This window comes from Phyllobates terribilis, unplaced genomic scaffold (genome assembly GCF_046119375.1).
Source record: "Phyllobates terribilis strain yellow unplaced genomic scaffold, ASM4611937v1 Scaffold_3__8_contigs__length_932513732, whole genome shotgun sequence".
In the NCBI taxonomy this organism is placed as follows: Eukaryota; Metazoa; Chordata; class Amphibia; order Anura; family Dendrobatidae; genus Phyllobates; species Phyllobates terribilis.
In genome coordinates this window covers 5299708-5421603 of record NW_027362763.1, presented here as the reverse complement: position 1 = coordinate 5421603, position 121896 = coordinate 5299708, and the positions used below count along the sequence as shown (strand labels likewise).

The following is a 121896-nucleotide window of genomic DNA, read 5'->3' as shown; positions in this document are numbered from 1 at the left end:
CCCATATAACGCTCCATACAGAATACTGGCCCCCATATAACGCTCCATGCAGGCTGTTCCCCCCACATAATGCCTCATGTAGGCTGTTCCCCCCACATAATGCCCCTCGCAGACTGTTCTCCCCACATAATGCCCCACGCAGGCTGTTCCCCCCACATAATGCCCCATGCGGGCTGTCCCCCCCCATATAATGCCCCATGTAGGATGTCACCCCCCTTATAATGCCTCATGCAGGATGACACCCCCCCTTCCTTATAATGCCCCATGCAGGATGTCACACCCACCCCCCTCCCTTATAATGCCCCATGCAGGATGTCACCCCCCCATCTAATGCCCCATGCAGGATGTCACACACCCCCACCTCACCCCCCTCCCTTATACTGCCACAGGCCTCTGTACAATAAGAAAAAAATCAAATGCTCACCTCACGTCTCACCTGCTGCCGCTGCTCCAGACTCCTCAGTGTCGCCGGCCTCATCCCGCTGTGACTGCTCAGGAGAGAGCGCGGTGACCTCTGACCTGAGACGTCACTGTGCAGCAGCCGCGGAGGATGCAGGACCTGCTGTGGAGGCACGGGGAGAGGTAAGTATTGTGCCGGGTGCCGCACACCAGGGCCGGCATCAGCTCAGGGCCACAGCATTTGCCCGGGTGCGCCGGGTGCTGACGCCGGCCCTGGTGTGCGGCGTGCGGCCCTGCACCCCCTTGCCCCACGGTGGGTATGCCCATGTACAGTCATACACAATCTTAAAGAAGTATAATATATGAATTTACAGAAACTATGGAATTTCACAATTTTACTGTATAAGATTATAAATAATTAATGATACTTTGTATAACACTTTTTTTTATACAACATCATAATTACAGTTTTTCCTTAGCCACTCCCTAAACCAAACCTTATGTCTCTGTCAAAAATCTCCAGAAAAGTTCTGTCTAGAAAAGACATTTTTCTATCCTTCAAAAGCTCAGAAAATTGCTCTGTTCTTCAGTCTATTCCATGATGTCACTCTCAGCTGGTCGTCTCACCTGCCTCTGTCCGTCAATTTCGGCCACTTTTCTTTTTAGGGAGAGGTCACCGTTTTGAATTTTTAACTCTTCTGTGAAGAAATTGACGTTTGACTCATCTGATATGGCTTATAGCATATGTGAAATCGTCTGCGTATTTCATAGATTTCATTTCGAGGAGGACTCATTGGCTTTTGATAAGATTTCTTTTCCGGTTTTACAAATGTAACTTGATTTATTTTCTTTTCATGATTCTCATGTTTTCTAGCAAAATCAAGCGACTGCGCACATTCAAATAAAGAACATTTTAGTGACGCAATAAGTTGACATGTTGCATTTAAGAATTTGAATTTACTTACAAAATTTTGTATAATTTGTTGTATTTTCACTTTTTCAATGAGAGTTCTGTACAACCGATCACATATAGACATGAATGTAAACGAACATTCTTTCCTACCAATCCTTAATTTTTGAAGATCATCTATATCTGGGAAATTCTTGGTTGTACAATAAATCAAAATTTTGAATCTGTCAGAATCATTTATCCATTGATTCGGAGAGTCATGTTCGGAGGACATTAAATTTAGACGTCTGGAAAATGTCACAGGAATCCACATTTTAAATAATTGATTCCTCTCCTCATTGGTTAGATCAAACTTATCAGCAAAGTTCTCAAATGTCTCTGAACTTCTACAGACATGGATTTTGACATCATATTTTGGCATGGTTTTGTATAATTTTTGTAGAATTTTAGAAAATTTTTCCTTACTTTAATTTGGAGTTGGGCCTCTGTAGCTTCTAAATTCTCTGCTATTTTTAATGGCCCTTGTACATCAGCTTCTCTTACGTCACCTAGGTCCATTATCATGTCTCGTCCCTCATCACCTAATATGTCAGTCTCTCGTACGTCAATCATGTCAGGTTTTCCTATAGCTGTCTTTTTGTCAATACCTATTTCAGACACAAGATCACCTTCAGTAGCTGTTACAGACACAAGTCTCACATCTTGCTCAATTTCCACATTACAGTCAGAATCACTATCACCATTTGACACTATTTCTACACAATTGTCCTGCTTAGACTTCTCTAACACAAGACTATGAAATACATCAACCAACTGTAGAATATTTCTCAATCGTCTTATCCTCAGTTCGTCTGATTCTGGTGCCTGTCAATCCATCTGACGCATCTTAGTCCTCACTCATGTAGGTTCTTTCTGACTCTTGAAGTTAGTGGTTTTCCTGACACTTGAACAACAGCTGCAAAACTCTTCTGCTCTCCCCCCTTTGTTCAAGAAGCAAATTCCACTTGAAAAATCAGGACTGGATGCTCGCCAAATTGTAAAAAAATACTTATTTACGTATATTTTTTATACAGGACTTCTTATCAGATGCGATTGTTCAAACAATATATCACGATACTCTTATAAAAAAATGTATCGATTTATTCTTGGATTGTCCATCAAAAAGAATAATTGCAGTAGTTACATAAAATAGGTGAAATAGTTACAAAGTGATTGTCCATTTGTTCATAGATTCACCCATTGTTTCCTGGGATCCTGAATGGTAGGTTGTGTCTGTCGGTGTCCAGCACGTGTGTCAGGGCCTACATGTCATCTGCTTCCTTCACACGTAGATCCTCTGTCTGGTGTAGTGTGTAGTGGCAAGAGCCCCACCCTGTCTCTAACATGGGGTTATATAGCCCCCTCATAGCATCTGTTCATCATATATGGCACTGAGCTACAAATACCAAAAATAGCACTTTGTGATGTCAGCTAAAATCCCTAGAACGATGGCTGATGCAATCTTATGCAAGGTATGATACAGAATTCAGAATTCAGAATAAACATGAATATCCATAATTAATATTTAACGTATATATACACACACTGTGAGTTGCAAAAGTATTCACCCCCTTTGGCTTTTTACCTATTTTGTTACATTATAATCTGTGTGCAAATATTTTTGTAATCCTATTTGTGTGAGATGCATCAGCACCAAATAGTCTAAGTTGGTGAAGTTAAGTGAGAAAAATATAGGCATAAATTAAATTTATTGGATCAAATAACTAAAAATTGGCACGTGCATATGTATTCAACCCTTTTGCTATGAAACCCCTAAAAAAATTCTGGTGCAAGCAATTACCTTCAAAATCACATGCTTAGTTAAAGGAAGTCCACCTGTGTGCAATCTAAGTGTCACATGTCTGTCAGTATATACACTTTACCTTTTCTGAAAGGTCACACCATTAAGCAAGAGGCATCACTAACCAAGCACCACGAAGACCAAGGAGATCTGCAAACAACACCATGAAGACCAAGGAGGTCTCCAAACAAGTCAGGGACAAAGTTGTTGAGAAGTAAAAGTCAGTGTTGGGTTATAAAAAAAAAAAATATCCAAATCTCTGATGATCCCCGAAGCACCATCAAATCCATTATTATCAAATGGAAAGAACATTGTACCGCAACAAACCTGAGAAGAGATGGCGCCCACAGAAACTCTCAGCCCAGGCAAGAAGGGCATTAATCAGAGAGGCAGCACAGAGACCAAAAGTGACCCTGAAGGAGCTGCATATTTCCCAAGCACAGACTGGAGTATCTGTCCATACGACCACAATAAGCCGTACACTCCACAGAGGTGGCCTTTATGGAAGAGTGGGCAGAAAAAAGGCTGTACTTACACACAAAAATTGTAAGGCTTGTTTTGAGTTTGCAAAAAGACATGTGGGAGGCTCCGCAAATATGTGGAGGAAGGTGATGTGGTCAGATGAGACAAAAATTGAACTTTTTGGCCACCAAATTAAACGCTATGTCTGGCACCAAACCAATAGCTCATCACCCCAAGAATACCATCTCCACAGTGAAACATGGTGGTGGCAGCATCGTGCTATGGGTATGTTTTTCGGCAGCAGGAACAGGGAAAATGGTTTTAATTGAGGGAAAGATGGATTGTGCGAAGTAAAGGGATATTCTTGAGCAAAACCTTCCAACAAGATAATGACCCAAAGCATACTGCTAATGCAACACTCGAGTGGTTTAAGGGGAAACGTGTAAATGTTTTGAAGTGGCTTAGTAAAAGTCCAGACCTTAATCCACTGGAGAATCTGTGTTCAAACTTGGAGATTTCTGATTACCAGAGGAAGCATCTAACCTGAAGGAGCTGGAGCAGTTGAGGAATGGGCAAAAATCCCAGTGGCAATATATGGAAAGCTCATAGAGACTTATCCAAAGTGACTTACAGCTGTAATTGCCGCAAATGGAGGCTCTACAAAGTACTGACTTTAGGGGGGTGAAAAGTTATGCACACAGAAGTCTTCAGTTCTGTTGTCCTCTTTGTTGTTTGCTTCACAATAAAAAGAAACCTAATGTTCGCAGTTGTCGGCATGTTCTTTACATGAACTGATGCAAACCCTCAAAAAAATAACAGTGACATTTCAGGTTGTGAAGTAGCAAAACACTCCCCATAGTCCTCCATATAGTATAATGCACCCCCCATAGTCCTCCATATAGTATAATGCACTCCCCATAGTCCTCCATACAGTATAATGCACTCCCCATAGTCCTCCATATAGTATAATGCACTCCCCATAGTCTTCCATGCCTGATCATAGTGAATGTAACTTATCGGCTTCCAATGTAGAATGATTGCCCCTGCTATTATTATCTGGTGGTTATACACAAACAGATATCAGAGGTCTCATATTGCATACATCGCAGGGAATAAATGCACGGAGCTTCAGTCTGGAGATGACTGGTGGACTGATCCACATGCATTTGGAGGTTCTCACTACAGGGCTTCCCTATAAGTTCAGCAATATAAAGCCGAGCAGGAGAGAGTCTAGGCACCGGCACATTACAACTGATGCCCCATTAACCACACTACATATATGAATAGGTTGGGGAGGGCTGTTCTCGGTACATGGCACCTGTGGTGAGAATCTCCAGAGGATCAGTCAATGTATAACGTAATACCAAGCCCTGATAGATGAAGAATGACCACGCATGTTCAAGTGAGGAAAATATCGGAAGTTTAGAACAATCATATTTAATGGCATCATAGGAAAGTACTGAATCTAGAAGCATAAATTACCCCGTGAGTCACATAATTGGATGATTTGTCTTTTCCTAAGAGATAATCCACAGATCAGTGTGTCCTAATATCATCCAGTCCTAACAAACAGATCATAATTCATGGAATAAGGAATTAAAAGTGAACATTACTGCTTCTCCCCAGTAAATGTGTTCTTGAGTTGAGCTCTGGTCTCCATAGGATAATGTAGCATTTTGGGAAGAATATACAACCTAATAGTCCAGCACTGGAGGTCAGTATGGCGAAGATCTCTACAGCCACCATGTATTTCCCTTTGGTGCTCAGATAAACCGGGATCATGGCGATCCAGACGCTGCAGAACACCAGCATGCTGAAGGTGATGTACTTGGCCTCATTAAAACTGTCCGGTAATGTCCGAGCAAAAAAAGCTGTGATAAAACTAACAGAAGCTAATACCCCCATATAACCCAGGATGGAGTAGAAGCCAATAACAGAACCTTCATTACACTGCACGGTGATCTTTCCCTGATAGGAGTGTGTGTGCAGCTCCGAGAATGGAGGTGCTAGAGTCAACCAACCCATACAGATCATTACTTGGATGGAGGAGCAGAATAACACCAGAGAATTGGACCACTTGCCCCCAATCCAGCGTTTCCAGGAACTGCCAGGCTTTGTGGCTTTGAATGCAATGCAAACCATAAAAGTTTTGGCCAAGATGCAAGAAACAGCCACTGAGAAGAGGATTCCAAATGAGACCTGACGTAGCACGCACGTGAGATCCACTGGACGTCCAAGGAACAAGAAGACACAGAGGAAGCTCAGCATGATGGAGACCAGGAGAAGGAAGCTCAGGCTCCTGTTATTGGCCTTCACGATTGCCGAATTTTGGTGCAAAATAAAAGTGACAAGAATTGTGAATGTAAGGGAAGAAAATATAGTAGAAACCAAGGAAATAACCAGGACGATTGTGTCATCTGTGTAGGAGAGAAATTCCTGCAGCTTCGGAACACAACGATCCTTCTTCTCATTGGGCCAATCAAGGTCTGAACATTTCACGCAGGTTTCACTGTCTGGAAATGAGAAGAATACGAAACAGAAACAATAATGAATATTCGGGATCAGATGTCTCGTCAATGAATTCTTACTCCATAATAATCATTTGCAATCATTCCTAGTGTCTTCATACCTGTCGTGTTGGAGATTTCTCCTGGGGAGCACTGGACACAATTATAGCAGCAGGAAAAGATCTTGGAATTGGAAACTTTCCGGGTTCCTGGTAAACAGTGATCTGAACACAGAGAGTCGGGGACCTAAAGACATTAAACGTGTTTTTATATTCAATTGCTTTTGAATTAACCTAAAGAATGAGGCTCCATTCAATATCTCCATCCAGCTTATCTAATATTGATGACCCAAGCAAGGAATAGGTCAAACCTTTTAAATATTTCCACACATTAAAGTTCAAGTCCCTTTAATTATACAAACAAAATCACATAAGCAGCTGGCACTTCAACAGTACCAAGCCTCAGTAGTGATGTTCCCCACTAATAACATACAGGACAGCTATTATTCGCCTGAATCAATTATGATTCCGATGGGACTAGACTCACATGAGCAGAATCCTCCAGTTTCTTCTAGCAGTGCTTGTAATGCTCTGCAGCTAATCACTGGTATATATTTCTCACTCCTCTACTACGTGTTATCTATTCTGAAAACTGCATTGTACCTCCATGTTACTTGCAATGCTCTGCAGCTAATCACTGGTATATATTTCTCACTCATCTATGTTGTTTAATCCATGATACTTTAAGGTCATCACACTTACTTTAACAGTTTATGATCCATGTTGAGTTGCCAGTCTGTTTTTTTTCTGCAGTCTTATTGTCTCCTGTTGTCTAAAGCTAGTTGATTGATTGCTAACGAGTTAAATCTGCGTAGATCTAAGCAGATACGTCCCTACATATGGAGACATAGTCAAGGGGCAGCATTTATGCGGGGGCATTTATGCATATGTGTCACCCTGGCCTGGATGCCACAAAATGTATTAAAGCTGTGTCTGAGAGCAAGGGGGAGGTTCTCTAGTCAGGGGAATATTAGCATGCAATGCCTCCTGTCTCAGGCCAGTAGGGGGAGCAGGCTGCCCCTATAAAAGCTGGTGCTGGGGGCAGGGTTAGGGAGAACTTGATGGCCTGTCTCAGCACTGAGACTTGTCCCAGAGCAGAGCAGGGACAGACAGTTGCACTGCACCTAAGAGGAAGTGTGGCAGGAGGAGAGCCACAAGCCAGAGACAAGAGGCGAAGAGAGCCTGTCTTGGCAGATAAGAGACTGACTTTACCAGACTTTGGTGTCTGAGGCTGGGAGGATTCTACATCCTCCAGCAGAGAACCAGTCCGCAGGGAGGGGACTGTATATTCCTTGGCCTAAGAAGCCTGGAGGCCCTGCCACAACCGAAGGGACCAGTAAAGCCGTACAAGGCTGGGAGCAGAAAGGAACCCACGTCGCAGGTCATACAGGCGAGAATACACGGAAAGCTTGGAAACGTGGGCTGTTACCCTATAACGAGGAGATAGCCAGAAGGAGCGCAGAAAGCACGGTAGGCCTACACCCTCACCCTGACCAGGGCCAATTTCCCCGTTGCTCTCAGACATCCAGGTCCCCTCCTAGCTGGGACTGTTTATGGGTCAGTTTACCTGTTTCAGTAAAGACCCTGGACTGCAACCTATTGTCTGTGTGCTCCTTCGCGCCTCCAGCACTACCGGTACTGGGACTCTCACCACCATCACTCCCACCATCCACTACACTGCCCAGGGGCCGCACTCTTCCCGTGGGGAGTCACAAGATCCCAGCTGCACACCTCATCAGCCCCAGTGGTCTGCCTTGCAGCGGCGGTACCTAATGACCGCAAATCCATGGGTGGCGTAGTCGGACATTATCAATAGCACATAACGGACTACCACTGGCCTGACCACCCTGAGCCACGGAACCGGGTTGCCACTACTACTCCCACCGTTTCCCTAATTGCCCGGATCCGAGTGCCCCACGGCCCAGGGGGCGAGTCAGCTTTGGCGTAGTCGGAAGGATTTCGAGCCCGCAACCACCGGGTACTGCGTGCCTGAAAAAGTCTTTTGTAACTTACCTGTGGCGAAGTTTCCCGCCATCCGGAGTCGTTTCCCGCCATTCGGAGCCGATTCCCGCCAACAGACGCCATCTTGGACCGTTTCCCGCCATCTTCTGCCGTCTTCCCGCCATCCGCAGCTGTTTCCCGCCATCGGACGCCATCTTCAGGACGCCGCGCGGGAAGAAGAGGGGCGTGGACGTCAAAACCGCGCGAGTTCCGAAGCTCCGCCCCACGCACCGACGCTGCGCAAGGTCCTGGAAGGGAGAGAGAGCGACGCTGACGTCATCAGGACGCGACGCCAGGTCCTCATTCATAGCAGCAGCAGCGGAGCCGCGGCCTACAGAAGAGGATCGTCGGAAGGTAGGCCATGCTTAACTAGGGGGGAGGAAGATGTGGGACACAGAGGCGCCCACTACCACCAACGCAGCTGCAGTAGCGGTGATGCCCTTTTCCCTGCCCTACATCCCTGGAGCGGCATGGCTGCCCAAGTACTCAGGGGAGCCCCATGCCCTAACTGACTTTAAGGAAAGGCTGTACAGTTTGTTCCAAGTCTACCCCCTGACAAAGGAACAGAAGGTCAGCATATTAACAGGGCAGTTAACTGGCGCAGACCAAAGGAAGGTAAAATCATGGCCCACTGAGGAGAAAAGGACTGTGAAGGGTATTCTGGCCCGGCTACGGGGTACCTTTGACACACGTACCTCAGCAGAGATCAAAATGCGGTTCTATGGCTGTAAGCAGCGGGCACAGGACAGCATCAGAGACTATGCCCTAAATCTGCAGGAAGCCTTGAGGGCTATCCAACAAACTGATCCTGGCAGTGTGCAGGAAACGGACAAACTGCTAACAGAACAATTCATAGAAGGTCTGCTGTCCAGCGCCCACAGGGCCCAGCTGCGCCTCATGTTCTTTCAGAACCCCGACCTGACCTTTGCCCAATTTAAGGACAGGGCCATAAGGGTGCTCCGTGAATCTGCAACCAGTGGCGCTATAAACCCCCGGCGCCCTGCTCTCACCTACCACCAGGAGGCGGCGCCCTCCTCTATGGACCCCGTGGAGGCTGATGCACAGGCCCTGAACCAAGCCCCGTCGAAAGACCTGCACCACCAAGTCCAGGAGCTGACCAAGAGCGTCGCGGCGTTGACCAGGACCGTCCAGGCGTTGCAAGTGGACCCGTCAAGACCCATCAAGCTGGCTTCAAGTCCGGAGGATGTCCCGTGGCGTCGTCAGAGGAGGATCCCGTCGTTCCGAGGGAGGCCCACAGACCGCTACGCAGAGGATGGACAGCCCATTTGCCGTCGATGCAACCAGCCCGGGCACATTTCCAGGTACTGTAATTTAAACGGGTCCAACCTGGGGCAGAGGGCCAACCCCCAGGCATAAGATCACCAGGACCTTATAATTGGCGTGATAAGTACGTTGGGGGGCGCCCGGTTTTACCCGTGGTGCTGGACGGTATCCCCATGAGCACCTTGCTGGATACTGGGTCGCAAGTAACCACTATCTCTTATGTACTTTTTAAGCAGTATTGGACTGATGCTGATATCACACGGTATCCAGACAGTAACTTGAGCATCATCGCCAGTAATGGCTTACCCGTGCCGCAGATGGGGTTCAAGGAGATGACCATTAAAATTGGTAAAGTTGAACTGCCGGCACAGGGAGTGATTATTGTGGACATTGACCGTCGTGAAAGTCACCCTAAAATAACTGTGGGTACTAACGTAATTGAAAATTGTCTTTCAGAGGTAATTGTAATCTTACAACAGGTGGCGGTGAATGCTAGTTCCAGCCAACAGAGAGTCCTCAACAAGGAGATAAAAGCCCTGATGAGACGGCAGCAGGTAGAACTGTCTGGTGGTAAGATCGGTAGCGTAAGACTGAGTGACCCATTCCCCATTTCCATGCCTCCCAAAAGTGAAATGATGATCTGGTGTCGGACTGCAATCGGGTTGAGAGGTAGAGACTACCAAGCCATGGTAGAACCCGTGTACTCAGACAGCAGGCCCACCATTTTGACAGCCCGGGGGGTGGTTGATGTCCGTCATAGGAGGGTGCCCGTCCGCATCCTCAACATTGGGGAGAGGGAAGTACACTTACCCAGGTACGCTACACTCGCCAAGCTGTTTGTGGTCGAACACAAAGCTATCAGGGCCGTGGAACCCTTGCCTCCATCTCCTCAGGTGGAGGGTAATGGCTCCCAGAAACAAAAGGAGGACTGGTGGCAGAAACTCCACGTGGGTGCTGACTCCACTCCCCTGCACCAAAAACAAGGAGTCTACCGGGTGGTACAGGAGTACGAGAGAGTCTTTAGTAGTGTTGAGCCACCCCCGTAGTGTTCGAGTTCGGTTCGGTTCGTCGAACACCCGTGTGTTCGCCGAACTGTTCGTCGAACTGTTCGTCGAACACCTTCGAACGCCGTTAAAAACAATGGCAGGCAAACAAAAACACATAGAAACACATAGAAAACACCTTCAAAGGTGTCCAAAAGCTGACAAACTGCTCAGAAGACATAACTAACACATGGAAAAGTGACAAGTACATATAGTCATGCGAAAATAAAAGAGGTGGAGGAGTAAAAGGAGGGGGAGACACAGATATAGGCATGTCATGCCCTTCTAAAATCCAAAAAGTGAGAAGCCGACACGGCCAGTCCGCTCCTGCCCGTGCCACCTCCGTGTCGCCGGGTTTGTGCCAGAGCCGCGGTGAACCCTGACGGCCAGCCCCCCTCTCCCAATACTGGTGCCTGTCCGCTGGTGGGTCGAGTGAGCCCCCCTGTGGTGGAGGCAGCTCTAAGCTTTTTAATTTAAATTGTCTCTCTAATTTGAATGAATACACTTTAAATCCATTTACAAGGATCTATTGGAGGGCAAGTCTCATGCCAGCAGCCACGTAATTCCAGCTCCAGTAGCGTCCACTAAAGCTGCTGCAGTTAAAAAGCTTTTATAAGGATCGAGCTCGGCTGTCCACCGCAAGGCATCCTAATGCCAGTCCCAGCCCCTATGCCTTGGGGTGCCTCCTGATGCTCTTCACTAAGTATCCCATGGTCCCGAATCATTTCCTTTGAAAAAATTAAGTGTCTAAACTACAGGTGGTGTAGCTTGCTTAACAGCCGGGATAGTCCGCTGACTAGCAGACACTGCTACTAGGCACAAAGTATTTCCTGGGCTAGATGCAGTTAAAAATTTGTAATTAGATACTCTCGTTGGATGCTGAGAAAGCATTCCATAGAGTCTCCTGGCACGCCATATATGATTCTCTTAAAAAGCTTGGGGTAGGGGTCTAGGGGACCCTTTTATAGCCAAAATCACGGCCCTGTATCGCAATACGTCACCTAGGCTGAAGATAAATGGAACTGTAGCATCCTGAGGGCTCGGTTGCTACAGACGTATTGCACCTCACCCAGAGGTGTGATATCTCACTCTCAGGTAAGGATGGAGTGTGGATCAGGACCCAACACCTGCATGCATTACACCACATTGCCGTGGGGCAGGGCGACCAATATGCCCCTGAGATGGGCACGACAGTCCCTGTCCCTGGCTGGAGTGGGGGGAGGGAACACTGAGGAAGGGGAACCCTGTAGTGCAGGAGCAGGGAGGAAGCAGTTCCTGGGTGCATTGAGAAGGGAGTATAAAAGGTGGGCACCATCTTAGTTCAGTGCAGAGAAGTCTGAGCAGAAGTGGCAGGGAGCAGGGGCTCTGCATGAGCTCTGCTCCGGAGGCGGGCCTAGTAACAGAGGCCCAGGCCTGGAAGAGGGAGAAGGAAGGAAGAGGAGCGAAAAGGCTCCAGGAACGAGGAATGAAGGGATCCCAGGGGTGCGGACGGGCGAGTCGCCACCGCACGCCCGAATCCACCTGCGTGGAGGGGTCAGGCCAAAGGGGGAGACCGGTCCCCGAACTAGTGGAGGCAGGAAACGACCCTCAGCTAGAAACCGGAGGCTCTGACATTTTATGTGGCGCAGCCCCTCGCTACACCCGCTAGGAAGGCACCACATAGGGTCAGGGAAACTGGCGCCAAGTTTACCAAGAGGAGGCCCGAGGCAGCCGGACAGAAGTGTTGGTAAGAAAGGCCAGACAAAGGACACACAAAGGGGGTCCTGTGAAGCGCTCCAAAGTTATCTGGGAGTTGTCTGAGCCCCTCACCTGGTGAGCACAGTACGACGTGGGCAGCCGTTACCTGCAGACGTGGTCTGGATAATAAGAACTGTGAGTAAAGGCCCTGGACTGCATCACTGACTCCGTGTCGTTACTGCTGCTGCCCTGCACCATCACCCCCATCCTCCGCATACACTGCCCTGAGGCTATACTCCTCCCGTGGGGAGTTATGCTACGCTCTGCTGCACCCACAACACCAGCCTCAGCGGTCTGCCCTGTAGCGGCGGTTCACTCTGACCGCAATCCACGGGTGGCGTAGTCAGACATTTAAACATCAAAACCACATAAATAGTTCCGCCACTGGTTTGACCGCCCTGAGCCACGGAACCGGGTCGCCACCACGGAGACTACAACCACCAGCATCCACCAAAAAGGGTCCGGCTCCGGGTGTCCCAAGGCCCAGGGGGCGCGTCAGAACATTTTCATCACTTTTCATGATCACCAATGGGACAAGGCAGGGATGTCCTCTGTCCCCTCTCTTATACATCCTAGTGACGGAGCACCTGCTCTCATCAATTCGCCATAACCCCAATATTAGGTGGATTGAGGTGGGAGGCACCGAGTACAAGTGCTCTCTATTTGCTGCTGATGTCCTAGTATATATCACTCAATCACATATATCCATCCCTGCTGTTATGGCTGAAATAGATCACTTTGTTACATGGTCAAATTTTAAAATCAATGCAGCGAAGTCTGAGGCCCTCGATGTCTCCCTCCCCAAATCCATATAGGATTCCATCCAGTCCAACTTTCCCTTTGCCTGGCCCTCACAGGGTATCAAATACTTAGGAATTCCTATTCATAGAGACCTCTCCCATCTATGTTATCTTAATTTTGGGCCCTTTATTGAACAATTCCATACAGACCACGGTTGGCAAGTTAGAACTGTAAGATTCACTACGTGAACCACTGGTGTTTTGTGGAAAAGCACATGTAAGATTCTGCAACAGTCTCTGCTGATACTCCTGCATGCGTGCATCCCTTTCTATGGCAGGAATAATTTCTGCAAATTTACTTTTGTACCGGGGATCTAACAGTGTGGCAACCCAGTAGTCAGGATTATTTCTAATTCTCACAATTCGAGGGTCATGTTGCAGATAGTGCAGCAAGAAGGCACTCATGTGTGTTGCGCATCCAGGAGCACCAAGTCCCTGTTGTGTTGGTGGCGAGGTAACAATCATGCTTCCTTCCTCTGTCCTCTCCCCCCAACCTCGCACAACAGAAATGTGATCAAGGTCTCCCTCATCTGATGAGTCTTCCATCAGTTCGTCCTCCACTTCTTCCTGGGCTCCTGCACCTTCCTCACTAGTTTGGCTGCTACCATGCGCCCTGGTAAAATCATCTCCCCCACCCTCACATGCCTGCCGCCCTGGTGCTGCCGACCATCTGGACCTTGCAGATGTTAGCCCTTCCGCATACAACTCCTCCTCCTCTACTTCCTCCACCTCCTCTTGTGCCACCACCTGACTCCGAATTCTGTTTAACATGTGCTCCAGCATGTAAATCACCGGAATAGTCATGCTGATAATGGCATCGTCAGCACTAAACATCTTCGTCGCCATTTCAAAACTGTGCAGAAGGGTGCATAGGTCCCTGATCTGAGACCACTCCTCCAGCGTGATTTGCCCCACCTCTGAATCTCGTTGGCCCAGGCTATACGTCAGAACGTATTGCACCAGGGCTTGTCGGTGCTGCCACAGTCGCTGCAACATGTGCAGAGTTGAATTCCACCGGGTAGGCACATCGCATTTTAGCCGGTGAAGTGGCAGGCCCAACGACTTCTGTAGAGATGTAAGTCGCTGAGCTGCGGGATGCGAACGGCGGAAGTGAGCACACAGCGACCGTGCCCTCTGCAGAAGGCCATCTAGTCTGGGATAGTGGGCTAAAAATTGCTGGACAACCAGGTTCAACACGTGAGCCATACAAGGCACGTGTGTGACATTGCCCCGGCGAAGGGCCGCACCCAGGTTTGCAGCATTGTCGCACACGGCCTTCCCTGGTTTCAGGTCCAGTGGAGACAACCATTCATGAAATTGGTTCTCCAGAGCTGACCACAACTCCTCAGCTGTGTGACTCACATTTCCCAGACATTTCAATGTAAAAACCGCCTGATGACGTTGAGCCCTACTGCCAGCATAGTAAGGAGGTGTGCAGGATCCCTTCTGCGCAGTTAGAAAGCTTGTGGCATGACCAGACAGGCTTTGGGTGCAGGTGGAAGACCGAGAGGAGGTTGAGGAGGCAGAAGCAGTGGAGGAACTTTGACATAAAGAGGATTGACGCACAACTCGTGGGGACGGCAAGACTTGGACAGCAGCCCCTTGTACTGCTGTCACCATAGTTACCCAGTGCCCAGTCAGCGACATGTAACGCCCCTGTCCATGCCTACTCGTCCAAGTGTCTGTGGTGAAATGCACCCTGTCACACACAGAGTTTCTCAAAGAAGCGGTGATGTTGTGTGCGACATGCTGGTGGAGCGCAGGCACACCTTTCTTTGAGAAGTAGTGCCGACTGGGCATCTGGTACTGGGGCACTGCGACGGACATAAGGTCTCGAAAATCCTCTGTGTCCACCAGGCGGAAAGGCAGCATTTCTGTAGCCAAGAGCTTGCAGATGGTGAAATTCAACCTCTTAGCTTTCTCATGGCTAGGAGGAAATGGTCTTTTACTTGTCCACATCTGAGGGACCGAGGGCTGGCTATTGTGCTTAGACGGGGTTGATAAGGGTGTCCCCGGCAAACTGCCGGTCTGTGAGGAAGATGCAGGCGGACATGTTAGGTTGCCTTGATCCAAAGGTGGTGCTATCGATGTCGGACAGCGCTCAACACCAGCTGGTGTTCCCACCTCCAAAGAAAATGATGACCTGCCAATCACGCTGGCTGTTGCGGGTAAAGAGGTGGCAGGTCTGCGCCCCAAAACAGGTGTGACTGCTGTCCCCCCAGTCACAGAGGATGAAGAGGCCGCGGATGCACAAGATATGGCAGACGGTGGTTGGCCCGGCTGGCTAGGCCGCATTGTAGCACACTGAGCTTCCCACTGCAACTTATGCTTCATGTCCATGTGCCGGTTCATGCATGAAGTACTCAAACTATGTATTTTTTGGCCTCTACTTAGCTTTTGCTGACAAATGTTACAGATAACACGAGTTGGGTCATCTTTATCGATCTGAAAAAATGCCCAGGCTATGCAAGGCTTAGCACCCATGCGACCTGAAGAGCCACCACGACTTGTGGTGAGAGGCAGAGTTGTGTTTGAGGATGCAATTGTTGACGTGCTTCCAGTACTACGTCTCTGTCCAGGAAGGCGCAACCTGACCTCGTCGTCACTAGCATCTTCCTCCACCTCCTCTGCTGACCTCATCTCTTGGCTGACTGTGGGTTGACAGTAAGTGGGATCTCCAACCTCATCATCATCACCCTGTGCGTTATCACACCCGTCGTCCTCAGAGCCAACCTGTTCCTGCCCTGACAAAAAACTAAAGTTGTCGCTCCAATCAGGTATTTGAGTCTTATCATCGTCTTCCTCATTGTCTCCACCAACAGGAGTTACAGTTTGGGAATGAGGGTCTACATTATGGTCAGAACCTTCTGCGTCTGGTCCTGGATCCAACTCATAAAGATTCTGGGCATCAGTGCAGATCATTTCCTCGTGTGGATTCACAGAAGCGCTGGAGTCGACCTCTGATTCCCAGGCTATAGTATGAGTAAACAGCTCTGCAGACTCAACCATCTGTTCTACCTCATACTCAGACGGGCAGCTGGAGATTTGGGAGCTGTGAGGAAGCAAGTGCGATTTGGGTGACAGCTTTGAGGACTGGAGTATTTGTGATGTTGAAGTTGATGTGGAGGAGAGCCCACTTAAAGGAGCACTTGATATCCGTTGAAGCACCTGCTGTTTTTGTGCCTCATCTGGAATTTGTAGCGATTGGCGTGGCCGTAAGAAAGGGATCTTATCACATTGTCCGCTAAAAGAAGTAGACATTTTAGTTTGGCTGGAAGATGGTCTTTCTTCTGCAGATGTTACTGTTGCTTTAACACCTACCCCACGGACACAACCTTTTTTCCCCTTCCCAACACGCCTATTCCCCTTTCCACCAGCAGCAGGCCTTTTTCCACTCATTTTGGTGGTTAACTAATTCACAACTCTGGAGTTGTTTGCACAAAAAAACAATGGATGGGAACCGAGCAGAGCTGAGTGGCCAAACTGTGGTATTAGGCCAAAACTATTGGCTGGGTTAGATGCAGAAAAAAATTATATTCAGTTTGCAACCTGATGGAGGTCAGTATAGATGGACTAATAGAGAAAGTCCCACACACTGCTAGAAGCCCAATATTTTTTCAGAGGTAGATGCAGAAAAAAATATATTCAGTTTGCAACCTGATGGAGGTCTGTATAGATGGATTAATAGAACAAGTCCCACACACAGCTAGAAGCCCAATATTTTTTCAGAGCTAGATGCAGAAAAAAATTATATTCAGTTTGCAACCTGATGGAGGTCAGTATAGATGGACTAATAGAATGATGCTATGCCCAAAAGATTTTACTTCACTAGGTGCAGTAAAAAAATTGGTATTCTATACACAGGTGGTATATCTTGCAACACAGATAGGCTACTCCACTGACTAACACACTCTGCAATAGGCCAAAAAGGATTAGCTTTGCTAGATTCAGCCAAATGCTGTGAAAAAAACTTGCACAGCACTGGCACAGACCTGCCTGCCAAAAACTGATAGGAACTGATGTAACCTAGTCCTGAAAAGGACTGCAATTACAATTAGTCTTTACTCCCACAACCTATCTATTTAAGAGCACAGACCTGCCTGATAAAAGTCGTAGGAAATGCTGTAACCTAGTCCTTAAAAGGACTGCAATCACAACTATTCCCTACTCCCAAGCTATCTGTATATTTGTGCGAAAATTGGCTTGAAATTAACAAGGTATAGCGCACACAGCAACAGCGGTGCCGTCTAACACGCAGCTGCAGCAGTGAGAAAATGGTGGCGACGGGGAAAATGGCTGGGTGTTATAGGGCAAGGACATGTGACATACACTGCCAATGACACATGCCCTTGCTTGTGTGAAAAAAAGCACTTCGCTCCATGTGTGCGCTGCTGATAGGCTGACAGATTGCACCTCCCCACTGCAAATGCGGGAAAGAGAAAAAAAAATGGAGATCTTCATTGTTCCTGCAGAGATCCATCCCCTGCCCCTCCCCCCGCCCCGCTGTACACTCAAACTGCGTATTAACATTAATTTTCATCATTACTGAGAAAAAATCCAGTTATGATTTTGGTGCACGAACAGTTATCGAACATAACCTCGAACAGCCGAATTTTTCTCAAATTGTTCGTGTTCGCCGAACGGCTCGAACACCGCCCAAAACAGCTCGAATTTGAGATTGGCGAACAGTTCGAGTAGAACAGCGCTCATCTCTAGTCTTTAGTAAGCACCCGCTAGACTTCGGCAGAGTAAAGGGGATAGAACACCACATCCCCACAGGGAGCCACCCATCAATAAAAGAGAGGCACAGACCTGTACCCCCTGCACATTATCAGAACGCAAAGGGCATTCTAAGAGAGATGAAAGAAGCTGGGGTTATTAGAGACAGCTGTAGCCCCTGGGCAGCCCCCTTGGTTCTGGTGAAAAAGAAAGACGGCACCATGAGAATGTGCGTGGACTATAGACAAATCAACCGTATCACCCACAAAGACGCATATCCGCTGCCTAGAATAGAGGAGTCTTTAGCCGCACTAAAATCTGCTAACTTCTTTTCTACTTTGGACCTTACTAGCGGGTACTGGCAGGTTCCTGTGGCAGAGGCTGACAAGGAGAAGACCGCCTTCACCACCCCGATGGGACTGAGCGAGTTCAACTGTATGCCTTTCGGGCTCTGCAACGCACCAGGGACCTTCCAGCGGCTGATGGAATGCTGTCTAGGGCACCGAAACTTCGAGACGGTCCTCCTTTACCTGGACGACGTGATCGTCTATTCGAAAACCTACGAGGATCATCTAAAGCACCTGGCCGAGGTGTTCGAAGCCCTGGCAGGCTACGGCCTGAAGGTGAAACCATCGAAGTGTCACCTGCTGAAACCAAAGGTCCAGTACCTAGGGCACGTGGTAAGCGCGGAAGGAGTGGCCCCCGACCCTGACAAGGTCACGGCAATCATGAGCTGGCCAAGCCCCTCGAACATCAAAGAGGTGAGACAGTTTCTCGGGTTGGTAGGCTACGATTCATCCCCGGGTTCACCAAGATGGCAGCTCCTATGCAGGACCTCCTGATCGGACAGTCTAAGTCCAGGAGCCAAAAGCCGCCCTTCTAGTGGGATAAACCGGAAGAGGAGTCCTTCCACCAGCTAAAGATGGCCCTCACAGGGGACGAGATCCTGGCCTACCCTGATTATGGCCAGCCTTTCATTCTCCACACAGATGCCAGTAATGTGGGACTGGGAGCCGTACTGTCCCAAAACCAACAGGGCAGAGAAAGGGTGATCGCGTACGCCAGCCGGAAGCTGAGGCCCACCGAGAGGAACCCGGATAATTACAGCTCCTTCAAGCTAGAATTCTTGACTGTGGTGTGGGCCGTGACGGAACGCTTAAAGCATTACCTGGCCTCCGCAAAGTTCACCGTGTACACGGACAACAACCCGTTGACACACCTGGACAATGCAAGACTGGGTGCCCTAGAACAGCGGTGGATGGCTCGTCTCTCCAACTATGACTTCGTGATCAAGTACCGGGCCGGCAAAACCAATGCCAACGCTGACGCCCTATCGAGGATGCCTCACTTACCTGAAGGTGACGAAGACCCAAAAGAGCTGGAGGAGGTAGAACTCCCCGCGTTTCACCGGTATGGAGCCGCTCAATACTCCCACCGCGTGAAGGAGGAGGATCTAACAACCGTGATGATCAATCCCCTACCTCACCACAGCTGGGCCGAGACCCAAGCTAGTGACCCTGCCATCCGCCTGGTGAAAGATCTGCTGACCCAGGAAGACGCCCGCATGGATCTGGATGCCCCAGAGGAAGCCAAGCAGCTCTGGAAAGAGAAGAGCAAGCTGTTCCTCTACGAAGGTAAGTTGTGCAGAAGGATTGTCAATCACCGGACGCACGAGCTGACCTGGCAAGTCGTGGTCCCAAGGCGGGATGCAGCTATGGTCCTGGGGGCTTACCATGACAGAGCGGGGCACTTCGGCTGGAAGAAACTGGAGTTCCTGCTAAGAGGAAGATTCTTTTGGGTCGGCATGAGAGGAGCTGTAGAAAAATGGTGCAGAGACTGTGGCCCTTGTCACCTAAGGAGGAAGGACCGCACCAGCCAGAAGACACCCTTGAGGCCCATCGTCACCACGCAGCCTCTTGAGCTGGTAGCTCTGGACCATGTCAAATTGGCTCCCAGCCGGTCAGGATACATCTATGCCCTGACAATCGTGGACCACTATTCCCGCTTTCTAGTGGTGGTCCCGGTAAAGGACTTGACAGCCCAAACAGCGCCCAGAGTCTTCCAGCAATACTTCTGCCGTCCACACGGGTATCCGGAACAGGTCCTGACAGACCAGGGTCCAGCGTTCGAGGCTGAAATCTTCCAGGAGTTCTGCAAGAGTTCTGTAAGAAGATTCGGACAACGCCTTACCACCCCCAAACTAACGGGATGTGTGAGAAGATGAACAATATAGTCATTGATCTCCTGAAGACTTTGCCCCTGGAAGAACGCAGCCTGTGGCCAGAAAAACTGCCGGACCTGATAGACTTATACAATCATATCCTGGTGAATGCTACAAACTGCACCCCGGCTTACCTGATGCGAGCTAGACCAGGTAAGCTGCCCGTTGACCTGGAGATGGGAGTCCTAATACCTGAGGACACCTCCCCGGATGCGGACTGGGATACGGAAAGGCAACTGCAGTACAAGAAGGTACAGGAGAGTGTGGAGAAGAGCCTGGCCCAGGTGAGAGAGAGGCAAGAAAAACTCTTCAATCAACACGCCCCTGCTGGTCCCCTAGAACCTGGTGAGCAAGTCCTAAAGCGAAAAAGAAGGCTACATAAGTTGGACGACCAGTGGGAAAGGGAGCCCTACACCGTACTGCAGTCTGACCACGACAACCCAAAGGTGTGCGTAATCACCAAGGACGGAGGAGAAACCACTAGTGTCGTCTCCAGAGACCACCTCAAAAGGTGCCCCGAGCAACTCCGTAGTGCAGAAGAGGATCAGAGTGACCTTGAACCCGCAGAGAACAAGGAAGAAATGATCAGCACCGTTCTCGGAGAGTTCCCTCAGTCCTGGACTCGCATAAATGATGCCATAGTGGTAACCGTCCTGCATTTCCTGCAACCGGCACAGCAACAACCAACACCAGAGCCGGACGGTGAAGAGGAGCAAGCAGTTCCAGAGGCAGAAGAGCCTGTACCAGCAGCCCAGGAGAGTCAACCCTCTGCTGACAGTGAGCCTGCCATGCCTGCGGTAAGCCAAAGGACCCACAGACAGCTGCCTGCCCTACCTGTACACCCAGCTGGTAGCTGCACCCCTAACGCTAGTGGGGAAAGCCAAGTCAGTCCACCACCAGACAGTGGGTTAAGGAGGTCAACCAGGAGCACAAAGGGGCAGATACCCGCTCGCTGGAGAATATAGAGTGTACTAAACTTGTAAATAACCCTGTTGCCAAATGTTGAATTGTTTGCCAAGTTACATGCATGTTCGGTAATTCTGTGTTTCAGTTTCTTGCAGCTACCGTAAGGACTCAAAGGTTATGGACTTTTTATAACCGGGACCTTGTATGGACTGCGTTCGGAGCCTAACCAAGGAATGAACTAAGACTGTAAAGGACTTGGGGTAGGACAGACCCCCACCTGGTTAAGGCTCCCCGTTGTATTGGTGATATGGACACCCGGTCACAGGCCACACTGTGACCTTAAGAACTCAATCTGTGCGTCGTCTGTCTGTTAATGTTTTATGGTTATGCATATTGTCTTTGTTTATTGTTTAGTCCCGGAGTACTAAATTTCACTAGGGGGGCATGTGTCACCCTGGCCTGGATGCCACAAAATGTATTAAAGCTGTGTCTGAGAGCAAGGGGGAGGTTCTCTAGTCAGGGGAACATTAGCATGCAATGCCTCCTGTCTCAGGCCAGTAGGGGGAGCAGGCTGCCCCTATAAAAGCTGGTGCTGGGGGCAGGGTTAGGGAGAACTTGATGGCCTGTCTCAGCACTGAGACTTGTCCCAGAGCAGAGCAGGGACAGACAGTTGCACTGCACCTAAGAGGAAGTGTGGCAGGAGGAGAGCCACAAGCCAGAGACAAGAGGCGAAGAGAGCCTGTCTTGGCAGATAAGAGACTGACTTTACCAGACTTTGGTGTCTGAGGCTGGGAGGATTCTACATCCTCCAGCAGAGAACCAGTCCACAGGGGACTGTATATTCCTTGGCCTAAGAAGCCTGGAGGCCCTGCCACAACCGAAGGGACCAGTAAAGCCGTACAAGGCTGGGAGCAGAAAGGAACCCACGTCGCAGGTCATACAGGCGAGAATACACGGAAAGCTTGGAAACGTGGGCTGTTACCCTATAACGAGGAGATAGCCAGAAGGAGCGCAGAAAGCACGGTAGGCCTACACCCTCACCCTGACCAGGGCCAATTTCCCCGTTGCTCTCAGACATCTAGGTCCCCTCCTAGCTGGGACTGTTTATGGGTCAGTTTACCTGTTTCAGTAAAGACCCTGGACTGCAACCTATTGTCTGTGTGCTCCTTCGCGCCTCCAGCACTACCGGTACTGGGACTCTCACCACCATCACTCCCACCATTCACTACACTGTCCTGGGGCCGCACTCTTCCCGTGGGGAGTCACACCATCCCAGCTGCACACCTCATCAGCCCCAGCGGTCTGCCTTGCAGCGGCGGTACCTAATGACCGCAAATCCACGGGTGGCGTAGTCGGACATTATCAATAGCACATAACGGACTACCACTGGCCTGACCACCCTGAGCCACGGAACCGGGTTGCCACTACTACTCCCACCATTTCCCTAATTGCTCGGATCCAAGTGCCCCACGGCACAGGGGGCGAGTCACATACTTTATCGAAGTGCCATAATTTATCAAAGTGCCTCAGCAGTTAGATATGGCAGTTGGACAGGGCAGGAGACAGGTCATCTGTTTTACAAACAGTTATCACCATTTGTATTTGTGCCATTTATATTCTGGCTGCTACAATCATCCACATTCACCGTTCTCCCACAAATTCTGCACACTTCATTCATATTAACCCCTCTCTCCTCTCTTCTCCTATGTACAGCTGTCATGCTCTCTTCACAATGTTATACCACACAGATCCATTCATTCCCACCATACAACACAGGACATGCTCTCACAAATCACTCAACCATCTGCTCACTCTCTGTATCTTCCTTCTCTTAGTCGCAGGTGATATTTCCCCTAATCCAGGACCCTCCAGTAATAACATTAACTCTTTCCCTGATACATTCAGTAACCCTGCTAATCTCATTAATATTCCCTGCATATCTTCTCTCTCATTCAACTGTGCCCTTTGGAATGCGCGCTCAGCATGTAATAAACTCTCTTACATCCATGACTTTTTCCTCTCTAATTCCCTCAACCTTCTGGCTCTCACTGAAACCTGGATCCAGCAGTCGGACTCCACCGCCGCTGCAGCTCTCTCCTATGGTGGCCTACACTTCTCTCATACTCCGAGACCTGACAACAGATCAGGTGGAGGTGTTGGTCTGCTTCTTTCAACAAAATGTACTTTTCAGGTTATCCCCCCAGTACCCTCCCTTATCTTCCCTTCTTTTGAGGCCCACACAGTCAGACTCTACCGGCCCTTCTCCGTGCGAGTGGCCGTTGTCTATCGCCCTCCAGGTTCCTCCCGTCAGTTCCTGGATCACTTTGCTGCCTGGCTTCCAAATTTTCTATCCTGCGACATCCCCACGATAATCATGGGAGATTTTAACATCCCAATTGGCGATCCTCTTTCCCCATCTGCCGCTCACCTTTTATCACTAACCTCCTCCTTCGGCCTTTCACAGCTTGCTAACTCTCCTACACATGAGGACGGGAACACATTGGACCTGATCTTCTCCCGGCTTTGCTCAGTACATGACTTTACTAACTCTCCCCTTCCACTGTCTGACCATAATCTTCTTTCATTCTCGGTCAAGAACTCTGACTCTACTCAAGACCCCCCCACCGTCCACACTTATAGAAATTTACGCGCCATTAACACCCAGAAATTTATGAAAAAGTTACAATCATCATTGGCCCCAATCTCCTCCCTCTCATGTCCCGACTCTGCTTTGAAGCATTATAACGAAATAATGCTATGCGCCCTGGATGAAGCCGCACCTCCTACACAAAGAACAATTCAGCATAGACGGCGACACCCTGGCACACGCCTCAAACATGTCTTCTCCAGCGGTGCTCCAGGTGCGCTGAAAGGCTGTGGAGAAAATCTAATCTGCCCGAAGACTTCCTCCATTATAAATTTATGCTGAAAACCTATAACTCTGCGCTTCACCTCTCCAAACAAACCTACTTTAACAACCTCATCATCTCACTTTCCAATAATCCTAAACGACTCTTTGACATGTTTCATTCTCTCCTCAATCAAACAGCACAGGCCCCGACCACCGACCTCGGCGCTGACGATCTGGCCAATTATTTCAAAGAAAAAATTGACCATATCCGACAGGAAACTTTCTCCCAATCCCCAAACGTTATGTATGCTCTCCCCCGCCATATTGTATCTTGCTCACTTTCTGACTTCGAACCAGTCACGGAAGATGAAGTGATCAGGCTTCTTGCATCTTCTCGCCCTACCACCTGCACCAGTGACCCTATTCCCTCACATCTCCTTCAGTCCCTTGCTCCAGCTGTCACCACTCACCTAACTAAAATTTTCAACCTCTCCCTCTCATCTGGTATCTTTCCCTCTTCTTTTAAACATGCCAGCTTACATCCATTACTTAAAAAACCATCCCTCGACCAGAACTGCACGGCCAACTACAGACCTGTTTCCAATCTTCCCTTTATCTCTAAACTCCTGAAACGCCTGGTCCACTCCCGTCTAATCCTCTATCTCTCAGACAACTCTCTTCTTGACCCTTTACAATCTGGTTTCCGCTGTTTACATTCTACTGAAACTGCCCTCACTAAAGTCTCTAATGATCTACTAACAGCTAAATCTAATGGTCACTGCTCCCTGCTGATCTCCTGGATCTCTCTGCAGCATTCGACACTGTGGATCACCAGCTCCTTCTCTTTATGCTCCGCACTGTCGGCCTCAAGGACACTGTTCTCTCCTGGTTCTCCTCCTATCTCTCTGACCGCTCCTTCTCTGTGTATTTTGCCTGCTCCTCCTCCTCTCCTCGTCCCCTTACTGTCGGGGTTCCTCAAGGATCGGTCCTAGGCCCCCTTCTTTTCTCCTTATACACCGCTCCCATTGGACAGTACCATCTCTATGCTGATGACACCCAATTATACACCTCTGCTCCGGACATCACCCCTGCATTACTACAAAATACCAGTGATTGTCTTTCCGCCACCTCTCACATTATGTCCTCCCTCTATCTAAAACTGAATCTGTCAAAAACTGAACTACTCGTATTTCCTCCAACCACTAACCTACCTGTGCCCGATATTGCCATTTCCATTTGTGGCTCCACCATTACTCCCCCGCAACAAGCCCGCTGTCTTGGGGTCATTTTTGACTCAGCTCTTTCCTTCACTCCTCACATCAGATCACTCGCTCGTTCATGTCATCTACACCTCAAAAACATCTCAAGAATCAGGACTTTTCTCACCTTTGACTCGGCAGAAACTCTTACTGTAGCTCTTATTCATTCCCGTCTGGATTACTGCAACTCTCTACTTATCAGGCTCCCTCTTACTAAACTCTCCCCTCTCCAATCCGTCCTTAACGCAGCAGCCAGGATCATATTCCTCGCCAACCGCTACACCAATGCCTCTTCCCTGTGCCAGTCATTGCATTGGTTACCCATCCAATATAGAGTTCAATTTAAACTTATCACGCTTACCCACAAAGCGCTCCATGCTTTAGTATCCCCCTACATCTCCTCCCTTGTCTCAGTCTACCACCCTACACGTGCCCTCCGTTCTGCTAATAACTTAAAACTAAAATCCTCAATAATCCGAACTTCCCACTCCCGTCTCCAAGATTTCTCGCGTGCTGCGTCAATTCTTTGGAATTCACTACCCAGGACAGTTCAATTAATTCCCAATCCCCACAGTTTCAAGCGAACCCTAAAGACCCATTTCTTTAGACTGGCGTATCGCCTCCACACACTATCTGTCCATCCCAGTTGTCCGTCCCAGTTTTCCCCCATATTAAAATCTTCTTCAATTTCAGGTTCATACCATCCATGTACTTAATAGCCTCGGTCAGGACTGCACACATACTGGCAGGCGACCAGTCCATGTATTATTTATCCTATATAGTATATCAAGGCTGCATTATACAATATATGTACTTTTTACCTTTTGTGTCTCCCCCATTTCCTCATAGACTGTAAGCTTGCGAGTAGGGCCCTCACTACTTTCGATATGAGATATGCTTATTCTGTATTGTCTGTATAAGTCCCCCCTAAAATTGTAAAGTGCTGCGGAATATGTTGGCACTATAAAAATAAAAATTATTATTATTATTATTATTATTATCTGCCATGTTCTGGAGTATGGAGACCACTTTAGGTCAGATTTTAAAACCTTAGCCACTTCTCACAAAACAGGGGGATATGTCTGAAATATAGGCACCAGCGCTTGATATATTATTTTGGGAAGTCAATTATGATTTAACAATCTTCTATCTTGCGTTCTTCCCCTCCACTCCATTCTTCAAGACTTTGGAGTGGGTTGAGGATAGCTGTCTCTGGTTAGACATGCCTTCTGATATTCAAGATGTTCCTAACTTAGTTTTTTTACTGAAGACCTGAACTTCTGGATTATTGGACAGGACCACACAATGTGGACATATATGAGCATTTTGTTACATTTTCTTGACTCATTCTGAAGGATAATGTGATAGTTTTGGCGTATATAGAGATGTAAGGTATTTTTTTCCACAACAATCTAATTATGATAAGTCTGGAAATAACAGAGGGTGTCTACAGGGGTACAGAAATGTTTGGAGGCATGCAGAGATGTTTGGTGGGGGAAAGAGGTGTCTAGAGAACAAAGGAGTCTGAAAAGGACAGAGAGTATGTGGAATGGATATGAGTTCTGAAGAGACAAAGGGGTCTGGATGGGAGAAAGGAGGCTGGAGAAGGGCATAAAAATATGAAGAAGACGGAGTCTGGAAGGTAAAAAGTCTAGAGAAGACATTGCCACCTGGAGTAGAGAGATGTGCTTGAAGGAGACAAAGGAGTGTAGAGAGTAGAGGAGTCTGAAGGGGATTGAGGAGTCTGGAGGAGGACACAGGAATTTGTAAGAGGCCGAAGTGTCTGGAGGCGATATAGGAGTCCGGAAAAGATAGTTTCATGTTTTTTTTTAAGGTTGAGGATAGATTTAAGTAATAGATTCATAGAATGATAGAATGTTAGAGTTGGAAGGGACCTCCAGGGTCATTGTGTCCAACCTACTGCTCAAAGCAGGATTCACTAAACCATCTCAGACCATCTGTTTGAAGATGTCCATTCAAGGAGAACTCACCACCTTTTGAGTCAACCTATTCCACTCGTTGATCACCCTCACTGTCAAAAAGTCCATCTAGTTCAACCTATAGCCTAATATGTTGATCCAGAGGAAGGCAAATACCCCATGGGGCAAACATTAATAGCTCCATATTAGAGGAAAAATTCCTTCCTTACGGCAATCGCACTAATTCTCTGGATCAATGATTCATCACTGAATCTAGTGCCCATAACCTGTAATATTATACTTTTCAAGAAAGACATCCAGGCCCTTCTTACATGTTAGTAGTGAATCCTCATTACACCATCATGCGGCAGAGAGCTCCATAGTCTCACTGCTCTTACAGTAAAGAATCCGCGTCTGTGATTATGATTAAACCTTCTTTCCTCCAGACGTAGAAGATGCCCCTTTGTCCCCGTCACAGGCCTAGGTCTATAAAGATCATTAGAAATATCTCTGTACAGTTCCCTCATATATTTGTACATTGTTATAAGATTTCCCCTAAGCCTTCATTTTTCCAAACTGAATAACCCCAAGTTTAAAAACCTCTCTGGGTATTTTAGTCCACCCATTCCCTTAACCTTGGTCGCTCTTCTCTGCACCCGCTCTAGTTCAGTTCTGTCCTTCTTATATACCAGAGGCCAAAATTGTACACAGTATTCTAAGTGTGGCTGCACTAGTGTCTTGTATAGTGGCAAAACTACTGTATGTTCTCGTCATGAGCATCGATGCCTCTTTTAATGCATCCCATAATTTTATTTGTCTTGACAGCAGCTGCCTAGACAAATAAAATAATGGGATGCATTAAAAGAGGATGCATTAATAACTGGCCACTAAAGTTGAGTTTGCCGTCAACCCATACAACCAAGTTTTTCTTCAGTGATAGTTTTACCCAGTGTTTTACCATTTAGTACATAATTATACATTTCATTTCCTCTGCCCAAGTGCATGACCTTACATTTATCTACATTAAACTTCAACTGCCATGTCTCTGCCCAAGCCTCCAGCTTTTATAAATCTCTCTGTAACATTAAATTATCCTCCTCTGTGGTGATTGCTCTGCAGAGTTTAGTATTATCTGCAAATATTGTAATTTTACTCTGTATGTCCCCTACAAGGTTATTAATAAATATGTTAAAAAGGAGAGGGCCCAATACTGACCCCTGTGGTACCCACAAGTGAGTACCATTAATAACCACCCTTTGTTTCTTATCACTGAGTCAGTTGTTAACCCTGTTACATATATTTTCCCCTAGCCCCATTACTCTCATTTTATGCACCAACCTTTTGTGTGGCCCTGTATCAAAAACCTTTGAAAAGTCCATATAGACAACATTCACTACGTTTCCCTGGTCCAGTTTGGAAATTACCTCCACATAGAAGCCGATCAGATGAGTCTGACAGGACCGATCCCTCATAAATCCATGTTAATGTTGGGTCATGAGTAGTGATGGGTGAGCACTAAAATGCTTGGGTGCTCGTTGCTCGGGTCGAGCACATTGGAATATTCGGGTGCTCGACCCGAGCATTTTTCAGGTGGCTCCCCCCGGCGGTCTGCAGAGTGTTAGAACCTTGCTCTTAGGTTTTTTTTTCCTTTGCTGGTCACATGACCTTGTTGGCCTATTTAAGCCTGCTCCGCCCTTCTGGCTTTGCTGGACTTCATTGTATAACTACTTTCTAGCTAGCCTGTGCTCTGTATCTTACTCTGTTAGTTTGCTTGGTCTACGGACCTCTATGTTCTATATATTTTGTTTGTTCGTCTGCCTGCTACTATTTCTGTTAGAAGGTGTCCCATATTCCTCCCAGTCCTTAGTACTTGTAGGGATTCCTTCCCCACATCTATAGGTCTCCGTACAGACTAGCTTAGGACTTTAGCAGGTCTGATCGCAGGATCAGGTTCCCTGTTACATCGTAGGGATTCAGCTGAGTTCTATCGTAGGGACAGATCTCCTCTCTTTCCTTAGCTCTGGTAGCAGAACATAACAGTAAGTCCAGCCTGCAAATTCTCTAAGGAAAGATTTTTCTGTTCCATCATGGTGTCGGTTCAGGATTTGGCTCATCGCCTGCAGGGACTCTCTCTGGAGGTGACCGAGCTCCGTCAGCACGTGAGTAACTGTCCTGGAGCATATTTCTTGGAGCCTAAGGTATGTTTGCCGGATTTATTTTTTGGTGAACATCGAGAATTTTTTTCATTTAAAAATGCTTGCTTATTGTATTTTCGTTTGAGACCCAAGTCCTCTGGGGATGAATCCCAGCGCATAGGGTTCATAATGTCACTTTTGCGCAAAGAGCCTCAGGAGTGGGCCTTTTCTTTGCAACCTAGTGATACATGCTTCAGATCAGTGGATAGTTTTTTTTCTGCTTTGGGACTATTATATGATGATCCTGACCGTGTTGCATCAGCTGAGACTGAGTTGAGACGTTTGAAACAGGGATCAAGTAATGTGGAAAAATATTGTACTCATTTCCGTCGTTGGTCTACTCAAACAGGGTGGAACGATTCTGCTCTGAAAAGTCTATTTCTTGCTGGGCTCAGTGAAAGGGTTAAAGACCTGCTAATTGCTTATCCTACACCTGAAGATTTGCAACAGGCTATGCAATTAGCTATACGGGTGGATAGGAGACTGCGTGCAAGGGTTAATGAGAGCAAATCCTCTGCTATGTCAGTTTCTGGTTATGAGAATGTGTGTACTAACAGTGGTGAACCGATGGAGATTGGATCGGTGGCACCTCGCTCTCAAGAAAAAGACCGTCGATTTTCTGAAGGCTTGTGTTTCTATTGCGGGAAATCTGGTCATTTGATTAAAGGCTGTGAGCTTCGTATGAAGAAAGAAAAAAAAATGGTCAGTCACGCCCGTATTGCCTGTTTAAATTCCAAGGGTATATTTTTAGCTGCTTCCACGATTGCTCAGGAAAAATTAATGGAATTTCGGGTGTTTGTTGATTGTGGGTCTACTCTGAATGTAATTGATGGGGGATTCTTGGAAAGACTCAATTTAAAACCCGAACCTTTATCATCCCCCATTGCTGTGGTTTCTGTGGATGGTTCCCCTTTGAAGAATATTACTCTCAAGGTCTGTGAATTTCCTCTCACTATTAATGGTGTTCACCATGAGAAATTGGATTTGGTAGTTTTGAATAACTTGCCTTCTCCAGTAATATTGGGATTGCCCTGGTTAAAATTGCACAATCCTGTACTGGATTGGTCTACCAGTGAAATTAAATCCTGGAGCCATAAATGTTATGACAAGTGTTGTAATGGGCGTATTGCAGCTTTGGATAGGGGAGAATTGCCTGTTCCTATTCACGATTTTTGGAGAGTTTTTTCTGAGAAGGAATCGCAGGTTTTGCCTCCCCATAGAGACTATGATTGTTCTATTGAATTTGTCCCTGGAGCGACTCTTCCTAAAAGTCGTTTATTTAACCTTACTATTCCTGAGAGGAAGGCTTTGGAGGAATACATACAGACAAGCTTGGCCGCCGGTCACATTAGGCCCTCTAAGTCTCCTGTGGCTGTTGGATTTTTTTTTGTAAAAAAAAAGGACGGCGGTTTACGTCCTTGTCTGGATTTTCGTGAGATTAACAAAATTACTGTACGCAATCCTTACCCACTGCCATTGATTCCTGATCTGTTTAACCAGTTAATGGGGGCCAAGTGGTTCTCTAAAATTGACCTTAAGGGGGCATACAATCTGTTGCGCATGAAGGAGGGTGACGAATGGAAGACTGCTTTTAACACTCCTGTGGGTCATATTGAGAATCTGGTGATGCCTTTTGGTCTTACTAATGCTCCTGCATTTTTTCAGAATCTTATTAATGACATCCTGAGACCTTTGATCGGCAAAAATGTGGTTGTGTATTTGGATGACATTTTGATTTATTCGCCGGATCTGGAGTCTCATTGGCGGAGCGTACGTGAGGTATTACAGTTGTTAATGGACAATTCGCTTTTTGCTAAGCTGGAGAAATGTGAGTTCGCTGTACAGAGAATTAGTTTTTTGGGTTACATTATCTCCAGCGAAGGTTTTGAGATGGACCCGGTGAAGGTTCAAGCTGTACAGGAATGGCCTAGGCCTATTGGTTTGAAATCGATACAGAGGTTTTTAGGTTTCGCCAATTATTACAGAAAATTCATAAAAAATTTTTCTAGTATTGTCAAACCTCTGACCGATCTCACCAGGAAAGGTGCTGATGCGGTTCAGTGGTCTTCTGAGGCCATTGAAGCTTTTGTGTATCTCAAGGAGAGGTTCACCTCTGCTTCCATCCTTATGCAGCCTGATGTGACTAAGCCGTTTTTGGTTGAGGTTGATGCTTCCTCTGTGGGGGTTGGCGCAGTATTGTCTCAGGATAACGGGGATGGATTACATCCCTGTGCCTTTTTTTCAAAAAAATTTTCGGAGACTGAACTGAATTACGATATTGGTAATCGGGAATTATTGGCTATTAAACTCGCATTTGAACACTGGCGTCACTTCTTGGAAGGTGCGGAATTTCCCGTTCAGGTTCTTACGGATCATAAAAATCTGATATATCTTGATGCTGCCAAGCGCCTGAATGCCCGTCAGGCTAGGTGGGCACTGTTTTTCTCGCGGTTTAATTTCTCCGTTACTTACATCCCTGGTACTAAGAATGTTAAGGCGGATGCCTTGTCTCGCAGTTTTTCTCCCATAGTCGGTGCTGAGAAAGAGGAGAACATTTTACAAGAAGGTGTTGTGATAGCTGCTTTGGACTCCGTTTTGGAAGATGAGATTCTTAAAGCACAGGAGAATGCCCCATCTAACACTCCCCATGGGAGGTTGTTTGTGCCTGGGACCTTTAGGAGAGATTTATTTGTTGAGTGTCACGAATCTCGGTTGGCAGGTCATCCCGGAATCTCTGAGACCAAGAGACTGGTGGGTCGCAGTTTTTGGTGGCCTGGATGGCAGAAGGAAGTCATTAAGTGGGTGCGTCAATGTACTATATGTGCTAGATCTAAGTCCTCTCATACTCCTGCTGCGGGGTTGCTTTGTCCTTTGGAGGTTCCCAGTGCTCCTTGGACACATTTGGCTATGGACTTTATAACTGACCTTCCCCCCTCTGAGGGTTTTACTGTCATCTGGGTGGTCGTGGACCGTTTTAGCAAGATGTGTCACTTGGTTCCCTTTGTCAAACTGCCCTGCGCTAAAACTCTCGCTAAGGCCTTTGTCAAGGAAATTGTCAGACTTCATGGCGTTCCTACTGACATTGTTTCTGATAGGGGTCCTCGGTTCGTGGCTCGTTTTTGGCGTGCCTTTTGTGACAGGTTGGGAGTTCATTTATCGTTCTCGTCCGGATATCATCCTGAATCTAATGGCCAGACAGAAAGGAAAAACCAGGATGTTGAGCAGTTCTTGCGTTGTTTTGTGGCAGACAATCAAGAGGGGTGGTCTGAGTTTCTGCCACTTGCTGAATTTGCTCTGAACAATCATACATCTTCTTCTGCTGGTTGTTCGCCTTTTTTTTGTTGTTCTAGGAGACATCCGTCGTTTGGGTCGTTCTCCAAGTTGGGATCTGCCGTGCCTGAGGAGGAGAATTTTTCCGGTGATTTGGAGAGAGTTTGGACGGATGTGCGTGGTAATCTTCAGGAGGCCAACAGAAAATCTAAGGACTACTTTGATAGGAAACGACAGGAGGTTTTGTTCGCTGTTGGTGACATGGTTTGGTTGTCCTCTAGGAATCTGCGGTTGAGGATTCCTTCTAAGAAATTGGGTCCCAAGTTTGTAGGGCCCTTTAAGGTGCTTCAGGTTGTCAACCAATCTGCTGTTAGGTTGGAGGTTCCTACCTCTTGGAGAATTAATCCGGTATTTCATGTCTCTCTGTTGAAAAAAGCTGTTGTATCGGATTGTGACGCCTCTGCCTCTGTTCCTCCGGTGGTGGAGGACGGGGAATATGAAATTTCTCGCATCCTTAACTCTAGACTGTATAGAGGTAGTTTGCAGTATCTTGTGGCCTGGAAAGGTTTCGGACCCGAGGATAACTCTTGGGTGAGGTCGGATGATGTTTCCGCGTCCAGACTTATCAGAGCGTTTCACAGGAGATTTCCTGATAAGCCTGGTCCTAGGGGATCCGGAGGATCCTCTTAGAAGGGGGGGTACTGTTAGAACCTTGCTCTTAGGTTTTTTTTTTCCTTTGCTGGTCACATGACCTTGTTGGCCTATTTAAGCCTGCTCCGCCCTTCTGGCTTTGCTGGACTTCATTGTATAACTACTTTCTAGCTAGCCTGTGCTCTGTATCTTACTCTGTTAGTTTGCTTGGTCTACGGACCTCTATGTTCTATATATTTTGTTTGTTCGTCTGTCTGCTACTATTTCTGTTAGGAGGTGTCCCATATTCCTCCCAGTCCTTAGTACTTGTAGGGATTCCTTCCCCACATCTATAGGTCTCTGTACAGACTAGCTTAGGACTTTAGCAGGTCTGATCGCAGGATCAGGTTCCCTGTTACATCGTAGGGATGCAGCTGAGTTCTATCATAGGGACAGATCTCCTCTCTTTCCTTAGCTCTGGTAGCAGAACATAACACAGAGGGCCTAAAAATTGCCCAAATCGATGGGGACAGTGCTCAAATGACATGGGAACAGCATGGGGAAAACCCCTGGAAGTTTTTCTGACTCCCAGGTCACTGCTGTCAACAACGTTGTCAGAGGTATTACGCCACTTTTACGGACACACAAGAAAACATACAAGAACGAAACCAAAATGGATTTTCCTGAGATATATGTTAAGGAACAGCCTTTCCAGGGTAATGACTTGTATATAAGGTAAAATAAATATACAAAAACAAAAATGCTCCTGCACACTTGGGCTATGTTCACATATAGTGATTTTGATGCGTTTTTGCACTTTTGCATTGCTTTCAACCAAGACAAATGCATTCACTTGGAAATGTAATTTTAAAATTTTACAACCTTATCTGGCCATGTGGTGTGTGACACATCATCAGACACATGGATACAGTGCTGAAAAGACATGGGAACAGCATGGGTAAGACCCCTGGAAGCATCTCTGACTTCCAGGTCACTGCCTAAAAGTGTGCCCATCATAAGTGATCCTTGGTGCATGCGAAGATGCCTCCTGCCATGCACCTGTCATTGCAGACTTGCAACAATCACCGTCCAAGTCCTTATCCCAGTGCAGTGTTCAGTTGTCCCTACCCCATTCCTTGGAATGCAAGCGCAAGTGTGCAGCCAGCCACCCACAGGCTGCAATACTATACTGCCATATGTTTGAGAGCTGCTTTCACTTGAAATGTGGCCTTTTATGCTCATGGAGGCGGAAGCTGCCCACAATCTTATGGCGGCGGCGACCGGGTATCCATACTCGGTCACCAACCGCCACTATTTGTCCCGGTGTCGTCTCCGCCTTCCACAAGCAAGGGTCCTACAACATTACCCGTGCCCTCCCCAGTGAATTTACTGGGAAGGACCATCTACCCACAAACATGTGGTCAAGTGAATGTGGCCAGGGACAGTACAGAGCTAGTCCACAACTTTTTTTTGCTGAGAGTTGTATTTCACCACAGCCATATTCTTTAGCTTGGTGAAAGGACTTGGGAAACCATATTTACTCCAGCTGTCATTTCTCCCAGGAAGTCCTCTAAAGCTGCTTGCACTTGAAATGTGGCCTTTTAGGCTCGTGGAGGTGGAAGCTTTTCACAACCTCATGCCGGCGGCAGCCGGGTGTCCATACTCGGTCCCCAGCCGCTACTATTTCTCCTGGTATCGTATCCGCTTTCCACAAGCACGGGTCCCACAACATTACCCGTGCCCTCCCCAGTGCACTTACTGGGAAGGACCACCTACCCACAAACACGTGGACAGGTGAATGTGGCCAAGGATGGTACGGAGCCAGTTCACATTAAAAATGCAGCCATAGAGTGTCCGGGAACCTTCCCACACACTTTTCTTAGCCAGGGCTGCTTCTTGGCAGGGTTGGAAGGGCCCACCAGAGAACCGGAGACTCCTCCTGTGGGCCCTGGCTTCTCCTTCAGGAGAGGTCATAGTGGCGAAGTGAGGCCATGATGATGATAGAGGCCACAATCTGCTTAGTTTTCTGTTACTTGGAATGCAAGTGCAAGTATGCAGCCAGCCACCCACCCACAGGCCGCAATACTAAACTGCCAGATTTCTGGGCAGCTGCTTGCACTTGAAATGTGGCCTTTTAGGCTCATGGAGGTGGAAGCTGTCCACAACCTCATGGTGGCGGCTTCCGAGTGTCCATACTCGGTCCCCACCCGGCACTATTTCCCCCGGTATTGTCTCCGCCTTCTACAAGCATGGGTCCCTGAACATTACGGCTGATACTTTTCTGTGGGAATCAACTTGCCTCCTACCAGCCTGGAATATTTCCAGTAAACTATGGTACGAAGCCATGGTATTATCACTGCCCCCAGTACCAGTAGCAAAGCCATCCTCAATTTCCTTCTCAGGAATTTTATTTGGTAGACTGAGTGGCTGCCCAAATACATTAATTTCTCACAAAGGAGCTGAAGATAGAGTGGCAGTAGGTGCAAGTTTCTCCAGCCTTTTGGATATCAGAGGGTGAACAGCAGCACATTCGAACAGTGGTTAGCACTGAAGCCTTGCAGTGCTGGGATCCTGGGTTCAAATCCTAGCAAGGACAACATCTGCAAGGATTTTGTATGTTCTCCCAGTCTTTGCGTGGTTTCCACCTCAGTAAAAAAAGTAGCCATAGAGTGTCCGGGAACCTTCCCACACACTTTTCTTAGCCAGGAATGCTTCTCGGCACTGTTGGACGGTCCCACCAGAGAATACTCTGGTGTGCCCTGGCTTCTACCTCAGTAGAGCTCATGATAACGCTAACTTTGCAGCTGCTATAGGGCTTTTGAGCGGGGGGAGAAAGGTGAGCCCTTAGAATAAAATCCTTGGTGGGCCCAATGTTTTTCAATCTGAAACAGCTTCTCAGTGGGAGTTGTATTTCACCACAGCTCTTTAGCTCGGTGAAAGGACTGGCATAGAGGGAAACTGTATCTACTCCGGCTGTCATTTCTGTGTCACCAGGTTCGCGCATTGTCACACACGACCATGCCTGGCTGTATGTTCAGCGGTGAGAGCCACAGATCAGGCTGCTGTGTTATAGCTTTCAACAACTCTGCAGCGCTGGGCGGTTTGTCACCTAAGCATTAAGCATGTTATCTTCAGCACAGTTTGTTGCTGCTTGGCCAAGGCAGTGCTGCAGTGCTGTCAGCTTGTGACTGATGTGATCATTTCGTAAATGGAAGAGGAGGTGCAGGAGTGGAACAATGTGATTGCATTAAGGTTACATTGAGGACAAGTGACCATGCTCTCCTCCTCCTCCTCTCTGTCCTCAGGCCATCCATGCTGAACAGACGGTATGACAGTTGTGCAGGTAGTACCGTCTATAGAGCATGAAACTAGCTCCTGTTCTTCCTCCTCCTTCTCCTCTTCCTCATTATCTCCCAAATCCATGTTGGAATGAGATGAGGCTTGGCTGTGTGTAATCACCCTGTATGGTTCCTTGCTCCATCTCATCGTGCTCCTCCTGCAATGCAAACTCTTTGATTGTGAGCAGAGAGCATTTCAGAACACAGAGAAGTGGGATGGTGATGCTAATTATGGCTCACCATCTTGGTGGAGTCCTCAAAGTTTTGGAGGATGGTACATATGTCTGACATCCATGTCCACTCCTGAGGTCTTATGTGTGGAGTCTGAACTGAATACTGACCGCCTTGTTGATGCTGGTACTCAACAACTGCCCTCTTCTGCTCACAAATGCTTCCCAACATCTGCAGTGTAGAGTTCCAATGCGTGGGGACATCACACACCAGTCTGTGAGCCTGAAGCTGCAAATGCTGCTGAAGCACGGCAAGGGCGGCAGAAACTGTAGGTGACTCTCTTAAATGGGCACACAGGAAACGTACTTTAACAAGCAGATCCGGCAGCTCTGGTAGGATTTGAGAAATCACTGAACCACGATGTTAAGCACATGGGCCATGCATGGTACGTGTGTGAGCTCGCCTCGCCTCAGAGCTGCCACCAGGTTCTGACCATTGTCACACACAACCATGCCTGGCTGTAGGTTCAGTTCTGTGAGCCATAAATCTGCCTGCTCTTTCAGAGCTGTCCACAGCTCTTCAGCATTGTGCGGTTTGTCACCTAAGCATATTAGCTTCAGCACAGCCTGTTGCCGCTTGGCCGAGGCAGTGCTGCAGTGCTTGCAGCTTGTGACTGGATTGGGTCATTTCAGAGATGGAGGCTGAAGAGGAGGAGGAGACTGATGAGGATGAGGTGCAGGAGCTGTAGACTGTGGGGGGAACTCTGATTGACCTAGGGCCTGCAATTCTTGGCGTTGTTCCATCCCAAGGTCCGACTAGGTCCCGGCTTCCACTATGTTAACCCAGTGTGCCGTCAGCGAGATATACCATCCCTGCCCACAAGCACTTGTCCACGTGTCCATGGTTAGGTGGACTTTCCCGGTAACTGCGTTGTTGAGAGCAAGGCTAATGTTTTGGGACACATGCTTGTGTAATATGGGGACGGCACAATGGGAGAAATAGTGGCGGCTGGGGACCGAGTACCGAGGAATGGCCGCTGCCATAAGGTTGCGGAATGCTTCCGTCTCCACAAGCCTAAAAGGCAACATTTCGAGCGCAAGCAGTCGCAAAATGTGGGAATTTAGTAGTGTGGCTTCTGGGACGTTGGTTGCGTATTTGCGCCTGTGTTCTAAGGACTGGGGTATGGACAACTGATTGCTGTTCTGGGACAAGGACGTGGACGTGCTTCCGGATGCTGCTACTTGAGAGTGTGCAATGACAGGTGTAGGGTAGGAGGCATATTTGCATGCACCATGGACAGAGGATTGGCTTTCATGCACAACAGCAGAAGAAGCAGTGGTGACACCCGCAGACACTGTTCCTGGACCCTGGGGTTCGGCCCACAAAGTCGGGTGCTTTGCTGCCATGTGTCTGATCATGCTGGTGGTGGTTAGGCTGGTCGTTTTGCCACCCCTGCTGATGCTGGCCTGGCAGTTGGTGCAAATGGCCTTTTTGGGGTTATCGGCAGAGTCTTTAAAACACAACCAGACTCGGGAAGACCTAACAGTTGTACTGGCAACTTCCTTCGTGTTGGTGTTACGGGGAATGGTTGCCTGCCTTCTGTCTGTGGCGACCACACTGCTTCTTCCTGCCTGTTGGGGTGCTCTGCCTCCCTCCCTCTGTGTGCTGCTGTCCTCGTTCTCCATGTCCTCCTGTCAGGTTGGGTCAGTTACTATATCATCCACCACCTCGTTTTTACCCTTCTGCACCCTGGTCCTCCTCCTGACTTTCTGGCAATTGTGTCTCATTATAGTCCACCTCTTGTGACACTTTCCCACCGTGGCTGCTCAAATATTTGGGCATCGCTACACGCGATCTCCTCTTGCCCCGCTTCAAGTGGACCAGGCCAGAGGCCGAATCTATAAATGGAAAAGTGAACAGCTCTTCAGAGTGTCCAAGTGTGGGATCAGTTGTCTCCGGGCACTCGGCATGGTGGGAGGAAGGAGGATCAGGGGGAGGAATATGCAGTCCAGACTCACGGCTACTGAGACTTGACCGTGTGGAAGACAGGGTGGTGGTGGCAAAGTGACTGGAAGCATTATCCGCTATTCAACCAACAACCTTTTAACATTGCTCTGTGTTTAATAGCGGTGTACTGCGGTCCCCTGGGAATTGGGACAGGAAGGTCGGGCGAGAAGATGTGGATGTTTGTTGTGGCACAATTTCTGCTTGCCCACGGCCTCAGCCTCCGCCTCTGCATGCACCATCACTATCACCATCACACATCACGTCCAGTTACTCGTCCCTTGCCATGCGCCTTGCCCATTTTAAATGGAGGATAATATCTTCCACGCTCACTACAAATGGCTGAATTTGGAGCGAAGTTACATGTGATCCGTGTGACAGAGAAACCACAGTTTTAAATACCTGGACTGTAGGTAACTATTTTTAACAGCGTCGACCTCGTGACAATCAGTCCACAGACACACTGCAACAAAATTTAAATGGAGCCCAGAAATGGCAATATTTTCAGCGCAATTATATGTGCTCTGTGTGATGGAGAAACCACAGTTTTAAATACTTGACCTGTAGGTAACTATTTTTAACAGCAAACTGGTGTCAATAGCTTCACTGACACACTGCAACAAAATTTCAATGGAAGCCAGAAATGGCAGTATTTTCAGAGCAATTATATGTGATCCGTGTGACGGACAAACCACAGTTTTGAATAGCTGGATTTTTAGCGCTGTAATATGGAAAGGACCTGGTTGTATTCTGCAGTGCCAAAAAGCAAATGACACAGATAAACGGTGTTCTCTGTATTGCTTTTTAAGCAAATAATGAGGAAAAAGATCCAAAAAAAATATTCCTGGCCCCTGAGACCTGGGCCTTTGTCTAGAAATGTCTAACAGCAGCAGCAGAGAGAACCGGAATGGAGCCTCTTGTGCTATATGCACTGCAGTCTGCTATATACACTGCCTGCCTATATACACTGCCTACCTGATATCTCTGCAGATCGATTAGTCCTCAGAAGGACTGTTTGTTGAGACGGATATGTGTAATGTACTTGTTTTCTCCTTACTAGTGATGAGTGAGCATGTTTTGTTAACCCTTTCGCCAAGTATGCCCGGGCGAGCACCGAGTAGTTACAGCTGCTCGGTGTTATGTTTGAATCACTCCCGTGTGCATGATTTGCGACTGTTTGACAGCTTTAATACATGTGAGGAATGTCTATTTCTTACACATTCCTCACATGTATTAAACTGTCAAACAGTTGCAAATCATGCACACGGGAGTGATTCAAACATAACACCGAGCAGCTGTAACTACTCGGTGCTCGCCCAGGCATAGTCGGCGAAAGGGTTAACAAAACATACTCGCTCATCACAACTCCCTACACTATCTAATACACAACCAAATCTCTCCCTACACTGTCTGATTGCGGAGTAGACTGACGAGCACGGCGGCGCCAGGTCTGATATAGACCTGATGACGCTGTGCAGCCAGCCAATCAATGTAATGCCACAACCAACATGGCTGCGGCATTACAGTGAATGGCAGGCAATCCTTGCATGTTCATTGGCTCTGTAAAGAGCGCCAAACATGCAGGGTGGGGACCCAAGCATCCGCCCGAGCCACTCGCAAGAACTTGGCGAGCTCCGAGATGATCGGGTGAGTACTGAGTACTTGCGAGTATGCTCGCTCATCACTAACCTCCTGTGCACCAACCGTCTCCACCCCACCTGTTGTCCTAACCCAGGCCAACCCTAGTACTGTACGTTATGGCTGGAAGTGATGGTCCTGCTCACTCATGCTGTTCTTCTGTAACTGCAGGCGTGCTTCTCTGGTCAACATCTCCTCTCTGATCTTCGGTGCTTGACCAACGACGGGCGTCTCCTGGGCCTGAGGTGGAGAGGACTGGGTTCTGACTCTTGACGGGCGTCGTCTGACCTCTGGAACTTGACCAGTGTAGTGCAGAGGTTCTGGTCTTGACCGGTGCAGTCAGAGCTCTGGGTATTGACTGGAGTAGTTCGGGACTCTGGGTCTTGACCAGCGTAGTCAGGTCCCTGGGTCTCACCGGACATCGTCTGGACCTGGTATGGCAGTAACTGGCACCTTGGTGAAGTACGCTTTCTGCTGTGTCCTGTCACACTGGCCTCAGCGCCGTCTCTGGTCCACGCCTGCACAACTCCTCATCTTGGTGTGCAGGGCTTTTTTATCCAGGAACTCATGCAAGGCATCTGAACAGGTCCCACACAAGAACTAGCTCCCCCTACAATTCTTCTGGTACCAGTTGCTTCCATCTGGTTTCATTCAGCCAGCATAGGGCAGTTTTTCCTCACTAATGTCATATCACACAGGGGCTCTTCAGGGGTACCACTGCTTTCTCTTACATTCCTGCCCAGTTTTAGCTTGCCAGTCCTCTGGCAAGTGGAATTCTTGAGGGTACAAAGTTTCCTCAAGGGTAATTCAATTTCAGCCAATAGTTGAGTGCATTATCAGGTTTTCTGCTTTATCGGTGTCCAAACAAATTCATCTTGAGGGTACCGGTTGGGGGAAATGCTAGCATTGTCACGTTCAGTCCTGTGGGGTTCTTCCTGTATAGGCATTTCTGGTGTACTTGAAGGCTCAGTCACCAGGGATTGTAAGTCGACTCCTGATTTGTTCTCTGTCCCACTCGAGAGTGGCATCGGCAACTCTGGTCATCCCCACAGCACCATAAGCCATCCCTCCTCATCTCCCAGGACTTCCCTTTTGGGGCCCTCAGCTAATCCCATTAGAAACCTCGTCTTGGTTGGCTCCTCTGCTTCAGAGGAACAGGGCCGCAGCATATTCCGGTGTAACACCTGGGATAGTGCACCCTTGTCGCTCTCTGGTCTGACCTCATAGACTGTATTATTTGGGTGAATCTTCCTCACTACCTGGTAAGGTACTGCTTCCCAGTGGTGATCCAGCTTATTCTTGGGTCCATTGACCCGCACTAGCACATGCATGGTCTCCTGGCTAGAGCTGTTCGCCTGCAGTCGGGGGCCGACCTGAGTGTTTCACCTCCTGAAACTTAAGCTTGACCATCTGACTTACTGTCTGGAGTCAGTGTCGGTGTTCTCGGATCTAGGTACTTGCACTACTGCCCGGCAGGAGTCTTCCGAGTCAAACTCCAGTTCAGTAATCGGTAGTGACGTGGACTCGATTGTTGTAGGACCCACACCAACTCAGAAACAAATTCAGGCCACTTCATCTTCTTGTCCACTTCCAAGGTCCGATACATTTGTAACAAGGTCTGGTTGAAGCGCTTGCAAACCCTGTTCCTCTGTGGGTGATATGGTGTAGTTTGAGACTTATTGATCCCATAGAGATGATGCAGCTCATCCATTACTCGTCCCTGGAAGCAGTCCCCTTGGTCGGAATGAATCCTCTTCAGGCATCCATGAAGTACTCACAGATGCCCCTGGCTGCAGCTTCGGCTGTCTGCTTCCGGGTGGAGGTCACCACCACAAACGTACTAAAGTGATTGGTCATCCCCAAGCAGTATTCATAGCCGTGTGAGATGTCCTGATCATCAAATAGTCGATCATCAACACTGCCCTCTGTTCCGGGGTTTTGTTCAGCTCGCACCAGCGACATCTTTGGTAAGCTTCTTCAACTACCTGTCACAGTTGGGGCAAATATACCAGTCATTGCAACCACCGAAAGGTCTTCTCCACACCAAAGTGAGCACCTCTCTTGTGAACTTCTTCAGTTAACTGCACCATCAATGCCTCTGGAGCCACCACTTACCAGGTGACATCAAACGCTCAAGGAAGCTGGATTCTTCTATACAGAAAGTCATTTCATAAACAGCCTTCCTCACTGGCCCAAGATCTGCAGGGTACTTGCGGGTAAAGTAGTCCTAGCCTCTTGTTTGAGCCTTTAGTCCCAGGACGACCCACTTCCTCAGCTTTGCTAGCTCTGGATCGGACTTCTGCCAGTGTATCCACTCATCTATGGAATGACCAAGAAACTGGGTGGGTCTGGAATCTTCTCTATACTCTTGGGCAGTTACTACAGCCACGGCAAACTGTCTAAAGGCCGAAATCTCGGCAACTTCAAGCTCTTCATCCACATCTCTCTTTGGACCTGATTGAGTGACTCTGGACAGAGCATCTGCATGTGTATTCTGAGATTTAGACAGGTAGGAGATCTTGTACTGGTAATTGGACATTCTCACTACCCACCCCTGTTCCAGTGTACACAGCTTTGCATTCTCCAGGTGAGCAAGGGGATTGTTATCAGTCCGCATGTGAATTTCTGACCCCGACAAATATTCTGCAAATTTTTCGATCACAGCTCATGTGTCACCCTGGCCTGGATGCCACAAGTGTAATTAAAGCTGTGTCTGAGAGCAAGGGGGAGGTTCTCTAGTCAGGGGAACATTAGCATGCAGTACCTCCTGTCTCAGGCCAGTAGGAGGAGCAGGCTGCCCCTATAAAAGCTGGTGCTTGGGGCAGGGTTAGAGAGAACTTGAAGGCCTGTCTCAGGACTGAGACTTGTCCCAGAGCAGAGCAGAGCAGGGACAGACAGTTTTGTATTACACCTAAGAGGAAGTGTGGCAGGAGGAGAGCCACAAGCCAGAGACAAGAGGCGAAGAGAGCCTGTCTTGGCCGATAAGAGACTTACTTTACCAGACTTTGGTGTCTGAGGCTGGGAGGATTCTACATCCCCCAGCAGAGAACCAGTCCACAAGGGACTGTATATTCCTTGGCCTAAGAAGCCTGGAGGCCCTGCCACAACAGAAGGGACCAGCAAAGCCGTACAAGGCTGGGAGCAGAAAGGAACCCACGTCGCAGGTCATACAGGCGAGAATACACGGAGAGCTCGGAAGCGTGGGCTGTTATCCTATAAGGAGGAGATAGTCAGAAGGAGCGCAGAAAGCACGGTAGGCCTACACCCTCACCCTGACCAGGGCCAATTTCCCCGTTGCTCTCAGACATCCAGGTCCCCTCCTAGCTGGGACTGTTTGTGGGTCAATTTACCTGTTCTAGTAAAGACCCTGGACTGCAACCTGTTGTCTGCGTGCTCCTTGCTCCTCCAGCACTATCAGCACTGGGACCCTCACTACCATCACTCCCACCATCCATTATACTGTCCTGGGGCCGCACTCTTCCCGTGGGGAGTCACACTACGCTAGCTGCGTACCTCATCAGCCCCAGCGGTCTGCATGCAGCGGCGGTTCCTAATGACCAAAATCCACGGGTGGCGTAGACGGACGAAACCAACAGCACATAACAGACTACCACTGGCCTGACCACCCTGAGCCATGGAACCGGGTTGCCACTACTACTCCCATCGTTCCCCTATTGCCCGGATCCGAGTGCCCCACGGCCCAGGGGGCGAGTCAGCTTTGGCGTAGTCGGCAGGATTTCATGCCCGCAACAACCGGGTACTGCGTGCCTGAAAAAGACTTTTGTAACTTACCTGTGGCGAAGTTTCCCGCCGTCCGGAGTCGTTTCCCACCATCCGGAGCCGATGCCTGCCATCAGACGCCATCTTGGACCGTTTCCCGCCGTCCAGAGTCGTTTCCCACCATCCGGAGCCGATTCCCGCCATCAGACGCTATCTTGGACCGTTTCCCGCCGTCTTCTGCCGTCTTCCCGCCATCCGCAGCTGCTTCCCGTCATCGGACGCCATCTTCAGGACGCCGCGCGGGAAGAAGAGGGGCGTGGACGTCAAAACCGCGCGAGATCCGAAGCTCCGCCCCACGCACCGACGCTGCGCAAGGTCCTGGAAGGGAGAGAGAGCGACGCTGACGTCATCAGGACGCGGCGCCAGGTCCTCGTCCATAGCAGCAGCAGCGGAGCCGCGGCCTACAGAAGAGGATCGTCGGAAGGTAGGCCACGCTTAACTAGGGGGGAGGAAGATGTCGGACACAGAGGCGCCCACTACCACCAACGCAGCTGCAGCAGCGGTGATGCCCTTTTCCTTGCCCTACATCCCTGGAGCGGCCTGGCTGCCAAAGTACTCAGGAGAGCCCCATGCCCTAACTGACTTTAAGGAAAGGCTGTACAGTTTGTTCCAGGTTTACCCCCTGACAGAGGAACAGAAGGTCAGCATATTGACAGGGCAGTTAACTGGCGCAGCCCAAAGGGAGGTAAAATCATGGCCCACTGAGGAGAAAAGGACTGTGAAGGGTATTCTGGCCCGGCTGCGGGGTACCTTTGACACACGTACCTCCGCTGAGATTAAAATGAGGTTCTATGGATGTAAGCAGCGGGCACAGGACAGCATCAGAGACTATGCCCTAAATTTGCAGGAAGCCCTAAGGGCCATCCAACAAACTGACCCTGGCAGCGTGCAGGAAACGGATAAACTACTGACAGAGCAATTCATAGAAGGTCTGCTGTCCAGCGCCCACAGGGCCCAACTGCGCCTCATGTTCTTTCAGAACCCCGACCTGACCTTTGCCCAATTTAAGGACAGGGCCATAAGGGTGCTCCGTGAATCTGCAACCAGTGGCGCTATAAACCCCCGGCGCCCTGCTCTCACCCACCACCAGGAGGCGGCGCCCTCCTGTATGGACCCCATAGGGGGGCTGATGCACAGGCCCTGAACCAAGCCCCGTCGAAAGACCTGCAACACCAAGTCCAGGAGCTGACCAGGAGCGTCGCGGCGTTGACCATGACTGTCCAGGCATTGCAAGTGGACCCGTCAAGACCCATCGAGCTGGCTTCAAGTCCGGAGGATGTCCCGTGGCGTCGACAGAGGAGGATCCCGTCGTTCCGAGGGAGGCCCACAGACCGCTACGCAGGGGATGGACAGCCCATTTGCCGTCGATGCAACCAGCCCGGACACATTTCCAGGTACTGTAATTTAAACGGGTCCAACCTGGGGCAGAGGGCCAACCCCCAGGCATAAGATCACCAGGCCCTTATAATTGGTGTGATAAGTACGTTGGGGGGCGCCCGGTTTTACCCGTGGTGCTGGACGGTATCCCCATGAGCGCCTTGCTGGATACTGGGTCGCAAGTAACCACTATCCCTTATGTACTTTTTAAGCAGTATTGGACTGATGCTGATATCACACGGTATCCAGACAGTAACTTGAGCATCATCGCCAGTAATGGCTTGCCCATGCCGCAGATGGGGTTCAAGGAGATGACCATTAAAATTGGTAAAGTTGAACTACCGGCATAGGGAGTAATTATTGTGGACATTGACCGACGTGAAAGTCACCCTAAAATAACTGTGGGTACTAACGTAATTGAAAATTGTCTTTCAGAGGTAATTGTAATTCTACAACAGGTGGCGGTGAATGCTAGTTCCAGCCAACAGAGAGTCCTCAACAAGGAGATAAAAGCCCTGATGAGACGGCAGCAGGTAGAACTGTCTGGTGGTAAGATCGGTAGCGTAAGACTGAGTGACCCATTCCCCATTTCCATGCCTCCCAAAAGTGAAATGATGACCTGGTGTCGGACTGCAATCGGGTTGAGAGGTAGAGACTACCAAGCCATGGTAGAACCCGTGTACTCAGACAGCAGGCCCACCATTTTGACAGCCCGGGGGGTGGTTGATGTCCGTCATGGGAGGGTGCCCGTCCGCATTCTCAACATTGTGGAGAGGGAGGTACACTTACCCAGGTACGCTACACTCGCCAAACTGTTTGTTGTCGAACACAAAGCTATCAGGGCCGTGGAACCCTTGCCTCCATCTCCACAGGCGGAGGGTAATGGCTCCCAGAAACAAAAGGAGGACTGGTGCCAGAAACTCCACGTGGGTGCTGACTCCACTCCCCTGCACCAAAAACAAGGAGTCTACCGGGTGGTACAGGAGTACGAAAGAGTCTTTAGTAAACACCCGCTAGACTTCGGCAGAGTAAAAGGGATAGAACACCACATCCCCACAGGGAGTCACCCACCAATAAAAGAGAGGCACAGACCTGTACCCCCTGCACATTATCAGAACGCAAAGGGCATGCTAAGAGAAATGAAAGAAGCTGGGGTCATTCGAGATAGCTGTAGCCCCTGGGCAGCCCCCTTGGTTCTGGTGAAAAAGAAAGACGGCACCATGAAAATGTGTGTGGACTATAGACAAATCAACCGTATCACCCACAAAGACGCATATCCGCTGCCTAGAATAGAGGAGTCTTTAGCCGCACTAAAATCTGCTAACTTCTTTTCTACTTTGGACCTTACTAGCGGGTACTGGCAGGTTCCTGTGGCAGAGGCTGACAAGGAGAAGACCGCCTTCACCACCCCGATGGGACTGAGCGAATTCAACTGTATGCCTTTCGGGCTCTGCAACGCACCAGGGACCTTCCAGCGGCTGATGGAATGCTGTCTAGGGCACCGAAACTTCGAGACGGTCCTCCTTTACCTGGACGACGTTATCGTCTATTCGAAAACCTACGAGGATCATCTAAAGCACCTGGCCGAGGTGTTCGAAGCCCTGGCAGGCTACGGCCTGAAGGTGAAACCATCGAAGTGTCACCTGCTGAAACCAAAGGTCCAGTACCTAGGGCACGTGGTAAGCGCGGAAGGAGTAGCCCCCGACCCTGACAAGGTCACGGCAATCAAGAGCTGGCCAAGCCCCTCGAACATCAAAGAGGTGAGACAGTTTCTCGGGTTGGTAGGCTACTACCGAAGGTTCATCCCCGGGTTCACTAAGATGGCAGCTCCTATGCAGGACCTCATGATCGGACAATCTAAGTCCAGAAGTCAAAAGCCACCCTTCAAGTGGGATAAACCAGAAGAGGAGTCCTTCCGCCAGCTAAAGATGGCCCTCACGGGGGATGAGATCCTGGCCTACCCTTATTATGGCCAGCCTTTCATTCTCCACACAGACGCCAGTAATGTGGGACTGGGAGCCGTACTGTCCCAAAACCAACAGGGCAGAGAACGGGTGATCGCATACGCCAGCCGGAAGCTGAGGCCCACCGAGAGGAACCCGGAGAATTACAGCTCCTTCAAGCTAGAATTCTTGGCGGTGGTGTGGGCCGTGACGGAACGCTTCAAGCATTACCTGGCCTCCGCAAAGTTCACCGTGTACACGGACAACAACCCGTTGACACACCTGGACAATGCAAGACTGGGTGCCCTTTAACAGCGGTGGATGGCCCGTCTCTCCAACTATGACTTTGTGATCAAGTACCGGGCAGGCAAAACCAATGCCAACGCGGACGCCTTATCAAGGATGCCTCACTTACCTGAAGGTGACGAAGACCCAGAAGAGCTGGAGGAGGTAGAACTCTCCGTGTTTCACTGGTATGGAGCCGCTCAATACTCTCACCGCGTGAAGGAGGAGGATCTAACAACTGTGATGAGCAATCCCCTACCTCACCACAGCTGGGCCGAGACCCAAGATAGTGACCCTGCAGTCCGCCTGGTGAAAGACCTGCTGACCCAGGAAGACGCCCGCATGGATCCGGATGCTCCAGAGGAAGCTAGACAGCTATGGAAGGAGAAGAGCAAGCTGTTCCTCTACGAAGGCAAGTTGTGCAGAAGGATTGTCAACCACCGGACGCACAAGCTGACCTGGCAAGTCGTGGTCCCAAGGCGGGATGCAGCTATGGTCCTGGGGGCTTACCATGACAGAGCGGGGCACTTCGGTTGGAAGAAACTGGAGTTCCTGCTAAGAGGAAGATTCTTTTGGGTCGGCATGAGAGGAGCTGTAGAAAAATGGTGCAGAGACTGTGGCCCTTGTCACCTGAGGAGGAAGGACCGCACCAACCAGAAGACACCCTTGAGGCCCATCGTCACCACGCAGCCTCTTGAGCTGGTAGCTCTGGACCACGTCAAATTGGCTCCAAGCCGGTCTGGATACATCTATGCCCTGACAATCGTGGACCACTATTCCCGTTTCCTAGTGGTGGTCCCGGTAAAGGACTTGACAACCCAAACAGCGGCCAGAGCCTTCCAGCAATACTTCTGCCGTCCACACGGGTATCCGGAACAGGTCTTGACAGACCAGGGTCCAGCGTTTGAAGCTGAAATCTTCCAGGAGTTCTGCAACCTCTATGGCTGTAAGAAGATTCGGACAACGCCTTACCATCCACAAACCAACGGGATGTGTGAGAAGATGAACAATATAGTCATTGATCTCCTGAAGACGTTGCCCCTGGAGGAACGCAGCCTGTGGCCAGAAAAACTGCCGGACCTGATAGACCTATACAACAATATCCCGGTGAATGCTACAAACTGCACCCCGGCTTACCTGATGCGAGCCAGACCAGGTAAGCTGCCCGTAGACCTGGAGATGGGAGTCCTAATACCTGAGGACACCTCCCCGGATGCGGACTGGGATACAGAAAGGCAACTGCAGTACAAGAAGGTACAGGAGAGTGTGGAGAAGAGCCTGGCCCAGGTGAGAGAGAGGCAAGAAAAACTCTTCAACCAACATGCCCCTGCTGGTCCACTAGAACCTGGTGAGCAAGTCCTGAAGCGGAAGAGAAGGCTACATAAGTTGGACGACCAGTGGGAAAGGGAACCTTACACCGTACTGCAGTCTGATCACGACAACCCGAAGGTGTGCGTGATCACCAAGGACGGAGGAGAAACCACTAGCACCGTCTCCAGAGACCACCTCAAAAGATGCCCCGAGCAACTCCGTAGTGCAGAAGAGGATCAGAGTGACCTTGAACCCGCAGAGGACAAGGAAGAAATGATCAGCACCATTCTCGGAGAGTTCCCTCAGTCCTGGACTCGCATAAATGATGCCATAGTGGTACCCGTCCTGCATTTCCTGCAACCGGCACAGCAACAACCAACACCAGAGCCGGAAGGTGAAGAGGCAGAAGAGCCTGTTCCAGCAGCCCAGGAGAGTCAACCCTCTGCTGACAGTGAGCCTGCCATGCCTGCGGTAAGCCAAAGGACCCGCAGACAGCTGCCTGCCCTACCTGTACACCCAGCTGGTAGCTGTACCCCTAACGCTAGTGGGGAAAGCCAAGTCAGTCCACCACCAGACAGTGGGTTAAGGAGATCAACCAGGAGCACAAAAGGGCAGATACCCGCTCGCTGGAAAATATAGAGTGTACTAAAATTGTAAATAACCCTGTTACCAACTGTTGAAATGTTTGCCAAGTTACATGCATGTTTGGTAATTCTGTGTTTCAGTTTCTTGCAGTTACCGTAAGGACTCAAAGGTTATGGACTTTTTATAACCGGGACCTTGCATGGACTGCGTTTGGAGCCTAACCAAGGAATGAACTAAGACTGTAAAGGACTTGGGGTAGGACAGACCCCCACCTGGTTAAGGCTCCCCGTTGTGCTGGTGATATGGACACCCGGTCACAGGCCACACTGTGACCTTAAGAACTCAATCTGTGCGTCGTTTGTCTATTAATGTTTTATAGCCATGTATATTATCTTTGTTTACTGTTTAGTCCCGGAGTACTAAATTTCACTAGGGGGGAATGTGTCACCCTGGCCTGGATGCCACAAGTTTAATTAAAGCTGTGTCTGAGAGCAAGGGGGAGGCGAAGAGAGCCTGTCTTGGCAGATAAGAGACTTACTTTACCAGACTTTGGTGTCTGAGGCTGGGAGGATTCTACATCCTCCAGCAGAGAACCAGTCCGCAAGGGACTGTATATTCCTTGGTCTAAGAAGCCTGGAGGCCCTGCCACAACAGAAGGGACCAGCAAAGCCGTACAAGGCTGGGAGCAGAAAGGAACCCACGTCGCAGGTCATACAGGCGAGAATACACGGAGAGCTCGGAAGCGTGGGCTGTTATCCTATAAGGAGGAGATAGTCAGAAGGAGCGCAGAAAGCACGGTAGGCCTACACCCTCACCCTGACCAGGGCCAATTTCCCCGTTGCTCTCAGACATCCAGGTCCCCTCCTAGCTGGGACTGTTTGTGGGTCAATTTACTGTTCTAGTAAAGACCCTGGAATGCAACCTGTTGTCTGCGTGCTCCTTGCTCCTCCAGCACTATCAGCACTGGGACCCTCACTACCATCACTCCCACCATCCATTATACTGCCCTGGGGCCGCACTCTTCCCGTGGGGAGTCACACTACGCTAGCTGCGTACCTCATCAGCCCCAGCGGTCTGCATGCAGCGGCGGTTCCTAATGACCGCAATCCACGGGTGGCGTAGTCGGACGAAACCAACAGCACATAACAGACTACCACTGGCCTGACCACCCTGAGCCACGGAACCGGGTTGCCACTACTACTCCCATCGTTCCCCTATTGCCCGGATCTGAGTGCCCCACGGCCCAGGGGGCGAGTCACTCACACCAACATCTCCAGCTTAAATAAACTATAGTTGTCCGGATTCTTTTCAGTCTCTCTCAGTGACCGTCTGACGTACAGTATTCGAGTCAAGTGCCAAGGACTGTCGACTGGAAACAGGTATCTCTGCCTGTGGACCAGGTAAGCCAACCTGAGTGGTATTCACAACCGAGAGGCAGTATGGAAGATGTTGCCTGGTGGAAAGACTTGTTTTCATGCTTTGATTTTTCTTAAAAGACTTTGTAGAAACAAAGAACTGTTAAAGAATAGAGAGAGCTGGTTGAAAATGTACGAAAAGCTCCAGCTGAAGAGATGCTGATTGTTTTAATTGTTTATTTCTTACAGGCGTCCTACAAGATAAAGGCCGTAAGAATAGGTTGTTATTAGTGATGAGTGAGTATGTTCTGTTAACCCTTTCGCTGAGTATGCTCGGACGAGCACCGAGTATTTACAGCGTGCTTGGTGTTATGTTTGAATCACTCCCGTGTGCATGATTTGCGACGGCTTGACTGCTTTAATACATGTGAGGAATGTGTAAGAAGCAGACATTCCTCACAACTATTAAAGCTGTCAAACAGTCGCAAATCATGTATACTCTGTCGAAAGGGTTAACAAAACATACCAATTTGTCAATGCCAATTTGTATATAAAGCTATCCAACTTTCACCACTGTCTCAGAATTGGTCAGACTGACAAATTAAGACGAATGTCGAGGATGACATTCAAAAATGAGGGAAGAGTGTGACATGCAGAAGTAGTGCTTTTGCAGAGTGTGACATGCAGAAGTAGTGCTGGTGCTTTAAAAACATTCAGCAACTAGAGGGGTTAACACAGTCACAGGAGAAGGGGAGTGTTTTAGCAGAGCCCCAGGGGGATTGTGGGGAAGTTGTTTACTGTCTGGCTGGAGCCGAAGAGAAAGCTGGTGTGTGTTCAGCATCTGACAGAAGCACCCCTGCAAGTAAAAGGGATTCAAGACAGGAATGAAGCTAAGCACAGATCAGGTAGAGTTCCTGAACTAGCAGTGCAGAGTATTGTCAAGCAGAAAGATAAGGACTGTAAGAAATGGTGTCACAGGGATCATCTCCCTTAGCCAACCCTCCCCCCTCCTCCATCTCACTGTGCTGTAAAGAATGCTGTTCGTTAATGTGCCTTTGCATTAGAACTGTGCTGTCCTGTACTACTGGGAAGACTGTGAACAGCTGTGCTGCTTAGGAAACTGTACTGTTTGTCACTGGAGAATGTGGCTCATAAGACTTTGCTTTCACTGGCTGTGCGGCTTCTTAGTAAATGCTACTGTTCTACCGTTTAGGAGGACTCTTGTCAAGTGTGTCTGGTCAGGAAGTGAAACAACCTATGTGTCTGTGCCTGAGCGTCAATATCCCTGTGCGCCTGAGAGAAGCTGCAGCACATGGTCTATGGTCGCCCTAAGTAACGGTTCCCCCAGGATTCCAAAGAATTCATGTAACCTGTCTCACCCCTATCTGAACCTAGCAGCATGCATGTAACACTTGCCTCACTCAAGTTTATACAACACACTGGTACATGTGCCTGTCGTACAGTGGCCAAAATGCAGGCAACCAATAGTCCGGAGATCGTTTTTTCTCCCTCTATCAGTTAAATTTCTAAATCTACACCTTCCAAAGATACATGAGCCAGTATTTGCATAGTGAGTACAGTATGCCCTACTGACAGCGTCACCGTGGCTTCCAGGGGTATCAACACTTTGCCGAGGTGCTGGGAGGCAACTTCTGGATTTGAATGACTCGCACGAGCTGCTGGAACAACTTCTTGCTGGCTGGGTCACGAGTGGCACGGGTCCAGTTGTTTCTGTCTGGGCTGTCGACCAAGAATTGGCCCACTTCCTTTAACACATTCATCTCCAGGGTTACGATGGGCCATCCTCCTCCAGACTCCTTTACTAGCACTATTCCTTTTCTGCTCGGGTCTTTTCCGCACACCCATACAAACATCCACACTACTCCAGCCACTAGGATGGGCAGTTGATTGGCCGCCACTAGTCGGATGGTGGGCTCCTTTCTGGAGGGGGCAACTTTGGGAAAGTGAATCTGAAAATATTCTTCAGGCATAGTGGTAACCTGGGACCTCATGTACATCAAGCAGCAAATGCGCTGCTCATTGAATTCAGCCCAGGTAACAGGTCTCTCAGAGACAATATCATCAGAGTCTTCCTCTCTCCCCTCTGAGGCTTGGAACGCCACGGTATTCTCCTCGACCATGGAGCGCATTAGTTTAATGGACGTCCCCTTTTCCTTTTCTCCTGGGTTTGGACATTTTCTCGATATATGTACCCTTCCAGTGCAGGTCCAGCATTCTGGCACGCCTTCCACTGATGGGCTGCAAATGTGACGTGGCTCATGGGAACCGACTTTCCCACTTCAGCCTTCCTTCACATCGGGTCATGGGGTCAGGCAGGAAAACGCTAGCAGGGGTCCACTTGATACTACGCTGCTCACCTTGGATATTCGGTATTTCCTGACTTAGGTAACGAGCCCAGTCTGACTCCGTGTGTATTGGCCCAGGGGTGGCCACTTCATGGCTCTGTAACAATCCCATTAGGACAGGGGCTTCTAGTTCTAAGATCCGAACTTTGGCTCAGGCTTCAAGAAAGCTCAGATCTGGATTCATGCACAGAAGCTCCTTCAAGGCCTGTCTCATGTAGGGGTCCCTCAATCCAGAAACTAGTTGGTCCCTCAGCACTTCATTCAATGGCCCGAGCCCTCTGTACCTTTCTTGGGTCTGTTTGGTGATATGGGCCTTCACTTCCTGCAACACATTAACATACTGAGCTACAGTCTCACCTTCCCCTCGGACCCACCAAAATAAACGCATGGGGAAGTGCCCTAAGTCCGTATTGTCACCATGCATGTCATCTAAGATTTTTAGCACTTTATCCACAGTGTCACGGTCCCTAGGCTGGCAGTACATGACCATCTGCTTGGCCTCTCCGTCAAGGGTCAAGATGGCTATTCCAGCCTGGCCCTAGCCGGGGGGTCACTGGGTTTTCCTGCTAGGCTGCAAGTCCTTCTGGCAAAGTCTATCAAGGAGCATTGAGCCACTTGTGTACCAACCGGCGCCCACCCCCCCTTTTGTCCTAACCCAAGCCAACCCTGATACCAGTGATGGCCCTGCTCACTCGTGACGTCCTTCAATAACAATTGTTTTTCAACACTTAAATAAACAAGAACCTATACATGTTTGGTATCTACAAACTCGTACTGACCTGGAGAATCATAATGGCAGAGCATTTTAACATTTAGTGAACATGGTAAAAAAAAAACAACCCAAAAAACCAATTGTGGAATTGCACTTTTTTTTGCAATTTCATCGCACTTGGAATTTTTTTCCCGTTTTCCAGTATATGACGGTAAAACCAATGGGGTTGTTCAAAAGTACAACTCGTCCCACAAACACAAGCCCTCACATGGCCATATGGAAGGAAAAATAAAAAAGTTGTGAAGAGGTTAAGCACTACGGCACCTTGAATTTGACCTTGTCCTACACTCACATGGTATCAACCAACAATTATTAATGACTATTGCAATACGTATGTAGGCCCTATATTGTGGGTCAGTATTTACCGTATTTTTCGGACCATAAGACGCACCCTAAATAGGAAAATGGGGAAAAAAAGATTTTTTATCAGAGTGGGGTCCGTCTTATAGTCGGAATTTAAGGTATATTACCTGGGGGGGGCAGCGGGGGTGGAGCAGGGGTCACAAGTTGCATTGTTCTGTCCTCAGGAAGCTGGCAGCAGTGGAGCAGGGGTAACGAGATGCAAGGACCCTTCCTCAGGATGCCGAAGTGGGGCAATGCTGTGGGCACTGGGTGGGAGGAGGGTGACTATAGTGAGGAGTCTGGACTATAAAGGACTTGTTTATCAATTATTTTTGTTTGACAAATGAGGATAGGTGCTAGCCTTCTTATGGTCTTCCACCATTGTTTATACATGTCTGGGCAGTTTTTGTCTTTTTAATTGTTTTTAATCATTTTGTGCATTGTTACATTTGTTTTTATGTCTTTTATCTACTGTATATTGAATAAAATGATTATCTTAGGAAGGTGATCTCATAGCTTTCGCATACTTCTTTTTTCTTCTTCTTGGTACAATCCACAACTCATTGCAACATCTCCAGAGGAGTCTGGAGATGGACAGGTGGGCACGAAAAGGACAGAGGAGTAACAGGGAGAGAGGTGTCTGGCATTCAACTCTGGTAAGTGGAAATATGTGAATCCTAGACCAAGTCTTGTCTGTGGGGGATTTGGGTGAGATAATTGTCCATACAGCAGCAATATAAGGTATATGGATACCTTAAGGGACAAGTCTCTTATGACTGATGCACTGCACAGCTGGCTGTCAGTTAGTGCTGGGGGCGCAGTTACAGCTCACTGCGCTGTGACTGAAGCCATGCCGGATGGCCTCAGTGACTGAAAGCAATGCTGGACGGCCTCAGTGACTGAAAGCTATGCCGGACGGCCTCAGTGACTGAAAGCTATGCCGGACGGCCTCAGTGACTGAAAGCTGGAGGCTGCAGGGAGGGAATGAGCTTTCAGTGCAGCAGTAACAACACAGCTTAAGAACATCAGTAACCTGTACATTAACCCCATATCAGCAGGATAATTTTTTTTTTTTTTTTTACATGGCAGGTTCTCTTTAAGTCCCAAGACGAAATCAGGAACAATTCAGCAAAACCTATCCGACTCCACATCCAGGATAAGGGGCCTGCAACCTCCAATCTCCCAATATTTATTTTACTCGTTTATATAGCGCCATTAATTCCACAGCACTTTACAGAGACTATCATTGCTGTCCCCATCGGGGTTCACAATCTACATTCCCTATTAGCATGTCTTTAGAGTGCTGGAGGAAACCCACGCAAACACGGGAAGCACATACAAACTCCTTACAGATGTTGTCCTGGGTGGGATTTGAACCCAGGACCCCAGCACTGCAAGGCTGCGCTAACCACTGAGCCACCATGCTGCCTCAATACATTGCTGAGTATTCAACACTTCCCTCATATTTCCCTGGTTTTCTGGGGCAGAATATCAGCTTTCTGGAAGCATATAACATGTGACTAGTATCTGAGATGAAACCTGGAACAGATCATCCGAATCCCGTCATATTTTTAAGAGATCCCACAAGGTTTCTCATCAGAATGAAGAGCTTTACTTCATGACACCAAGACCTCACCTGATTGTTGCTCGTCTTCCATAGTATGCTCTTCACATCGATAATAAAGGTTTGGGGCTCAGTTTCTGTATGACCGACATATTGAAATGTCTGACTCCCGTTACTGAAAGCAATCCAGTTCACAGCAGAATATCGGTCAATGAAATCTCCATTTCTATTAAAGTATGGATTTCCGGAATCGTCTCTTTGATTTCCCAGATAGCGATGGAGCTGGAAGACATTGAAGATAAAACCAATAAAACACAGGAGAACAGTGCATGTCCCAAAGCCATTGCTGGGAAATCACTGTAAGGCCTCGGCCCCACTATCAGTATTCAGTCAGTATTTTTGCTCAGGAGTGGGAGCCAAAACCAGGTGAGGAACAATCAGAGAAAAGGTAGAATAGAAACAAGTCACCAATTCTGCATTTATCACCCACTCCTGAGAAAAAATACTGACCGAATACTGATAGCGGGGCCGTGGCCTTGGAAAGTTAGTCACTGGTTGGCCGTATCTATCTAGGGGACTCTTTTCTAAACTCGTTTCAATCTTCCCTTTATGTTTCCCAATCCAACAATCCAATCCTCAAGACACCTCAAAAAGACTGGGGATGTCTTATCTTATTAAATGGGAAACATTGCAAAGTGCTTGGAAAAACTTTAGACTATATTAAGAGTCCTCGCCTTTCTTAGGAATGGTGGATTTTTAATTCTGTAGGGCGCAGTACATCATAAGGAGCGCGTGCTGGCGAGCTGTCCGCTACACAACTTGTAAGTGCTGCTCTGAAGATGGCCAGATCGCTGGATCAGCATTGGGACATCCTCCGAGCCACTGCGCTTCCCCCCATACTGCCGACACTGCCTCGCAGCATCCGAGAGTGCACAATTCAGGCCAATAGCTCAGCCATGTTGCCTGCTCAAACTATCTTCAGGAAGCCGGTAGCGAGGAGCGGCGCCACCCTGAAGATAGGAACATGACGCAACTCTTTGAGCGTTTCTCACTGAAGAATTATTAATCTGAATCAGAATTTTCATCAACATTCACTTTCCTTCTGAAGGATGAGTAGATCTCCTCCTCTACATATGGCGGCAGAGCTCCTCATCTGCACAGCCACATACAGTATCTGAGCCTTGTTTGGACTTTTAGATAGCCATCTCATGGTAGTCATCCATTCTTGTCCAGATTACTGATGAAGGTCCTGGAGGACTTCAGTGTTTACAAGGAGGTTTTGTTTTTTTTTGCTACAAAAAATTCTTACATTTTAGGTTGGATTTTGTTTGCAGGAATATCTAATGGCTTTTTTTCAGAAATGCTTGGATGTTGCTATTGGAAGAGGATGCCTTCTTCTCCGCTGTCCGTATACAGTGGAATCCACTGACATACGACTTGATGGATACTAGAAATTCTCCATTTCATGTTCCCACTTGAGTTCTGCAGGAATTAGAGGCGTATTCTCAAATTTGAACGTTATCTTCTATCCATGGCTTCTTTCTTTATTAACCGTACAGATGGAGCTTCTGCTCTCCGGCGTTAGTTAAAAAGCGGCGATGGCGCTGAGAAATAAAGACCTATAGACTGCAAGTGCGCTGATACGCCCACAAGTGCACTTGCGGACCTAATTTACATATAGATAAAAGTCATATTTTGTGCTGTAGAGTATTTCACTGTTATAGAAACCCTTCATAATGTTTTATACTGCCCTATCCTGCACTAGCTCGGCTGGCACGCAGGTAGCGTTACTGGTAGGCTTCCCTTAAAGAGCGCCTTCTTCCACCATAGGTAGAGATTTCATTTTTTTCCCACTTCCATATATAACTGATGTGGACTGAGCTATTCTGCTAACAAAATATACAACCCCCCCCCCAAAAGCAAAACATTAAAAGTTCTGTAAATACCTGTGTGTGTCTTTGGAGAAGAGACGTCTTCTCAGTAGACCGTCTGGCCATCAATGCGTTCAGAGCCTGAGCCAGTAACCACACCGCTTTATACACTCGGTCAGAGAGTCCTCTACTTTGAAAGCTATAAAAATCTGTGACCCTCTCTGTCCCCGTACAGTTGTGCAAAGATTTCTTGTACACTAATTGATGGTAAGTATTAAACCGCAAATGTTTTGATAAACAGCGCAGATTTACGAACCAGATGTGAGCCAGTAACATGTCTTCTGGATGACTTATGGTCCGGAAACGTTGGTAGAAGCTTCTCATATCTGGAAGAGGCAGCGCAGAAGGTTCAAGAGCCAAACTCCCATTAAATATTTCTTTATGATGCTCCATAATAAATCTTAACACAGCAAATGAAGGCCCGAAGACCAGAGTCTTATCATGGAGAACATCCTTTATTGTCTGGAACCGTTCTGCAAGATATGGAGAATATGTCCCACAAAGCATTATAACCCGGGCTGATGACTTTCTGATCATCTCCATATTTTTTCTTTCAACGTCATCTAGAACATTTAGGTTCACAAATTTTACTTTGATGGTGTAGGCCACACAGACTCCATTCATGGTCAGATATTGAGTTAAGACGTGAATCTCCTCATCACCGCTCTCGTTATCTGTTAATAAAATCCCAACCCACGTCCATCGGAAGAACCTGATCATCTTGGAGAGCATCATGTAACTTCTCTGTAAACTTTCAATTGTTCTATAAAAAGACGGGTAGTGACTTCGGTCATTCAGAACATAACTAGTCGCCCCATAGCTGATCTACAAAGTATAGTGATAATATAGTATAAGTGTATCATGGAAGAGACTCGGAGTTCTGCACAAAATTTATAATTTTCTCTATTTTCTTCGTACAGAACATACACAATAATAACTGTATCTTCTAATCTGAGAATTCTAACAATAACTCCATCAAGCCCCCCACCGTCACCCCCACTCTGCCCATTAGTACATTACTGCCTCTGCTGCTGCTTACATCCCTGATACAAAATTCTGCCCTTCCGAGTTCCTCGAATTGAGCGGAAGCTTCTGTCTAAAGCCCCATACACATTAGACTAATGCTAGCTGAACCCACTGATATCGCTGGGCTTGGAAGACAGAGTAATGTGGCTGGAGGCCTCACAACTCTCCCCGACAGATGATGTTGTAGGAGGTGAAGATCTGGGCTTACAATCCTTTTGTTTGAGCTTGGCTGAGTGAGAGTTGCTGTGTATGGAGGTCTCGGGAGAGTTGGCTACCGGCCGAATGTTCAGCCCAACCATCGTTTATCCGACATCAATCTATTCTATATGGGGGGACTTAGCACTACGAGGTTGTGGAGCCTTGTCTATCTGGGTTTTGTCTACACACTATCTAATACCCTGACAGATACTATTTCCACAGAGGAACCTAGAAGAATATCTCCATCTGGAACTCCAAAGCTGTACAGATGGTAAGGATTGCACTACATATCACATTTTTTTCCCCTTGAACCACAAACAATTAAAATTCCTGTGATAGAAAGTTTTCACCACTTTTAGCCATTTCGTTCTAGTTTCCTTTATTTCAGATTTTCACATTCTGCCATCAGAAAAAGCAAATCAAAAAAGGACTTTTCCAAGGAAGGATAAATCAAAAAGTGACCTGGGAATCAAAACTCATTAATAGCTCCGTGATTAATATGGAGGAATGTAAGGAGGTGGACATACTGCACACATTCCCCCTTGAAGACATGTGTATTGTTGTAATGTGTATTGTGACAATAGTTATTCGTGACAGTGTTGCATTCTGCCCTACAGTAGGGAGAGTTAGAGCTCATAGCTGGGACTAGCCCAGAGTGGGAGGGGCTAAAGTGAAGGGACAGAGACAGTCTCTTGTCAGGAAGTCAGATAGGGCTCAACCTGCAGTGAAAACAAACCTAAGGTCTGACTAGTCAGCAGAGCTGCGTGACGTGGGTGTCCCTGATGTGAGTGGAGACTGGGGCAGCGGATGGCAAGATCCTGAGTAGAGACGAGGAAAAGTGACAGAGAGACAGAGTGATGCACTGGAGGCGGGTCCTGGGAGAGGACACCTAGCAGTACGGCGCCGAGTTTGCAAATCAGAGGTAACGAGCCAGGATGTGACAGGGAACGTGAGATGAAGAATGCTCCAGGAAGTAGTTCCAAGGCGTCAGGAAGCAGAGAAGCTAAGAACCTGCCATAGTGGCGAACTAGCTCCCCTAGAGGAGAATGCAGAACTGCGGGTTGAGGACAGGACTCTCACTTCCCGGACAGTAGAACTGTGCTGGGTACTGTAAAAAACTGTTTATTGTTGACTTGGGGTCTCCCTCATTGAACCTCTCAAGATCTGGTCCTGGCCAGCCGAAGTCACCAGCATCACGTGTCCCGCAAGACCATAGTGCTCCCGTAGACAAAGCCTACACATCAAGCCAGGACCCTCATCTTCATGTAGCGTGGCGGGGCGTGAAAGACAAGTACCTTGCCCATGGCTACTGCCCTGCACCACATTACAGGAAACATACAGAGGCACCCTAACTTGGCTTTCCAGTGAGATTGAGGACACAAGGATGTCACCTACCTGTGAGTGTCGGTACAATGCCAGGATCTGAGCCATGGACACTGTTGTTGAGGAGCCATGATCTCCGATAAAACCAGCTACGTTCCTCCATCTGGTGCAGGAATAATTGGGGACGGTCGTCCTGGGTCCTGATAGAATCTGGAGGACACTTTTCACAGCTTTCTTGTTATCAGCGCACGAGTCGTAGATGTGATATCCCAGAGAGACATTGGGTAAAATTGTCTGATCCTGATTAATTTCCTCAATGGCAAAACGGAAAGTGAGAAGATACTTGTAATACTGGGGTACGGGTCTGTGGAGAGGAAAGAGGATGATGTAAGAGAAATGTGATACATGGGGTAATGGCTTACAACACTTGACAGAAATTAATTGCAGATCAGTTTGTGATCCTGTAGGAGTGGAACGCTGTCAGCACCCCTTCTGAAGACCTTGTATTAAATAATGCATTCACCTGTGTTGTGGTCATTTTATCTACAGTACAGACCAAAAGTTTGGACACACCTTCTCATTTAAAGATTTTTCTGTATTTTCATAACCATGAAAATTGTACATTCACACTGAAGGCATCAAAACTATGAATTACCACATGTGGAATTATATACTTACCAAAAAAGTGTGAAACAGCTGAAAATATGTCTTATATTCTAGGTTCCTCAAAGTAGCCACCTTTTGCTTTGATGACTGCTCTGCACACTCTTGGCATTCTCTCGATGAGCTTCAAGAGGTAGTCACCAGAAATGGTCTTCCAACAATCTTGAAGGAGTTCCCAGAGATGCTTAGCACTTGTTGGCCCTTTTGCCTTCACTCTGCGGTCCAGCTCACCCCAAACCATCTCGATTGGGTTCAGGTCTGGTGACTGTGGAGGCCAGGTCATCTGGCGTAGCCCCCCATCACTCTCCTTCTTGGTCAAATAGCCCTTACACAGCCTGGAGGTGTGTTTGCGGTCATTGTCCTGTTGAAAAATAAATGATGGTCCAACTAAACGCAAACCGGATGGAATAGCATGCCACTGCAAGATGCTGTGGTAGCCATGCTGGTTCAGTATGCCTTCAATTTTGAATAAATCCCGAACAGTGACACCAGCAAAGCCCCCCCGCACCATCACACCTCCTCCTCCATGCTTCACGGTGGGAACCAGGCATGTAGAGTCCATCCGTTCACCTTTTCTGCGTCGCACAAAGACACGGTGGTTGGAACCAAAGATCTCAAATTTGGACTCATCAGACCAAAGCACAGATTTCCACTGGTCTAATGTCCATTCATTGTGTTCTTTAGCCCAAACAAGTCTCTTCTGCTTGTTGCCTGTCCTTAGTAGTGGTTTCCTAGCAGCTATTTTACCATGAAGGCCTGCTGCACAAAGTCTCCTCTTAACAGTTGTTGAAGAGATGTGTCTGCTGCTACAACTCTGTGAGGCATTGACCTGGTCTCTAATCTGAGCTGCTGTTAACCTGTGATTTCTGAGGCTGGTGACTCGGATAAACTTATCCTCAGAAGCAGAGGTGACTCTTGGTCTTCCTTTCCTCGGGCGGTCCTCATGTGAGTGTGGCACCCCTGAGGGTTCAGTCGCCACAGAGGTACTGCACCTCACCCAGAGGTGTGGTGTCTCCTTCTCTCAGGTAAGGAGGGAGTGCTGCCCGGAACCCCAACACCTGCATCCAACACTACACTGCTCCAGGCCGGCTGGAAGGGCAAGATGCAATGTGTTTTCCTGCTGAGCCCTGTCCCTGGCTGGAGTGGGGGGAACCTAGAGGTAGGGGGGAACCAGTAGTGGGTGTGGGTGGAGGAAGTAGTTTAAGGGAGCACTATAGTAGTAGGTATATAAAGGGGAGCCATTTTAGGGTGGCAGGAGAGTTCGGTAGAGAAGTCAGTGGAGAACAGTCAGGGAGCAGAGTCTCTTTAGGAGCTCTGCTCCACAAGTAGGGCCCAGTCCTAGAGGCCCAGGTGGGGAGCAGAGGAGTAGGCTCCATTCTAAGAAGGGATCCTAGGGGGTACGGCGAGTGCAGGACGGCACCCGTACGCCCCGCTTCTGTCAGAAGACAGAGGGATCGTAGGCCGCAAGAAAGGGACCGGCCCCTGGTCCAGCCGTGTTAATCCAGGTCTCGGCTGGGAAAACCGGAGGCTTCTGGCTTATATAGTCAGTAGTGTGGAGCCACCCCCGTAGTGTTCGAGTTCGGTTCGGTTCGTCGAACACCCGTGTGTTCGCCGAACTGTTCGTCGAACACCTTCGAACACCGTTAAAACCAATGGCAGGCAAACAAAAACACATAGAAACACATAGAAAACACCTTCAAAAGGTGTCCAAAAGCTGACAAACTGCTCAGAAGACATAACTAACACATGGAAAAGTGACAAGTACATATAGTCATGCGAAAATAAAAGAGGTGGAGGAGTAAAAGGAGGGGGAGACACAGATATAGGCATGTCATGCCCTTCTAAAATCCAAAAAGTGAGAAGCCGACACGGCCAGTCCGCTCCTGCCCGTGCCACCTCCGTGTCGCCGGGTTTGTGCCAGAGCCGCGGTGAACCCTGACGGCCAGCCCCCCTCTCCCAATACTGGTGCCTGTCCGCTGGTGGGTCGAGCGAGCCCCCCTGTGGTGGAGGCAGCTCTAAGCTTTTTAATTTAAATTGTCTTTCTAATTTGAATGAATACACTTTAAATCCTTTTACAAGGATCTATTGGAGGGCAAGTCTCATGCCAGCAGCCACGGTTGCAGGAGGAGGAAGAGGTGGAGCCTGCCGTGTGCTGCTGTGTTTGGTGTGTGGAGAGAGCTCCTGGGAAGGGAGGTTTTGCCTTTACCATCTGGGACTTTTTGTCTGCCCCCTTCCCAGGAAAGGAGGCTTGCTGTGGGATTGGCCTCCGGGGCTGGGCCCCCAGCTCCTGCCCCCCGGTCCAAGCCGGCGGGGGGCAGGAGGAATACCATCGTGGCTGGGATGACCAGGTCCGGAAAAGGCAAGGCGTCCGGCATGAAGACCAGAGGGACCCCCGAGGCCACGGCCGCGGCAGCTCCTCCCCCGGAGGTAGGCCGAGTACGTGCAGGGGTGCTGCAGCGGTGCCCCCTGATTGGGGCACCAAGGTGGCGAAGGAGTCCACTGTCATCTATGGCTCCCGCAGCCATGCGCATCTCTGCGAGTATGAGGACGCCTCTAGGAAGCTAAAATCCCTCTGGGGGGAGTTGAGGGTAGCTCAGGAGAGGTCCGACAGGGCCTCTAGCAGCAAGAAGCCTGAGCTATCTGCCGCGGTCAGGAGGATTAAGAAGGCCATCCAGGAGGTGGAGAACCGGCGGTGTACCATCCTGGCCGGCAGCGGGCCATTCAGAGAAAAGTTGGAGAACGACGACCGGTTCAGAGCCATGGCCGGTGGATCTCTGGAGGGGTCACGGAGCTCCAGCCAGGTGGTGGCGGTGGAGGATGAGGAGGAAGAGGACTGTGAGGAGGAGGTTGCACCCTACCCGCCATCTGGTGGCCTGGTAAGTGATCTCCAGGCATCGCATAGCGGGATAGCCCCTCAGCAGATGGCTCTCCCGTCTGACTCTAGCCCTTCAGAGGGCAGCGGGAGCGAAGGGGAGGATGAGGATGGTGGTAGTACTAGTGAGGGGGGCTGCCTCGTCATGAAGCAGATCAGGCAGATTGAGTCCCCGGTACGTTTTAACCAGCTGACGTTCGGGGATGAGATCTGCGAGGACGAGGCAACCGGGAGGGGGATGAAGAGGAAAGCGAAGAGAGCTATGAAAAAGAAAACATCGGTAACACATAAATTTGTGTATGTCCCCCTCTCTGGGGCCCCCCGGTCCCGTTGTGCGGCACCCGCCACCCACCCCGGCTCGGGCCCTGATGTGGGTCTGCAGCGAGGGGGCGGGGAGACTATAGGCCATGGTACGCAGAGCGCCACCTCTGTTTGTAGTAATGAAGGTGGTGTGTCGGATGTGTCTGACATGGAGCATGGCACGGAGGGCGGCCCGGCGGCGGGCAAAAACCATGGTGGTGCTCAGGCTGGGTCCCCTGTGAGAGAGGGGGCTGGCCTGGCACCTGGTGTGCCTGCTGGCGTGCGGGGGGCGGCGAGCGTAACTGCCGCTGCCACCTGCTCTGCTGGCGGCACACCGGCAGCCGGGGCCGCATCTCCGGCGGCGTGTGCTGGGAAAGTGTCTGGGTCCCTCACTCACGGATCCGTTAAATCTGGATCACTTTTGGGGACCCAGGCATCCGGTAAGGCATCTGGCGGGGCAAAAAGTGTGGGGCCTGCAGCTCCGGCAGAGCCGGTTCGTAAAAGGAAGGTGGTGGGGCCTGCTCCCCCGGCGGGGTCCGTGGCGAAGTCGGGGCCCCCGGCGCAGGGGCCCAGTAAGGGGTCGGCGCTGAGGGCTCTGCCGCCGGTGGATGCCAAGGGGGAGTGGCCTAGCCTGGGGCCGGCCGCCGGAGTTGCTGTGGCCAAGCTCTTTGTGGCTAAGGGAGTGACGGTGGGGGGAGCTGTGCCTCCGGGAATTGATGCCGCTGGATCAGGGACCCCCGAGAGTAGACCCGGCTCCGGGCCGGTTTTGGGGGTCCCGTCGCGGCCATTTTCGGGGGCGTGGCCTCCCTGGCGTCCCCCACCCATGTGGGAGTGGCCACGGAGGGCCGCACTGTGCTGCCGGGTGCAGGGGGTGTGGCTTCACAGGTGGGGGCCGCCCATGTAGGAGTGGCCACAGTGAGCAGTACTGTGCTGCCGGGCGCTGGGGGCGTGGCTTCCTGAGCCGGGTCTGCCCATGTGGGCGTGGCCACGCCCGGGGGGCGGGGCTTAGTGCCGGCGCCGGTGGCTGCTCCTGGAGCAACAGACACCACAGCTGCGGCCAGTGCCAGTGTGGGGGCTGCCGCTGTAGCTGATGCGGGTGCCTGTGTGCCGGGGTCCGCTGTGTCTGGGGGCTTACCTGGGGCAGGGGATCCGGCACTGCGGGTATCCAGGAAAGCTGCAGCAGGGCTGGATGGTGCAGTGGGAGGAGCTACACCTGGCTCTCTTCCTGTCAGTAAATCAGGAAGCTCCAGGTATGCTGGGAGCAGTGGTGCTGCACTGCTTAAGTCCTGCAGTGTGGTGCTTGATAGGCCAGCAGCATTAAAAGTGAACCCCCTGGCAGGGAAGATGCCACCAGCAGGCGGCAGTACTGGCAACACAAGTAATATGGACGGTGGTAGTGAAACTGTGCCCAGAAAGTGTACACAAAAAAAGAAAAACATTGACCCCGGTGCACATGGGAGTGGGAGCGGGGCGAGTGGGGTGATTGTAGACACAAATGGGAATGGTGTGGGTACGAATGTGTCTGTGGCTGGGGATGCAAATGGTGGGGTGTCTGCAGTAGGGTGCGTAAATGGAGTGTCTGTTGGTAGCGGGGAGCACGGGGGGGGGACTGGTCCATCTGCTCCCCCGGCCGCGAGCCCCCGGAGTTTTGCGGGGGTAGTGGCTGGGGCCTCGGGGTCCTCTCAGGGGGTTTCCTCGCCTCTGGACCTCAGGGACGGTGACTTGCGACGCCGTTTTCTGGAGGCCCTCAAGAAGGGAGAACGGACGATCACAGTAGAGGAAAGAGAGGTGGATCTGGCCTTTTGGCTGGACAGGCATGGCCAGGCTGCCTTCCAAGATAAAAGGGAGGGGGAAACAGTGTGGTCCCTCCCGACAGCCGGGCAGGGGGTGGCCAGGAGGAATGTAGTCCGTCTTCGGTGGAGGGGTAGTGAAGCGTGCCCGCCTAGAGCGAGGGTCGTGGAGCTCCTCCTGAAGATGGACTTCAGGGCAATTGACATCTTTGCCCTGATCCATCCTTTTGGTACCTCCATCTTTGACATCAGTTTTGTTCGGCCGGAGGGCTTAGAGCTTTTCTGGTCGAATTTTGAACTGGTGAAGGGGGAGCCCGGCTGGCGAGACTTTGCCGTACAGGCGGTGTCTCGCCAAAATGGCGTAAAGAGGGTGACCGTTCTAACAAATAACGAGTCACTCTCAGGGATCGATATTATGACGTGGCTTTCTCGTTATGGGGAAGTCACAGAGGTCCCAAAGAAGAACAGGGACGAGTTCGGCATTTGGTCAGGGGGCTGGACCTTCATGATGAAATTGAAGGTTTCAGGTGGTACTGTCACTCACATCCCCTCCTCGGCATTCCTGGGGAGGGACAGGATCCTGATCTTCTACCAGGGGCAGCCGAAGGTCTGCCACAGGTGCGGTGACCCCCGCCACTTCAGCGCGGGCTGCAAGGTGCAGAAATGTGCCTTGTGTGGCGGGGTAGGATATCTGGCCGCGGCCTGTGGTGACATTAGATGTCACCTGTGTGGTGATCTAGGTCACCCGTATAGCCGCTGCCCACATTCCTTTTCCAACACCATCTCTGGTCAGGCGGAGGAGGGCCGCGGGGGGGTCCCCAGTGGTTCATCTTCTGCTGGAACTGGAGGTGGGGGCGGGAGGGGAGTTGAGGGGTCAGGGAGGAAAGGCGAAGCAAATACACCTGCCCACCAGTGGCAACAGGTGAGGCGCCGAAGGGACAAGGGGCAGGATAAGCCCCAGGCGACTGGGGTGATGACTGTCCCCTCCCCGGAGGTTGCAGCCGGAGCCTCTGAGGCCCTGGGGGAAAAGGCGGTGAGCGAGGAGATCAGGAGGATGGAGAGGGAGGAGGCGGCTGCTTCCGATAACTCCTCCCAGTATGAAAGTCTGGATGAGGAGGTGGTGGAGCAGCCAAAAAAATCAGGTGACAAAAGTACAAGTAGTCGGAGGAAAAAGAACAGGAAAAGGGTAAAAAAAACTAAAGCCCCCCCCCCCTTGACCACTACGGTGCCTACGGAAGGGCTCACCGGCTCCCCTCTGATCCCCCTCTCCAATCGGTTCCAAGCCCTCGATGACTCTGCTGTGTCGGAGGTTGGGGGTAAGGAGCCGGAGACAACATCTGGGGTGCCTTCAGGGGGCGGCGGGGTCTGTCCCCCGGGGGACTCGGCTGCCCCTGGGGGGGGGACTGCCCCGGGGTCTGGAGGCGAGGAAACCTGTGCTAGGAAGGAAGTGTCCGATGCTGGAGGGGCGGGCATGGACACCTCGGTATCCCTAAAGAGGAGGGGTGACTCGGGCTCCTCCTCAGAAGGCGAGAGGAAAAAGGGGGGTACGGGGAAAAAGAAGGCCATCTAACTCAATCACCCATGATGGCAGAACCTACCCCGTTGACTCTGGCGTCGATTAATATCGCCAGTATAAAGTCAGATGCGGCCAGATTTACGGCTTTGATTTTTTTCACCCGAGTTGAGGCTGACATTTTATTTTTGCAGGAGACCAGACTAACGGACATGGGGGCCATTTATAAAGCAAAGAGGGAGTGGAGGTGTGGGCCCTCATACTGGTCTCTTGCGGCCGAGCCGTATAGCGGGGTAGCGGTCCTTTTTAAGGCCGCTTCGGTGGAATGCAGACGGGTGATTGAGGTAGAAATGGGGAGGTGCTTGGTTCTTGACGTCTTCATGAGGGGACAGGAGCTCCGGCTCATTAATATCTACGGCCCGCAATCTAAGTGGGACCGTAAATGTCTCTTCCTGAAGGTCAAGCCCTATCTTTTTACAAGCCGGCAGGTGGTCTTCGGTGGGGATTTTAACACTGTAACTAGATCCCGTGATAGGGGAGGCCCCGGAGACCGGCTGGCTTATGATAGCATAGCCCTGAATAGCATAGCAAGTGAAGCTCGCCTGGTGGATGTCCACATCCGGCACACCCCAGGTCACGGGGGTTTCACCTTTCATAGGGGTAGCAGTAGGTCTAGGATAGATAGGTTTTATTTAAAGGAGGAGGCCGTCTCTTCTGCAGTGTCCGCTGTGGAGGTGGAATTCTCCGATCACTGTTTCATTTTCTTTTCCTTGAATGTTATAGAGACCCCCCGGATGGGGAGAGGCCTGTGGAAGCTGAATTCGTCCCTGTTGGAAGAAGCTGATGTAAGACAATCCTTTGAGGAATTTCTTCAGAGCCAGGTACCTCTCTTGGGTCTCTGTAGTACTAAGTCTGAGTGGTGGGAGATCTTCAAAAGAAGGGTTGCAAGGTTCTTCCGTCAGCTCTCGAGCCTCAGGTGCCTGAACAGGCACCGCCTGTATCGGGATCTGGGGAGGAAACTCGAGCAGCTCGTCTCGACTGGAGGGGACCGTGAGGAAGTCTCTAGGGTGAAGGCCTTGCTCAAGGGGTGCCAGTATGATAGGCACACATCCTTGGTTTTTGAGAGGGATTTCGGGAGGTACCGCTCGCCTGACCCTTACAGGAACTGCAGGATGTCAGTGAGTTGTAAGGTGGTAACAGGACTGATCGACAGTACGGGGTCCCTGAACAGATCCAAATCAGGGATCCTGGAGGTGGTCAGATCCTTCTACTCGCACCTCTTGGGGGGGAGGGAACCTGATCGGGATGAGATGTCGGCTTTCCTGGCTGAAACCATCCCTGAGCCAGGGGATGACCCCTCTCTTCATGTTTTGGTGGAAGCAATCAGGGAAGAGGAAGTGAGACGGGCGGTTGATGGGCTCCGGCCCAAAAAGTCGCCTGGTCCGGATGGCTTAACATCCGAGTTTTACAAGACTTTTAGGGACTCCTTGGTCCCCCTCTTGACTGAGGTGTTTAATGAGTGTCTCTCCTCGGACGCTCTGCCCAGTTCAATGAGGAAGTCAGCCCTGATTATTCTGTCAAAGGGTAAAGACTCGTCACGTATTGAGAATTGGCGTCCCATAGCGCTTCTCAATACGGACCGAAAGGTTCTGGCAAAGGTGCTTTTTAATCGGTTGGTGAAATTTGCACCCCGGCTCCTTTCGGGGGCCCAGCACTGCTCTGTTCCAGGCCGCAGCACATTTAGTGCTGTGCTCCGTGTCCGAGAGGCAGTGGAGCAGAGCAAGTCAGGTCACTGGAAGGGGTACTTGCTGTCCTTAGACCAGGCGAAAGCCTTTGACCGGGTTAACCACGAGTACCTCTGGTCCATCCTTCTGAGGTACGGTCTGCCCGGGAGGTTTGTTGATTGGTTGAGAGTTTTATACAATGGGGCAGAGACTTTTCCACTTGTGAACGGTTGGGTCGGACACCCTTTTGAGGTGAAGTCTGGTGTCCGCCAGGGCTGTCCACTGAGCCCACTGTTATACGTATTTGCGATTGACCCCCTTCTAAGGAGGGTGGAGCGTGGACCGTTGGTGGGAGTCGGGATGGACCAGGTGGAGCCAGATGCCACCTTGAGGGTAGTGGCGTACGCCGATGACGTTTCCCTTTTTGTAACCTCGAGAGGGGAGGCAGATTGGGTCATGTCTGAGGTTGAGCGCTACTCGGTGGCATCCGGGTCCATGATCAACTGGGATAAGTGTGAAAGTCTCTGGCTGGGAGGGGGAGATCCTAGTTTTGATCTCCCGGACACTCTTCCAGGGCCTCAGGCCACAGCAAAAATACTAGGCATCAGTTTCGGCCCGGGGGACTACCCCCAGCAAAACTGGGAGGGCAGACTTAAGATTGCCGCCCAGAAGGTGGATCAGTGGAAGGGCTGGTCCTTGACCCTGAGGGAAAGGGTTAGCCTGGCCAAAGGGTATTTGCTTCCTTTACTAATATACCTGGGCAGTGTCTGCATCTTGCCAGAGCCTCTTTGGACACGGGTCTACAGCCTGTTCTTTCAACTATTATGGGGGAATAGGCTGAACCTAATCAGGAGGGAGGTCACGTACCACACGAGGAGACTTGGAGGGTTGGGTATGGTCAACCCAGTGGTGTTCCTAGTAAACACCTTTATTAAGGCAAACATCGCCAACCTCTGGTTAGAGAGGGCTCCTCCGTGGGTATTCTCCTGTAGGGGGTGGTTTCGGCCTTTCTTCCAGGAATGGGAGACAGGAGGGCAGGTGAAGGACCTTCGAACGCCTCATGGGCATCTTCCGGCTTATGCTACCCCGTTCTGAAGGTGATCCGTCGGTGGGGTCTGGGAGTGTGGGAGATCAGGACCTTGTCAAGGAGGTTACTTGACTATAGGGTCCTGTTGACCCACTTTCAGAAGCCCCTGGCGCTCAAGGATTGCCCAAGCCGGGATCTGGAGGTAGGGCTTGGGTTATTGAACTCTAAACGGATCCCCTTGAAGTTTTGGGACTTGGCTTGGCGCTGCTTCCATGGGAGACTGTATGTGAGGGACAACCTGAAGTACAGGAACTCTGATGACCGGGATTGTCCCCGCGAGGAGTGTGGCGGCATGCTTGAGAGCATGGAGCACTTCCTGCTTCGGTGTCCCTTTAATACAGAGGTCTACAGTAGGGTGGGTGCTTCCATTGGCTGGCCCAGGCTGGCAGGCCTTTCCTATGCGGAGTGGGCCTATGGGGCATTCAGGTCCCTGGGTGGCCGAGATCGGGGCACTGTTTTCTTAGTTAGCTTAGTGACTAGGTTTTACACGTGGAACGCGCGGTGCTTAGTGTCCACCCAGCAGAAAGCCCTCCCCCGGGAAGAGGTGATTAGGAACATCCTGGGTGACCTGGCAAAAGTGCGCTCGCTGGAGTATGAGAGGCTGGGTGCAGGGAGGGCTTCCCTTCTATGGAGGGGGTTCTCATTCAATGTGCCCTAGGGAGAGTTAGGTTATGCGTGTCTGTGATAGGGTGAGTTAATCTCCTTCTATACTTTATATATTTTTTTTTTTTTTTTTTGTAGGGTCAGGTCGTTGTGTAGGGTCAGGGAGGGACAGACAGGGACAGTCATCAGGGATAGGTAGTTTAGTATTAGGTTGGTAGTGAGGGTCAGTGAGGGACAGGTAGGGACAGGTAGGGAAAGATTGGTAGGGCGCTAGGGACAGGTTTTTTTTTCTTTTCTTTAATAGGGAGGGACAGGGTGTTGTGTGTTAGATTAGGGTGAGAGCCTCTGTAGTCTCCAGTTTCCTGGTGGTGGGCTGCTCCCCTCACATTGTAGTTTTTTGTTTTGCGGTATTGGAATCGGAATATAGGGCTTGCAAGCACTGAACTTGGGTCTGATTTTTGATTTATGGTTGGTTCTTTGTGGTTTGAAATTATCATGTTACTGCTAAGTGTTAAAACAGACTTTTTATGTTGTGTATTGTATGTATATGTGTATCATATGTATATATATGTGTATTGCGCGTGGGGGGATGTAGTTTTAGGTTGGGTGGGGGGTTTCGGGGGGGAGGGGGAAGGGGTGTTTTTATAAAAAAAAAAAAAAGAAAAATGGACATCCTGCGGGATGCGGGAAAGGGACCCTTTTTGCGCGTAAATGGCCACAAACTTTCGTGGGACCTTGTTGGTGTTAAGAGGCCACAGACTTTCGTGGGACCTTGGGTGTTTAAAAATGGTGGTGGGGGAAAAAAAAAAAAAAAAATTGTGTGTAGAGTGTTAGTTTTGGCCAGGTGGCCCATCTCTTATTTTTTGCGGTGGGCCGGTTATTTAGTTTTCCTTTTTGGGGTTAGGTGTAGAGATGAGCGTTGTTCTACTCGAACTGTTCGCCAATCTCAAATTCAAGCTGTTTTGGGCGGTGTTCGAGCGAACACGAACAATTTGAGAAAAATTCGGCTGTTCGAGGTTATGTTCGATAACTGTTCGTGCACCAAAATCATAACTGGATTTTTTCTCAGTAATGATGAAAATTAATGTTAATACGCAGTTTGAGTGTACAGCGGGGTGGGGGGAGGGGCAGGGGATGGATCTCTGCAGGAACAATGAAGATCTCCATTTTTTTTTTCTCTTTCCCGCATTTGCAGTGGGGAGGTGCAATCTGTCAGCCTATCAGCAGCGCACACACGGAGCGAAGTGCTTTTTTTCACACAAGCAAGGGCATGTGTGATTGGCAGTGTATGTCACATGTCCTTGCCCTATAAGACCAAGCCATTTTCCCCGTCGCCACCATTTTCTCACTGCTGCAGCTGCGTGTTAGACGGCACCGCTGTTGCTGTGTGCGCTATACCTTGTTAATTTCAAGCTAATTTTCGCACAAATCTACAGATAGCTTGGGAGTAGGGAATAGTTGTGATTGCAGTCCTTTTAAGGACTAGGTTACAGCATTTCCTACGACTTTTATCAGGCAGGTCTGTGCTCTTAAATAGATAGATTGTGGGAGTAAAGACTAATTGTAATTGCAGTCCTTTTCAGGACTAGGTTACATCAGTTCCTATCAGTTTTTGCCAGGCAGGTCTGTGCCAGTGCTGTGCAAGGTTTTTTCACAGCATTTGGCTGAATCTAGCAAAGCTAATCCTTTTTGGCCTATTGCAGAGTGTGTTAGTCAGTGGAGTAGCCTATCTGTGTTGCAAGATATACCACCTGTGTATAGAATACCAATTTTTTTACTGCACCTAGTGAAGTAAAATCTTTTGGGCATAGCATCATTCTATTAGTCCATCTATACTGACCTCCATCAGGTTGCAAACTGAATATAATTTTTTTCTGCATCTAGCTCTGAAAAAATATTTGGGCTTCTAGCAGTGTGTGGGACTTGGTCTATTAGTCCATCTATACTGACCTCCATCAGGTTGCAAATTAAAAATAATTTTTTTCTTCATTTATCTCTGAAAAAATATTTGGGCTTCTAGCGGTGTGTGGGACTTGGTCTATTAGTCCATCTATACTGACCTCCATCAGGTTGCAAATTAAAAATAATTTTTTTCTGCATCTAGCTCTGAAAAAATATTTGGGCTTCTAGCAGTGTGTGGGACTTGGTCTATTAGTCCATCTATACTGACCTCCATCAGGTTGCAAATTAAAAATAATTTTTTTCTTCATTTAGCTCTGAAAAAATATTTGGGCTTCTAGCAGTGTGTGGGACTTGGTCTATTAGTCCATCTATACTGACCTCCATCAGGTTGCAAATTGAATATAATTTTTTTCTGCATCTAGCTCTGAAAAAATATTTGGGCTTCTAGCGGTGTGTGGGACTTGGTCTATTAGTCCATCTATACTGACCTCCATCAGGTTGCAAATTAAAAATAATTTTTTTCTTCATTTAGCTCTGAAAAAATATTTGGGCTTCTAGCAGTGTGTGGGACTTGTTCTATTAGTCCTTCTATACTGACCTCCAGCAGGTTGCAAATTGAATATAATTTTTTTCTGCATCTAGCTCTGAAAAAATATTTGGGCTTCTAGCGGTGTGTGGGACTTGGTCTATTAGTCCATCTATACTGACCTCCATCAGGTTGCAAATTAAAAATAATTTTTTTCTGCATCTAACCCAGCCAATAGTTTTGGCCTAATACCACAGTTTGGCCACTCAGCTCTGCTCGGTTACCATCCATTGTTTTTTTGTGCAAACAACTCCAGAGTTGTGAATTAGTTAACCACCAAAATGAGTGGAAAAAGGCCTGCTGCTGGTGGAAAGGGGAATAGGCGTGTTGGGAAGGGGAAAAAAGGTTGTGTCCGTGGGGTAGGTGCAGAAGAAAGACCATCTTCCAGCCAAACTAAAATGTCTACTTCTTTTAGCGGACAATGTGATAAGATCCCTTTCTTACGGCCACGCCAATCGCTACAAATTCCAGATGAGGCACAAAAACAGCAGGTGCTTCAACGGATATCAAGTGCTCCTTTAAGTGGGCTCTCCTCCACATCAACTTCAACATCACAAATACTCCAGTCCTCAAAGGTGTCACCCAAATCGCACTTGCTTCCTCACAGCTCCCAAATCTCCAGCTGCCCGTCTGAGTATGAGGTAGAACAGATGGTTGAGTCTGCAGAGCTGTTTACTCATACTATAGCCTGGGAATCAGAGGTCGACTCCAGCGCTTCTGTGAATCCAGACGAGGAAATGATCTGCACTGATGCCCAGAATCTTTATGAGTCGGATCCAGGACCAGACGCAGAAGGTTCTGACCATAATGTAGACCCTCATTCCCAAACTGTAACTCCTGTTGGTGGAGACAATGAGGAAGACGATGATAAGACTCAAATACCTGATTGGAGCGACAACTTTAGTTTTTTGTCAGGGCAGGAACAGGTTGGCTCTGAGGACGACGGGTGTGATAACGCACAGGGTGATGATGATGAGGTTGGAGATCCCACTTACTGTCAACCCACAGTCAGCCAAGAGATGAGGTCAGCAGAGGAGGTGGAGGAAGATGCTAGTGACGACGAGGTCAGGTTGCGCCTTCCTGGACAGAGACGTAGTACTGGAAGCACGTCAACAACTGCATCCTCAAACACAACTCTGCCTCTCACCACAAGTCGTGGTGGCTCTTCAGGTCGCATGGGTGCTAAGCCTTGCATAGCCTGGGCATTTTTTCAGATCGATAAAGATGACCCAACTCGTGTTATCTGTAACATTTGTCAGCAAAAGCTAAGTAGAGGCCAAAAAATACATAGTTTGAGTACTTCATGCATGAACCGGCACATGGACATGAAGCATAAGTTGCAGTGGGAAGCTCAGTGTGCTACAATGCGGTCTAGCCGGCCGGGCCAACCACCGTCTGCCATATCTTGTGCATCCGCGGCCTCTTCATCCTCTGTGACTGGGGGGACAGCAGTCACACCTGTTTTGGGGCGCAGACCTGCCACCTCTTTACCCGCAACAGCCAGCGTGATTGGCAGGTCATCATTTTCTTTGGAGGTGGTAACACCAGCTGGTCTTGAGCGCTGTCCGACATCGATAGCACCACCTTTGGATCAAGGCAACCTAACATGTCCGCCTGCATCTTCCTCACAGACCGGCAGTTTGCCGGGGACACCCTTATCAACCCCGTCTAAGCACAATAGCCAGCCCTCGGTCCCTCAGATGTGGACAAGTAAAAGACCATTTCCTCCTAGCCATGAGAAAGCTAAGAGGTTGAATTTCACCATCTGCAAGCTCTTGGCTACAGAAATGCTGCCTTTCCGCCTGGTGGACACAGAGGATTTTCGAGAACTTATGTCCGTCGCAGTGCCCCAGTACCAGATGCCCAGTCGGCACTACTTCTCAAAGAAAGGTGTGCCTGCGCTCCACCAGCATGTCGCACACGACATCACCGCTTCTTTGAGAAACTCTGTGTGTGACAGGGTGCATTTCACCACAGACACTTGGACGAGTAGGCATGGACAGGGGCGTTACATGTCGCTGACTGGGCACTGGGTAACTATGGTGACAGCAGGACAAGGGGCTGCTGTCCAAGTCTTGCCGTCCCCACGAGTTGTGCGTCAATCCTCTTTATGTCATTTTTCCTCCACTGCTTCTGCCTCCTCAACCTCCTCTCGGTCTTCCACCTGCACCCAAAGCCTGTCTGGTCATGCCACAAGCTTTCTAACTGCGCAGAAGGGATCCTGCACACCTCCTTACTATGCTGGCAGTAGGGCTCAACGTCATCAGGCGGTTTTTACATTGAAATGTCTGGGAAATGTGAGTCACACAGCTGAGGAGTTGTGGTCAGCTCTGGAGAACCAATTTCATGAATGGTTGTCTCCACTGGACCTGAAACCAGGGAAGGCCGTGTGCGACAATGCTGCAAACCTGGGTGCGGCCCTTCGCCGGGGCAATGTCACACACGTGCCTTGTATGGCTCACGTGTTGAACCTGGTTGTCCAGCAATTTTTAGCCCACTATCCCAGACTAGATGGCCTTCTGCAGAGGGCACGGTCGCTGTGTGCTCACTTCCGCCGTTCGCATCCCGCAGCTCAGCGACTTACATCTCTACAGAAGTCGTTGGGCCTGCCACTTCACCGGCTAAAATGCGATGTGCCTACCCGGTGGAATTCAACTCTGCACATGTTGCAGCGACTGTGGCAGCACCGACAAGCCCTGGTGCAATACGTTCTGACGTATAGCCTGGGCCAACGAGATTCAGAGGTGGGGCAAATCACGCTGGAGGAGTGGTCTCAGATCAGGGACCTATGCACCCTTCTGCACAGTTTTGAAATGGCGACGAAGATGTTTAGTGCTGACGATGCCATTATCAGCATGACTATTCCGGTGATTTACATGCTGGAGCACATGTTAAACAGAATTCGGAGTCAGGTGGTGGCACAAGAGGAGGTGGAGGAAGTAGAGGAGGAGGAGTTGTATGCGGAAGGGCTAACATCTGCAAGGTCCAGACGGTCGGCAGCACCAAGGCGGCAGGCATGTGAGGGTGGGGGAGATGGTTTTACCAGGGCGCATGGTAGCAGCCAAACTAGTGAGGAAGGTGCAGGAGCCCAGGAAGAAGTGGAGGACGAACTGATGGAAGACTCATCAGATGAGGGAGACCTTGATCACATTTCTGTTGTGCGAGGTTGGGGGGAGAGGACAGAGGAAGGAAGCATGATTGTTACCTCGCCACCAACACAACAGGGACTTGGTGCTCCTGGATGCGCAACACACATGAGTGCCTTCTTGCTGCACTACCTGCAACATGACCCTCGAATTGTGAGAATTAGAAATAATCCTGACTACTGGGTTGCCACACTGTTAGATCCCCGGTACAAAAGTAAATTTGCAGAAATTATTCCTGCCATAGAAAGGGATGCACGCATGCAGGAGTATCAGCAGAGACTGTTGCAGAATCTTACATGTGCTTTTCCACAAAATACCAGTGGTGCACGTAGTGAATCTCACAGTTCCAACTTGCCAACCGTGGTCTGTATGGAATTGTTCAATAAAGGGCCCAAAATTAAGATAACATAGATGGGAGAGGTCTCTATGAATAGGAATTCCTAAGTATTTGATACCCTGTGAGGGCCAGGCAAAGGGAAAGTTGGACTGGATGGAATCCTATATGGATTTAGGGAGGGAGACATCGAGGGCCTCAGACTTCGCTGCATTGATTTTAAAATTTTACCATGTAACAAAGTGATCTATTTCAGCCATAACAGCAGGGATGGATATATGTGATTGAGTGATATATACTAGGACATCATCAGCAAATAGAGAGCACTTGTACTCGGTGCCTCCCACCTCAATCCACCTAATATTGGGGTTATGGCGAATTGATGAGAGCAGGTGCTCCGTCACTAGGATGTATAAGAGAGGGGACAGAGGACATCCCTGCCTTGTCCCATTGGTGATTGTGAAAGGTGATGAAAATGTTCTGACGCACCCCCTGGGCCTTGGGACACCCGGAGCCGGACCCTTTTTGGTGGATGCTGGTGGTTGTAGTCTTCGTGGTGGCGACCCGGTTCCGTGGCTCAGGGCGGTCAAACCAGTGGCGGAACTATTTATGTGGTTTTGATGTTTAAATGTCCGACTACGCCACCCGTGGATTGCGGTCAGAGTGAACCGCCGCTACAGGGCAGACCGCTAAGGCTGGTGTTGTGGGTGCAGCAGAGCGTAGCATAACTCCCCACGGGAGGAGTATAGCCTCAGGGCAGTGTATGCGGAGGATGGGGGTGATGGTGCAGGGCAGCAGCAGTAACGACACGGAGTCAGTGATGCAGTTCAGGGCCTTTACTCACAGTTCTTATTATCCAGACCACGTCTGCAGGTAACGGCTGCCCACGTCGTACTGTGCTCACCAGGTGAGGGGCTCAGACAACTCCCAGATAACTTTGGAGCGCTTCACAGGACCCCCTTTGTGTGTCCTTTGTCTGGCCTTTCTTACCAACACTTCTGTCCGGCTGCCTCGGGCCTCCTCTTGGTAAACTTGGCGCCAGTTTCCCTGACCCTATGTGGTGCCTTCCTAGCGGGTGGAGCAAGGGGCTGCGCCACATAAAATGTCAGAGCCTCCGGTTTCTAGCTGAGGGTCGTTTCCTGCCTCCACTAGTTCGGGGACCGGTCTCCCCCTTTGGCCTGACCCCTCCACGCAGGTGGATTCGGGCGTGCGGTGGCGACTCGCCCGTCCGCACCCCTGGGATCCCTTCATTCCTCGTTCCTGGAGCCTTCTCCGCTCCTCTTCCTTCCTTCTCCCTCTTCCAGGCCTGGGCCTCTGTTACTAGGCCCGCCTCCGGAGCAGAGCTCATGCAGAGCCCCTGCTCCCTGCCACTTCTGCTCAGACTTCTCTGCACTGAACTAAGATGGTGCCCACCTTTTATACTCCCTTCTCAATGCACCCAGGAACTGCTTCCTCCCTGCTCCTGCACTGCAGGGTTCCCCTTCCTCAGTGTTCCCTCCCCCCACTCCAGCCAGGGACAGGGGCTGTCGTGCCCATCTCAGGGGCATATTGGTCGCCCTGCCCCACGGCAATGTGGTGTAATGCATGCAGGTGTCGGGTCCTGATCCACACTCCATCCTTATTTGAGAGTGAGATATCACACCTCTGGGTGAGGTGCAATACGTCTGTAGCAACCGAGCCCTCGGTGCTACAGTTCCATTTATCTTCAGCCTAGGTGACGTATTGTGATACAGGGCCGTGATTTTGGCTATAAAAGGGTCCCCTAGACCCCTACCCCAAGCTTTTTAAGAGAATCATATATGGCGTGCCAGGAGACTCTATGGAATGCTTTCTCAGCATCCAACGAGATTATCTACTTACAAATTTTTAACTGCATCTAGCCCAGGAAATACTTTGTGCCTAGTAGCAGTGTCTGCTAGTCAGCGGATTATCCCGGCTGTTAAGCAAGCTACACCACCTGTAGTTTGGACACTTAATTTTTTCAAAGGAAATGCTTCGGGACCACGGGATACTTAGTGAAGAGCATCAGGAGGCACCCCAAGGCATAGGGGCTGGGACTGGCACTAGGATGCCTTGCGGTGGACAGCCGAGCTCGATCCTTATAAAAGCTTTTTAACTGCAGCAGCTTTAGTGGACGCTACTGGAGCTGGAATTACGCGGCTGCTGGCATGAGACTTGCCCTCCAATAGATCCTTGTAAATGGATTTAAAGTGTATTCATTCAAATTAGAGGGACAATTTAAATTAAAAAGCTTAGAGCTGCCTCCACCACAGGGGGGCTCTCTCGACCCACCAGCGGACAGGCACCAGTATTGGGAGAGGGGGGCTGGCCGTCAGGGTTCACCGCGGCTCTGGCACAAACCCGGCGACACGGAGGTGGCACGGGCAGGAGCGGACTGGCCGTCTCGGCTTCTCACTTTTTGGATTTTAGAAGGGCATGACATGCCTATATCTGTGTCTCCCCCTCCTTTTACTCCTCCACCTCTTTTCTTTTCGCATGACTATATGTACTTGTCACTTTTCCATGTGTTAGTTGTGTCTTCTGAGCAGTTTGTCAGCTTTTGGACACCTTTAAAGGTGTTTTCTATGTGTTTCTATGTGTTTTTGTTTGCCTGCCATTGGTTTTAACGGTGTTCGAAGGTGTTCGACGAACAGTTCGACGAACAGTTCGGCGAACACACGGGTGTTCGACGAACCGAACCGAACTCGAACACTACGGGGGTGGCTCAACACTAGTTAGGTGTGAATGTGCAGGTATGAATGTTGCGGATGTTAGGGGTCTTGTGCGCTTAAGGGCGTGGCCTGGCTGGTAGGTACGGAAGGTCTTCCCTTGCTGGGGGGTCTTTTGGAAAGAACGAAGACGTTTTGTGTCTTGTGTTTCGTGTCAAGTGTCATGTGTTAGTTTGTTGGACTCTATAATTTTTGGATTTGGGCTATGTCTTGCTGGGGTTTTTTGTTTTTCTTGTATAATGTTTGTATTTGTGGTTTATATTTGTGTTTTGTTTTTGTGTTTTTGTACTTTTATATAAAATAAAAAAAAGAGTTCCAGCTCCAGTAGCGTCCACTAAAGCTGCTGCAGTTAAAAAGCTTTTATAAGGATCGAGCTCGGCTGTCCACCGCAAGGCATCCTACTGCCAGTCCCAGCCCCTATGCCTTGGGGTGCCTCCTGATGCTCTTCACTAAGTATCCCATGGTCCCGAAGCATTTCCTTTGAAAAAGTTAAGTGTCTAAACTACAGGTGGTGTAGCTTGCTTAACAGCCGGGATAATCCGCTGACTAGCAGACACTGCTACTAGGCACAAAGTATTTCCTGGGCTAGATGCAGTTAAAAATTTGTAATTAGATACTCTCGTTGGATGCTGAGAAAGCATTCCATAGAGTCTCCTGGCACGCCATATATGATTCTCTTAAAAAGCTTGGGGTAGGGGTCTAGGGGACCCTTTTATAGCCAAAATCACGGCCCTGTATCGCAATACGTCACCTAGGCTGAAGATAAATGGAACTGTAGCACCCTGAGGGCTCGGTTGCTACAGAGGTATTGCACCTCACCCAGAGGTGTGATATCTCACTCTCAGGTAAGGATGGAGTGTGGATCAGGACCCGACACCTGCATGCATTACACCACATTGCCGTGGGGCAGGGCGACCAATATGCCCCTGAGATGGGCACGACAGTCCCTGTCCCTGGCTGGAGTGGGGGGAGGGAACACTGAGGAAGGGGAACCCTGTAGTGCAGGAGCAGGGAGGAAGCAGTTCCTGGGTGCATTGAGAAGGGAGTATAAAAGGTGGGCACCATCTTAGTTCAGTGCAGAGAAGTCTGAGCAGAAGTGGCAGGGAGCAGGGGCTCTGCATGAGCTCTGCTCCGGAGGCGGGCCTAGTAACAGAGGCCCAGGCCTGGAAGAGGGAGAAGGAAGGAAGAGGAGCGGAGAAGGCTCCAGGAACGAGGAATTAAGGGATCCCAGGGGTGCGGACGGGCGAGTCGCCACCGCACGCCCGAATCCACCTGCGTGGAGGGGTCAGGCCAAAGGGGGAGACCGGTCCCCGAACTAGTGGAGGCAGGAAACGACCCTCAGCTAGAAACCGGAGGCTCTGACATTTTATGTGGCGCAGCCCCTTGCTCCACCCGCTAGGAAGGCACCACATAGGGTCAGGGAAACTGGCGCCAAGTTTACCAAGAGGAGGCCCGAGGCAGCCGGACAGAAGTGTTGGTAAGAAAGGCCAGACAAAGGACACACAAAGGGGGTCCTGTGAAGTGCTCCAAAGTTATCTGGGAGTTGTCTGAGCCCCTCACCTGGTGAGCACAGTACGACGTGGGCAGCCGTTACCTGCAGACGTGGTCTGGATAATAAGAACTGTGAGTAAAGGCCCTGGACTGCATCACTGACTCCGTGTCATTACTGCTGCTGCCCTGCACCATCACCCCCATCCTCCGCATACACTGCCCTGAGGCTATACTCCTCCCGTGGGGAGTTATGCTACGCTCTGCTGCACCCACAACACCAGCCTCAGCGGTCTGCCCTGGAGCGGCGGTTCACTCTGACCGCAATCCACGGGTGGCGTAGTCGGACATTTAAACATCAAAACCACATAAATAGTTCCGCCACTGGTTTGACCGCCCTGAGCCACGGAACCGGGTCGCCGCCACGAAGACTACAACCACCAGCATCCACCAAAAAGGGTCCGGCTTCGGGTGTCCCAAGGCCCAGGGGGTGCGTCAGAACATTTTCATCACCTTTCACAATCACCAATGGGACAAGGCAGGGATGTCCTCTGTCCCCTCTCTTATACATCCTAGTGACGGAGCACCTGCTCTCATCAATTCGCCATAACCCCAATATTAGGTGGATTGAGGTGGGAGGCACCGAGTACAAGTGCTCTCTATTTGCTGATGATGTCCTAGTATATATCACTCAATCACATATATCCATCCCTGCTGTTATGGCTGAAATAGATCACTTTGTTACATGGTAAAATTTTAAAATCAATGCAGTGAAGTCTGAGGCCCTCGATGTCTCCCTCCCTAAATCCATATAGGATTCCATCCAGTCCAACTTTCCCTTTGCCTGGCCCTCACAGGGTATCAAATACTTAGGAATTCCTATTCATAGAGACCTCTCCCATCTATGTTATCTTAATTTTGGGCCCTTTATTGAACAATTCCATACAGACCACGGTTGGCAAGTTAGAACTGTAAGATTCACTACGTGAACCACTGGTGTTTTGTGGAAAAGCACATGTACACTGCGTTCCAAATTATTATGCAAAAAGTGTTTAGGAGTGATAAGGGAAGAATTTGTTTGTTTGTCAGTTAAACTCATTGATGGTGATGTGTGTCAGGGCTCTTTATATCACTGTAAGCAATTGCAGACACCTGTGCTAATTAGTTTGGCAGGTGTGTCCAATGAAAGGCAAGACTACTTAAGAAGGCTGTCTCACATTATTAAGCAGCCTACATTTTCTGCCAAAATGGGAAAGAAAAAGGATGTGTCGGCTGCTGAGAAGCAACAAATTGTGGAGTGTTTAGGTCAAGGCATGACTACAATCAACATTGTGCGATGATCAGGATAAAGTGTCTTGGCAATCAAGAAGTATGTAGCTGATTCACAGTACACACGTGTGCGTGCTGATAAGGGCAAATTGAGGACTCTTTCCTACAGGCAATTACGTCAGGTTGAAAGAGCAGCGGCAAAAAAGCCTTGTCATAGCAGCAGACAAGTTTTTGAAGCTGCTTGTGCCTCCAACGTCCCCCGAACAACAAGATGCAGGGTCCTTCAGAGGTTTGCAGCTGTGCATACGCCATCCTGTCGACCTCCTCTATCCACTTCACACAAGCAGAAACGGCTCCAGTGGGCCAAACATTACATGAAGACTGATTTCAAAACTGTTTTGTTCACGGATGAGTGCCGTGCAGCGCTCGATGGTCCAGATGGATGGAGTGGAGGATGGCTGGTTGATGGACACCCCACGCAAACACGGCTACAGCGCCAACAAGGAGGAGGTGGAGTAATGTTTTGGGCTGGAATCATGGGGAGAGAGATTGTCGGCCCCTTTAGGATCCCTGAAGGCGCTAAAGATGAACTCCATAATGTATGTAGATTTTCTCAAACAGCACTTCCTGCCATGGTTCAAGAAGAAGAACCGTGTATTTCACAGCAAGATCATTTTTCTGCATGATAATGCACCATCTCATGCTGCACATAACACATCTGCATCTCTGGCTGATATGGGCATAAAAGGGGACAAACTTATGGTGTGACCCCCATGCTCCCCTGACCTCTACCCCATTCAGAACCTTTGGAGCATCATTAAAAGGAGTGTCTATGATGGCGGGAGGCAGTTCACATTTAAGCAACAGCTCTGGGAGGGTATTCTGTCCTCATGCAAAACAATTGAAGCAGAAACCATCCAAAACCTGACAAATTCAATGGACGAGAGAGTTCAGAAGCTCCTTTCGAACAAGGGGTCCTATGTGAAAATGTAACATCACCTAGAATAAAGTTTTGAGTTGAAAACTGTTTGATTTCAGTTTCTAACAACCTGCTAATGCTTATAATTTCAAAAATGACCATTTTTTTGGTCTTTATTAAAATGAAAAGGTTGATCGAAAAGTTTGGGGGATCTAAGAGCGTGGCAACCCAGTAGTCATGATTACTTCGAATTCTGACAATATGAGGGTCATGCTGCAGGTAGTGCAGCAAGAAGGCACTTATGTGTCTTGCGCATCTCGGAGCCCCAAAATTATTTTCCGGGCTAGATGCAGCTAAAAATTATTATTAATTTTAAATCTGGTGGAGCTTAGTATAGATGGCCTAATAGGATCAGTGCTGCACACTGCTACAAAGCCCAAATTATTTTCCAGTCAAGATACAGATAAACATGATTAGTAATTTGAAAGCTTAAAACGGTTGGTAGGGTGATTTTAACCAATCATCAAGCTTTTACTCTCCCCAGGATGACACAGGGGTAGAAAAGTCGTTTCGGATCCATGATTTGTTCATCTTTATGAACGTGAGTCTGTCTACATTATCAGTGGAGAGCCGCGTGCGCTTATCTGTCAGCACACCACCAGCAGCGCTGAACACACGTTCAGACAGAACGCTGGCTGCGGGGCATGACAAGATCTCCAAGGCGTAAGTGGCTAGCTCCGGCCATTTATCCAGATTGGAAGCCCAAAAAGAGCAAGGGTCCAGTGACACAGTCGTGGCTTCAATGTTTACTTGGAGATACTCCTGTACCATCGTCTCTAGGCGTGGACTATGTGTCAGACTTCTTGTCTCCTGTGGCCTTGCAAAGGATGGGCTAAAAAAGTGGTGAAATGATTCCGCAAAATTGATGTTACCAGCAGATACTGTGGTTCTGTTACGGTTTGAGTGCTGAACACTTGACGGTCCCACGGTTGGCAAGTTGGAACTGTGAGATTCACTACGTGCACCACTGGTGTTTTGTGGAAAAGCACATGTAAGATTCTGCAACAGTCTCTGCTGATACTCCTGCATGCGTGCATCCCTTTCTATGGCAGGAATAATTTCTGCAAATTTACTTTTGTACCGGGGATCTAACAGTGTGGCAACCCAGTAGTCAGGATTATTTCTAATTCTCACAATTCGAGGGTCATGTTGCAGGTAGTGCAGCAAGAAGGCACTCATGTGTGTTGCGCATCCAGGAGCACCAAGTCCCTGTTGTGTTGGTGGCGAGGTAACAATCATGCTTCCTTCCTCTGTCCTCTCCCCCCAACCTCGCACAACAGAAATGTGATCAAGGTCTCCCTCATCTGATGAGTCTTCCATCAGTTCGTCCTCCACTACTTCCTGGGCTCCTGCACCTTCCTCACTAGTTTGGCTGCTACCATGCGCCCTGGTAAAACCATCTCCCCCACCCTCACATGCCTGCCGCCTTGGTGCTGCCGACCGTCTGGACCTTGCAGATGTTAGCCCTTCCGCATACAACTCCTCCTCCTCTACTTCCTCCACCTCCTCTTGTGCCACCACCTGACTCCGAATTCTGTTTAACATGTGCTCCAGCATGTAAATCACCGGAATAGTCATGCTGATAATGGCATCATCAGCACTAAACATCTTCGTCGCCATTTCAAAACTGTGCAGAAGGGTGCATAGGTCCCTGATCTGAGACCACTCCTCCAGCGTGATTTGCCCCACCTCTGGATCTCGTTGGCCCAGGCTATACGTCAGAACGTATTGCACCAGGGCTTGTCGGTGCTGCCACAGTCGCTGCAACATGTGCAGAGTTGAATTCCACCGGGTAGGCACATCGCATTTTAGCCGGTGAAGTGGCAGGCCCAACGACTTCTGTAGAGATGTAAGTCGCTGAGCTGCGGGATGCGAACGGCGGAAGTGAGCACACAGCGACCGTGCCCTCTGCAGAAGGCCATCTAGTCTGGGATAGTGGGCTAAAAATTGCTGGACAACCAGGTTCAACACGTGAGCTATATAAGGCACGTGTGTGACATTGCCCCGGCGAAGGGCCGCACCCAGGTTTGCAGCATTGTCGCACACGGCCTTCCCTGGTTTCAGGTCCAGTGGAGACAGCCATTCATGAAACTGGTTCTCCAGAGCTGACCACAACTCCTCAGCTGTGTGACTCACATTTCCCAGACATTTCAAAGTACAAACCGCCTGATGACGTTGAGCCCTACTGCCAGCATAGTAAGGAGGTGTGCAGGATCCCTTCTGCGCAGTTAGAAAGCTTGTGGCATGACCAGACAGGCTTTGGGTGCAGGTGGAAGACCGAGAGGAGGTTGAGGAGGCAGAAGCAGTGGAGGAACTTTGACATAAAGAGGATTGACACACAACTCGTGGGGACGGCAAGACTTGGACAGCAGCCCCTTGTCCTGCTGTCACCATAGTTACCCAGTGCCCAGTCAGCGGCATGTAACGCCCCTGTCCATGCCTACTCGTCCAAGTGTCTGTGGTGAAATGCACCCTGTCACACACAGAGTTTCTCAAAGAAGCGGTGATGTTGTGTGCGACATGCTGGTGGAGCGCAGGCACACCTTTCTTTGAGAAGTAGTGCCGACTGGGCATCTGGTACTGGGGCACTGCGACGGACATAAGGTCTCGAAAATCCTCTGTGTCCACCAGGCGGAAAGGCAGCATTTCTGTAGCCAAGAGCTTGCAGATGGTGAAATTCAACCTCTTAGCTTTCTCATGGCTAGGAGGAAATGGTCTTTTACTTGTCCACATCTGAGGGACCGAGGGCTGGCTATTGTGCTTAGACGGGGTTGATAAGGGTGTCCCCGGCAAACTGCCGGTCTGTGAGGAAGATGCAGGCGGACATGTTAGGTTGCCTTGATCCAAAGGTGGTGCTATCGATGTCGGACAGCGCTCAACACCAGCTGGTGTTACCACCTCCAAAGAAAATGATGACCTGCCAATCACGCTGGCTGTTGCGGGTAAAGAGGTGGCAGGTCTGCGCCCCAAAACAGGTGTGACTGCTGTCCCCCCAGTCACAGAGGATGAAGAGGCCGCGGATGTACAAGATATGGCAGACGGTGGTTGGCCCGGCCGGCTAGGCCGCATTGTAGCACACTGAGCTTCCCACTGCAACTTATGCTTCATGTCCATGTGCCGGTTCATGCATGAAGTACTCAAACTATGTATTTTTTGGCCTCTACTTAGCTTTTGCTGACAAATGTTACAGATAACACGAGTTGGGTCATCTTTATCGATCTGAAAAAATGCCCAGGCTATGCAAGGCTTAGCACCCATGCGACCTGAAGAGCCACCACGACTTGTCGTGAGAGGCAGAGTTGTGTTTGAGGATGCAGTTGTTGACGTGCTTCCAGTACTACGTCTCTGTCCAGGAAGGCGCAACCTGACCTCGTCGTCACTAGCATCTTCCTCCACCTCCTCTGCTGACCTCATCTCTTGGCTGACTGTGGGTTGACAGTAAGTGGGATCTCCAACCTCATCATCATCACCCTGTGTGTTATCACACCCGTCGTCCTCAGAGCCAACCTGTTCCTGCCCTGACAAAAAACTAAAGTTGTCGCTCCAATCAGGTATTTGAGTCTCATCATCGTCTTCCTCATTGTCTCCACCAACAGGAGTTACAGTTTGGGAATGAGGGTCTACATTATGGTCAGAACCTTCTGCGTCTGGTCCTGGATCCGACTCATAAAGATTCTGGGCATCAGTGCAGATCATTTCCTCGTCTGGATTCACAGAAGCGCTGGAGTCGACCTCTGATTCCCAGGCTATAGTATGAGTAAACAGCTCTGCAGACTCAACCATCTGTTCTACCTCATACTCAGACGGGCAGCTGGAGATTTGGGAGCTGTGAGGAAGCAAGTGCGATTTGGGTGACACCTTTGAGGACTGGAGTATTTGTGATGTTGAAGTTGATGTGGAGGAGAGCCCACTTAAAGGAGCACTTGATATCCGTTGAAGCACCTGCTGTTTTTGTGCCTCATCTGGAATTTGTAGCGATTGGCGTGGCCGTAAGAAAGGGATCTTATCACATTGTCCGCTAAAAGAAGTAGACATTTTAGTTTGGCTGGAAGATGGTCTTTCTTCTGCAGATGTTACTGTTGCTTTAACACCTACCCCACGGACACAACCTTTTTTCCCCTTCCCAACACGCCTATTCCCCTTTCCACCAGCAGCAGGCCTTTTTCCACTCATTTTGGTGGTTAACTAATTCACAACTCTGGAGTTGTTTGCACAAAAATACAATGGATGGTAACCGAGCAGAGCTGAGTGGCCAAACTGTGGTATTAGGCCAAAACTATTGGCTGGGTTAGATGCAGAAAAAAATTATATTCAATTTGCAACCTGATGGAGGTCAGTATAGATGGACTAATACAACAAGTCCCACACACAGCTAGAAGCCCAATATTTTTTCAGAGGTAGATGCAGAAAAAAATATATTCAGTTTGCAACCTGATGGAGGTCAGTATAGATGGACTAATAGAATGATGCTATGCCCAAAAGATTTTACTTCACTAGGTGCAGTAAAAAAATTGGTATTCTATACACAGGTGGTATATCTTGCAACACAGATAGGCTACTCCACTGACTAACACACTCTGCAATAGGCCAAAAAGGATTAGCTTTGCTAGATTCAGCCAAATGCTGTGAAAAAAACTTGCACAGCACTGGCACAGATCTGCCTGGCAAAAACTGATAGGAACTGATGTAACCTAGTCCTGAAAAGGACTGCAATTACAATTAGTCTTTACTCCCACAATCTATCTATTTAAGAGCACAGACCTGCCTGATAAAAGTCGTAGGAAATGCTGTAACCTAGTCCTTAAAAGGACTGCAATCACAACTATTCCCTACTCCCAAGCTATCTGTAGATTTGTGCGAAAATTGGCTTGAAATTAACAAGGTATAGCGCACACAGCAACAGCGGTGCCGTCTAACACGCAGCTGCAGCAGTGAGAAAATGGTGGCGACGGGGAAAATGGCTTGGTCTTATAGGGCAAGGACATGTGACATACACTGCCAATGACACATGCCCTTGCTTGTGTGAAAAAAAGCACTTCGCTCCGTGTGTGCGCTGCTGATAGGCTGACAGATTGCACCTCCCCACTGCAAATGCGGGAAAGAGAAAAAAAAATGGAGATCTTCATTATTCCTGCAGAGATCCATCCCCTGCCCCTCCCCCCACCCCGCTGTACACTCAAACTGCGTATTAACATTAATTTTCATCATTACTGAGAAAAAAATCCAGTTATGATTTTGGTGCACGAACAGTTATCGAACATAACCTCGAACAGCCGAATTTTTCTCAAATTGTTCGTGTTCGCCGAACGGCTCGAACACCGCCCAAAACAGCTCGAATTTGAGATTGGCGAACAGTTCGAGTAGAACAACGCTCATCTCTAATAGTCAGTTGCCGAAGCCTCATTCTAATCCCCATGAGGGTCAAGCAGGTCTGTGAACTCCGAAGGACAGGAGGGACTTCAGAGCACCCGAGCGGGATTGAGAGTGGGAAGAGCAGGGTAGGAGGGAGAAAGACCCAGCGTGAAGACGGTCTAGCTAGGAACACAAGAAAGTGGGGTTCTGCCAGGTACTCCTAATCTGCCTGAGGAAGAGCTGAACCCCTGCCTGGTGAACGCAGCGCGACGTGGGAGGCCGACAACTGTACAGTGCACCAGTGGAACTGTCATAAGAACTGTGAGTAAAAACTCGGATGACTGCACCGCACTGCCTCCGTCCATTCTTTATCTGCGCCATCTTTCCCTCCCTGCAGTACAACGCCCAGCGCAACCTTCACCGCCTTACACTGCCCTGGAGCAAGCTCTACCTGTGGAGAGCCACACCATCCCTGCTGCCGTAACACCAGCTCCAGAGGACTGCTCCGCAGCGGCGGCACCCCTTTTGCCGCATTCCACAAGTGGCGTCACGAACAATCCCAAAAACCCCATATAAAAATAATCCCCCTTTTTGCTGACCGCCCTTGGCCACGGACCGGGCCAGCCACCGTGATATCACCACCAGCATCTACTGGCCCGGCACCAGATACCCCAAGGCCCAGGGGGCGCGTCATGAGCCAGTTTCTTTGTAGCACTTGATGGTTTTTGCAACTGCACTTGGGGACACTTTCAAAGTTTTCCCAATTTTTCGAACTGACTGACCTTCATTTCTTAAAGTAATGATGGCCACTCGTTTTTCTTTACTTAGCTGCTTTTTTCTTGCCATGATACAAATTCTAACAGTCTATTCAGTAGGACTATCAGCTGTGTATCCACCTGACTTCTGCACAACACAACTGATGGTCCCAACCCCATTTATAAGGCAAGAAATCCCACTTATTAAACCTGACAGGGCACACCTGTGAAGTGAAAACCATTTCCGGTGACTACCTCTTGAAGCTCATCAAGAGAATGCCAAGAGTGTGCAAAGCAGTCATCAAAGCAAAAGGTGGCTACTTTGAAGAACCTACAATATAAGACATATTTTCAGTTGTTTCACACTTTTTTGTTAAGTATATAATTCCACATGTGTTAATTCATAGTTGTAGCGTCGGCGTCCCTGCCTCCTGCTAGGCAGGGACGCTGTTCCCCTCACCTCTCCGCTCCGTGCCCGGCGTCTTCCTCCCGCTCTGCTGGCAGCGCGCGCTGCTTCCCGGCCACTGTGCTTAGGGCGCGCGCGCGCTTCCCCTCTCTTAAAGTGGGAGAGCGCGCTGTCCTAAGGGATCCCCGGCCAATGGCCGGAGGACCTCACAATATATAAGGCACCTCCTCCAAAATGGAGGTGCCCGAGCAATGTTGTTGCATAGCCTATCACTCTGCTTCAACCCTCAGGTCCCGTTACCAGATACCTGCCAGTTACCTGCCAGATTCCTGCTTGATACCTGCCTGATACTTGTCTATCTGCTTACATTCCTGCAGTCCGACAGTCTGCCTACCAGCCCTGCCAGTCAGTCTATGGATCTGTTTGCCCACTTACCTGGGAGCGCTCATCTGCTACCTGCCTGCTAGCCTACCTGGAGGCTCTGCCATCACGTGCTGTGACCACCTGCCTGTCAAAAGACTCTTACCCGCTCACCTGGGAGCGTCCGCCTGCTACCTGCCTGCTAGCCTACCTGGAGGCTCTGCCGTCACGTGCTGTGACCACCTGCCTGTCCTGAAGACTCTTACCCGCTCACCTGGGAGTCTCCGCCTGCTACCTGCCTGCTAGCCTACCTGGAGGCTCTGCCGTCACCTGCTCTGACCACCAGCCTGTCCAGGGTCTCTTGCCCGCTCACCTGGGAGCGTCCACCTGCTACCTGCCTGCTAGCCTATCTGGAGGCTTAGCCGTCACTTGCTGTGACCACCTGCCTGTCCAGAGACTCTTGCCCGCTCACCTGGGAGCGTCCACCTGCTACCCGCCTGCTAGCCTATCTGGAGACTTAGCCGTCACTTGCTGTGACCACCCGCCTGTCAAGAGACTGTCCCCGTCACTTGCCGTGACCTCCTGCCCTTCTACCCAGAGACTGTCCCCGTCACTTGCCGTGACCTCCTGCCCTTCTACCTAGAGACTGTCCCCGTCACTTGCCGTGACCTCCTGCCCTTCTACCCAGAGACTGTCCCCGTCACTTGCCGTGACTTCCTGCCCTTCTACCCAGAGACTGTCCCCGTCACTTGCCGTGACTACCTGCCCGCCTACCCTGGGAGCCACCCGCTTCCTTACAAGGACTGCCCCTTTGTATCGTTGCCCAGAGGTTCCACCTCCCAGACCCGTTACAATAGTTTTGATGCCTTCAGTGTGAATGTACAATTTTGATAGTCATGAAAATACAGAAAAATCTTTAAATGAGAAGGTGTGTCCAAACTTTTGGTCTGTACTGTACTTTGTGGCCTACAACAGTTAGTTAGCCTGCGGACAGGGTTAATCGGGCCAGCCCATGGTGGGAGGACTTAAGTGGGTCTAGGAAGTAGTTCCTGCTCCTAGTCAGTCAGACAGACACTAGTGAAGGAGAAGGAACCCATATTTGCAGACCAGCATTGTTTAAGGGTGTTGTGTATGGAGAAGAGAGAAGACTATACTCAGGTTGCAACTCCTGAAGTAACCAAGTGCCAAGTGGCAGAAGTAACCCTGTACAGCGGGCCAGTGGGGTGCCTATAGGAAGTGTTACCTATATCAGAGGGTCAAGTGTTAGCCAGACCTGGAAACCCTAGTAAAGGAAGACTGAACTGGACCTTGTGGGACACGTTTCTCATACAGAGTCTCAGCGACACTGGTCTGTAGGACCCAGAACTCATAATGGTTTGTAGGGGATCAAATACTTATTTCTCACTGCAAAATGCAAAAAAAAAATATCTAATTTATACAATGGGATTTTCTTGATTCTTAACCGACCCTTAAAATTATAGACTGTTCATGTCTTTGTCAGTGGGCAAACTTACAAAAACAGCAAGGGATCAAATTCTTATTTCCTTTACTGTATAAGGATCGGGCAAATATCATTTCTGTCCATGTGCTATCTGTATACACCGTGGGCCGCACGTGGACCGTGCACTGGCCCAAAGAAAACCAATGTGTGACTGCAAGATGGACTCAATCAATATGTGGACTTGACTTGGCTGTGAATTAACATGGTCATCTGAACTCAGACTAAGGTGCAGGACTGATTTATGTCCCAGTCCCACATTGCTTCTTATTTTTACCCTTCAGTGACAAATCATCCTTTATTCATTTTATCTTTAGTTTCTTTATACAAGGGACACCTTTTTAAATTTTGGACAGCTCCTTCAGTAGGTCTCTTGTCTCCTCTCTCACAAAAATACAAGTGAGAAGAGAGGTGGTGTAGCTGTAGGAGAGCACAGTGCAGCCTAGGTCATTGCAGTTACTGCCTATGCAGAGTGCAGCAGTTGAGATGAGTTTATCTTGGGATGCTGAGCTCTGCATAGGCATCAACCAAGATCATAGAATCATAGAATGGTAGAATTGGAAGGGACCTCCTGGGTCATCTGGTCCAACCCCCTGCTCAAAGCAGGATTCACTAGATCATCTCAGACAGATGTCTGTCCAGCCTCTGTTTGAAGACGTCCATTGAAGGGGAACTCACCACCTCTCGTGGCAGCCTGTTCCACTCATTAATCACCCTAACTGTCAACTGTCAAGGATGACAAAGCTCATTTCATTATATTGAGAGCTTTGTCTTTTTGGGTGCTGACTATGAAGAGTGCAGCAGCCGATGACATTCTCATTAACATGAGGGCAGTGTGTGATAGGCAGAGGAGCTGGCTGGCAGGCAAACAGAGGTCAGGGAGCCTTGTCAAAACCAGGATGTCCAGAACAGAAGCAGGATCATCAGGCAGGTGGACGGCCAAAAAACAAGCCGAGGACAACAACGGGATGTCAACCCGGTAACTCGCACTCCTTCTCAGCACCGTCCTACTCACTGCGTTCACCACTCTGCTCTTCCCTATGTCAGGACATTGCACTGAACTGCCTCTTGCAGCATAACCAGCACTGCTGCATCCTCATGTTGCTGGAGCGTCTCCACCTGGCTATAGGGAGTCTCGGCCAGGCTCTTCAGGAATTTAACCTGCTGTGTCATTTAGAGTTTTGCTTCCCTGACCTATCCCCGGCCAGCAGGGGATATATTAGGCAGCTCCTCTCTCCACATCTTGCCTGGACATAGGTTCCTAGTGTTAGTTTGGCTCTTGCAATCTGTCTTTGTGCATGTTTGTTTTGACTCCTAGTTTACTCGTTTTGTCTGACCTCTCCGCTCCTGACCCTGGCTTCATATTGTGATCCTGTGCTGCCTGCCCCGACCTCGGACTGTCTGACCACGTCTCTTTTTTGTCCCTGGTACTTTGTTTTGTGCCCCTGACCCTTCGGTCTGCTGCTGCAGATCCGGGGACTGCTTTGGAGTGGCATCTGGTGATTACCTCAATGGCCCAAGCCTAACCTCACCACCAGAGGCTCTAGTCATGACCATGTAGTCACTTAGTCTTGACCCCCCCCAGGGTAAGCTCGGCCAGTGGTGCAGTGGGTCCACACGCACCGACATCGCACAGGAGAATACTAGAAAAATAGAAGTGGATAGACCAGATCTAGTAAAACTATAACTGGCAGCAGGAACAGGCATTCGGGATCCTAAATATCCAGCATCCCCGTCCTGTGTTAAAGGGCTATTCTCAAGTTGTCTCTTGAGCAGCTCAGGGCAGTGCAATCTCCTTAGTTTCCTTACTTCTTGGTTTCTGGGGGGTGGGCTCTGCTCCTTGAGTGACAGTTCTGGTGAGTAGCAGAGTTGTAGTATTTGTAGACCTATAAAGCTCAGCACAAGTTCTTTTCTGCTGTAACACATTCATCTAACAGTGGTTTGTTCTGGAGTCTGCTATCACTTTATGTGCAGATAGAAATAACAGGGCACTTGAACAGCACACAGCTACAGCAGCAGGAGCAACAGCCATCATTAGGCGACCCGCTGAAAAAGCTGTGGGCTGGTAATTTTGCAAGATTTATAACAGCATCCCTCTTCAGAAGATGAGAGGGACGGAAGCTCTGTTTACCCAATTATTATAAGTGACGTATGCTACCCCGTGCCAGGAGCCGTGGTGTGTGTGACCATGAACGTGAGGAGCTCTGCACGGTCAGACACAACAAATATGACAGTACACAGCAGGAACTATAAGATTATCTCAGCACAGGAACATTTCCATATACCACATCCAATTATGGAACTTATCATTATTCCAAGATGTATTAATTAATATATAGTTTATTCGTGAGGAAAACCCTTTTAAGTCTCAGCCCGAGCTTCCATCTAAGTCATAGTTGGTACCTGATTATATATTGCGGGCGCTCATCTTTCGCCTTTTTATTGCATAGCAATTGACCAGCGGTGCGGATTTTAACATTTTTAGCCATTTTTCATTCTTTTGCAAATACTTAAGGCAAAATCTGCAGCAATTCTTAAGCGAAACCTGCAGCAAATTCTGCATGTAATGTGAATTTTGCTGCAGATAATTTTGTGGAAATGCAGTCATATTGTAATGGCTATCCATAACATTACACCTAAACTTGGAAAAAATTCCAAAAACCACTAGCAGATATAAGATAACATTCTTTATTGACAAATATTGATTCAAAAATTCATTAGCAAATAATCACAAGGTTTCGAGATTATTTAAATGAGGGAAAGGATGAAACAATCAAGCAGGCACGCATGGACAGATATAATTATAATTTTTTTTAGTAAGCTTTAGTTCCTGTGGGTAAGTATGCCTACAAAGGAGGAAAAAATGAGATAATAACAATGATATCTCCCATATAGGCTGGTAACAAATGGCCATATAAATAAAGTCATGGGTCAAGACACCATATTGATAAAAGACCCAGAAATTGAATTAAATAATCTGGCTCACAAGAAAGTAGTGAAAAAATGCTTGCATCAGTAAAAGCGCCAACCATGATCATTAAACTTACCCATCAGGGATATCACTAAATTCCGTCCTGTGCCACAAGTAACGCCCCGACGCGCGTTTTGCACACCCAGTGCTTTCTAAAGTGGAGTGTGTGTGACTGGTAACGTCCATGGAGAAGCATCGGCTTAGTGGGAATGTTACATCTGACCATATGACCGTACCATAAAGTCAGGATCCAGACGAGACTGAAGATCTGGACCTGAGAGCTCCTCATCATCACCAACCCCAACACATTCATTCTTACCTCAAACAGATATAATTACGAATCATCTTATATTTGTCAATTGCAGTCATGAAATAATTGACGGTGAAAACTCCTCCGATGATGATGTCTCCATCCTGAAAATATTCATAATCCTCAATAGTGTTCACCAGGTCCAGATTACAGGCTGATGGTGGACTCTGGGATCTACATTGCTTCACACACAGAATCAGTACAAGTATCAGCGCTGTCCTGGCGTGTGCTGAGAGCAGAGGTCTGTGCATGGCTCCCCCAGATAAGGCGATGCACCCCAATGTGACACAAAGCAGGAGCAGGTGGCTGCAGAGCTCGGGGTCATGAAGCATGGTGGAGGACGGATATCAGAGATCACATCTCCCCTCCTTTTATACATCGCAGCACCATACATCTCAGTGTGGTCTGGATTTAGGTCGAGGCTCAGCTGTTCCTCCTGGTCTTAAATTACGAGATGTTTCCAGAGAGCAGTAATTAACTCCTATCTAATTTAGTTCTAAAAGTAACAGAGAAATACAGAATTGTACAAATGTTTAGTCAGGTATGAAAAAAGTTCAGCAAAGTAAGAAAACTTGGAAAAACAGAAGTGTTAATAGTTTACGCTTATCAAATTAGCAAGATGCAAACTGACCGAACAAATTGATTCTATCCTTTCCGTTGTGTCCGAGTCCGACCCTTGGAGAAGAAGATTGGCGTGCACACTGTGGTAAGAGCGAGGTGCTGGTGAAATGGGAAGTCTCCATGGAACCAGTAGAGAGTAATTCATCGCACACTCTTATTTCAGTTCTTAGCAATAGTTTATTTCACAAGTAGTGAGTATGACTTATGCACAGATATCAAAAGGTGCAGGGAAAATGTGACCGAACAGAAATTTCAATGTTTCGACCCACCAGGGTCTTATTCATATTGTCACTTGCTTTGCGGTGGCGGATGAGCGCTCCCGCGCCTTCATCATTTGCGTCAGACCCTTGGATACTCTATAGTCCGTTTCACGCCTGCTTCGCTGTTTTCATTGCATCTTTGAATTGCTTGATGTTCATTCTAACTTCTTGATGGTATTCAGCCTATCGGCTTTTATCTCCTGATTCATTTTACCACTGATCATTCTGAGTAGTATCTCCCTTTCAAGTAAATTTGCCCTCATCATGTGTCCATAATCGGTCAGTTCTAGCTAGTGACCTTGACTTCCAGGGACATCTCTTGGTTTATATGGTCAAAATCATTTTTGTTGGTGATCCTAGCTGTCCATGGGACTCGTAGAAGTCTTCTCCAGCACCACAACTCTAAGGCATCAATTTTTCTTGTTTGATTTCATGAGTGTCCACATCTCACAGACAGATGTTGCAATTGGTAACACAATGTCAAGGATCAGTCTTTGTTTGATGATGATTGAGATGTCCTAGTACTTCCATACTTGGTCCATGCTCACCATGCTCACCATGCCCAAGTGCTACTTGATATTTGATCTCTGCTGTCGAACCACCACTCCGAATAATGAGAGACTCAAGAAAAGTGAAGCTGTTGATCACTTCTGTTTCATCATTGTTGATCTTTTTGTGGAATTCCTCATTAGTGATAGTCATGATTTTGGTTTTCTTGATGTTCAGGTAAAGCTCCATCTTCTCGCTTTTTTCTTTTAACTCCAAAATAAGGTTCTTCAGGTCCTTCTCATGCTGTGCCAGCAGGATTGTATCATCAGCAGATCTCAGATTGCTGATAGTTCATTTGCCTATTTTTACCGCAACACTCGGAGTCCTTATCATTACTTCACAGAGGTTGAAAAGAAAAAGATGCTGCATCTAGGTCTTGTTCTATATTTGATCGTGGAGTATTCTGTATATACATCAAGAACAAATTAGAGGGCAACACCAGGTAACAGTTGGGAGCAACCTACCACATACTGGAAAATCCAACAAATACACAGAAAAAGAAATATGCAAAAAGACGGATCACCTAAAAATTATCAGTATTTATTAACAAACAAGCCATATTAAAAACATTTAAAAAGCGCAACTGTATATGACAAAAATATTCCAGACCACAGAACTATAGTGCTAGGGTCTAACTTGTCTGTCGGTAAAATAATTTGGGAAACCAAAAGTACCACCTCAGTACTAATACAATGCAGATAGCAATTGTACCAATAATACAAGAATGAATTTATCAATGACCCAGACCCTAAAATAAGGGTCAGTGTGACATGCAGAAGTAGTGCTGTTGCTTTAAAAGCATCCAGCAACTAGAGGGGTTAACATATTCACAGGAGACAGGGAGGGTTTAGGCAGAGCCCCATGGGGATTGTGGGGAAGTTGTTTACTGTCTGGCTGGAGCCGAAGAGAAAGGTGGCTTATGATCTGTATCTCACAGAAAGCCTGTTGCTCATAAGACTTAACTTGCACTTTCTGTGTGGCTTCTTATTAAATGCTACTGTTCTACCATTTATGAGGACTCTTGTCAAGTGTGTGTGGTCAGCAAGTGAAACAACCTACGTGTCTGTGCCTAAGGGTCAATACCCCTGTGTGCCTGAGAGAAGCTGCAGCACATGGTCTATGGTCGCCGTGAGTAACGGTTCCCCCAGGATTCCAAAGAATTCATGTAACCTCTCTTGCCCCTATCTGAACCTAGTCGCGAGCATGTATCATTGGTGGTCCGTACGGGGAGTCCTGAGCGGGAATTAGTGTGTAGAGGGAGAAGAGGAAAAGTGTCTGGAAAAACACAGCAGCACAGCTCCTCAACTCAACTCTGCTACACCATTTAAAGAGGACCAACCATAAAGAAAACTCACTAGCAGCAATAGATGTGAAAATACAAATGGACAGAATTAGTGAGCTGTTTCTTCAGTTAACCTGTGAAGAATTGAGAACAGTAGCAGAACATATAAAGATGTCAGAAGAACAGATTACTAAAGCACACAACCACAGGCAACTTTTAGCTGCCATTAATGCAAAAATGCATGAGATGGGGGAGAAAGAAGCTGAAGACGTCATGGGGACATTCCTCCAGGAACTAACACAGTTCCTAACTACGTTGAAGTTGGAGGATGTAGGGGAGGCACCAATTACTAAAAGTGGGAATCTCCGTCGACACTGAACTACAGCAATTGAAAGAACAATTCAAAGCCCTAACAACAGCCCTGCAGGAATCGACCAAAACCTCTAAACGGGTGATAGACTCAGACAGGACCTTTAACCTGCTCGGGTTAGATAAATCAGGGAGACAGTCTGCTCTAACACCACTAGTGATGAGTGAGCATACTCGCAAGTACTCGGTACTCGCCCGAGCATGTTAGTACTCGAGATGCTCGGAGCTCGCCAGGTACTTGCAGCAGATGCTCAGGTCCCCTCGCTCTTTAGAGTGCCAATCAACATGCAGGAATTGCCTGCCATGCACTGTAATGCTGTAGCCATGTTGGTTGTGGCATTACAGTGATTGGCTTGCCGCACAGCGTCATCAGGTCTATATCAGACCTGGCGCCACCATGCTCGTCACAGTCACTCCGGAATCAGGTAGTGTAGGGAGAGGTGCTGCTGAGCTAGGGAGAGATTTGGTTGTGTATTAGGTAGTGTAGGGAGAAAACAAGTACATTACACATATCCATCTCAACAAACAGTCCTCCTGAGGACTAATCCATCTGCAGAGATATCAGGCAGGCAGTGTATATAGGCAGGCAGTGTATATAGGCAGGCAGGCAGGGTATATGGCAGACTGCAGGGCATATAGCACAAGAGGCTCCATTCCAGTTCTGCCTTCTGCTGTTGTTAGACATTTCTAGACATAGGCCCAGGTCTCAGGGGCCAGGAATAATTTTTTTTGGATCTTAAACCTCATTATTTGATTAAAAAGCAATCCAGAGAACACCGTTTTTCTGTGCCATTTGCTTGTTGGCACTACAGAATACAGCCAGGTCCTTTCCATATTACGGCGCTAAAAATCCAGCTATTCAAAACTGTGGTTTGTCTGTCACACGGATCACATATACGTTTTTGAAAATTCTGCCATTTCTGGCCTTCATTCAAATTTTTTTTCCGTGTGTCAGCAAAGTTTTTGAAACTGGTTTGCTGTTCAAAATTGTTAGAACCCTCCTGTTTGTTTTTGTTTCTATCTTGTGTTTTGCGGTCACGTGACCAGCTGCCTATATATTACAGCTCCGCCCTTCTGGCTTTGCTGGACTTCAGTGTTTTTTGCCTGTCTCTCTAGCCAGGTGCTTTGTGCCTATCCCTCTCTAGTTCGCTTGGTCCTTTGGGACCTCTAGTACTTTTTGTCAGTTTTACGTTTGCTCTGCAACTACTTCTGTTAGGAGGTGTCCCATTTTTGTCCCAGTCCTTAGTTCCTTTAAGGACCCCTCTCTTTCTCTATAGGTCTCCGTTCAGACTAGCCGAGGACGAAGGCGGGACTGTTCACAAGGAACAGGCAGCCCGCTACAACGTAGGGGCTCAGCTTAGTCTTACTGTAGGGACAGCTCTCCCCTTCTTTCCTTAGTTTATGTTGCAGATCATAACAAAAATAGTTACCTACAGGCCAGGTATTACACGGATTACATATAACTTTGCTCTAAATTCAGCCATTTGTAGTGAGCGTGGAAGATATTGTCCTCCATTTAAAATGGGCAAGGCGCGTGGCAAGGGGAATTGGACGTGATGGTGATGGTGCATGCAGAGGCCTATGCCAAGGCCGTGGGCAAGCTGAAATTGTGCCACAACAAACACCCACATCTTCTCACCCGACCTTCCTGTCCCAATTCCTAGGGGACCGCAGCACACCACTATTGAACCCAGAGCAGTGTCAAAAGGTTGTTGGTTGGATAGCGGATAATGCTTCCAGTCAGTTGGCCACCACCACCACCACCCTGTCTTCCACACGGTCAAGTCTCAGTAGCCGTGAGTCTGGACCGCATATTCCTCACCCTGATCCTCCTTCCTCCCACCATGCCGAGTGCCCGGAGACAACTGATCCCACACTTGGATACTCTGAAGAGCTGTTCACTTTTCCGTTTATAGATTCGGGCCTCTCGCCCGGTCCACTTGAAGCGGGGCAAGAGGAGATCGCATGTAGCGATGCCCAAGTATTTGAGCAGCCACGGTCACACAAAGGCAAGGAAAGTGTCACAAGAGGTGGACAATGATGAGACACAATTGCAAGAAAGTCAGGAGGAGGACCAGGGTGCAGAAGTGGAAGACGAGGTGGTGGATGATAAAGTAACTGACCCAACCTGGCAGGAGGACATGCAGAGCGAGGACAGCAGCACACAGGGGGAGGGAGGCAGAGCACTCCAACAGGCAGGAAGAAGCAGTGTGGTGGCCACAGACAGAAGGCAGGCAACCATTCCCGTAACACCAACACGAAGGAAGTTGCCAGTACCACTGTTAGGTCTTCCTGAGTCTGGTTGTTTTTTAAAGACTCTGCCGATAACCCCAAAAAGGCCATTTGCACCACCTGCCAGGCAGCATCAGCAGGGGTGGCAAAACTAGCAGCCTGACCACCACCAGCATGATCAGGCATATGGCAGCAAAGCAGCCGACTTTGTGGGCCAAACCCCAGGGTCCACGAACAGTGTCTGCGGGTGGTACCATTGCTTCTTCTGCTGTTGGGCATGCAAGCCAATCCCCTGTCCATGGTGCATGCAAAGCTGCCTCCTGCCCTGCACCTGTCATTGCACACTCTCAAGTAGCAGCATCAGGAAGCACGTCCACGTCCTTGTCCCAGCACAGCGTTCAGTTGTCCATAACCCAGTCCTTGGAACGCAAGCACAAATACGCAGCCAGCGCCCCACAGGCCACAATACTAAATTCCCACATTTCACGACTGCTTGTGCTCGAAATGTTGCCCTTTAGGCTCGTTGAGACGGAATAATTCCGCAACCTGATGGCGGCGGCCGTACCTCGGTACTCGGTCCCCAGCCACCACTATTTCTCCCGGTGTGTCGTCCCCGAATTGCACAAGCACATGTCCCAAAACATAAGCCGTGCCCTCAACAACGCAGTTACTGGGAAATTCCACCTAACCACAGACACGTGGATAAGTGCTTGTGGGCAGGGATGGTACATCTCGCTGACGGCCCACTAGGTTAACATAGTAGAAGCCGGGACCCAGTCGGACCTTGGGATGGAACACGTCCTCCCGATGCCAAGGATTGCGGGCCCTAGGTCAATCAGGGTTGCCCCCACAGTCTACAGCTCCTGCACCTCATCCTCCTCAGCCTCCTCCTCCTCTTCTGCCTCCATCTCCGAAATGACCACATCAGTCACAAGCTGGAAGCACTGCAGCACTGCCTCGGACAAGCGGCAACAGGCTGTGCTGAAGCTAATGTGCTTAGGTGACAAACCGCACAATGCTGAAGAGTTGTGGACAGCTCTGAAAGAGCAGGCAGATCTGTGGCTCACACCGCTGAACCTACAGCCATGCATGGTCGTGTGTGACAATGGCCGGAACCGGGTGGCGGCTCTGAGGCGAGCTCACACACGTACCATGCCTGGCCCATGTGCTTAACCTTGTGGTTCAGCGGTTTGTTAAATCCTACCCAGAGCTGCCGGATCTGCTTGTTAAAGTACTCCACCTGTGTGCCCATTTTATAAAGTAACCTACAGCTTCCGCCGCCCTTACAGGGTTTCAGCAGCATTTGCAGCTTCCGGCTCACCGACTGGTGTGTGATGTCCCCACGCGTTGGAACTCTACACTGCAGATGTTGGGAAGGATTTGTGAGCAGAAGAGGGCAGTTGTTGAGTACCAGCATCAACAAGGCCGTCGGTATTCAGTTCAGACTCCACACATAAGAGCTCAGGTGTGGATATGGATGTCAGACATATGTACCATCCTCCAAAACTTTGAGGACTCCACCAAGATGGTGAGTGGCCATAATTAGGAGCTGTCAAAATTTTGGGTGACAGTCATTACTGGTTGGTGACACTTCTAGACCCATGCTACAAGGAGAACTTTATATCTCTTATTCCTGAGGCGGACAGGTCTACAAAAATGGGGCAGTACCAGAAGGCCCTTGTTGCGGAACTATTAAAAAAATTCCCATCTGAAAACGCCGGCGACAGAGGTCACAGTTCGTTGGACAACCAAGGAGTACAGGCGAGAGAGACACAACTTCAATCCAGCAGAGGCAGGGGAACACTGTCAAAGTTCTGGGAAAATTTTCTCAGCCACTCCCATTGCACAGGCCCTGAGGCGCGGGGTACTCTCACAAGGATTGCAAAGTTTGGAAAGATGCTGAGGGAGTACCTTGCCGACCGTACCATCGTCCTCCGTGATTCCTCTGTGCCTTATAATTATTAGGTATCCAAGGTGGATACGTTGAATGAACTGGCTCTTTACGCCTTGGAGGTCCTGGCCTGCCCTGCCGCCAGCGTTTTATCAGAGTGGGTTTTTAGTGCCGCTGGTGGAATTATAACTGATAAGCCCATCCATCTATCAGCTGAAAATACCGACAGGCTGACTCTTATAAAATGAACAAGGGCTGGATTGGGCCAGACTTCTCAACACCACCGAATGATAGCAGCGTAACATAAACTCAAATCCAGTGTCTTTTTTGGGAGGTGTATTCCCATGCACCTCTTCACACCCACACATGGGTATATGCTTTCTGATTTTGGCTATTTGCTCTTGCTCCTCCTTCTACTCCTCATCCTCATTCTCCACCACCATATCACCAGGGTGACCGTGGTCCATGATGCAACACCCACATAATTTTTTAAAGGATGATTATGATGCCCTAAACATTTTTTTTATACAGTATGTTAATGTATACCCCAGGGGTAAATGTTTTTCAGCCCATTCAGTTTAGGAGACCCGCTCCTTTCTAATGGGAACATTTTTTATGAGGCCCTCCTCCACATCTCTTCCAAGGGGCATTGGAGTGCCTCCAAATTTTTGGCAACCCTTGCATTCACTGCATAGGCAAACACAATGGGACATCCACTTGCTTATAATGGGAGCATTGTTTTCAGGAGGCCATCTGACCTCCACGTCTCTTCCAAGGGGCATTGGAGTGCCTCCAAATTTTTGGCAACCCTTGCATTCACTGCATAGACAAACACAATGGGAGACCTACTTCCTAATAATGGGAACAATGTTTTCAGGAGGCCCTCCTCTAAGTCTCTTGGGGTGCGTCCAAATTTTCAAAGTGGTATTGGGGTGCATCCAAATTTTGGGCAGTAATAACAGTATAGGAGACCCATTGTTTAGTGATGGGAACAATAAAACATAGCCGGCTGATGGCTCTCTAAGAATAGTGAGGGCCGACTGCTGGCCCTTTAAGAATAGTAAAGGTCGCCTGACGGCCCAATAAAAATAGGCTTTATGACTTTCAGAGTCCCTCCATCATAAATGAAACATGATGTGTCTGATGATATCTCACACACCACATGGCCAGATAAGGTTGTTAAATGTTACAATGACATTCCCCAGTGAATGCATTTGTCACGGTTGAAAGCAATGCAAAAGTGCAAAAACGCATCAAAAACGCTAAGTGTGAACATAGCCCAAGGTTTGGAGCAGTATTTTTGTTTTTGGTTATTTATTTTGCTTTATATACAAGTCATTACCCTGGAAAGGATGTTCCTTAACATATTTCCCAGGAAACTCCATTTTCGTTTCATTTTTGTATGTTTTATTATGAGTCCGCAAAAGTGGCGTAATACCTCTGACAATGTTGTTGACAGAAGTGACCTCGGAGTGAAAAATGCTTCCAGGCGTCTTCCCCATGCTGTTCCCATGTCATTTGAGCACTGTTCCCATCGATTTGGGCAATTTTTAGGTCCTCTGCAGACCACCGGGGTGAGCCGCCTGAAAAATGCTTGAGTTTCCCATATACTTACATTGGGCTCGTTGCTCGGATCGAGCACCCAGGTATTCCAATGTGCTTGACCCGAGCATTGAGCACCCGAGCATTTTAGTGCTCGCCCATCTCTAAACACCACAAATCACCATAAGGAAAGAATTCAAGATCCTGGGACAGATTGGAGAGTGTAAACAGAAAGAGAGACTGTCTTCTAGGAACTTGTTGCACCAGATCGATGCAGGCTTACAGAAAGGCTACCAGCCAGATGAGATCGTTGAGGGGGTGGTTAAAGCAATCAACCCAGGACTGAACCTCTGTAGTATGCTATAAATGAAGAGTCAATTGACCTTTCAAAAGCTGAAGATGATTTTATAAGTGCACTATAAAGACGAGAGTACTTCAGAATTATTCCACCAACTCATTAACCTCTCACAGAAAAAAAATGAATCACCCCAAAATTTTTTGTTCAGAGCAATTGAACTGAAGGATAGACTGTTGTTTGCATCCAGAGATGTAGAAGCGGAGAAGAAGTTTGATGCTGGACTAGTCCAGAAGAAGTTCTTGAGATCATTGGGAATGGGGTTAATCAGCAAAGACATCAAGTTGCAGCTGAAACAGTACCTAGAAGATCCTGGCATTAAGGACGAAGTCCTAATTGAAGAAATGAATGAGGCAGCTAGTTCAGAGTCAGAGAGTGAACAGAAGTTAAAGAAAGGCTCTACTCCTAAATTCACCAAAATGAGTCAGCTAAAGTTGGAGACCCCCAGTCCGAAGATCATCATAGAGACAGTGCCACCTCCGAGAGGGAACAAAAGAGAGGACCGCCAGCGCTGACTGGGAGGAAGTGATAGGAGAACTGCGAGCCGAGTTGATTGAGGTGAAAAAGTTGATTTGTTCCAGGCCAGAACCTGTATCCCTCAGACCCAGGAGTGGGTTCCAAAACAGAAGATACCTGGCTTGTGAAGCGTGCCGTTCATTAAATCAGAGTACGGTGTGTGTCCACTGTCTAAGATGTGGTGAGGAAGGACATTATGCCAAGGAATGCCAATTGTCATGGTCGCTTGGGTTAAAAGACAGGAGGTTGCCAGTGCGGGGCGACTGATAACCGTGGCAAGAAGGAGGCCCCAGAAGCAAATCCAAATCTCTCCAAACCCCAGAATGATGCATGAGGTAAAACAGCTGCGTCAGTACTATCCCCAAGTGTGTTTCCATCTACAACAGCGGCAAGGGAGACAGGGGCATCAGTTACTTAATGCCCAGTGTGGAGGTGAAAAGATGTACTCCTGGGAGGAAGATTCCTCGGTCAGTAAAGATAGCATCATCAGCCTAATCGGTGAAAGGTGCTTTATACAGTGCCAGCTAGATGGACTCCTAGTAAAAGCACTGTGGGACACAGGAGCCCAAGAGAGCCTTTTAAATAAAGAATGGAGAAGGCGCTACCTGCCACAAACTTGCCTTCGGTCGCTAAAAGAACTCTTGGGACCAGTGGAATTCCATGAAAAAGCCATCAACCAGACCGAAATCCCTTTCATAGGCTGGGTGGAAGTGATTTTCCAACTCAGGGCCACAAAGAACAGCAACACCATCGAGCTTTTTGTACCTTTTCTCGTGACCAGTGATCAGAACGTGGCAGAGGATCCAATCTTGGGTTATAATTAGTATTGAGCGAGCACTAAAATGCTCGGGTGCTCGAAGCTCGGGCCGAGCTCACCGTGATACTCGGGTGCTCGACCCGAGCAACGAGCCCAATGTTAGTCTATGGGAGACCCGAGAATTTTTGCGGCTGCACCCCCGGCAGTCTGTAGAAAGCCTAAAAAGTGCCCAAAATGATAGTGACAGCGCTCAAAAGACATGGGGACAGCATGGGCTATGCCCCAGGAAGCATTTCTGACCCCCAGGTCACTGCTGTCAACAACGTGGTCAGAGGTAGCCACTTTTACGGGCTCACAATAAAATGTTCAAAAACTAAACTGAAGCCGTTTTCCTGTGAAATATGTTAAGGAACTTCCTGTCCAGGGTAAAGACTTGTGTATAAGGTAAAATAAATAACCAAAAACAAAAATACTTCTCCACACCTTGGGCTATGTTCACAAGTAGCATTTTTCATGCGTTTTTGCACTTTTGTATTGCTTTCAACCGTGACAAATGCATTCACCGGGAAATGTCATTTTAACATTTTACAATCTTATCTGGCCATGTGCTGTGTGACACATGCATACAGTGCTGAAAAGACATGGGGACAGCATGGGGAAGACCCCTGGAAGCATGTCTGACACCCAGGTCACTGCCTAAAAGTGTGCCCATCAGAAGGGATCCTTTCCGCATCAGAAGATGCAGACTTGCAACTATACCCGTGCAAGTCCTTGTCCCAGGGCAGTGTTCAATTGTACCTACCCCATTCCTTGCAATGCAAGCGCAAGTATGCAGCCTGCCACCCACCCACCCCCAGGCTGCAATATCATACTGCTAGTTGCTTGCACTTGAAATGGGGCCTTTTAGTTTGGAGGAGGCCGAAGCTGGCCACTACCTCATGGCTGCTTCGGCAGTGAGGTATCCATGCCTGGCCAGCTTTAGGGCAGCATTGGACGAGCCCACGAGAGAACCAGACTCCTCCGGTGGGCCCTGGCTTCTCCATCAGGGGAGTTGAGAGTGCCAAGGTGAGGACCATGATGATGATGATACAAGTTAGCATCTGCTTTGTATTCTTGGAATGCAAGCATAAGTGTGCAATCTGCCACCCACCTACCCCCAGGCTGCAATACCATACTGCTAGCTTGCACTTGAAATGGGGCTTTTTAGTTTGGAGGAGTCTGAAGCTGGCCACTACCTCATGGCTGCTTTGGCAGCGAGGTATCCATACTCAGTCCCCAGCCGCCCGGCGGCCGGGTGTCCACGCTCGGTCCCCAGCCGCCAGGGGGAGGCCGGGTGTCCATACTCGGTCTCCAGCTGCCCCGCGGCCGGGTGTCCACACACGGTCCTCAGCCACCTGGGGGCGGCCAGGTGTCCATAAACGGTCCCCAGCCACCTCTATTTCTCCTTGAAACGTCCCCCACACTTTTCTTAGCCCGGCCTGCTTTAGGGCAGCATTGGACGAGCCCACCAGAGAACCAGACTCCTCCGGTGGGCCCTGGCTTCTCCATCAGGGGAGTTGAGAGTGCCAAGATGAGGAGCATGATGATGATGATACAAGTTAGCATCTGCTTTGTTTTCTTGGAATGCAAGAGCATGTATGTAGTAGCGGCTAGGCCTGAGGTGGTCAGCGTTTTGGCGCATATCCTACCTCCTCCGATGATTGCTGGATGTTTTCCTGCTACTATCCCAGTTCTATGACTCCCGTTAAACAAAGCTTCAGGTGATGAATGAAGGATGAGGTGGTGGCAAAGAAGAAAGAGCAGGAGGAACAGGGACCATTCACATCAATATCAGGCCAGTCAACCACACATGTCTTGTAGGATATGTTTCTGTACCAAAAGGATCGGTTCGGCTACACAGTTAAAGGGCATGCAGTGAGTGCAATGCCTAACAAAAATTTCGAGGCACTCCAATGCCCCTTGGAAGTGACATGGAGGTCAGATGGCATTAACTAAACCGTTTTTTCCATTTATAGCAACTGGGTCTCCTGTGCACTGTTAGCCTAAGTAGTGAATGGAAGGCTTTCCAAAAATTATGACGAACTGCAATGCCCCTTGAAACAGACGTGGATTACAGCATACTAAAAACCTTCTACCCATTACTGAGGAGTGGGTCTCCTTTAGTGTTCGCCTATGCATTGAAAAGCGAAAGCTGACTAAAATAAGGAGGAAATGCAATGCCCGTTGGAAGAATGGTGGAGGTCGCAGTGGAATAAAAAGACAATATTAATGCCCCTTGGAAAAGTGGTGGAGGTTGCAGTAGCTTAACAAGATGGTTTTAATGCCCCTTGGAAAAATGGTGGAGGTCCCAGTAGCTTAACAAGACGGTTTTTATGCCCCTTGAAATAATGGTGGAGGTCGCAGTAGCTTAAAAAGACGGTTTTAATGCCCCTGGGGAAAGTGGTGGAGGTCGCAGTAGCTTAACAAGATGGTTTTAATGCCCCTTTGGAAGAGACGTGGAAGTTGCAGTAGCTTAAAAGAAGGTTTTAATGCCCCTTGGAAGAGACGTGGCGGTTGCAGTAGCTTAACAAGACGGTTTTAATGCCCCTTGGAAGAGACGTGGAGGTTGCAGTAGCTTAACAAGATGGTTTTAATGCCCCTTGGAAGAGACGTGGAGGTTGGAGTGGAATAAAAAGACAATATCAATGCCCCTGGGAAAACTGGTGGAGGTCGCAGTAGCTTAACAAGATGGGTTTAATGCCCCTTGGAAGAATGGTGGAGGTCGCAGTGGAAGAAAAAGACAATATCAATGCCCCTGGGAAAAGTGGTGGCGGTCGCAGTAGCTTAACAAGACGGTTTTAGTGCCCCTTGGAAGAGCCGTGGAGGTTGCAGTAGCTTAACAAGACGGTTTTAATGCCCCTTGGAAGAGATGTGGAGGTTGCAGTAGCTTAACAAGACGGTTTTAATGCCCCTTAGAAGAGACATGGAGGTTGCAGTAGCTTAACAAGATGGTTTTAATGTCCCTTGGAAGAGACGTGGAGGTTGCAGTAGCTTAACAAGACGATTTTAATGCCCGTTGGAAGAGACATGGAGGTCGCAGTGGAATAAAGAAACAATATCAATGCCCTTGGGAAAAGTGGTGGAGGTCGCAGTAGCTTAACAAGACCGTTTTAATGCCACTTGGAAGAATGGTGGAGGTCGCAGTGGAATAAAAAGACAATATCAATGCCCCTTGGAAAAGTGGTGGAAGTCGCAGTAGCTTAACAAGACGGTTTAAATGCCCATTGGAAGAGACATGGAGGTCGCAGTGGAATAAAAAGACAATATCAATGCCCCTGGGAAAAGTGGTGGAGGTCGCAGTAGCTTAACAAGACGGTTTTAATGCCCCTTGGAAGAGACGTGGAGGTTGCAGTAGCTTAACAAGACGGTTTTATTGCCCCTTGGAAGAGACGTGGAGGTTGCAGTAGCTTAACAAGACGATGTTAATGCCCTTTGGAAGAGACGTGGAGGTCGCAGTGGAATAAAAAGACGGTTTTAATGCCCCTGGGGAAAGTGGTGGAGGTCGCAGTAGCTTAACAAGATGGTTTTAATGCCCCTTTGGAAGAGACGTGGAAGTTGCAGTAGCTTAAAAGAAGGTTTTAATGCCCCTTGGAAGAGACGTGGAGGTTGCAGTAGCTTAACAAGACGGTTTTAATGCCCCTTGGAAGAGACGGGGAGGTTGCAGTAGCTTAACAAGATGGTTTTAATGCCCCTTGGAAGAGACGTGGAGGTTGGAGTGGAATAAAAAGACAATATCAATGCCCCTGGGAAAACTGGTGGAGGTCGCAGTAGCTTAACAAGATGGGTTTAATGCCCCTTGGAAGAATGGTGGAGGTCGCAGTGGAAGAAAAAGACAATATCAATGCCCCTGGGAAAAGTGGTGGCGGTCGCAGTAGCTTAACAAGACGGTTTTAGTGCCCCTTGGAAGAGACGTGGAGGTTGCAGTAGCTTAACAAGACGGTTTTAATGCCCCTTGGAAGAGATGTGGAGGTTGCAGTAGCTTAACAAGACGGTTTTAATGCCCCTTAGAAGAGACATGGAGGTTGCAGTAGCTTAACAAGATGGTTTTAATGTCCCTTGGAAGAGACGTGGAGGTTGCAGTAGCTTAACAAGACGATTTTAATGCCCCTTGGAAGAGACGTGGAGGTCGCAGTGGAATAAAAAAACAATATCAATGCCCTTGGGAAAAGTGGTGGAGGTCGCAGTAGCTGAACAAGACCGTTTTAATGCCGCTTGGAAGAATGGTGGAGGTCGCAGTGGAATAAAAAGACAATATCAATGCCCCTTGGAAAAGTAGTGGAAGTCGCAGTAGCTTAACAAGACGGTTTTAATGCCCATTGGAAGAGACATGGAGGTCGCAGTGGAATAAAAAGACAATATCAATGCCCCTGGGAAAAGTGGTGGAGGTCACAGTAGCTTAACAAGACGGTTTTAATGCCCCTTGGAAGAGACGTGGAGGTTGCAGTAGCTTAACAAGACGGTTTTATTGCCCCTTGGAAGAGACGTGGAGGTTGCAGTAGCTTAACAAGACGATGTTAATGCCCTTTGGAAGAGACGTGGAGGTCGCAGTGGAATAAAAAGACAATATCAATGCCCCTGGGAAAAGTGGTGGAGGTCGCAGTAGCTTAACAAGATCGCTTTAATGCCCCTTGGAAGAATGGTGGAGGTCGCAGTGGAATAAAAAGACAATATCAATGCCCCTGGGAAAAGTGGTGGAGGTCGCAGTAGCTTAACAAGACGGTTTTAATGCCCCTTGGAAGAGACGTGGAGGTCGCAGTGGAATAAAAAGACAATATCAATGCCCCTGGGAAAAGTGGTGGAGGTCGCAGTAGCTTAACAAGACGGTTTTAATGCCCCTTGGAAGAGACGTGGAGGTTGCAGTAGCTTAACAAGACGGTTTTAATGCTCCTTGGAAGAGACGTGGAGGTTGCAGTGGAATAAAAATACAAAATCAATGCCCCTGGGAAAAGTGGTGGAGGTCGCAGTAGCTTAACAAGACCGTTTTAATGTCCCTTGGAAGAATGGTGGAGGTCGCAGTGGAATAAAAAGACAATATCAATGCCCCTGGGAAAAGTGTTGGTGGTCGCAGTAGCTTAACAAGACCGTTTTAATGCCCCTTGGAAGAGACGTGGAGGTCGCAGTGGAATAAAAAGACAATATCAATGCCCCTGGGAAAAGTGGTGGAGGTCGCAGTAGCTTAACAAGACGGTTTTAATGCCCCTTGGAAGAATTGTGGAGGTCACAGTGGAATAAAAAGATAATATCAATGCCCCTGGGAAAAGTGGTAGTGGTCGCAGTAGCTTAACAAGACGGTTTTAATGCCCCTTGGAAGAGATGTGGAGATTGCAGTAGCTTAACAAGACGGTTTTAATGCCCCTTGGAAGAGACGTGGAGGTTGCAGTAGCTTAACAAGATGGTTTTAATGCCCCTTGGAAGAGACGTGGAGGTTGCAGTAGCTTAACAAGACGGTTTTAATGCCCCTTGGAAGAGACGTGGAGGTTGCAGTAGCTTAACAAGACTGTTTTAATGCCCCTTGGAAGAATGGTGGAGGTCGCAGTGGAATAAAAATACAATATCAATGCCCCTGGGAAAAGTGGTGGAGGTCGCAGTAGCTTAACAAGACGGTTTTAATGCCCCTTGGAAGAGACGTGGGAGTCACAATGGAATAAAAAGACAATATCAATGCCCCTGGGAAAAGTGGTGGAGGTCGCAGTAGCTTAACAAGACGGCTTTAATGCCCCTTGGAAGAGACGTGGAGGTCGCAGTGGAATAAAAAGACAATATCAATGCCCCTGGGAAAAGTGGTGGAGGTCGCAGTAGCTTAACAAGACAGTTTTAATGCCCCTTGTAAGAATTGTGGAGGTCGCAGTGGAATAAAAAGACTATATCAATGCCCCTGGGAAAAGTGGTAGTGGTCGCTGTAGCTTAACAAGACGGTTTTAATGCCCCTTGGAAGAGATGTGGAGGTTGCAGTAGCTTAACAAGATGGTTTTAATGCCCCTTGGAAGAGACGTGGAGGTTGCAGTGGAATAAAAAGACAATATCAATGCCCCTGGGAAAAGTGGTGGAGGTCGCAGTAGCTTAACAAGACAGTTTTAATGCCCCTTTTAAGAATGGTGGAAGTCGCAGTGGAATAAAAAGACAATATCAATGCCCCTGGGAAAAGTGGTGGAGGTTGCAGTAGCTTAACAAGACGGCTTTAATGCCCCTTGGAAGAGACGTGGAGGTCGCAGTGGAATAAAAAGACAATATCAATGCCCCTGGGAAAAGTGGTGGAGGTCGCAGTAGCTTAACAAGACGGTTTTAATGCCTCTTGGAAGAGACGTGGAGGTTGAAGTAGCTTAACAAGACGGTTTTAATGCCCCTTGGATGAGACGCGGAGGTTGCAGTAGCTTAACAAGACGATTTTAATGCCCCTTGGAAGAGACGTGGAGGTCGCAGTGGAATAAAAAACAATATCAATGCCCTTGGGAAAAGTGGTGGAGGTCGCAGTAGCTTAACAAGATGGTTTTAATGCCCCTTGGAAGAGACGTGGAGGTTGCAGTAGCTTAACAAGACGGTTTTAATACCCCTTGGAAGAGACGTGGAGGTTGCAGTGGAATAAAAAGACAATATCAATGCCCCTGCGAAAAGTGGTGGAGGTCGCAGTAGCTTAACAAGACGGTTTTAATGCCCCTTGGAAGAGACGTGGAGGTTGCAGTAGCTTAACAAGACGGTTTTAATACCCCTTGGAAGAGACGTGGAGGTTGCAGTGGAATAAAAAGACAATATTAATGCCCCTGCGAAAAGTGGTGGAGGTCGCAGTAGCTTAACAAGACGGTTTTAATGCCCTTTGGAAGAGACGTGGAGGTTGCAGTAGCTTAACAAGACGGTTTTAATGCCCCTTGGAAGAGACGTGGAGGTTGCAGTAGCTTAGCAAGACGATTTTAATGCCCCTTGGAAGAGACGTGGAGGTCGCAGTGGAATAAAAAAACAATATCAATGCTCTTGGGAAAAGTGGTGGAGGTCGCAGTAGCTTAACAAGATGGTTTTAATGCCCCTTGGAAGAGACGTGGAAGTTGCAGTAGCTTAACAAGACGGTTTTAATGCCCCTTGGAAGAGACGTGGAGGTTGCAGTAGCTTAACAAGACGGTTTTAATGCCCCTTGGAAGAATGGTGGAGGTCTCAGTGGAATAAAAATACAATATCAATGCCCCTGGGAAAAGTGGTGGAGGTCGCAGTAGCTTAACAAGACGGTTTTAATGCCCCTTGGAAGAGACGTGGGGGTCACAATGGAATAAAAAGACAATATCAATGCCCCTGGGAAAAGTGGTGGAGGTCGCAGTAGCTTAACAAGACGGCTTTAATGCCACTTGGAAGAGACGTGGAGGTTGCAGTGGAATAAAAAGACAATATCAATGCCCCTGGGAAAAGTGGTGGAGGTCGCAGTAGCTTAACAAGACAGTTTTAATGCCCCTTGTAAGAATTGTGGAGGTCGCAGTGGAATAAAAAGACTATATCAATGCCCCTGGGAAAAGTGGTAGTGGTCGCTGTAGCTTAACAAGACGGTTTTAATGCCCCTTGGAAGAGATATGGAGGTTGCAGTAGCTTAACAAGATGGTTTTAATGCCCCTTGGAAGAGACGTGGAGGTTGCAGTGGAATAAAAAGACAATATCAATGCCCCTGGGAAAAGTGGTGGAGGTCGCAGTAGCTTAACAAGACCGTTTTAATGCCCCTTTTAAGAATGGTGGAAGTCGCAGTGGAATAAAAAGACAATATCAATGCCCCTGGGAAATGTGGTGGAGGTTGCAGTAGCTTAACAAGACGGCTTTAATGCCCCTTGGAAGAGACGTGGAGGTCGCAGTGGAATAAAAAGACAATATCAATGCCCCTGGGAAAAGTGGTGGAGGTCGCAGTAGCTTAACAAGACGGTTTTAATGCCCCTTGGAAGAGACGTGGAGGTTGAAGTAGCTTAACAAGACGGTTTTAATGCCCCTTGGATGAGACGTGGAGGTTGCAGTAGCTTGGGAGACCCGAGAATTTTTGCGGCTGCACCCCCGGCAGTCTGTAGAAAGCCTAAAAAGTGCCCAAAATGATAGTGACAGCGCTCAAAAGACATGGGGACAGCATGGGCTATGCCCCAGGAAGCATTTCTGACCCCCAGGTCACTGCTGTCAACAACGTGGTCAGAGGTAGCCACTTTTACGGGCTCACAATAAAATGTTCAAAAACTAAACTGAAGCCGTTTTCCTGTGAAATATGTTAAGGAACTTCCTGTCCAGGGTAAAGACTTGTGTATAAGGTAAAATAAATAACCAAAAACAAAAATACTTCTCCACACCTTGGGCTATGTTCACAAGTAGCATTTTTCATGCGTTTTTGCACTTTTGTATTGCTTTCAACCGTGACAAATGCATTCACCGGGAAATGTCATTTTAACATTTTACAATCTTATCTGGCCATGTGCTGTGTGACACATGCATACAGTGCTGAAAAGACATGGGGACAGCATGGGGAAGACCCCTGGAAGCATGTCTGACACCCAGGTCACTGCCTAAAAGTGTGCCCATCAGAAGGGATCCTTTCCGCATCAGAAGATGCAGACTTGCAACTATACCCGTGCAAGTCCTTGTCCCAGGGCAGTGTTCAATTGTACCTACCCCATTCCTTGCAATGCAAGCGCAAGTATGCAGCCTGCCACCCACCCACCCCCAGGCTGCAATACCATACTGCTAGTTGCTTGCACTTGAAATGGGGCCTTTTAGTTTGGAGGAGGCCGAAGCTGGCCACTACCTCATGGCTGCTTCGGCAGTGAGGTATCCATGCCTGGCCAGCTTTAGGGCAGCATTGGACGAGCCCACGAGAGAACCAGACTCCTCCGGTGGGCCCTGGCTTCTCCATCAGGGGAGTTGAGAGTGCCAAGGTGAGGACCATGATGATGATGATACAAGTTAGCATCTGCTTTGTATTCTTGGAATGCAAGCATAAGTGTGAAATCTGCCACCCACCTACCCCCAGGCTGCAATACCATACTGCTAGCTTGCACTTGAAATGGGGCTTTTTAGTTTGGAGGAGTCTGAAGCTGGCCACTACCTCATGGCTGCTTTGGCAGCGAGGTATCCATACTCAGTCCCCAGCCGCCCGGCGGCCGGGTGTCCACGCTCGGTCCCCAGCCGCCAGGGGGAGGCCGGGTGTCCATACTCGGTCTCCAGCTGCCCCGCGGCCGGGTGTCCACACACGGTCCTCAGCCACCTGGGGGCGGCCAGGTGTCCATAAACGGTCCCCAGCCACCTCTATTTCTCCTTGAAACGTCCCCCACACTTTTCTTAGCCCGGCCTGCTTTAGGGCAGCATTGGACGAGCCCACCAGAGAACCAGACTCCTCCGGTGGGCCCTGGCTTCTCCATCAGGGGAGTTGAGAGTGCCAAGATGAGGAGCATGATGATGATGATACAAGTTAGCATCTGCTTTGTTTTCTTGGAATGCAAGAGCATGTATGTAGTAGCGGCTAGGCCTGAGGTGGTCAGCGTTTTGGCGCATATCCTACCTCCTCCGATGATTGCTGGATGTTTTCCTGCTACTATCCCAGTTCTATGACTCCCGTTAAACAAAGCTTCAGGTGATGAATGAAGGATGAGGTGGTGGCAAAGAAGAAAGAGCAGGAGGAACAGGGACCATTCACATCAATATCAGGCCAGTCAACCACACATGTCTTGTAGGATATGTTTCTGTACCAAAAGGATCGGTTCGGCTACACAGTTAAAGGGCATGCAGTGAGTGCAATGCCTAACAAAAATTTCGAGGCACTCCAATGCCCCTTGGAAGTGACATGGAGGTCAGATGGCATTAACTAAACCGTTTTTTCCATTTATAGCAACTGGGTCTCCTGTGCACTGTTAGCCTAAGTAGTGAATGGAAGGCTTTCCAAAAATTATGACGAACTGCAATGCCCCTTGAAACAGACGTGGATTACAGCATACTAAAAACCTTCTACCCATTACTGAGGAGTGGGTCTCCTTTAGTGTTCGCCTATGCATTGAAAAGCGAAAGCTGACTAAAATAAGGAGGAAATGCAATGCCCGTTGGAAGAATGGTGGAGGTCGCAGTGGAATAAAAAGACAATATTAATGCCCCTTGGAAAAGTGGTGGAGGTTGCAGTAGCTTAACAAGATGGTTTTAATGCCCCTTGGAAAAATGGTGGAGGTCCCAGTAGCTTAACAAGACGGTTTTTATGCCCCTTGAAATAATGGTGGAGGTCGCAGTAGCTTAAAAAGACGGTTTTAATGCCCCTGGGGAAAGTGGTGGAGGTCGCAGTAGCTTAACAAGATGGTTTTAATGCCCCTTTGGAAGAGACGTGGAAGTTGCAGTAGCTTAAAAGAAGGTTTTAATGCCCCTTGGAAGAGACGTGGCGGTTGCAGTAGCTTAACAAGACGGTTTTAATGCCCCTTGGAAGAGACGTGGAGGTTGCAGTAGCTTAACAAGATGGTTTTAATGCCCCTTGGAAGAGACGTGGAGGTTGGAGTGGAATAAAAAGACAATATCAATGCCCCTGGGAAAACTGGTGGAGGTCGCAGTAGCTTAACAAGATGGGTTTAATGCCCCTTGGAAGAATGGTGGAGGTCGCAGTGGAAGAAAAAGACAATATCAATGCCCCTGGGAAAAGTGGTGGCGGTCGCAGTAGCTTAACAAGACGGTTTTAGTGCCCCTTGGAAGAGCCGTGGAGGTTGCAGTAGCTTAACAAGACGGTTTTAATGCCCCTTGGAAGAGATGTGGAGGTTGCAGTAGCTTAACAAGACGGTTTTAATGCCCCTTAGAAGAGACATGGAGGTTGCAGTAGCTTAACAAGATGGTTTTAATGTCCCTTGGAAGAGACGTGGAGGTTGCAGTAGCTTAACAAGACGATTTTAATGCCCGTTGGAAGAGACATGGAGGTCGCAGTGGAATAAAGAAACAATATCAATGCCCTTGGGAAAAGTGGTGGAGGTCGCAGTAGCTTAACAAGACCGTTTTAATGCCACTTGGAAGAATGGTGGAGGTCGCAGTGGAATAAAAAGACAATATCAATGCCCCTTGGAAAAGTGGTGGAAGTCGCAGTAGCTTAACAAGACGGTTTAAATGCCCATTGGAAGAGACATGGAGGTCGCAGTGGAATAAAAAGACAATATCAATGCCCCTGGGAAAAGTGGTGGAGGTCGCAGTAGCTTAACAAGACGGTTTTAATGCCCCTTGGAAGAGACGTGGAGGTTGCAGTAGCTTAACAAGACGGTTTTATTGCCCCTTGGAAGAGACGTGGAGGTTGCAGTAGCTTAACAAGACGATGTTAATGCCCTTTGGAAGAGACGTGGAGGTCGCAGTGGAATAAAAAGACGGTTTTAATGCCCCTGGGGAAAGTGGTGGAGGTCGCAGTAGCTTAACAAGATGGTTTTAATGCCCCTTTGGAAGAGACGTGGAAGTTGCAGTAGCTTAAAAGAAGGTTTTAATGCCCCTTGGAAGAGACGTGGAGGTTGCAGTAGCTTAACAAGACGGTTTTAATGCCCCTTGGAAGAGACGGGGAGGTTGCAGTAGCTTAACAAGATGGTTTTAATGCCCCTTGGAAGAGACGTGGAGGTTGGAGTGGAATAAAAAGACAATATCAATGCCCCTGGGAAAACTGGTGGAGGTCGCAGTAGCTTAACAAGATGGGTTTAATGCCCCTTGGAAGAATGGTGGAGGTCGCAGTGGAAGAAAAAGACAATATCAATGCCCCTGGGAAAAGTGGTGGCGGTCGCAGTAGCTTAACAAGACGGTTTTAGTGCCCCTTGGAAGAGACGTGGAGGTTGCAGTAGCTTAACAAGACGGTTTTAATGCCCCTTGGAAGAGATGTGGAGGTTGCAGTAGCTTAACAAGACGGTTTTAATGCCCCTTAGAAGAGACATGGAGGTTGCAGTAGCTTAACAAGATGGTTTTAATGTCCCTTGGAAGAGACGTGGAGGTTGCAGTAGCTTAACAAGACGATTTTAATGCCCCTTGGAAGAGACGTGGAGGTCGCAGTGGAATAAAAAAACAATATCAATGCCCTTGGGAAAAGTGGTGGAGGTCGCAGTAGCTGAACAAGACCGTTTTAATGCCGCTTGGAAGAATGGTGGAGGTCGCAGTGGAATAAAAAGACAATATCAATGCCCCTTGGAAAAGTAGTGGAAGTCGCAGTAGCTTAACAAGACGGTTTTAATGCCCATTGGAAGAGACATGGAGGTCGCAGTGGAATAAAAAGACAATATCAATGCCCCTGGGAAAAGTGGTGGAGGTCACAGTAGCTTAACAAGACGGTTTTAATGCCCCTTGGAAGAGACGTGGAGGTTGCAGTAGCTTAACAAGACGGTTTTATTGCCCCTTGGAAGAGACGTGGAGGTTGCAGTAGCTTAACAAGACGATGTTAATGCCCTTTGGAAGAGACGTGGAGGTCGCAGTGGAATAAAAAGACAATATCAATGCCCCTGGGAAAAGTGGTGGAGGTCGCAGTAGCTTAACAAGATCGCTTTAATGCCCCTTGGAAGAATGGTGGAGGTCGCAGTGGAATAAAAAGACAATATCAATGCCCCTGGGAAAAGTGGTGGAGGTCGCAGTAGCTTAACAAGACGGTTTTAATGCCCCTTGGAAGAGACGTGGAGGTCGCAGTGGAATAAAAAGACAATATCAATGCCCCTGGGAAAAGTGGTGGAGGTCGCAGTAGCTTAACAAGACGGTTTTAATGCCCCTTGGAAGAGACGTGGAGGTTGCAGTAGCTTAACAAGACGGTTTTAATGCTCCTTGGAAGAGACGTGGAGGTTGCAGTGGAATAAAAATACAAAATCAATGCCCCTGGGAAAAGTGGTGGAGGTCGCAGTAGCTTAACAAGACCGTTTTAATGTCCCTTGGAAGAATGGTGGAGGTCGCAGTGGAATAAAAAGACAATATCAATGCCCCTGGGAAAAGTGTTGGTGGTCGCAGTAGCTTAACAAGACCGTTTTAATGCCCCTTGGAAGAGACGTGGAGGTCGCAGTGGAATAAAAAGACAATATCAATGCCCCTGGGAAAAGTGGTGGAGGTCGCAGTAGCTTAACAAGACGGTTTTAATGCCCCTTGGAAGAATTGTGGAGGTCACAGTGGAATAAAAAGATAATATCAATGCCCCTGGGAAAAGTGGTAGTGGTCGCAGTAGCTTAACAAGACGGTTTTAATGCCCCTTGGAAGAGATGTGGAGATTGCAGTAGCTTAACAAGACGGTTTTAATGCCCCTTGGAAGAGACGTGGAGGTTGCAGTAGCTTAACAAGATGGTTTTAATGCCCCTTGGAAGAGACGTGGAGGTTGCAGTAGCTTAACAAGACGGTTTTAATGCCCCTTGGAAGAGACGTGGAGGTTGCAGTAGCTTAACAAGACTGTTTTAATGCCCCTTGGAAGAATGGTGGAGGTCGCAGTGGAATAAAAATACAATATCAATGCCCCTGGGAAAAGTGGTGGAGGTCGCAGTAGCTTAACAAGACGGTTTTAATGCCCCTTGGAAGAGACGTGGGAGTCACAATGGAATAAAAAGACAATATCAATGCCCCTGGGAAAAGTGGTGGAGGTCGCAGTAGCTTAACAAGACGGCTTTAATGCCCCTTGGAAGAGACGTGGAGGTCGCAGTGGAATAAAAAGACAATATCAATGCCCCTGGGAAAAGTGGTGGAGGTCGCAGTAGCTTAACAAGACAGTTTTAATGCCCCTTGTAAGAATTGTGGAGGTCGCAGTGGAATAAAAAGACTATATCAATGCCCCTGGGAAAAGTGGTAGTGGTCGCTGTAGCTTAACAAGACGGTTTTAATGCCCCTTGGAAGAGATGTGGAGGTTGCAGTAGCTTAACAAGATGGTTTTAATGCCCCTTGGAAGAGACGTGGAGGTTGCAGTGGAATAAAAAGACAATATCAATGCCCCTGGGAAAAGTGGTGGAGGTCGCAGTAGCTTAACAAGACAGTTTTAATGCCCCTTTTAAGAATGGTGGAAGTCGCAGTGGAATAAAAAGACAAAATCAATGCCCCTGGGAAAAGTGGTGGAGGTTGCAGTAGCTTAACAAGACGGCTTTAATGCCCCTTGGAAGAGACGTGGAGGTCGCAGTGGAATAAAAAGACAATATCAATGCCCCTGGGAAAAGTGGTGGAGGTCGCAGTAGCTTAACAAGACGGTTTTAATGCCTCTTGGAAGAGACGTGGAGGTTGAAGTAGCTTAACAAGACGGTTTTAATGCCCCTTGGATGAGACGCGGAGGTTGCAGTAGCTTAACAAGACGATTTTAATGCCCCTTGGAAGAGACGTGGAGGTCGCAGTGGAATAAAAAACAATATCAATGCCCTTGGGAAAAGTGGTGGAGGTCGCAGTAGCTTAACAAGATGGTTTTAATGCCCCTTCGAAGAGACGTGGAGGTTGCAGTAGCTTAACAAGACGGTTTTAATACCCCTTGGAAGAGACGTGGAGGTTGCAGTGGAATAAAAAGACAATATCAATGCCCCTGCGAAAAGTGGTGGAGGTCGCAGTAGCTTAACAAGACGGTTTTAATGCCCCTTGGAAGAGACGTGGAGGTTGCAGTAGCTTAACAAGACGGTTTTAATACCCCTTGGAAGAGACGTGGAGGTTGCAGTGGAATAAAAAGACAATATTAATGCCCCTGCGAAAAGTGGTGGAGGTCGCAGTAGCTTAACAAGACGGTTTTAATGCCCTTTGGAAGAGACGTGGAGGTTGCAGTAGCTTAACAAGACGGTTTTAATGCCCCTTGGAAGAGACGTGGAGGTTGCAGTAGCTTAACAAGACGATTTTAATGCCCCTTGGAAGAGACGTGGAGGTCGCAGTGGAATAAAAAAACAATATCAATGCTCTTGGGAAAAGTGGTGGAGGTCGCAGTAGCTTAACAAGATGGTTTTAATGCCCCTTGGAAGAGACGTGGAAGTTGCAGTAGCTTAACAAGACGGTTTTAATGCCCCTTGGAAGAGACGTGGAGGTTGCAGTAGCTTAACAAGACGGTTTTAATGCCCCTTGGAAGAATGGTGGAGGTCTCAGTGGAATAAAAATACAATATCAATGCCCCTGGGAAAAGTGGTGGAGGTCGCAGTAGCTTAACAAGACGGTTTTAATGCCCCTTGGAAGAGACGTGGGGGTCACAATGGAATAAAAAGACAATATCAATGCCCCTGGGAAAAGTGGTGGAGGTCGCAGTAGCTTAACAAGACGGCTTTAATGCCACTTGGAAGAGACGTGGAGGTTGCAGTGGAATAAAAAGACAATATCAATGCCCCTGGGAAAAGTGGTGGAGGTCGCAGTAGCTTAACAAGACAGTTTTAATGCCCCTTGTAAGAATTGTGGAGGTCGCAGTGGAATAAAAAGACTATATCAATGCCCCTGGGAAAAGTGGTAGTGGTCGCTGTAGCTTAACAAGACGGTTTTAATGCCCCTTGGAAGAGATATGGAGGTTGCAGTAGCTTAACAAGATGGTTTTAATGCCCCTTGGAAGAGACGTGGAGGTTGCAGTGGAATAAAAAGACAATATCAATGCCCCTGGGAAAAGTGGTGGAGGTCGCAGTAGCTTAACAAGACCGTTTTAATGCCCCTTTTAAGAATGGTGGAAGTCGCAGTGGAATAAAAAGACAATATCAATGCCCCTGGGAAATGTGGTGGAGGTTGCAGTAGCTTAACAAGACGGCTTTAATGCCCCTTGGAAGAGACGTGGAGGTCGCAGTGGAATAAAAAGACAATATCAATGCCCCTGGGAAAAGTGGTGGAGGTCGCAGTAGCTTAACAAGACGGTTTTAATGCCCCTTGGAAGAGACGTGGAGGTTGAAGTAGCTTAACAAGACGGTTTTAATGCCCCTTGGATGAGACGTGGAGGTTGCAGTAGCTTAACAAGACGATTTTAATGCCCCGTGGAAGAGACGTGGAGGTCGCAGTGGAATAAAAAACAATATCAATGCCCTTGGGAAAAGTGGTGGAGGTCGCAGTAGCTTAACAAGATGGTTTTAATGCCCCTTGGAAGAGACGTGGAGGTTGCAGTAGCTTAACAAGACGGTTTTAATACCCCTTGGAAGAGACGTGGAGGTTGCAGTGGAATAAAAAGACAATATCAATGCCCCTGCGAAAAGTGGTGGAGGTCGCAGTAGCTTAACAAGACGGTTTTAATGCCCCTTGGAAGAGACGTGGAGGTTGCAGTAGCTTAACAAGACGGTTTTAATACCCCTTGGAAGAGACGTGGAGGTTGCAGTGGAATGAAAAGACAATATCAATGCCCCTGCGAAAAGTGGTGAAGGTCGCAGTAGCTTAACAAGACGGTTTTAATGCCCCTTGGAAGAGACGTGGAGGTTGCAGTAGCTTAACAAGACGGTTTTAATGCCCCTTGGAAGAGATGTGGAGGTTGCAGTAGCTTAACAAGATGGTTTTAATACCCCTTGGAAGAGACGTGGAGGTTGCAGTGGAATAAAAAGACAATATCAATGCCCCTGGGAAAAGTGGTGGAGGTCGCAGTAGCTTAACAAGACCGTTTTAATGCCCCTTGGAAGAATGGTGGAAGTCGCAGTGGAATAAAAAGACA

At 48.8% G+C, this 121896-nt stretch overlaps 1 protein-coding gene across 1 annotated transcript; it reads right to left on the bottom strand.

Moving 5' to 3' along the window:
- Positions 1–1088: 1088 nt before the first annotated feature.
- LOC141257867 (vomeronasal type-2 receptor 26-like) lies at positions 1089–96577 on the bottom strand. Its single transcript, XM_073672877.1, has 10 exons — positions 96397–96577; positions 94865–94967; positions 60394–60685; positions 57790–58599; positions 55916–56125; positions 6241–6364; positions 5225–6124; positions 4930–5076; positions 1853–1986; positions 1089–1286 (listed from the first exon to the last, which is right to left on the bottom strand). Exons 1-10 carry the CDS (start codon positions 96575–96577, stop codon positions 1089–1091), a joined length of 3099 nt encoding a protein of 1032 aa, XP_073528978.1.
- Positions 96578–121896: the final 25319 nt, after the last annotated feature.

Coding starts and splice junctions, on each gene's coding strand:
- LOC141257867 (XM_073672877.1), bottom strand. CDS start 96,577: ATGGAGCTTTACCTGAACATCAAGAAAACCAAAATCATGACTATCACT. Junction 56,126..57,789: donor TTCTCCAAAGACACACACAG/GTATTTACAGAA, acceptor AATGTCTTCCAG/CTCCATCGCTATCTGGGAAA. Junction 5,077..5,224: donor ACATTTACTGGGGAGAAGCA/GTAATGTTCACT, acceptor TTATGCTTCTAG/ATTCAGTACTTTCCTATGAT.